The 144,179-nt window shown below is 47.0% G+C and overlaps 3 protein-coding genes and 1 long non-coding RNA gene across 5 annotated transcripts; 2 read left to right on the forward strand and 2 right to left on the reverse strand.

Annotated features, from left to right (window-relative positions):
- The first annotated feature begins 12,994 nt into the window (after positions 1-12,994).
- On the forward strand, positions 12,995-13,750 carry Fam243a (family with sequence similarity 243 member A). Its single transcript, XM_038344695.1, has one exon. It carries the CDS (start codon positions 12,995-12,997, stop codon positions 13,748-13,750), a length of 756 nt encoding a protein of 251 aa, XP_038200623.1.
- Positions 13,751-26,767: 13,017 nt separating this feature from the next.
- On the reverse strand, positions 26,768-40,402 carry Smim11a (small integral membrane protein 11A). Of its 2 annotated transcripts, none has more exons than XR_005287157.1 (4): positions 40,330-40,402; positions 32,046-32,155; positions 28,990-29,263; positions 26,768-26,957 (listed from the first exon to the last, which is right to left on the reverse strand). XR_005287157.1 is itself a non-coding variant. In XM_038345619.2 (4 exons), exons 2-3 carry the CDS (start codon positions 32,055-32,057, stop codon positions 29,108-29,110), a joined length of 168 nt encoding a protein of 55 aa, XP_038201547.1. In that variant the 5' UTR covers positions 32,058-32,155; positions 40,330-40,402; the 3' UTR covers positions 26,777-26,957; positions 29,095-29,107. The 2 variants fall into 2 exon arrangements, 1 of the variants encoding a protein (XP_038201547.1); XM_038345619.2 differs by having other exon boundaries at positions 26,777-26,957; positions 29,095-29,263.
- A 4,288-nt stretch (positions 40,403-44,690) lies between these two features.
- Positions 44,691-45,133, reverse strand: Kcne2 (potassium voltage-gated channel subfamily E regulatory subunit 2). Its single transcript, XM_038345773.1, has one exon. It carries the CDS (start codon positions 45,122-45,124, stop codon positions 44,753-44,755), a length of 372 nt encoding a protein of 123 aa, XP_038201701.1. The 5' UTR covers positions 45,125-45,133; the 3' UTR covers positions 44,691-44,752.
- A 10,166-nt stretch (positions 45,134-55,299) lies between these two features.
- Positions 55,300-57,818, forward strand: LOC119825115. Its single transcript, XR_005287168.1, has 3 exons — positions 55,300-55,405; positions 57,441-57,528; positions 57,637-57,818. It is a non-coding gene; the product is annotated as an uncharacterized LOC119825115 (long non-coding RNA).
- The last annotated feature ends 86,361 nt before the right edge of the window (positions 57,819-144,179 follow it).

Here is a 144,179-nt window from a genome sequence, read left to right on the forward strand (position 1 = left end):
GCCCTTTGCATGAGTCTAGCGTGGCCCCTCAAGTCCCCTTCCATGATCTTTCTCCCACCCTGGCAATCACGGCTCCACTTTCTGTCCCAATGATGCTGCCTTTTCCACAAGTCTCGTCTAAACTGTCCAGCAGCATGTGGTCCCTGGTGGCTGGATCCATGCACTCGGCGTGTTACTTCTGAGATCCCTGCATGTGTATTTCTGAACAGCATTTCTCTGTGAGGACATTCTTCACATTGCTGTCTGCTTGACTATCTCTGCCTTGGGCTATAATTACTACAGTTAGCATTCTGCAAGGGCTTGAGTGGACATGCCTAGGAGAGGACTTAGCTGTGAGGGATTCACTTAACTGTTTAAGAAATTGCTAAGTTCCTTTCCAGTGACTACACTTTCAAATGCTTTACTAGTAACTTAGGGGAGCTGCTGTCTTGTTTTTTCTAATTTAAATGATTTTACGTGTATAGGTGTTTTGCCTGCATGTATGCCTGTGTACCACATATGTGCTTGGTGCTTGTGAAGGCCAAAGGAGAGTGTCAGAGCCTCTGAAACTGGAGGTACTTGAGCAAAGCCCCGATTCCAGCCGAGCTCACACTTAAGCAAAGTCCTGATTTCAGCTGAGCTCACACTTGAGCAAAGCCCTGATTCCAGCCAAGCTCACACTTGAGCAAATCCCTGATTCCAGCCAAGCTCACACTTGAGCAAATCCCAGATTCCAGCCATGCTCACACTTGAGCAAATCCCTGATTCCAGCCAAGCTCACACTTGAGCAAATCCCTGATTCCAGCCAAGCTCACACTTGAGCAAATCCCTGATTCCAGCCAAGCTCACACTTGAGCAAATCCCAGATTCCAGCCAAGCTCACACTTGAGCAAAGCCCTGATTCCAGCCAAGCTCACACTTAAGCAAAGCCCCAATTCCAGCCGAGCTCAGACCAGATGCTCAGATTGGACCCATCTTTTGGAAAGACATTGTTCATATGCTTGAACACTTGGTCCCCAGCTGGTGGCGCTCTCTTGGGAGGTTGTGGAACCTCTGGGACACTCACCAGCTCCTCCTAGGGGTCCCCGCATGCTGTCCTGGGCCTGCTCCTTCCTGCTGCATGTCTTCATCCAGGAGACTGGGAGAGGAAGCCGGTGACTCTTAGCCATGGGTCTTCCTGTCCCTGTGACAATGGGCCTCTGTTGTGTTTGGACACTTGCAGCGACAATGGGCCTCTGCTACACTTGGGCAGTGGCCACACCTGCAACAGGGCAATGCAGGATAGGGCCATGCAGGAACCATCCAGCTTGGACTGGCCAGCCAGTCTCAGAACAACCCAGCATAGCCAGCTTCCCACGCGCCCTGCGGAGGGCTACAGGCTTCCTAGGGCCTGCATTTAAAAACAAAACAAAACAAAATACTAAAGCGTCCTTTGCTTTGGACCTAACAAGCCACAGGCGGCTGGCGCTGTCTCATGTGGCACAAAGGACGCTTGAGAAGTTTTCACTTGTAGTGGGCTTGCTCTGTAGTGCTTGGGGTGCCGCCTGGGCATGCTGGGGCTGTGGTGTGCAGGACGGAGCCTGTCATTGTCTCCTCTCCTTTCTCGGGCAGCCCCTTGAATTTGCCTCCGGAGAGTCCAGAAGACCAGCTCATGGACGGTGAGTAGTGGATCGATTGTCTCGTTTATTTCGCACCAGTGCACAACAGGTGTCGTGGGCACAGCCCGCCACAGGACCTGTAATAGACGCTAGTTCCCGCTTACCTTGCACGGACAAAGCACACTGATTGCATCGTCGATATAGTTAGCGTCTCTCAAACTGAGAGTAGGCTGACTTGAAAGCAACTGAATGTCGCTCTTAGCTGGCTAGATTCTATTCTGCATTTGAATATATAACAGCATTCTAGCAATTTCCAGGATGCCCTATGGGTTTATATATACATTTTAAGTTGAAAAAGTTCTCTCACACTAATCAAAACTTACTGTATTCTTATAGGATTGATTTGCTATTTTAAAAATAATAGTAATTGTGAGATTTTTTTTCCCCTTGCTTCCTCAAGGTCTTAAACTATTTATTTGACCAGCGTGTAGAAATGCTTCCAAGAGCTACAGTTCTGGGAGTCTAATCTCGCTTGTCCTGTCTGTGTGGCTGGAAGATTCACATTTAAACCGTCCTTTATGTAAAATAAGTAATAGCATCCGCTCATTCCGCCAAGGAACTCTGATTTAAAACAAAACTCTGATGCCGTGCTTTAGAAAACAGAGAGAGCCGCAAACAAACGTCCAGGGGGCGGTGTGAGACCATGTGGTGGACCCGCAGACTGAGCTGAAGTCAACAAAGTCACTTGGGGGATGTGGCTTCTCTGGCTTCCTCTGCAGAGAACAGTTTAAACAGCAGCTGAGATCTTAATCTTCCCATCAGACAAGAGCACACGATGTCTTTGCCCAGAACCAAAGAGTCCAGAAAAGGCAACTTGTTCTTCTTGTTTGTGAAAAATAACTTATTTTTAAAACTAAGTACATACCGAATAACCATGCGCAAAGTCCATCTCACACCCCCAGTTCCCTTCTCTCGGGGCAACCAGGGGGCCCTCATTTCTTGTGTATTCTCCCAGTTATACTGCTGTGGCTTGGAGGAGTGGTCATCGGTGCTGCTGGGAGCTGGTGGAACCTGGTAGAAGGACATCAGGTCATTGGAAGAGTGATCTTGACAGGGACTCTGGAAGTCCAGCCACCCGTTCTCTTTCTTGGCCACCATATGGGGAGCCCCTTCCTCCACCACACACTCCCTCCATGGCCACCATATGGGGAGCCCCTTCCTCCACCACACACTCCTCCTTCCTCCACCACACTCCCTCCATGGCATACTGCTCAGTCACAGACATGGAAACAATGGAACCAAGTGACCACGGGTGAAACCCCTGCAACGCTGGGACCGAATGGCCTTTCCTTTTCATAGACTCATCCACCTCAGGTCCCTGCGACAGGGAAGGCAATCTGGCTGAGCGTACGCTCATAAACTGTGGGCAAATCAGTGCACTCACAGGTTTCCACACTATGTCTGTTTTAGCTTAGCTTTCACTGATTAATGCTGAGATCTAAAAATCTCTTCAGGGCTCCTCTGTATTCCACATGCATTCCACCCTCGCGTGGGCTGGAATGACTTGGTCACCCAGGAGTTTCCTCGGCAGCCTCGGAGGATTGGTTCCAGGGTTCCCACAGTTAGGGAATCTATGAATGCTTGAGTCGTTTATGTAAAATAATATAAAATGTGTAAATACCCTGTGCACATTCTCCTGTGTGGCCAGTTGTAACTGCTGCACAAACAGCTGTCACAATGTACTGTTTAGGGACTAACAGGAGGAGAGAGGCCTTAAGTATTCAAGACATGCTCAGTGTTTCCTTTGCACACACTCCTACACGGCTGGTTCAGTCTGTGGATGGGGGCCCGCCAATCCAGAGGCCCGATTCTGCAGTTCAGACCTGTGCTAGTGCATCTTTGGGACAAGCTGCTCAGAACAAGTGGCAGGGTCAATAAGTGCATCGTGAATGTCAATAGAGCCTGCCAAGAAGCCTTCTGTATTGAAGGGATCGACGCCGGGCCTTGTTACCCCATCCACACACACAGGGAGTTCTGAAGCGGCACAAGCTGATGAAAAAAGTTTCATTTTTATTTACACTTCCCTCATGGTGACGTTTTCCTCTGCATTGAAGGTCCTTCCTCTTTTTCCTGTGATCTGATTGCACATTTTCCTGCTGAGATTTTAGATTTTTTTTCTTCTTTTAGGACTGAAGGCTGATGAGACAATCAGCAGTATAAACAGCAGTTTCTACAGTTTGCCATTCATACATTTTTAAGCTTTAATTTTCAAGTATGTGTTGACGAATGCGTCTCTGTGCACGAGCAGGTGCCCAAGGGGACCAGAAGAGGGCATGGGATCCCCGGAGCTGAGGGCCATCTACATGGGTGCTCGGAACTGAGTCGGATCCTCTGCGAGAGCAGCACCCACTCTTACCCACTGAGCCGTCTCTGCGGTCTCCTAGATTTTGGTTTTCTGACATGCAAACACATTTGAATGACTTGAAATGTGGTTAAAATTGGTGATGTTATAGTGAAGAACTTGTCTTTTGAACTGTTGATTTGAGGAGTGCGGCACATATGTCGATAGGTTCTCACTTTGCACACAGAAAGCCTCCAAAAGCTGTCCTGAGCTCTCGCTCCTCCATGGTTTTGGATATGGGCCTCCACTCTTAGCCCAGGACACTCTGTCTCATCTGGCCTTTCTGTTTCCCAGGGATCAGATGGAAACCCCAGGATGCCTTCAACCAGACCCAGTCCAGCTCCTTCTTGCGTGATCCTGTGGAGGGGAGGAACAGCACCAATTCCACCAGGACCCTGAGGCTGTCGGATGCGACCAGTGCCACCTGGTACATCCTCACCATCATCGGCATCTATGGTGTGATCTTTGTCTTCCAGCTGGCCAGCAACATCCTCAGGAAAAACGAGAGGTCCTTGGAGGACATTTATTATTCAAACTTAACTTCTGAACTCAAAAGGAAAGGGTTTCAGAGCAAGGTGGCTAAGTGCTCCCTGATCATCCACAATACAGGTGCCCTTCAGCCTCAACAAGACGACCCAGAACCAAAGGGTGAGGATGGCAGGCTCCACACAGGAACCCAGGTGGTCCCTTGAAAGTCAGGGCCAATAGACCACCATTGGAAGGCCTCAGCTGTTTTGCAGGTGGAGGAGTTTAGGGCCTGCCTGGGATCTTGAAGAAGGAGCTGAGCCCTGGATGGGGTCAGGGTGAGCATCTCTGGCCATGACACTTCTGACATGACAGTCATCAGCAGCTTATGGCTCAGATTTTCCTGGTATAAGAAGAAACAATAGAAGCCATAGGTCAGAGGGAGACTCAGGGTTCTCAGGGAGTTCGGATACTCCTGAGGGTAAAAGGACGGCTTCTTGTCATGGGTGAAGGCTGAACCTGGAGTCAAATGCTTGGGATTAATGTCCACCCTCTAGGGATCGTATCCTCTTTTGAGTGGCAGTTGATCACCTGGAACATGTGGGAGTTGGGATTGTCCCCAAAAGTGACTTCATTTTAAAGACTTACTCCCTTGAATTTAGGACCAAATTTGTTCATAGCTGAAGCTAAGAATTCTTCATTTTCTCTGGAAGAGCTGGGTACATTGAACAAGCCAGTCACTTTGGACTCAGGAACCCCAGGTCCTGGTCTGGGCGTGGTTAGCCCAGGAACCCCAGGTTCTGGTCTGGGTGTGGTTAGCCCCGTTTTGACATCTGAGCACCCATCACTGCGCTTCTGTGAAGCTCAGCTCACAGGTCACCTGAGGAGAACAGTACCAGAGCTGCCCGCTGTACCACGTAGATGAGCACTAGGGAGAGCCTGCATGTCACTGGGTTTGGAAATGCAAAGTACACACGCATAGGTGTGTGGTGGTGACAATAGGCACAGACAATAGGCTGCTGGGTGGTGGCAGCAGTGATGGCAATGACGGTGTTGATGGCTTTAGTACTTGGTGTTTTCAGAATTCAGATCCCTTTTGAGTCAAATTTTAGTTAGCGCTCAAATGTACTCATTATATTTCCATACACCATTATACTACGTTCCTGCTGATGCTCCCTCAGTCCCTGTTCTTCTCTTGCTGGCCCCTTCCTTTTTCCAAAGAGCGTCCCTTTCTGCTTTCATGTCACACACCATCACCTTCTCTTGCTCCCCTGCCTTTAGATCTCTGCATCCTCCCTCATACAAACACACACACACACACAATTCAGTCTGTCTCTACACAGATCTCTGTGTGTGCATGTGTGCACGTGTGTAAATATATCTATGGTGTATTTGTACCTACACACACACACACACACACACACAATTCAGTCTGTCTCTACACAGATCTCTGTGTGTGCATGTGTGCACATGTGTAAATATATCTGTGGTGTATTTGTACCTACCTACAAACACACACACACACACACACACACTACACACACACACACACAGGTTCTCAGAGGAGCAGTGGGGAGGAAGGTAATCCTGGCCAACAGGCAGAAAGCTCCTACCCTGTGTGCCCTGTTGCTGGGGCCTGTGAGGGTGCATCTTCCTCTCATGGCAGGTAGGATGAAGGAGAGAAGGGACTGGGGACCAGGCAAAACCTACAGAGGCATACCTCCTTGGACCCACTTCCTCCAAAGTTTATACACCATGTCTGAAAATGCACCATCATCTAGGGATAAAATTTACAAAACACAAGTCTGTGGAAGGGGGGACACCTCACACACAAACCACAACACAGACACACCTTGGACCCGGCAGTGGGCCATGATGGAATATGTCAATCAGTCTAAAACCAGAGCAGGGATGCTCTTAGGCGGTACTGCTCACATGGGCTAAAGGGGTTCTGTGGGAAGGGTACAGGGGCCCTTAAGTCTACGATGGCAGCCATTAACCCTTTAAGGGACAACAGAGGGAGGGTCTAGTTTGAGTGGCTTAGGCAGTGCTGATGCAGTGACACACACCAGCCTTGACCACCCAATCACAGATGCCGCAAAGGAGGGTCAAGGAAGCCGAGGCCCAGAGACGCTAAGCCATTTGTACACTGTCACACAGCCAACAGAGGCTTCGGCGCGAAGTCTATCAGAGTTTAAAGCCCCATGACGTTTCTATCACATCTGCCTAGCTTGCTTTCTGTTGCTATAGTAAACACCATGACCAGTGTAACTTTTCAGCTCACACTTCCAGGTCAGTCCATCACTGAGAAAAGTCGGGGTGGGAGCTCAAGAGGGAACTGACACAGAGACCACGGAGGAATACTGCCTCTGGGCTCACTCCCTGGCTCTGCTCATTTAGCCTTCCTACACAGGCCAGGCCCGACCTTTTCCAGTTCCTAGGCAGGCAGCTGGGAACGCCATGAGAAGAGGGCCACGGGAAGGCTGCAGGCCTGAGGAAGGCTTCCTCACACTAAAGTCGGCTGACAGGACATTCATGAGGGTTGTGTGTACACCTACAGGCTACTTAGTCTCACATGTGCCTACACACATAAAGACACATACATGTCCACATCCATGTGTGCATGTGTACACTAATCTCCACACACAAACATGTACTCACATATGTTAATATACCCCACACATATGCATATACATACATATATATACCTATATATCATGCACATCACACACACACACACAATCCTTACACATAAGCATACTCCCATGCTCTGTCCTGACCAACAATCCTCATTCTGGAAAGCACACTTTACACTAATGCTTCCTTTCAAGAGTTTCCTTTAAAATGTCAAGGAGTTTGCTCTCGGTTGAGAAGAGAAGGGAGGGCACCTGGCCTCTCTCTGTCTGCTTTGTAAATGGGGCGATGGTGTTTATTTCCATAACACGGGCCACAGGGATTGATTACTAGATAACAGGTAAGGGGGGAGCCACTCCCAGGACTAACACATTGTTACCCAGTCACTAGAAGCCGGGCCTGCATGGCTGTATGGTGCTCCCATGACAGAGCCGCTTTCTCATTGGAAATATCAGCCAGGAGCACAGCTGGGGAGACTGGAAGGGTCCAGCAGTCAGTTACATACACACACACACACACACACACACACACACACACACACACACACACACACAGAGGCAGGACTGTCTACTGAGCTGTAAGTTCGGTTTGTTCTCAGGACCTCTTCCTTCTTGTCAAAAGTCAGACCCACAAGGGATAGGGATAATACCACCAGAGGAGCCACTGAGGGAGCCAGGCAAGGGCAGATGTCCTCCAGTCTATGATCAGAAGAGGCTCCTGGTTAGGAACCTGTAAGGTTCGTGGGTCAACTGTCCCTGAAGGTGTCCTGTAGGGGCTATAGGGGTGGGGCTGGACGAGCTGGAGCTGGTTCGGAAAGTCTCAGCCCAGCGGACTCCAGTGTCCAAGGCTTGGACCTGAGCAGTCCCCAGGGGTGACCTCACTGCCCTGCTGTGCTGCCCCTGGGAGCCCCAACAGTGCACAGCTCAGTGTGGTCTGATTAAATCAGTAAGTGTCGTGGCTTCCAAACAGGGGCTGGGGCTGTGCAGTGAGAAGCTAGCCACAGGACACATCTGTTTATAGTGGCAGCTGCCTGGGGCTTAGTGGGGGTTTGGATTCTTTTGTGTTTTGTAAGACTAGTTTCTAAGTACTGTGACCTCTGAGTGACATTCAGCAAAGCTCCAGGATCCCAGGGGTCCCCCCAGGAGTCCTCCCTTGACTGGCTTACCTCAACCCCAAGTCCTATCTTGCTCTAACATACCCCCAAAGGCAACTGAATTTGTGCATTTTATATTAAATTCTTATTCTCATTTTTTTAATCAGATGCACCCACCGTGAAATGCTAACTTGCTTATTGAACTGGTAAAGAACAAGACATATGAATACCAAGTAGCAAAGACCACAGCCTTTATGAGGGCTGCTGTGTGTGGTTTGGCCTGGCCCCTCCTCTGCCATCATGTAGATGGGAATCTGCACACTTAACGTGTGGGTTGACAGCACAGTGTATTGAGGAGGGAACTGTGGTGGGGGCCCTGCTCAAAACAAGGAGGAAGGGAGGAAGCTGCACAGAGACAGAGGACCAGGACAGAGGGCAGGCACACAGACCAGAGTTTCTATGTCACCTAGCGCACTTCTGACAACTCCTGAAAGCTCCTCCACCCTGGTAGCCCTACAGGGTGGTGGCCAAGGCTTAGCACACAGCCTTTGTAGAACATTTCCTGTCTGCCCTCTAGCTCTGGGAGACCTGAACCAGCAGGGGGTGCTGCCATTCCTGAGGTATGTGAAAGGACAGACTGGCCACTTGGCAGCCAGGATGGGCATGGACAGCATCAACACAGGGAGGCCTAGTGACTTCACTCTGGCAAGTGCTGTCCCTTGAGCAGTGACTTCACTCACATGGGCAGCCACCAGTCGATCTCCCTCTATCCTCACTGACTTTCGGCCACCACTTTGAGTCTCTCTAAGCCCACCGTCCCCTGGACAGAGTCTGCAGCCTCCATAGAACCATCAGATTCATGTCCCCTGGAGTCTAGGAAAGCAGTGGAACACAGGTATTGAATGACAGTTTCTAAAGTGTGCTTTAACAATAGACGTTATTCGGGCAGGAGATTGTTGCTGGAGTGGATTTACTGTGGCACAGCCTCTGCAATAGGAAGAGAGACAGAGAAGTCCCAACCCTGGCACAGCCTGGGGACGTGGGACTTGTAACCAGGCATAGAGTGGGGTCAGTGGCTGGGAAACAACCGAGACCAAGAATTAGGAATGAGGGGTTCTCTGTCTAACAAAGCCTCCCAGGGTCCTTGCTGAAGACAATCAAGGAAGCAGATATCACCTGGGAGGTGGCGGACGACAAGCCTGACAACATCTCTAGAGTGGGGTTTCCACTAACACTGGACTTCACAGGCAGCGTGCACATGGACCTCACAAAACTGAGGGAAACTGAAAAGTGGTCAGGCCGCGGGCCTGTAGAAGCACCGACCTCTTCCTCAACCTGAAGGAAAGGCCACTGGTGGGGAACCTCCTTTAGCCAATGGCCTTTGAGAGGCTGGACCAGGTTGGGCACAGTCTGGGATACCAAAAAGTGTGTCTGCCCATTCCCCCTCCCCCCCTCACCTAGATGCTGGGTTCGGTTCCATTTCCCAGGTCATATGGAGGCCTGTGATCTGTGAGTTCCCCCTAAATAAAGAACCCGTTATTATACTCAGATAAGACACCACGACCAGACTCTTACGGAAGAAGGGTTTGTTTCGGTTCACCATCCCAGAGGAGTAAGAGTACATCATGATGGGGAGGCATGATGGTGCTGGGCAGCAGGAGCAGGAAGCCGAGACAGCACATCTCCAAGCAGGAAACAGAGAGAGCAAACCGGCAATGGCACAAGGCTTTTAACTTCAGCGCCTACCCACAATGACATGGTTCCTCCAGCAAGGCTGTGCCATCTAAATCTCCCCAACAGCATCGTTAATCAAGTATCCAAATATCCAAGACCATAAGGGGAATTCTCATTCAAACCACTACACGCCTTGAGCCGTCTCACTGGCCTAATTTCATTCCCTCTAACAGGTGACTAACATTCCATTGCCTGGAGGAGGGCAACGTGTGTGTGTGTGTGTGTGTGTGTGTGTGTGTGTGTGTATGAAATTTTCTTTATCTACTCATCCATGGATGGGTATCTAAGCCCACTCCACATCGTTTGGCTACTGTGGAGAGTCACAGTAAACATGGGTGTGTAGGCATCTTTCTGTGTCACATTTGATTCCTTGTTTATTTACGTGGGTGGGTGATCTGGGTGTCAAACATCACCACTCCGCATATGGAGGTCCACTTCCAGAGATCACACTTGTGAGAAGTATGAGAGAACACACATGATGTGTTTCATGTTTGCGCAGGTATACACATTTGTTGTATTTTCACATAGAAATTACAGGAGAGCACACAAACACTAAACACAATGATTTCTTAGAGGAAGGAGAAAATGGAGGTGAAAACAGGATCCATTCCTCACAGAACACACTCTGCTCTCTAGATTTACTTACTTTTGGCAGTTCTGCACAATTATATTCAAATTACAATTTAAACAACAAAATGAAATGCTAGCATGAAACAATATTTATATAACACAAATAACATCAAGTGATGAACTAAGTTTGTTTTTTTTTTCCATGTCAGTAACAAAATTTCACAAACCAAAACGGCATGGCCAGCACAAACACAGACTGTAGACATTTAGACTAACGGGGCAGAGGAGGGGGCTGAAAAGTAAACCCACACAACCACACTCATCTGGTCTTCAACAAAAGTGCCCACAACATATCGGCAAAAAGACAGTCTCTTCAACAAATAGTGCCAGGAAACTGGACACCCACATGCAGACGAGTGAGGTGGGCCTGCCTCTTGCCCTGTATAAAAAGACTTAATGTAAGACCTGAAATCTTGAAACACAGTTCAAGATACAGACTCAGGCAATGACTTCAGTAGCTCAAGAAATTACTGCGAGAATTGACCAATGAGAGTGCATGAAATTGAAAAGTTCCTGCACAGCAGAAAGAGTAGGAGAAAATCTACCCTGGGGATTAATATCTAGAACATATTAAAGACTCAAGAAATTAATAACCAAAAAGATTAATAATGTGAATGGGCAGCTCTCAAAAGAAGGATTACAAATGTCTACTAAATTATGGAAAGTATTCAACATTCTTAACCATTAGGGAAATGCAAATCAAAACCACACTGACAGTCCAGTTCATCATAACTTCTAATAAGAGAAACAGAAAATTGTGTCCAAATTGACATCATCACACTCAATAGATTTGCGCTGCATTGCAGCCTGTTAGATCCCTTCAGACAGGGGAGGGAGCAAGGGGCGCTTCTGAACAGGCGAAGTGTACACCCACCATCACCACCTCAGAGCGCTCTGACCACATAGCTGGGATCTACCTGAAGCGGGACTATGAGACTACCGTCTGTTGTCGTACAAGAGTCCCACAATAGCCCGGAATGGAGTATAACAAAGGCTTATTTATCTGTGGATAAACTCAGAGAAATAGTGATCCACAGTACTCTGCGTGTGTTGATAACTGGAACCAACACCAGCAACCAAGAGATCCACGCTCGCTTTTAGTCTGCATTTATAATACAAAAGACCATGGCCAAGTGGGCCAGTATCATAAAGGCTATTTATTGGCTGAAGGTACATGAGACCACGCCCAAAGTGGGCTGGTATCTTAAAGGCTATTGGATGAAGGAATTCCCATAGCAACCATCACCACTTCAGAGCTCTCTGCTCTCATAGTTGGGATCTACCTCAAATTTGATCGAAAAGTGTTTTCCACTGCTAAAGGAACATCTCCAGAGAAAATGGCCACAACTACAAAGCCAAGGCTGCCGCTTCCGGCCTCTAGGTGGAGAGGATGTCTGGTAGTCACACGCTTCATGTGAACTTGGCTCTGGTGATATTCTGGGTTTTCCTGAGACCCCAAAAAACCCTGGTAGACCAGGGTCGGGGAAGAGGATGACAGAGACGCAAATGACCGGACAAGTCATTTTGCCCTCGCTGTTATTTGGAGGACTCGCTTAGCACATTTATCAACCACCTTTGGCTCTGATTAAAGGACAAGAAAACGCAAAGAAAATGAAAGCAAAGGGGCAGAGAGAGTGAAGCAAACTGTCGTTTCCCCCAAGTATAAGACCAACGTGTGGCTGAGTGGGGCTGTGCGCATCTGCAATCCCAGAAATTAAATAGCTGAGGCAGGAGGATTGCTAAAAGTAAAAGGCCAGCCTGGGCCAGCTACTGGGCCTCTTAGGGTTTCATAGCAATATCTCGTCTCAGAAAGCTATACCAAATCAAATGCTTTTCAGAAAATGAACTGAATCAGCCCAAGTACAGCAGCCCCTGAGAGGGACGGGCATGCAGCTTGTTTCTTTCACCCTGCCACCTGGAAAACAACTCTAACAGCAGGCAGGGAGGTGGCACAATTCCCACATGTACAGAGGCACGCAACACTCACACTCCAGGCCTTCCTGGACACGTTATGACTATCCCCTGGCACACGGCACAACCGGTAAATACCTCTGAAATGGGTGAATGAATATAATATCCATCCCGATATCCAAATGGAGAGGAGTCAGACACGTGAGCGACCATGATCTATTCCAGAGTGATGTTAGGAGGCATTTTCCGCGGTTGGTGTTCTCAGCTCGCGGCTGGTGATGCTTTGCATCTGAAGTGCGGCTACTGCACTAGCATAGTATGGGAAAGCCCTTTATGAGGTCATCATCCATGATGCTTTGCATCTGAAGTGCGGCTACTGCGCTGGCATAGTATAGGAAAGCCCTTTGTGAAGTCATCATCCATGATGCTTTGCATCTGAAGTGTGGCTACTGTGGTGGCGCAGCTGTGGGAAAGCCCTTTATGAGGTCAGCATCCTACTCCTTCCAGAACTCCCCAGATGGAGAAATGTAAGCCACTAGGGGAGCCCCCATGGCTCGCTTAACAAACGCTCTTCTGAAGAACATCATTATCAGAACTCAGTTTGACAGCGTCAGGAAGAAACAATGTCTCCAGTATCTGAACACTCTGAGATCGCTACAATATGACGGATATAAGACTGTGTACTTTGGGGAAACTGAGATCCCAGAAACTCTTGTCACTGGGGAAGATTTTAGTGACAGCTACTACTTACACACTCCAACCTGGTGTATTCTGCATGCCGGAGGCAGTCAAGGGTGGGTGCCTTGGAAATACCGGATGTTCCTAAGGGATGACCTGTGCATTAAACAGGAAGACAGCATCTTCTTTGAGTTCTGTGATGTTGTAAAGAAGGCCTACGGGAAGTGCGCCATTGTGGTCAAAGGGCGAAGGCAGCATGATGAGATGAAGCCAAAGGCAGACAAGGAAGGGGAGGCCCAGGCCTATGTCCCAACAACCGTTAATTTAACAAGCATCGTGTGCTCCCCAGGAGTGGCTAAGTCCTACGGCCATGAGCTAATCCCTCTGCCCTCCCCCTATAATTACCTGAACCCCTTAGACTCGGCCTGGTCTTCTATGAAATGGTTTATCATCAACAACAGGAAAGAGTTCTGCCTGCAGTCTGCCGACAACGTCTACGCTTACCAGTACATACTTTTCAGTGACTTAATCAGCAAAGGGATTGAGAAGGTCAGCCTGAGCAAGTGGAAGGCCCTCACCAACAAAGTGCGGAGGTGGGAGAACTACTATCTCGGGAAATTTTCTTAAGAGCATCTCCTCTACCGAGCAACGAACCACCTGGTCTTTATTGCTAACTGTGGAGTGCCATTCTGGACCACTGTGACCGCAGACACTTCGGGAGTGAACTCACAGGAGGCCGCCTGGACTGAGAGGTTCCTGGGGTGCTGGCAAAGTCCTGTGGTTGCTAGAGGCCACATTAAAGCTTGTTGATATTTATGGGGGTCTCAACTCTCATCTTGTAATGGCTACCTCAAGGACCATGTTCATGGGAGGGTAGGGGGGTTTTAGCCCAGAGGTCTGTAATGGCCAAAGAGTGGGGTTAAAGGATGTATGGTCAAAATGTAGGTTGAAGAAAAAAGAGAGAGAGAGAGCTGGGCAGTAGCGGTGCACGCCTTTAATCCCAGCACTTGGGAGGCAGAGACAGGCAGATCTCTGTGAGTTCGAGGCCAGCCTGGTCTACAGAGCTAGTTCTAGGACAGGCTTCAAAACTACAGAGAAACCCTCTCTTGAAAAGCCGAGAGAGAAAGAGAGAGAGAGAGAGAGAGAGAGAGAGAGAGAGAGAGAGAGAGAGAGAGAGAGAGAGAGAGAGGAGAGAGAATCAAGTGTACAGATATTTGAAAAAAATAAAAACACTGAAAATTAAGTACAAAACCAACAATCTTCAGCCAAAATAATCCAGGAAGATCCAGCTTGCCATGAGCAAGACATGATCAGACAGTCAAGTAGACAATAAGCCTCTGCGAGGTGTTGGTGGTGCGTGAGTGGCCTCCATGCAGGTCAACCCCACCATACATCTAAGACAAGCGAGTGGCCCACCAAAGGGAGCCAGGGAGACATCATGTGGTAAATAGGGAGCATGAGTCCGGGCGCTATGGAACCACATATCCAGCCTGCAAGAATCCTACCAGGAGGGTCCAAGGCTGCCATGGCTTATCATTTCAGGACTCTGAGCTGAGCTTCCTGAAGTTTACAACATCCTAAACTCAGGGTGCCTGCTGTGGGCCGGAAGGACAGAAAAAGCCTGTCCCTCTGCCACCTGCCACAAAGTTCATTCTCCTTGTGTCTGTTGAAGCAATAACTTTACAACAGAAGTAATCGTCCTGAGGTGCATAAAATAACGACCAACATGGGAAAATATGGGAAGTCATGAGGCAGGAGCAAAGGGGGCATGAGAATTCTGCTCTTACTTTGTGTTTGGTTTTGCCAAACCTTAAAAAAAAAATCTTAAAAAAAATATCCTTTGAGAACTTCCACCAACTCCCAGTAGCCTTAGCTGCAGATGAAGCTGGAAGCCAGGTTCTTGACAGATGCAGAGTGCGTCATATTCTTTTTTTTCTCATTTTTTTATTAAAAATTTCCATCTCCCCCCCCTCCTCCCCCTTTCCCCCCTCCCTTCCACCCTGACTTTATTCTTTCTAGAACGTCCCTGTGCTATTCAGAAAGAGGTTGTGGGATGAAAAGGGGTGTCCAGTGCTCTTCAGTCATGAGTGGTGAGTTCAGCAGTCTTTTCAAGTTGGGGGGAAGAAGATCTTAACATACATCATAACAAAGGGGTATCACACCCCAAACCACCAACCACTTGGACCTACAAAGTTCCACCTGTCTCAGACCCAACTTTTACACTGTGCTCGGTGAGCTTCCGGTGACTGCTATGACAAATGACGGCAAGTTTGGTGACTGGAAGTGGCAATTCATCCTTTCCTGTTGTGGGCATAGGGAGGCAGACATCAGTTCCGGTGATCTCAAGCTTGGCCACACTGTTTGGGACTCCAGCGTGATCTTGCTGCTCAGGGCTCCAGCATGGCTGCACTGCTCCGGGCTTCAGGAAAGGCTGCCACATACTTCTCACGGCTTCTGATGGCTTGCGCACCCCTTGACTAGTGGCCTCATCACTTCTTGCTCTTCTGGATCAAATCTCCCATCTTTGTACTTAGAGTCCACGTGACAATATCTTCACATCCTTTTTTTTTTTGCTTTTCTTCTTTCCATTATTTTTTTTTATTGATTTTAATTGAGCTCTACATTCTCTGCTCCCCTCCCTGCCTCTCCTCTCCCCTTTTCAACCCTCACCCAAGTCCCCATGCTCCCAATTTACTCAGGAGATCTTTTCCTTTTCTACTTTCTACTTCCAAATTTTCTTTTTCTACTTTCTACTTCCCATGTAGATTAGATCTATGTAAGTCTCTCTTAGTGTCCGCATTGTTATCTAAGTTCTCTGGGATTGTGATTTGTGGGCTCGTTTTCTTTGCTTTATGTTTAAAAACCACCTATGAGTGAGTGCATGTGATGATTGTCTTTCTGTGTCTGGGTTACCTCACTCAAAATAATGTTTTCTAGCTCCATCAATTTCCTGCAAAATTCAAGACGTCATTTTTTCTTCTGTGTAGTACTCCATTGTGTAAATGTACCACATTTTCCTTATCCATTCTTTGGTCCAGGGACATTTAGGTTGTTTCCAGGTTCTGGCTATGAAAAACAAAGTGGCTATTAACATAGTTGAGCACATGTCCTTGTGGCACGATTGAGCATCCTTTGGATATATACCCAAAAGTGGTATTACTGGGTCTTGAGGAAGGTTGTTTCCTAATTTCTGAGAAATCACCACACTGACATCCAAAGGGGCTGTACTAGCTTGCACTCCCACCAGCAATGCAGAAGTGTTCCCTTTTCCCCACATTCTCTCCAGCATAAGTTGTTATCAGTGTTTTTGATTTTGACCATTCTAACAGGTGTAATATGGAATCTCAGAGTTGTTTTGATTTGCACTTCTCTGATGACGAAGAATGTTGACCATTTCCTTAAGTGTCTTTCAGCCATTTTAGATTACTCTGTTGAGAGTTCTGTTTGTGTCTGTACTCCATTTTTTTAATTAAATTATGTGTTTTTTGGTGACCAGTTTCTTGAGTTCTTTGTATATTTTGGAGGTTAGACCTCTGTCTGATGTGGGGTTAGTGAAGATCTTTTTCCATTCTGTAGGCTGTCGATTTGTCTTGTTGACCGTGTCCTTTGTTTACAGAAGCTTCTCAGTTTCAGGAGGTCCCGTTTATTAATTGTTTCTCTCAGTGTCTTGCTGCTGGGGTTATATTTAGGAAGTGGTCTCCAGTGTTAATGCATTCAAATGTATTTTCCACTTTCTCTTCTATAAGGTTCAGTGTGGTTGGCTTTATGTTGAGGTCTTTGATCCATTTGGACTTGAGTTTTGTACATGGCAATAGATATGGATCTATTTTCATTCTTCTACATGTTGATATCCAGTTATGCCAGCACCACTTGTTAAATATGCTTTCTTTTTTCCATTTGGTATTTTTTGCTTCTTTGTCAAAAATCAGGTGTTCAAAGATGTGTGGATTGATATCTGAGTCTTGTATTTGGTTCCATTGGTCCCCTGTCTGTTCTTATGCCAATACCAGGATGTTTTCAGTACTGTAGCTCTGTAGTAGAGTTTGAAGTCAGGGATTGTGATGCCTCCAGAAATTCCTTTTTTGTACAGGATTATTTTGGCCATCCTGAGATTTTTGCTTTTCCATATGAAGTTGAGTACCATTCTTCCGCGGTCTGTGAAGAATTTTGCTGGGATTTTGATAGGCATTACATTGAATCTGTAGATTGCTTTTGGTAAGATTGCTCTTTTACTATGTTAATTCTGCCTACCCAAGGGCATGGGAGATCTTTTCACTTGCTGGTATCTTTTTCAATTTCTTTCTTCAAAGATTTAAAGTTCTTGTCATACAAGTCTTCCACTTGTTTGGTTAGAGTTACTCTGAGATATTTTATGCTATTTGTGGCTATTGTGAAGGGTGTTGATTCTCTGATTTCTTCCCCAGCTCATTTATCATCTGTGTACAGGAAGACTACTGATTTTTTTTTTTTAGTTAATCTTGTATCCTCCTACATTACTAAAAGTGTTTATGAGTTGTAGAAGTTCCTTGGTATAATTTTTGGGTTCGCTTATGTAAACTACCATATCATCATCAAACAGTGAGAATTTGACTTCTTTTCCAATTTGTATCTCCTTGATCTCCTTTTGGTGTCTTATTGCTCTAGCTAGGACCTTAAGAACTATATTGAATAGATATGGAGAGAGTGGACAACCTTGTCTTGTTCCTGATTTCAGTGGAATCATTGGGAGCTTCTCTCCATTTAGTTTGATGTTAGCTGTTGGCTTGCTATATATTGCCTTTATTATGTTTAGGTATGTTCTTTGTATCTCTGTTCTCTCCAAGACCTTTATCATGAAGGGATGTTGTATTTTGTCAAAAGCTTTTTTGGCATCTGATGAGATGATCATGTGGTTTTTATTTTTCAGCTTGTTTATATGGTGGATTACGTTGATAGATTTTTCATATGTTGAGCCATCCCTGCATCTCTGGGATGAAGCCGACTTGATCATGGTGGATGATGGTTCTGATGTGTTCTTGGATTTGATTTGCCAGTAGTTTATTTAGTATTTTTTTCATCAATGTTCATGAGTGATATTGGTCTGTAATTTCTCTTTCTTAGTAATGTCTTTATGTGGTTTGGGTATCAGGGTAGTTGTAGCCTCATAAAAAGAGTTTGGCAATGTTCCTTCTGTTTCTATTGTGTGGAATAATTTGAGGAGTATTGGTATTAGTTCTTCTTTGAAAGTCTTGTAGAATTCTGAGCAGAAACTATCTGGTCCTGGGCTTTTTTTGTTTGGGAGACTTTTGATGACTGTTTCTATTTCTTCAGCAGTTATAGGTCTGTTTAATTTGCTTATCTTGTCTTGATTTAATTTTGGTAAGTGATATTTATCCAGAAAGTTGTCCACTTCCCAGTTTTTCAATTTTGTGGAGTATGGGTTTTCGAAATATGACCTGATGATTCTCTGTATTTCTTCCGTGGCTGTTGTTATGTCCCCCTTTTCATTTCTGATTTTGTTAATTTGATTATTCTCTCTCTGCCTTTTGGTTAGTTTGGATAAAGGTTTGTTTATTTTGTTGATTTTCTCGAAGAACTAGATCTTTGTCTCATTGATTTTTTTTGTATTGTTTTCTTTGTTTCTATTTTGTTGATTTCAGCTCTCACTTTATTTCCTGCCGTCTAGTTCTCTTAAGTGAGTTTGCTTCTTTTTGTTCTAAAGTTTTCAAATGTTCTGTGAATACACTAGTATGGGATTTTTGCAGCTTCTTTATGTAGGCATTTGATGCTATGAACTTTTCTCTTAACACTGCTTTCATTGTGTCCCATAAATTTGGGTTTGTTGTGTGGCCATTTTCATTGAATTTTAGGAAGTCTTTAATTTTAATTTTTAATTTTAGGAAGTCTCCCTTTATTTCTTCCTTGACCCATTGATGATTCAGGTGAACATTGTTTAATTTCCATGTGTTTGTGAGTTTTCTGGAATTAGTATTGCTGTTGCCTTCTAGTTTTAAACCATGGTGATCTGATAAGGTACATTGAGTTATTTTCATAACCCAATTTAGTTTTTTGTATTTGTTGAGGTTTGTTTTGTTACTGGGTATGTGGTTAATTTTGAGAAGGTTCTATGAGGTGCTGAGAAGAACGTATATTCTTTTCTGTTTGGATGGAATGTTGTATAGATGTCTGTTAAGTCCACTTCAGTCATAACATCTGTTAGTTCTCTTATTTCTCTGTTCATTTTTTGTCTGAGTGACCTGTCTAGTGGTGAGAGGGGTGTGTTGAAGTCTCCCACTATTAATCTGTTGGCGTTTAATGTATGATTTAAGCTTTAGAAGTGTTTCTTTGACATATGAGGGTGCCTGTGTATTTGGTGCATAGATGTTCAGTATTGAGATTTCCTCTTGATGGATTTTCCTTCTTTGTCTCTTTTTACTTATTTTAGCTTGAAGTCTATTTTGTTATATATTAGGATAGCTACTCCCACTTGTTTCTTAGGTCCATTTGATTGGTATATATTTTCCCAGCTCTTTACTCTGAGATGATGTCTGTCTTTGAGGTTGAGATGTGTTTCTTGTATGCAGAAGGATTCTGTTTTCATATCCAATCTGTTATCCTATGCCTTTTTATAGGTGAGTTGAGTCCATTTACATTAAGGGATATTAATGTCCAGTGATTTCTATCTCCTGTTAATTTAGTTTTCATTGTTGGTGATGTTAATTTGTGCGTTTTTCCCTTCTTTGGGATTTGCTGCTATGAGACCATCAATTGTCTGTGCTTTTGTTAGTGTAGCCAACTTCCTTGGAGTTTTCCTTCTAGTATTTTGTGTAGGGCTGGGTTTGTTTCCATGTGTATTGGTGAAATCTGGATTTGTCATGGAATATCTTGTTTTGTCTTCCTATGGTGATTGACCGTTTTGCTAGGTATAGTAGTCTGGGCTGACATCTGTGGTCTCTTAATGATGGAGGAGTGTTTATGTGTTACTTTCATTATTAATAAAGAAAACTGCCTTGGCCCTTTAAGAGAACAGAAAATTAGGTAGGCGGAATAGACAGAACAGAATTCTGGGAGAGTTGGGGAGAAGCTTCAGGCAGTCGCCATAGTGAGTCACCATGATTCTCCTCTCTGAGATGGACGCAGGTTAAGATCTCTCCTGGTAAGCCATACCTCGTGGTGCTACACAGATTACTAAATATGGGTTAAAGGAAGATGTGAGAATTAACCAATAAGAGGCTGAAACTATGGGCCAGGCAGTGTTTTAAAAGAATACAGTTTCCGTGTAATTATTTCGGATAAAGCTAGCCGGGTGGCCGGACACAGCCCTGCTGTTTCTTTCTACATCTTAATGTCTGCAAACTGCTTGACCACAACCTTCTGGCTTTCATTGTCTCCAATGAGAAGTCAGCTGTAATTCTGATAGGTCTACCTTTATATGTTACTTGACCTTTTTTCTTTGCAGCTCTTAATATTCTTTCTTTACTATGTATGTTTAGTGCTTTATTATGTGGCAAGAGGACTTTTTATTTGGATCCAGTCTATTTGGTGTTATGTAAGTTTCTTGTATCTTCATAGGCATACTTTCCTTAGGTTGGGAAAGTTTTCTTCTATGATTTTATTAAATATATTTTCTTTGCTTATGAGTTGAACTTCTCCTTCTTCTATACCTATTATTCTTAGACTTGGCTTTTTCCATGGTGTCCCCTATTTCCTGGATATTTTGGGCGAAGCTCTTGTTAGATATAATGTTTTCTTTAACTGATGAGTCTATTTCCTCTATTTTATCTTCAGCGCTTGAGATTCTGTCTTCCATCTCTTATATTCTGCTGTTCATGCTTGCATTTGTGGTTCCTGATCATTTTCTCATGATTTCTGTTTCTATAATTCCCTTGTCTTGTGTTTTCTTTATTGTCTCTATTTCAGTTTTCAAGTCCTGAATAGTTTCTTTCATATGCTTGTTTTTTTTTCTTGGTTTTCTTTAAGTGATTTGCTGATGTCTTCCAATTTTTTGTTTGTCTTTTCCTCCATTTCTTTACTTTCCTCTTTTAGAGTTTCAAACATTCTCTTGAAGTTATTTTTTAGGTCATTTTCTTCTGGTTCACCCATATTTGGTTGTTCAGGTCTTGCTGTTGTAGGGTCTTTAGGTTTTACTGGTGTCGTGTTGCTCTTTGTGGTGTTGCATGTATTCTTACCTTTTCCACTCATCTTTTCCTCTAATAGGTGTGGTTGGTGCTGTCTGAGATTCTGTTGAATAATCTTCTAGGTGCCAGTGAATCCAAAGCTCAGATGTTGTTCCTCGTGGTACAGTCAGTGTCACAGTTCTAGTTACCCTGTTGGTTACTCCTGTTCCTGAAGGTAGCTCAGTGCTCCTGTGCTTTGCTCTGCTCCCTTGGAGTTTGCTGTATCAGGCCTACTTTGGCCTAGGTTGCTGGCTTTGACCTGTTTCTCCAAATCCTGCAGAAGTCCCTGGGTTGGAGTTGGACATGGAAAGATTTCTGGCTCCAGTCTACTGCCTCGGAGGTCCCAGACTCGTGTTCGGACCCACAGAGTTCCTTGCTCAGGCCTACTCCCTCTGAGGACCCAGACTCATGCCTGGCCTTGCTGAGATCTCTGCTTCCTGCCTGTTCCCTTGGAGGTCCCAGGTTCACTCACACCCAGACTAGCAGAGGTCTACTCTCTTGAAGGTCCAACATTCACATCAGGACCCTCAGCAATCTCTGGCTCTGGCTCAGTTGCTCAGCGGTTACTCCCCTGTACCTGTTCTGGTGGAGATCGCTGACTCTGGATCTGGTCGCTGGCTCAGTCCTGATCTGTCAGTGTCCTGGGACTGAGTTGGCTTCCAGGACTGGATTTGCTTCTGGCTTCTGCTCCCGGTGTAGCTTCTATCTTCACATCCTTAACTGGACCACACGTGTAAAGACTTCCCTATGAGAAGACACAGGCCCTAGGAAGCAGGACCTGCAGGACTCTTCCATCAACCACTGCTGTGAAGCTGTAAATTGCACCTTATTCTTCTTCTTAAAATGCTGCATTTCTCTTTGGCAATTGAGCTGCCGAACCAACTCTGTGTAGCTCATTTGTGTGGTCTCTTCTCTGCATCACATAAGCTTTGGGGTTTAATTCCTTGAGAGCAGTTAGCATGACTAGTAATTAGGCCTCCTTGGTCTCCTCAGATGTCACTGTGCAGACTAAAGTGTAACACACCTGAGTTTGGGCCTATCAATGGGGTTGCCCTTCGATTATATCGATTATTTATTGTATTGATCTCATACTACCCAGAGTTCGAGGGTGAGAAAGTGCTGGAAACAGCAGGAGATGGTGAGGGCTTCACGGTAAGAACCTTGGACTCTGGTGTTAACTCCCCTGTCACTAGCTGTGTATGTTCAAGTGAGCCAGCGATTTATTTAACTGCATGAGTGAATTCACTTCACCACCACAATGACTGCATTATAGGGATTACCGTATCTATGTTTTACAGATGTGAAAACCCGGGTCACAGAGCAGCTGTGGGAACTGCCACTGTGCACAGAGCTAAGATCCCAATACAGTTCACAGTGGAGGCAATACCTCAGTTACCACATCACTACCCACAATTCCTCGGTTACTGCATCACTACCCACAATGCCTTGGTTGCCACATGGCTACCCACTATGCCTCAGTTACCATATTGCTACCCGCAAGACCTCAGTTACCACATCACTACCCACAATGCCTTTTTTACCATGTCACATTTAATGTCCTGGGCAACTGCCAGGCAGCTGCTATCATTCTTCCCTTTGACAAATGAGGAAGCTGAGAGGTGAGCAAGTCCCTAACACAGTCAGGTCACAAGGACAGGCTTGTACTCAAAACCACCACTCTGCACTTGATCCCTTCCCTCATTTACATCCTGTAAGAAAATCAACACAGGCACCACCCAGCATCAGCTACACACACAACAAAAATATATTTCAGCACAAAACTGAGGGACAGGCAGGGCACCTCATAAAGCCTCATGGGTTTGCAGTACAAAATAAATAGAAACAAACAAACAAAGCAGTTGTGTATCCCTTGGGTGACCAAGGATAAGCAAGGGGGCATGTTTCTCATCTACAAGTAAACTGATTCAATATGATGAACTTGGTGCTCCCTTGCTTTGAAGCTTTGCTTAATGATTAGAAGAGCAAGCAGAAGAGAGTTCAACATAATCAAAGCCCTTAATGTGCAGTTTGGTTACACAACACCAGTGTTTTTATGATACACACAGGAATTAAAGCAGAAAACAGAGGACACCCTGACCTTCGGAACTAGGGGCCCCTGTGGGAATCTTGAGACCTTTCAAATCTGCTTTGCTTTCCTGAGGCCCAGTCGCTCACCAAGAAAATGGGTCGAGGGCCTTAAAATGGAGTCACATGTGCCAGAACTATCACATATGCCAGCCCTTACTGAATGCTTACATCAGCTGGCATTAGGTTGGGCCAGGAATACACAGAGATGTCACCAGACAGTCAGGTGCATCCTCTCCCCAGTCAAAGTAAGAAGTGCCAAGAAGGGGCTGTTCAGGGCACATGATGGCCCTCAGGCACCAGGACCCAGGGTCCTAGCTCTGTTGGGAGCACAACAACAGAGCTGTGTTTTTACCCACAGATCCCTAGGGAAACCGGGAATGCTAAATGCGTGAGGTTGTCTCTTCAATGGAGGAGATAAAATACCTGCATTCCACCCAGAAAGCTGGAAGTGGAACTTGGTGACCATTGCTATCTGCAGAGGCAGACCTCACCCAAACCTCCCAGGGCGTTTACTCTAGATTCCTCTCTCCCTAGACCTTTATCTTTAGTTCCCATAAATAGAATCCATCCTTTAGGGTGATGTCACAGCTGCTTTATAGCCCGCTGACCTCTATGCAACCTCTGTCAGAGATGATACCAGATCCGAGGCCCTCACACTACAGAACCTGTCTTTGGAGTCACATAAACTTTGCAAATGAGTTTCTATGTAGTCATACCTTAAACTTTGTGTACCTGGAATGGGAATGGTTGTTGCCTGGAAACCTGGAATGGGAATCTTGTTGCCTAGAAACCTTTTCCCAAATTCTATGGTGTTTAAATATGCTGGTAACAAACTGCCTGGCATCAGACTCCTGAAGTTTGATCCAGGCTAAGTCAGACTGGACGGCATTTTCGGTCTCACTTCTTTGCAGACTGTTTCCCTGCCTGCCATGACACCTGCAGGGACTCCCTTAGAGCTCCATTATCTCAGACCTGGTTTGGACCTCAAGGTTACCTCATAGCTCAAAATGGCTGATGAACAACCCATTGCTTTAGCATCCTGGCAGGCGTAGGAGAAAGGACGGATGCAAAGCTCATTCCATCTCTTTTACTGTTTGCATGCTAGGGATGGAACCCAGTGCCTCGAGTCTGCCAGGCCAGTGTTTTACAGTTGAGCCACAGTGGTCGCCCATCTCACCCACTCTTGTGTGAGTATGTGTGTGAACGCGGTGTGTGTGAACGCAGTGTGTGTGCATGTGTGTGTGTGCAGATGCACACACCTGCACATGCACAGAGGAAGAAGGACACTGGGTGACTTTCTCTTTCACTCTCTGCCCTATTCCTCTGAGGTAGGGTCTCTCACTGAAACTTGAGCTAACATGGTAGCCAGCAAGTCTCAGTGATCACCCTGTCTCTGCCTCCGTACTGTGGTACAGGAGCCCAGGCTGCGCTTGGCTTTCTAGGTGGGTAGGGAGGATCTGAACTAGGGTCCTCACGCTTGTGTAGCAAGCACTCTTACAAGTCATCACTTCAGCCCTTCTATCGTCTTTAAGGAATAAATTCTCTTCTGTGTGGGGGTGTTTTATCTACATTTATGTGTATGCACCATATGAGTGTGTGCATGCATGAAGGCCAGAGGACACTGGCTCCCCTGGGACCGGTCTCACAGACCGTTGTGAGCCACCATGTGGTGCTGGGGATCAAACCCGAGTCCTCTCTGGTCCCTCCTCTCATCCCTTCTAAAGAACTATTCAGGAAGTCCTAAAATGCTCAAACTTGATTGGCCCAACTTGGTCACAAGGAAAGCTGGGAAACGATTCTTGAAGTTGGTGGCACTATGGCTATGTAAAACGCAGGACTATAATCCTGGAAGTGGTAACGCATGCCTTTAGTTCCAGCACTCAGAAGGCAGAGGCAGGTGGATCTCTGTGGGTTCGAGGCCAGCCTGGTCTACAGAGCAAGTTCCAGGACAGCCAGGGCTACACAGAGAAACCCTGTCTCGAAGAAAAATCAAACACAAAACCCCAGGATTATGCCAAGGGAGAAGGGGAGAAGATGGATTGGGTAAGGCATTTATGGGCTGGGCCAAGCTCCCTGCTCCCGTTCTTTGATGCCATCAGCTGCACACTCATCGAATATCCCAGTGCCATCTACATGATTGACAGTGGGTCAGGATTCCCATGAGAAACAAGCCTGGCTGCTCTAGGAAGTCTGGATTCAGTGGGGGAGCAGTCCCCAGGCTCAGCAAGATGTGAGTTTGCGAATGACGGGGTGGAGGCTGGGCCCGTGCTAATTTACCACTGTACAGCATCTGGGAGAGAGCAGAGAGGAGGGGGGAGGCTGGGCCTGTCTAGTGAACCACTGTACAGCATCTGGGAGAGAGCAGAGAGGAGGAGGAGGCTGAGTCTGTCTAGTGCACCACTGTACAGCATCTGGGAGAGTGCAGAGAGGAGGGGGAAGGCTGGGCCTGTCTAGTGCACCACTGTACAGCATCTGGGAGAGAGCAGAGAGGAGGGGGAGCGCTAAGACGGGCACACAGACAAAGCTGCACGATACAGGTGGGGTTAACAGGGATCTGCACAAGGGGTCCCAATATGTCTCACGGAGAGAACACGGAGGCATGTGGGGTTAACAGGGATCTGAACGGGGAACACAGAGGATGTCTCACGGGGAGAACACAGGCTTCCCTTAGTGCTCTTTGTGAGGTCTGAGAGCCATCTCAGGGATGGCTATTTTCTAACTGTGTCTTCTCAGTTATGGCCCTGCTGCTGAGGTCCCAACAGGACTTCCGGCTGTGGGCTCCACCATCCTGCCTGCCTACCAACTTCCAGCCACTGCTTCCCAACCAAGTATTTAAAACACAGCTACAGAAGCCCAGGCTTCATTTACAAAGGCAGTAAGATCATCACAGGCAATGGGTGAGTGATCGTCCCCTAGTGGCAGGAGAGTGCACAGGTGGGAGCGGGTAAAGGAAAAAACAACAGGAACCCGTGTGAGCCACCAAGCCTCCATGAAATAGCTCTTTCTAGACTGAGCTACTGTGCTATTACATGGCTCTCCCCCTGCTATCCTTCACCATAGAAACCCTCTCGGACCAGCACAGCGTCCAGCTCCCACGGTTCCATCACAGACAAGCACACGGCTTCTCTGATGACACAGAGTCACCATGGAAACAAGCTGGCTGAGGCATCTACCCATGCTACCACTGCTGAGGAGCGTCCCCTTAGCAATGCCACCCTCCGTCTGGGCCTGTGTGTGTGTATACCCCAGGTTATCCATCACAACTCCACAACCAGCGTGTGCCAGGGAAAGGAGGAGTTGAGCCCTCTCATAAGTGTGAGGGGGGAGAGGAAGAGAACAGGAGGGAGAGGAGGGGGTAGGGAAAAAGGAGGGAAGGAGGGAGAAAGAGAACAAAGACAGCCTTTTTTAGAAATGTATTTTATTTCAGTAACAAAATACTGGTTCTTCTAAAAACAAAAAATTCATGCTGTTCATCATTTAAGTTAAAGGTCTCGGCTGGCGGTGCCTCCACTGACATCCGGTAATTCGCTAGGTCTTTCTTCTCTCTTCTCTGCTGGAGTCCGTCCAAGCTGACATTTAAATAGAAAAATCTAGAAAGGAAAGGAGACCACAGCAATGAAGGAGGCTGGATACAACGTTGCTTTGCATGCTCAGCATCAACGCACGACATTCCTACTGCAGCGGAGGCTGCAAAGCCTGGCCTGCTAGTGCATTTGGACGCATGGCTTGCTTTCTTTTGAAGATTCTCTTCTTTAAAGCAGGCTCTGGACAAGCTGCCAGCCTGAGAGAGGCCATCTCCCGTCAGTTTACGTGGAGGAGTGCACACCTGTGCTTTGGCACCGGCTCAGTGGAAAAGTGGGGCACAATGTGCAATTATGTTACACCTGACATTTCCATCCTCTCAGCTAACAGGAATCAGCACAAATCCAACCAACATTCCAACTAACGATCTGCCCTCAGCATTTTCAACTGCTAATCACTCCCTCTCCTCCAGCTAGCACTGAGACCATGCACTTCCTGGTTAGTTTTGCATTTCAGTCAGGCAAGATTCCATGGCAGTAGACTCTTCTGCCTGCCAAAGTCTGCAGTCCCTGAGGACCAGCGAGTGGCAGCAGGCTCTGCAGTCCAGTGGCAGGGCCACAGTGTGTCTCTGGCCTCACTTCCTACAGCTGGGAGGTGGCACGGCTCGGGGGCGAGTAGGGCAGTTCAGTTCCCAGCTCTGCTCCCCACTGTTCTTTCAGCCTGATGTCGCCCCAGAGAGCTGTCAGGGGTCTGAGGGATGCAGCCAATGCATAAATACACGGAGCAATGCCCAGCCCCAAATCACCCTCAATGTTCCAGGTTGGCTGTCGCTAAGAAACCTGTTTGCTTCTCTCCCAACAGCCGGAGGGACCGCCTACTTTCAGAAGCATGGCATCAGGTGGGCAGTGCTCTGAAGTAGTTCAGCAGTTGCCACAGGAACTTGGAGCTGAGCAGATTAAGAACCCCCTGGTAGGGTTTCAAAGAATAATTGCCCAGACTGAGCTGGGGACATCATGCCATTTCCTGAAGCAGGAGCCCGGGAGGCTGGATTCTCAACAAGCAACACAGCATCCATGCAGCAGAGTACGAAATGCTCAGCTGTGTAGGAAATTCTGCTCTGCAGCTGGATTCTAGAACCATAATCTACAATCAAGAATCCCTGCTCACCATATTTGAATCGAGAGGTCCAGAGTCAGGCTTCATAAGTGAAGAAACAGATCCGTAAATGAGCCAAGGATTGTGTTATTCCTCTGACAAGGTCTTAGGAATAGCCTCCAGGAGCATTGAGTCCCCTCCCCTCAGCACGCTCCAGAGCCCTCCCGACCCCATCCCAAGCACACTGCACACTGGGAGGCACCAGCTACATCCAGCAATGCAACACAACCCCCATTGTGGGGAGGAGCTGCCAGGGACACTGGGCCATGGTAACCACTGTGGAAGTGGGCTGGAGAAGGGGACAAATGAGGTTTGGCCAGATTGTGGGTGGACTGGGAAGGGATTATTTGCCACCAGGGAGTCAGACCTCATCCTGAGGGTAACAGGGTTTCTAGAACCTGTGAGTCTCCATCTCCTGCTCTGCCAGGCATGCTAGCAGATTCATGAAATACTGTTTTGCAGTTTTTAGTACCTGTGCTTCTCAAGAGCACAAGTCTGCAGCTGGTAAGTCTCTCTCTCTCTCTCTCTCTCTCTCTCTCTCTCTCTCTCTCTCTCCACACACACACACACACACACACACGCCATTAATTCACACAAGAAACTTGGAGCAGATACCCTGTGAATAATCAGCAGCAGGAGTACACGCGCACACACATACACATTAAGAATCACAACAAACTTGGAGCAGACGACTGATGTTCTGTGAATGGTCAGCAGTGGGAGCACACACGCATGCACACACACTCACTCACATACACACACGTATGCATGTGTGCACACACATGTTCTGTGAATGGTCAGCAGTGGGAGCACACACGCATGCACACACACTCACATACACACACGTATGCATGCGTGCGCACACATGTTCTGTGAATGGGCAGCAGAGCAGAGGACAGAAACTCTGAGTGGTCAGCAGTGGGGGCAGAGGCCTGGGTGCTGCACCTGTCTGTGGGGCCCCTGTGTCCTCTCACGGCCTTCATCCTGAGGATGCAGAGATCTCAGGGCACTGCAGTCCTCCAGACAGGTTTCGCTTACAAAGCCCAGTACCTCTGAGGTCTCTTCAGTTCTCCTTCTTCTCTGACCGCTGCTTCCTTTCCGCTTGCAGCTTCGCTTCCAGGCTTTTCCTCTGGTACATTTTCACGCCAGCAAAGGCCAGGCAGAGGATCAGGGTTTTTGCTGCCAGGATATACAGCAGTAGGGGCACGTGTTCAAGAACCTCAAGGGAGAAAGACACATGTGATTGCTCTCGCAGTCACGTGGTGAGTCTCCGCCAGCCACTTTCATTCTGCAAATGCTACTGGGCACCTACAATGTTTCAGAGCGAGGCTAGGTGCGTGGGCCACGATGGCGTCCTAAGTTGTAACCAACCACCTGATACAACCTACAGCCATCTGAGAGGAAAGCCCAGGCTGGAGGAGTCGCCTCGACCAGACTGGCCGGTGGCTATGTCAGTGGGGAACTGTCTTGATTACTGACTGATGCAGAGGAGCTCAGCTCACATCACTTGGTAGGCAGGCCTGGGCTGTAGAAGAAAGCAGTCTAAGGGGCTGGAGAGATGGCCAGGGCTAGACTGAAATGGTCTCCTGCTCCTGATTCCAAGTTAGACACATCTGTGTCCCTCATTCAGATCTGCGGGATTCACCCCTGGTTGTGGATTTCACATTTAGCAGGTGGAGCATTGGTTGCTGTATTCTGGGAAGTCCCTGCACCCTAAGAGCCTTCTGTGTTGTCTCCTTCTGTCCACCCTCCATCCCCATGAGGGGTCGGACAGCTCTGTCTGAAGAGATGAGAAATTAACTATGGGGTCACTAATGGGTGAGGAAGAGTAGGACCCCACTCCCACCGTTCTGAGGCCTGATTCTCCACCGCTGCATTCTCCGGCAACACAACCACGCCCTCCTACTTGAATTAGTTTTACAATTAAGTCAAACATGCTAGCAACAACTCACTGGATTCAATACCTTAGAAACTATTCAACCATTAGGTGTGACTATCAAGGATCCCCGAGGAAGGATGCCCTGTGATAGAACACTATACGAATACCATGGGCAGGGAAGATAATCATGAGATGGCTTAATTTACCTAAGGCAGTAGCCCTGTCCACTTGTCAGCTAACCAACCTTAAGTCACCTAAGGGTAGAGTCAAACAGCTTAGGTGCAATGGAGGATCACGAAGATGACAGACCTGGCAGAGGACAGCGATGGACACAGAGTTGATCTCACCCACCCCAGCACACAGACACACACTGACGTACACAGACACACTGATGCACACAGACACACTGACACATACACACACTGATGCACACACACACACAGAGTTGCTCTCCCCGCTCAGCAGTAGTCAGCCTTCTCCTACAGCTCTGCATATTTTGAAAGATGATAAAAGAAAATCATAGGGAACCTGAGGCCAGCTGAAGCCACTACCCTGGAAGGAGCAGGAAACCAGGCATGCTCCTTTAGTGACCTTGTCCCCTGTTGGCATTGCCCTTCCCTGTCAGCTGGGAAATTCTTGCCTCTCTAGTCCCTATAAAAAGAAAAGAAATAGAGACCCCTAACCGTGTGTGTTAGGTTTATTTCCTTTTCAGTTTGCCTTCTAGCTTCCTGTAGAGATAACATGTTCCTGCCCTCGTTTGTGTCCCAGAGAACCAGGGGCTGTGACGTGGGCTCCATCTTACTAGGACCACAGGCTGTACACAGAGATAGTGTCACACTGTAGCCACAGTCAGGAGCCAGAAAACAACACCCAGGACCCAACTCAGGAAATGGTGCCACCCGCAGTGGGCGGGTCTTTCCACCACAACTGACCTACTCAAGATGATCCGATCCCCACAGGCGAGCTAGAGGCCTGTCTCCCATGCTGACGACTGAGTTCAGCCACCACAGGCACTAGTCCCATTCATGAGGGCCCCACCTATAACATAAGCACCTCCCACAGGCTCCACCTCTAAACACCATCATGCTGGCCTCAGAAGTGCAATGTATGTATTTGAGAGGCCAGTCATTCACCCATTACATCTACCTTAAAGAAACAGATGTGTGAAATGCTGAGCAAAACTTTAAAGCCCAGGTTTTGTTTTTTAAAGAAAAGTGAGCTCTCAAGTTAGAGGAGAAGCATCCAAGAAGGGCCTAGCCTCCCTCCAGCAATCTGGAGAGCTAATGCGGACTCACAAGTTTTAACTCAGACATTAATGGGATTATATTTTGTCCACTTTATATGTATAAAAATGCTTCACTCCCACAAGCTCCAAACCCATGGTGACACAGACAACCCTAGTGAAACTCAGTCACAGAACAAAAGTAAAAGACACGGTGTGACAGAGGACCCTAGAGGGAGGAAAGCTGACTGGATAGGAATGAGATGAGAGAAACCGGGAATGGTTGCATTATAAGCATACACAAAATTGTTGAAGAACAGATTTAATATTAATTAAATCTGAAACAGCATTGTTACTGTGGGTTTTTTTTTACACTCATGAATGTTATGGGTGTTTGTTTGTTTGGTTGGTTTTGTTTTTTTGAGATAGGGTTTCTTTGTGTAGTCTTAGCTGCCCTAGAACTCACTCTGTAGACCAGGCTGGTCTCGAACTCACAGAGATCCGCCTGCCTGTCTCTGGAGTGCTGGGCTTAAAGGTGTGCGCCACCATCACCCGGCCAAATGCCATGGTTTGTATCATGTGTTAAATAAAGGCTTGTTCCCTGGGGTGGCGCTACAACAAAGTGTAGTGAACCTTCAGGGAGAGGCCTCAGGGGAGGTCCCCAGACCACTGGGGCACGTCTGCAGGTCTGCTGTGGAGTGAGAAGTCTTACCTACTTCCAGTCTCTGGCCATGCCGTCTGTCCCCCCCACCTGTGGTCCACAGCCAGAATGGAACATCCAGACCCCACAAGCTATAAATAAACCAGCTAATCAACTCAGGTGTCCTCCTAGTGTGACTGATATATGCGGAAAGACAAAAGCAAAACAAACAAAACTACACATTTTAAAACCAGTCTCACCTTCCAGTTCATGGTGGTCCGCCTGTGAGTTCACTTCCGACCAATGCAACCCGTAGACACAAGCATGAGAGGCAGCTGGGGGTCAGGTCTGAGGAGCTGGGAATTCTGAGCTGGGGAAAGAAGCAGACACATTAGGAAGCCATGTCTTTGGCAGAGACGGGCACCTGAGCAGAGAGCAAGCACTGCAGAGCTGGGTCAAGAGTTCTTCACAAGGTGACCCAGAGCTCGTCCTGGCGGCTCTCCACAACCCCTGCACAGTGCTGCTCCTGAGACATCTGTCCCCTCCGAGTCCTCTGTGTCCCCAAAACCCACATTCACAAGTGTCCCCTCTCCTATCTCCTGACTCAAAGACAAGCAGGTTTAGGGATGAAGGTCCCTGTGAGTGTCGCCTGTGTGTATCCTGGCTTTAAAAAAATCTGGAGGGAAAGGATAAATGAGAGGCCAAACAACTGTGCTAACAGCTAATTTGTCCAGAAAAAATCTGTTGCAAGGAGCCGCTTGTTTGTCCTGGCTGCCCAGAACCAAAATAATCACACAGAAACTGTATTAATTAAATCACCGCTTGGTCCATTAGCTCTAGCTTCTTATTGGCTAGCTCTTACATATTAATTTAAGCCATTTCTTTTAATCTGTGTATGGCTACATGGCTATGGCTTACCAGGAAAGTTCCAGTGTCTGTCTCCAGCAGGGCTACATGGTGGCAACGAGATGTCTCTGTCAATTCTAGAGTTTTGGAAGTTGCTTACAAGGTACTTTCTGCTTACTTAGGTAATATTATATCCTTCTGGAGTCTTTGATGGAGTTGAATAATTTATAGTTATAATTATAGTTTTCCTTAGTTATGATAAAAGAAAAAGTAGATATAAATATTACAACTGTAATTCTTGTTTGATATCTGTTTTGTTATTTGTAATTTTACTATGTTAAAGGTAAAACCTTCCTTTTTATTTAAACAGAAAAGTGGAGGTGATGTGGGAGTCCCTTCTGTGTGCTGTGATTACCATTAATGAATAAAGCAACTGCTTTGGACCTATAGCAGGGCAGAACTTAGCTAGGTAGGGAAAACTAAACTGAATGCTGGGAGGAAGAAGGGTGGAGTCAGAGAGAAGCCATGGATCCTCTGCCTGAGATGGATACTGGTTAGAATCTCTGGTAAGCCATGGCCTCGTGGCAATACACAGATTAATAGAAATGGGTTTAATTAATATATAAGAGTTAGCCAATAAGAAGCTAGAGCTAATGGGCCAGTGATTTAATGAATACAGTTTCTGTGTGATTATTTTGGGGCTGAGCAGCCAGGAACTAACAAGCAGACTTCCTGCTACAAAATCCTTCCAAAGAGTAAAAGAGACCTAGAGCAAGTGAGAGCGTAGAGCTAGCTAGAGAATACACATTCTCCAGGGCCTGTGGCTTGTTCTCTTAGGAGATGACACGTGCCCCACAGCCAAAACACTTGAGATCTGAGACAGCCTGCAGTTCGCGTGTCCATAAGCCTCTTTTGAAAAGGAGGTGTGCAATGCATCAAGGAAGAAATTAAAAGCTTCCTAAAAGTCAATGAAAATAACCACATACCCAAATTTATGGACACAACGAAAGCACTGTTAAGAGGAAAGTTCATAGCACTAAATACCAATATAAAGAAGCTGGAAAAATCCCACACTTAGTGAGTTAACAGAATACCTGAAAACTCTAGAACAAACAGAAGCAAACTCACCCAGGAGGACTAGATAGCAGGAAATAATCAAATTGAGAGCTCAAATCAACAAAATAAAAAGAAAGAAAACAATACAAAGAATCAATGAGACAAAGAGTCCATTCTTCAAGAAAAATCAACAAAATAGACAAACCTTTATCCCCTTTATCCAAACTAACCAAAAGGCAGAGAGAGAACATCCAAATTAACAAAATCAGAAATGAAAAGGGGGACATAACAACAGACACAGGAAATTCAGAGAATCATCAGGTCATATTTCAACAACCTGTACTCCACAAAATTGAAAAACATAAAGGAAATGGACAACTTTCTGGATAAATATCACTTACCAAAATTAAATCAAGACCAGATAAGCAAATTAAATAGACCTATAACTGCTAAAGGATCACATGATCATCTCATTAGATGCTGAAAAAGCCTTCGACAAAATACAACATCCCTTCATGATAAAGGTCTTGGAGAGAGCAGGGCAGGTGGATCTCTGTGAGTTCGAGGCCAGCCTGGTCTACAAGAGCTAGTTCCAGGACAGGCTCCAAAGCCACAGAGAAACCCTGTCTCGAAAAATCAAAAAAAAAAAAAAAACTTAAAAAGGAACATACCTAAACATAATAAAGGCAATATAGAGCAAGCCAACAGCCAGCATCAAACTAAATGGAGAGAAACAGCGATCCCACTGAAATCAGGAACAAGACAAGGCTGTCCACTCCATATCTATTCAATATAATTCTTGAGGTCCTAGCTAGAGCAATAAGACAACAAAAGGAGATCAAGGGGATACAAATCAGAAAAGAAGAAGTCAAACTCTCACTATTTGCTGATGATATGACAGTTTACATAAGTGACCCCAAAAATTCTATCAAGGAACTTCTACAACTCATAAACACTTTCAGTAATGTAGCAGGATACAAGATTAACAACAACAACAAAAAATCAGTAGCCCTCCTTTACACAGATGATAAATGGGCTGAGAAAGAAATCTAAGAAATATCACCCTTCACAATAGCCACTAATAGCATAAAATATCTCGGAGTAATTCTAACCAAACAAGTGGAAGACCTGTATGACAAGAACTTTAAATCTTTGAAGAAAGAAATTGAAGACGACACTGGAAAGTGGAAGGATCTCCCATGCTCTTGGGTAGGCAGAATTAACATAGTAAAAATGGCAATCTTACCAAAAGCAATCTACAGATTCAATGTAATGCCTATCAAAATCCCAGCAAAATTCTTCACAGACCTTGAAAGACCAGTACTCAACTTCATATGGAAAAGCAAAAAACGCAGGATGGCCAAAACAATCCTGTACAATAAAGGAACTTCTGGAGGCATCACAATCCCTGACTTCAAACTCTACTACAGAGCTACAGTACTGAAAACATCCTGGTATTGGCATAAGAACAGACAGGAGGACCAATGGAACTGAATTGGAGACCCAGATATCAACCTACACACATACAAACACCTGATTTTTGACAGAGAAGGAAAAAAATATAAAATGGAAAAAAGAAGGCATACTCAACAAATGGTGCTGGCATAACTGAATATCAACATGTAGAAGAATGAAAATAGATCCATACCTATCACCATGTACAAAACTCAAGTCCAAATGGATCAAAGATCTCATCATAAAGCCAACCACACTGAACCTCATAGAAGAGAAAGTAGGAAGTACACTTGAACGCATTGGCACAGGAGACCACTTCCTAAGTATAACCCCAGTAGCACAGACACTGAGATAAACAGTTAATAAATGGGACCTCCTGAAACTGAGAAGCTTCTGTAAGCAAAGGACATGGTCAACAAGACAAAACGGCAGCCTACAGAATGGGAAAAAATCTTCACCAAGCCCACATCAAAATATATAATCTCCAAATATTTTGATCTCCAAAATATATAAAGAACTCAAGAAATTGGTCATCAAAAGAACAAATAATCCAATAAAAAATGGAGTACAGACACAAACAGAGAACTCTCAACAGAGGAATCTAAAATGGCTGAAAGACACTTAAGGAAATGCTCAACATTTTTAGTCATCAGAGAAAAGAAAATCAAAACAACTCTGAGATTTCATCTTACACCTGTAAGAATGGCCAAGATCAAAAACACTGATGAAAACTTATGCTGGAGAGAATGTGGGGTAAAGGGAACACTCCTCCAGTGCTGGTGGGAATGCAAACTAGTACAGCCCCTTTGATATCAGTATGGCAATTTCTCAGAAAATTAGGCAACAACCCACCTCAAGACTCAGCAATACCACTTTTGGGTATAAACCCAAAGGATGTTCAATTGTACCACAAGGACATGTGCTCAACTATGTTCATGGCATCTTTGTTTGTGGGGCATTTAGGAAACAACCTAAATGCCCCACAACCAAAGAATGGATAAGGAAAATGTGGTACATTTACACAATGGAGTACTACACAGCAGAAAAAAATAATGTTATCTTGAAATTTGCGGGCAAATGGATAGATATAGAAAACATCATATTGAGTGAGGTAATCCAGACCCAGAAAGACAAATACCATATATACTCATTCATAAGTGACTTTTAGACATAAAGGAAAGAAAAAGCAGACTATAATTCACAATCCCAGAGAACCTAGACAACAATGAGGACCCTAAGAGAGACATACATGGATCTAATCTACATGGGAAGTAGAAAAAGACTCCTGAGTAAATTGGGAGCATGGGGACCATGGGAGAGGGTAGAAGGGGAGGGGAAGGGAGAGAAAGGAAGGAGAGTGGAGAAAAATATATAGCGCAATAAAAACAATTTTAAAGAAAAAAAGAAAGGAAGGAAGGAAGGAAGGGAGGGAGGGAGGGAGGAAGGAAGGAAGGAAGGAAGGAAGGAAGGAAGGAAGAAGTGTGCCCAAACACAGGCTCAGAGAAGAGAAGATTCAGAGAGGAAGAGCAGGTCAGAGAAGAGGAAGGCTGTGCACCACTGGGCTGAGCCACAGTGGCTGACAAGAGTGACTGAGAGTCATAGGAGTCACGAGGGCAAACTCCCACTGCAACTGGGTTTGCAGAACAATGGTAGATCACTTGCCTGGCAGGCACAAGGCTCTGCAACACCACCTGAAAGATATGGGAAGGGGAGAGCACGGTTGTAAACGGGAGAAGGAAACAGGCAGTGACTGGAAAGGAATCAAGGTCAAGGCCAAGACTGCTTCCGAAGACATCACAGGTGGTCAGCCTAAAGACGTGTACATATGAACAACACTAAATAGACTCCGCAGTGCGTGTGTGTGTGTGTGTGTGTGTGAAATAACAAAAGGTTATGCATTCAAGAGGAATCAGGGTGGTGTGTGTGTGTAAAATAACCAAAGGTTATGAATTCAAGAGGAAGCGGGGTGGAGGGAGCAGGGGGCCTGGAAATCTTGTAAATGCATTCATGAAATAAACTTTTTAATTAAAAAAACAAAGGGAGGTGTGCATGCAGCTCCATGGGGCGGGATGGGGGAGACCCCAGCTAGTTTTGCTGGGAAAGCAGTGTGTGTGTGTGTGTGTGTGTGTGTGTGTGTGTGTGTGTGTGTGTTTGTGTGTGGCCCAAGCCAAGCAGCCTCACTCCCAGGTTTCCCTTCCCTTGCCCACCATACATCAGTCAGTCAGATCCGGGACTCTTTCCCAGAAAGCCACCTCGACACAGGTGGAGAGCAGCAAAACCAAGTGGCAGGGTTGCTTCTATCCACAGGAACATCTTATGATCAGAATTAGAGAAGCAGCAGGAAACTTCGCAGGCCCTTTGAATAGGCTTCCTTAGGTAAACCTCATGGGAGATGGTTTAGAAAAAAATAGTTCAATTACAAAAGTATCAAATATATACAAGTCAGACCTCAATCTATTCAAGGTTATAGAACCTGAAAACCAGATAGCTATTGGCACAAGATAGCCAAGTTTTCCCCTTGGCTTGTGCAAAGTCAGATAAACCAGTAAGAGCTGAATTCAAAGCTCTGTTTAAATGTGCTATCAGTGGCTGAGGGCGCCCACTCCCTTCAGGCATTAGCGTTTAAGCAGCAGCAGAGTCTGCCCTGCAGTGGAAAGAACGAGCTCTTTGCATGTTTCAACCTGCAGCCAGGTTTATACCTTGAGTCACTAGTAATTTCAGGGATTAGCTGTGCTGTATGTTAAAACAAAATATTTAAGTTCTTTTCCATTTTATTTTTATAATTCCTTCTTAATTGAGAGTTGTGTACATGCACAGTCGGTGATTTAACTGTTTCCCGCAAACTACCTATGTGAATTGATATACACAGGCTGTTGACTCCCAAAGTCAAGGCCCAAGAGGCTCACAAAAGGAAACACATGAAAACCAATCCCCAGGGTCGGGAAGTCTGGCAAACACATTGTGTTTAGTGGCAATGTGACCTTGGTTGGGTACTTGGCCTCTGTAGCCTCCTTCATCAGTACAGTCTCCTTCAGAAGTTGACCCATAATCACTAGGAACCATGAGCAGCACACAGAAAACACTAATCAATGCCAAGTATGACTGTTTGGATAATCTCTCGCCTTTGCTCATGGTTCTGCCAGATAACAAATGGCACCAGGGCAGGATGTAGTCAGGACAGGACAGCTAACACGGGATAAAGAATAGGGCAAGGAGAAGGATGTCGGGACTCTGCTCCAGGTGGCACTCATGGCTCGGTATATGACCTGGGAAACCCATTAACCTCCTGAGCCTCTAATATCAGGCTCCAAAAAGTAAATCTCCCACTCTGGAACTGATGTCAAGAGAACCTGATACAAACAGGCTGGCAACTAGAGGGTTAAAAGGTAAGGGCTCTGAGAAGGAACAGAGGACTGGTGTAGCTCAGCCCTAGAGTGTGAGGGAGTGTGAGCGAGCACACACAGCTCCAGGTTCAACCCCAAGGAACTCTTAAGTGAGGCACAGCGCACGCCTCTAGTCCTAGCATTTGGGAGGTGGAGATCAGAACTCAAGGTCATCCAGAGAGAGAGAGAGAGAGAGAGAGAGAGAGAGAGAGAGAGAGGGAGGGAGGGAGGGAGGGAGAGGAAGAGAGAGGGAGAGAGAGGGAGAGAGAGAGAGGAGAGAGAGAGAGAGAGAGAGAGAGAGAGGAAGGGGGGAGGGGAGGGAGGGAGAGAGAGGGAGAGAGAGGGAGGGAGGGAGGGAGAGAGAGGGGGAGAGAGAGGGAGAGAGAGAGAGAGAGAGAGAGAGAGGGAGGGAGGGAGGGAGGGAAGGAGGGAGAGGGAGAGAGAGGGGGAGAGAGAGGAAGAGAGAGAGAGAGAGTTCTCCCAAAGAGAAGAGGAGAGAAATGAAGAGTTAAAGAAGAAGCAAATCTGTAATTAATAGTGATAGAGCGGGTTGTGTGAACAGAAGAGGCCAAACGACCCGGAGCAGACCTGCTGTTTCTCACTCCACCGCTTTAAATTACACAGTCCAGCCGGGCGGTGGTGGCCCATGCCTTTAATCCCAGTACTCGGGAAACTGAGGCAGGTGGATTTCCGCGAGTTTGAGACCAGTCGGGTCTACAAGAGCTAGTTCCAGAACAGGCTCCAAAGCTACAGAAAAACTTTGTCTTGAAAAATCAGTCAGTCATCAATCAATCACAATCCAAAGCAGACATTTCCACGGCAGCTTGTGAGCCTTCTGCAAATGAGACAACCGAGAAGGTTAAACGGAAGAGTGAGCCGTCTGCTCCGGTACCATGTACTCTGGAGCCTGCTCAGAAACAAGAGGCAGCTGGCGTTGGAGGGATGAAACCACCAAGGTGAGGACAGCTGAACGGTATTAAAATGGACGAACCACAGGGACCCAGATAGGCTTAGCTTAGCCCGCAAGAGTAACAAAACGGTTTAGATAAAGCTGCTAGTAGTTCTGATCTTTATTGCAAAGTAGCACCCCACTTGACAGGTTTTTTTCTAGAAACCAAATGTGCACTCATTTGGTTAGGCCAATTAAAACAACATGGGTAATGCCGCTCACAAGCTCCCTTGCTTCTTGGTGGCAGGCCTAAGAAGTCAAGGTGCACCACCCACTCCAGCCACCGAGCGAGCAGCTGTGGGAACTCTGAAGCTGGTTTCACTCCCGTCTCTATCCCTTTCAGTTCCTCATTTCAACTACCGTAGGTTCAGGTTGCCGGTGATCCTTGGGCCTCACTTAGCCCGCTCTGCATAGGTCTTGGTTTTCAGGAAATCCAGATCCACCCAAACCGGGCGGCCCAACCTATAAATCTCAGTACTTTGGGGATCCTCTGAGAAACCAGAGCCATGGTGGACCTCTCTGCTCGCGGGAACGACACACCTCATTTGGACACTCCAAAGTTGTGCTTCTATGCAAACTGGATCCTAGGCACCACTGAATCAAATGGGGTTTTGCTATTCCTGGGTAACGGGCTCCTAATCCAAACACATGCGAGGTGCAACCCTCAGTCCACTAAGGGGCGAAATAGAGGGCCCGGAGTTATCACCTCTCCCTCCCTTCGTGCCCAGAGCAAGGCGACCGGAATATTAGAATTCCCACGCGCTGTGCGGCCGCGGCAAGTGTCATCCGGGAGAAGCACAAACACCGAGTGTCCGAGGGACCCCCAGCGCCCCAAATTGTCAATTACACACTTACAACTCAAGGCGGTGGGGCCTCCTGGCCGGGTGCTGACAAGCCACGACTCCCTCAATCCCGTCGGGGAAACTACAGTTCCCGAAATGCACCGCTCCGCACGCAAGCACCGTCGTGAAGGTCACCGCTCGAGGCGCAGGCGTTTTGGGTCTAGGTTGCAATTAGCGCTGCTGGATGCCGCGCACGGTTTAAGGCGCCTGTTGCTCCAAACGCAGGCACTGTGGGAATCGGGCAAGTCACCTGGGGTAATGAGAAATGCAGAAATCCAAATCGGACTCCTAAGGGTGGTCCACAGGTGTGTTGCGGCCTGGAGTCCTTGGTCCATGCCGTGGTGCATCTTCATCCTCCGCTACATTCGCTGATGTCGGCTCACTCTTCTATACAGCTGAGGACAATAGGTCCTCAGTTTGTTTGTTTTTGTTGTTTTTTTTCCCCCAGATTTAGAATTTCTCCATGGGAACAACATGGATGCATCGTCCTTTCGGATAACTGAAGGATACATCTGCATTAGGTTCCCAAATTCTTTTCTAACCATTGGTCCCTGAAAGCGTGCCGAGTGGGGAGGCGCACAGGGAGCAGCCCTGGATAAGGCTGTGGAGAGGAAAGTACCCACCCGAGCCCCCCACTTCCACCCCTCCTTTTGTAGAGGGGGAAGCTGTTACCGGGGCTGTCATTAGAAGTTCTACAAATACCCTGCAGTGGCAGGGTAGATAGGTGAACCCAAGAAATCTCAGTTCAAATCTCGTTATGCTTCTTTGTGGAGATAAAGTAGACCATATTAGCAAGCAGAGGCGAAAGCCGACTTGGTTGTGCCAAAAGGGATTTTTTTTTTTCAGAGAAAGTAACAAACCTTGTTCTAAGCACTTTGAGACTATTGTCTAATTCACACCTATGAGGCCTTTAAAGGACACACTCTATAACCATTTCACAAACGCCGAGACAAGCACAAAGAATGGTTTGTTCAGAGGTAAGCATGCGGCGGTATGGGAGCTCTCCACAGGTTGTGAGGCCAGAATCAGATCATCCCTGCTCCATTTGAGATGGCTTCAAATCTGGTGTGTGGGACCCACAGGCTAAGCAAAACGAACTCTGAAAGGGTCGGAGAGATAAAACCAGCTGTTTGAATGAGCATTTTTGTTGGGAAAGCCTCACTTTGGTGGAAGTTGACCGTGGAGGGGGAGGTTGATGAGCACCTGGACGCCCAACACGCATGTCCGGTGTGTTAGCTGTCTGCACTGTTAGCGAAACTAGCCACTTAGGGAAGGAAGGGTTCGTCTTGGCTGGCCAGAGTCCCCAGGGGGAAGCATAGAGTGATGGAGGCCTGTACTCGCTTGGTCTTCTCTTATCCCACCCCCTTAGAGTATGTCTTTCCCTCTCATTTAACCCAATCTACCAATCTAGATAATCCCCCACAGACATGCCCAGAGGCTTACCTGCTATGTGAGTCTAGAACCTGTCAAGTTGACCATATTAACTACTACTTAAGAATATATATATATATAATATTTCTCCTGTTCCCCCCAATATTATTACAGACTACAATCCATGTTGTAACTATGCTTTCCAGTATTGAGGATAAAATATACTTAATAATGAAATTCTGGATTTAGCCACCACTATATTTTCCTGGGCAACAGATAAACCAAATGGAAATTTACCAACAGTATGTGTATGTGGTGGGGAGGTCCCATATGATCTGTGCTCTGAAAGAGAAAAAAAAATTCCCCATATGTGACTCAGACCTGCAAGGCACACACCTAGCGAGGTCTTAATGTTTGCATTTCAAAGAGGTATTTCTAGATGCTGGAAGAATTCTCCGTGCAGGTGTCAGCGTCTGCACTTCTGAGAGACAGTTTTAGAAGGTGGAAGAATTATTCCTCCAAGGGAAAGAGAGGATCTGTAGTTGTGTGCTTCCTCAATTGTGCAAAGAGAGCCCAGCAGCCAGCCTCTCTGGCTATTGTGGCTGGACTGTGCAATCAGTCCCCCTGGCTGTGGTTTGTTTTCCTCAGGAGGTACTTTAAGGAGCTGGGACGACCCCAGGACTCAGCTTTCGGGTGTTAGATAAAAAAGCAAAAGCAAAACTGATGTTTGTGCAGGTTTCGTAGGCTATGAAGGTCGATGAGATAATGTGTACCAAGAAAATGCAGATTTTACTGGTCAAGGCTGGGGCCTAGTCGGGAAGAAGGCTCAGAGGCCTTGACTAGAGACTGATTAAAAAGAAAAGTCTGTTGCCTGGGTAGAAACCCTGGCTAGACAGAGCCCCAGGTTGGCATCTCTGGGTCAAGGCTATCTAGGATGGTGGTGTCAGAATTTTATTTAGCCTTCTGGTCTGAGGGAGGAGGCCACTCATGACAGATCTGCCCTTAGACTATGAATGTCTCTCTCTGACACTGTTTAGTACCTCTGGTAGTTAAATGAAAAATGTAGGAAGCAGATACTTTCTGTGTGTTGTATCTTCTACAAACACTGGTTGGCTTTGTGGTTTGTGGCCACCAAAACTCACGTTAAAACTTAGTCCCCAATATATTGATATATGGGGGGCATTTAAGAGGTGTTGCCCCCCACCAAAGGAATGCATGGCCTTTGGTGGAAGGAGTTCCATTCATTGTGCTGGATTAACACCAGGGCACGCATAGTTATAATGAGGTTGTGTCTGGTGTGTGGTTTCCACCACGCAGCCAGCTTGGCCTTCCCCTTCCTGCCACAAATTAAAGCCATGTGAGGCTCCACCAGGAACCTAGCAGATGTGGGTGCCCATTCTCACAGGCTTCCCAGCCTCTAGAAACATGACCTCAAATAAACCTATAAGAATTGCCCAGTCAGGTCATCTCATATGGCAAGAGAAATGGACTTCTTTGAACCTTGTCTTGATGCTCTGAGGCTTGAAGCCTCACTCACAATGTTGTGCCCTGGCCGTGACAGAGGAAAGATGTGGGGTACAGAGACACGATGCTAAGGACCAGCATGTCCCTCCTTTGCTCTGGACTTCCCTCCTTCAGCAATTGTGTCCTGATTCTCATAGCTCTGCTCCGGCTGTGTCCACTTCCTGTTGACCTCTGTTAAAACTGCTCATATCCCAGTGCACAGCTGACCGTCTCCCCCATGCGTGAGCTCCTGCTGCTCAGGGGAGCTCACTCTCCTTTCACCCCTGGGGCCCAGATGGGAGCCCAAGCAGAGAAATATCACATGGTTGAATTAATAAAGAAAACATCTAGATTACAATTTTTTCATCTGTAGGTGAGCTCCAAGGTGCCCTTCAGCTCTTGCATGATGATACCAGGTACTCCATGGTACAAAATATTCATTCCCCCCACCCCAAGACAGGGTTTCTTTGTGTAGCTTTGCAGCCTGTCCTGGAACTCACTCTGCAGACCAGGCTGGCTTTGAACCCACAGAGAGCCACCTGCCTCAGCCTTCTGAGTGCTGGGATTAAAGGTGTGTGCCACCATGCTCGGCCACTGATCAGCTTTTAAGAAAGCCTTGTTATTGACCGTAAGGTACAATGGGTCTTGAATGGCTTTGAATCTCAGCTCCTTCCACCTCAGCCTCCTGAGGGTTGGGATTATGGTGTGCACTCCCAAGACCCCTTTAAAATATGTAACATTTAACCAACATCTCTCCACCCCCCAACACACATTATGGTGCAAAGGATGAAGCAGCCGCTGTCTAGTTCTCAGAGCTTCCGTCTTGTCAAAGTGAAGCTGCTTAAAAACAAGGGCTGAAAATAAGTAAAAAAGTGTGATGTTTAGAAGAAACGCCATAGTTCTAAAAATTATTTTTCTAGCTTGGAATCCAATTTCTTTTTTATTTAATTATTTTTATTTAATGTGCATTGATGTTTTGCCTTCATGTATGTCTGGATGAGGGTGTTGGGTCCCCTGGAACTGGAATCACAGACAGTTGTGAGCCACCATGTTGGAGCTGGGAATTCAACCCGGGTCCTCTGTGCCCATGAATCAGTAAGTAAGTAAGTGCTCGCCCGTGAGTTCAGCAAACCCGTGATAGATTTAAACCTTGGCTTCTGAATAACGCATTTGACTTATTCATAAATTGAATTTGCTACATTCAAGCTAACATTTCATATGAGAAAGACGGTTGAAGGATTTGTAAATCTCTGCTCTCTACTTGCATTGCCCCTGTCTAGGCCCGCTGCTTCATGTTTGGCTCTAGTCTCGAGACAGAAATTGATTTACATGACATTTACATTGCGTAGCAACTGAAAAAGAGATCTTCAGCACGGAGTATCACCCCAATGGGCTCATGTAAACCACTGAGATAGAAATGTCACCCGTGCCAACTGGCCAGCCAGGCCATCAGTGCGAGGATGCCATCACAGAGAGGAGCTAGCTTTCTTCTGAGCAAGGACAAGTCGGACTTGCTAAGTGGCAGGAGCGCCCTTCATAACCAGATGCACCCCCACTGTTTGTCAGGGCGACCCTGAGAACCCTGTTGCCGCTGTGTTCTCATGAATGGTGGCCTTGGGTTCTTCCAGATGCAAGATCTGACTTTTGTACTTCTCTTGCCAGTCCTCCACGATGTACTGGTGGTAGGGGTCCTGGGAATGCTCCCGCCGCTTCGACTTCACCGTGCTCACCAGGATGGCCACCACGATGAAGGAGAACATGCCAATCATCACCATGAGGTACAGGATGACGTAGTAGAAGTTCTCAGCATCAACTCTGGCCTGAAGCGCCTGTTCTCCGGCCGTTGTGTTCTTCCTCCAGTTGTCCATATAAGTAATGAAAACCTCTCTGAAGACATCCTCCAGTGTTTGTGTAAAATTGGCTAGTGTGGTCATGTTTCTCCCTTGCTATAATTAAATGATAATACAGATTAGTAAGGCTAAGGCCCCGTGCAAGTGGAAAGAATGTAATTGCTTTTCCTTTTCTTTCTTCTCTTTTTCTTTTCCTTTTTCCTTTTCTTCCTTCCTTCCTTTTTTTGAGGTCTATTTACTATGTATTCTGCCTGCAATTGCTGGGAATTGAACTCAGGATCTCTGGAAGAGCAGCCAGTGCTCTTAACTTCTGAGCCATCTCTCTAGCCCTGAGAAGGCAATTTCTTAACCTGGTTAGTGATGGATTGAATTCAAAATGGGGTAGTCTTTAAACACACCCATTTTTATTCATTGTTTGGCTGTACTGTTACAATAAAATGTGATAAAAGACATAAAGCTACATAAAGACATTTATACATAATCATATATGCACACATTAAAAAGGGGAAAGACTAAAAGGAAGTAGATCAAAATGTATACATATATACATATGTGTAGCCATATATTTTTGCGCTTTTTTTGGTGTTTTTCTTGAATGTTGAATTCTCATCAATCATCTTGCATTTCTTTTTGCTGAAAAAAAAAACAGTGACTTCTCAGCCACTAACAGAATGCATTCGTGTGTGTGTGTTTGTGTGTGTGTGTGTGTGTGTGTGTGTGTGTGTGTCATGCATCCAGCACGTTTGCTGTTGAACTTGAACGAAGCAGTGGGCACTCTGCTTTTACAAATTGTGGGGATTTAGACACAACATTGAGGCAAAAGTTTAAAAAGATAGATTGTTTTAAAAAATATATCCTATTTCCTAGGTTTATCAGGCATGTCCAACCTGTGGCCCATGGGTTGCAAGCAGCACAGGACAGCTGTGCATACAGCCTCAAAGCATAAAGCTACTTAAAACATTATGACATTATGAAGTGTGTGTGTGTGTGTGTGTGTGTATGTTGCAATTTATGGGATTTTTTTTTCTTTGTAACTACTTGACTTCATAGTTCTGGTGTGTGAACTTAGTTGGTGCCATTTGTCCGAGTGTCAAAAGGTTGGTTGTGACCACTAGACAGATTTTACACACACACACACACACACACACACACACACACACACACACACACACAGTGGAAAAGAGTGTTTTAGATGCTGATGCCAAAACATAAACGGAGCATTCCTCGGCCCTCTGATCCATCTTTCCTCTTCATCCCCACTGCCTCTGCCGTGTGCTCCTCTGCGAAGCATCTCTTCAGGCTGTGTCTGCCCTTCTCTCTGCACAAGGATGCTCTCTTTACCAGAAGGGAAGTAGGGCGATGCCATCACCTTACATCACAGGATGTGGACCTTCCTGACGGCCTAAAAATAACTTCCTAATTCCTTAACAAGATTACCTGACCTGGCCTGAGTTCCCGCCTGACCCAACTCTGCTCTTACAACTGAAGACTCCGTGCAGCCAGCGATCGATCACACTTGCTTTCTTTCTTCCGAGCCAGCTCTTGCCTGAGGACATTCCAGCCCAGCCTCACTTCCTAGGATCTTACGCCTGCCCCCCTGCCTGCACTCTCTCTGTTCTTTAAGCCCCAGTGTGAGCTGCCTTGGACGTGTATCTGTACTGTCTCTCCGTCACGAACAGGCTGTGCCAGGCACCCTTATCTGGAGACGACCGCCCGCGGAATTCCAGGCATTCTCCCATGCAACTCGTTCTCCCAAATTGCCCTAGCTGAGAATCCTGTTCCCAATACCCGTTTTTCACCTGACTTTAAAAAAAAACAAGAGGATATATTTATTTTGTGTGTGTGGGGGGTGTTTTGCCTACATGTATGAATATGCACCGTGTTCATGCTTGGTGCCTGAGAAGGCCAGAAGGTGCTGGGTTCCTTGGAACCAGAGTTGCAGACACCCGTGAGCCACCATGTGCATGCTGGGAACTGAATTCCGGTTTTCTCCAAGAACAAGTCCTCCTAACTGCTAAGCCGTAGCTCTGGTCCCTCCCTCACTTGACATTTTAACCTCTGTTCTTCAAGGGTCTTTAAGATCTCTCTCTCCTTCTCCCCAGCACTCAAAGCCTAGTAGGTTAAAAAGAAAGAAGTGAGCAAACAGCTGAGATTGCTCCCAGGTGTTCTTAGAAATGCAGAGCTTCGCTGCTACCGCCTTAAACGGTGTTTGTTGCGGCAGAGCAGAGCCAGACTCATTTTTCTCCATAACGTTTATGTCTGCATGTAGGGAGAGCTGAGTTCAGTTTCAGGGGACTCCTAGGCTCCCCACGGTCTAAGAATCTCTTCCGCAGGTATCCTGAGGTGAGAGATTTTGGCAGGGCATTCCACTGGCGCCACTCGGGCCTGCTTCCTGGTGTGGGCACAGTTGCCAGCCCCTGAGAGCTGAGGGCCTGCAACACCCTCTATTTGCTTGGCTCTTTGCTCTAAGCAGGTCACGGGTGCTTTTGTTCAGGCTTAATCACAGGCTTGGAAGGGCCTATGAGGATTAAATAAATGCCTGGGTGCTGACCTCTGTCCAGGCTGAGCAGACTCTGGGAGGAGGGTTCACGTTTTCAATACCCCGGCATGAGATGCGGCTTGTCCGGAAAGTCTGGTGTTTCCCGACCATGGAAAGATTCAAAGCACTGTGCGAAAGCAATCTCACTGATAGGGTTTGTTAAAACACATTCAAAGGCTAAGCAGAATGCGCTACGGACGTGGAAAAGGGAACATTGGGGGAAGAAGGGCACAGCACAAGAGGGCTCAGTGAGAAGGGGAGAGGAGCTGTATGAGAGACCTAACCAAAGCTAAATATGGATCTTCAATAGGAAAGCAGGAGCTGGGAAGGCTCAGCGGGTAAAGCGCTGACTGGCAAGCCTGAGGACCGGCGTCTGAACCCCCTCAATGTATGTAAAGCTGCACATGGTAGCGCTTGCGTGCATGTGTAGAATTCATGTAAAGCTGCACACGGTAGTGCTTGTGTGCATACGTAGTCCCTGCACTCCTGGGGTGAGATGGGAGGGGGATACCAGAGGATCTTGGGAAGCTAACAGGCCGCTTGGCCTGGAAAACGCAGCAGCAAACAGGAGACTGGGTTCCAAATGAAGTAGGTGAAGGTGAACTGCACACTGAGGCTGCCCTCCAATTGCACGTGTGCTCTGTGGTACGTCTGGTCTGCAATCACACACGCACACATGCACACACGCACACACATGCACACACAAACGAACTCACATACAAATTACAAACAAACAATTAAAAAATCTGCAGATTATAAAGGACAATAGCAAGCTAACATTTAAAAATGATAAAGGAGTTAATTTAATTTTTTTCCTAGAATAACCACTGACTTGATAGACAGCCACCATATTTGACACACATACGGTCCCCTTGTAAGTCTCAAGGGAGGCATTTTACCTTACTAATACCCAGAGAACAGTTGTTTGCAGTCATTTGAACTGTATGAGATTGCCTTAGGTCTATGCAGGTCTAACTGGTCAGCGTCACATAGTTCCATCGAGTGGGAAGTGTATCCCCACTAAACGGTTTTTACTGAGTCTCAGAACAGGCTGGGCACCCAGAGAACAGAGACCCGCTTGCTCTTTGGTGGGGTTACGTCCACAGCCTAGCACTTAGGTCTGTCTAAGATCAGGGCTCTCAAATGGCTGTTGTGCCTCGGCTAGAACTGACCAAGACCAGTGTCCAGTACTCAGACTGTCCCAGCGGAGGCCACACAACGCAGTAACCGTGTCTTCGCCTCCTGTGGCTGGCTGGCTCAGCTGCATAAAGGACAAAAGATTGAGAGCAGGGCCTGAGCTTGCATGCTTCCACTGGCTGTGCCGTCTCTGGATCACTGAATGATCCCCTAGTTCCGGGTCCTCCTACCACAGCTCCATGAGGTGACCGCCAAGGACAATCCAGACATGACAAGGAAAGTCACACATTTGACCCTAATGACCAAAGCTTTCTTTGCTTGAAATATGGTAGATGACTACCCTTATACGCGCCAACAACAGACAGCCAAGTCGTGTGTTTTTATGGAAAAAGATATAGTTACCTACATTTGGTATGAATCCTTCATTTAAAAAAGCACCTTCAACATTTTCATCTGAAGGCAATTCTGAAGAGATGAACAAGGAAAGGTTAGGAAGGGAGGGAGGTGGGCTAGAGGGAAGGAAGGCAAGCATGCACAGAATGTGTGTGTGTGTGTGTGTGTGTGTGTGTGTGTGTGTGTGTGTGTGTGTGTGCATTCAGTTTTCTGAAATAAGGAAAAGGAAAAAAGTTGCATAATTCTTTTTTACAAGCTGTATAATGAAGCTTACCTACACAGTGCGTGAGCAATGCAGGAGGCCTTCCGAAAGCCAGGCTCTGCCTGTCTCGTTGGCGTGAGCTCTTCAGGGCTACACAAATCTCAGCAGGCTGGGCACATTCAGCTTGAGGCCCAGTAAACCCTCGCTGACTGGAGTCTGCAGCCCTGGGCTTTTACAAATCCAATGTTTAATCTTAAGTGGAAAGTTAAATACTGGCTGGCAGCTGGGAATTAACCTCGATGCCTTGAGAGGGGTGGGGCATGGACTTGCCGGTATGGAGCCTGGCTGCGGGTGAAGTGGCTCAAGTTCCCTCTTTGCGATGGCTGTGTAAGCTTCTCCTGGGGAGATGTGGGCACCTGCTCACCCCAGAGAAGGCAACAATGACAGACAAGAGTAACGATTCCCTCAAAATCCATCCTGCTGAACCAATGTGTCTATAGAGCTACTTACAGGAGCATGGTTGAGAGGATGCTTACAGGAAGGTTGGTACCACCCCGCTGCCCCGGAAGCTGTACACTCTATACACATAGTACTTCCTGAGATCTGAGTTGAGTGCACAGGACAGAGTGCAGGGACTAGAATCTCAGGTGAGGTCTAGTGACCTCCCCCCGACTCCTAGAAAGGAAAGTCTGTGGGTGACGATGGCTCTTGTTGAGGGTCTCTCAGAGGTAATCACATATATCCTGACTAAGCTGGTAGCAACGGTTGTGCTTGGAGCATTCCACAGCAGGGACCCATGGTGATCTCCTGCATCCGTGAACAATGAAGACCGTCCCTCACAGACATACACACGGGCCAACTAGGTCTAGGTGATTCCTTAAGCGAGAGTCTTTCCCCAGATAATTCTGGGTTGTGCCAAGCTGACAATCCAAGTGGACCAGGCCAGGGGAGGGTGGTGGTGGTCCCCAAGCCCGAGAGCTAGCATATGTGAGTGTCACCACGTGCCAGGGGCTTCTCCAAGGGTTTATTATAGTGACTTCATATCATCATGGTCATAACCCAGTACCCAAGCTACTGTGAGTGACAGCTAAGGAATCCAGGCACAGAGAGATGGAGAGAGCTAGATAAGCCACATGTGTGCCTAGATTTGAATCTAATTTGAAAAGGGTCGACTAACATCACTTATGGGCTATATAGCCATTTGTGATCATGTGACATAAGCCGTTTGTTTGTGACACAAGAGTGGCTAGGTAAAATAAAATAAAATTAAGGCTAACTTTGCTTTCCAGATAGGTTTTCCAACTAGATGGTTCTCCAAAGGACATGGTTTGAAGCCTACGGAGTGTTAGAGGATGGTAATGTTCCATGTGTACTAACTAGATGTAAGGTGTATCTGTAATTCTGTACCTCATTCCCAGGATAGCCCTAATTCCCTTTACTACAAAGACAAGGCAAACCCAACCACAAAAGGGATAACCAGTCTGATGGTAGACCAGCTAACTTATGGGCATCTCCAGAGTAATGGAATTTGGATGTTCCAACGAGGGATCACTGAGTGGTTGTGCCCCCTGTTGGTGGAAAGAGTAACAGACATTGTTCTTCCTCCTAACTCAACCTCAAAGGTCTAAGTTTTATTGTTACCATGAGAGGACCCAGTACAGTACAAGTATGGTAATCACAGTCAGTTCTGGAAAGAGGTCTGTCATGGAGGCTGACAACTTAGGTGAGTAAATTACTCTGCACCTGGACGACATTTGTCTTCCTAGGCTGTAAGAAGGGGATGGGGAGGGTCCCTAGTTGGGTTGTCATTAAGTGAGACACTGGAGATACCGCGCCTACCACACAGCGTGGCACACAGTAAGACAGCAAGTTCTGTAGACACGTTAACCTTTATCATTATGAGAAGGACACAGAGGTGTGCCAGTGGAAACTCACCATCCTGAAAAGAACGATCTAGAACCAGGTCTCTTCAGTAGTTTATCTTAGGATCCCCTTTACCCACACCCCACTACACAATTTATAAAACAAATTTAGACTGTGGCGTGGCCTGAAGTACTAAGGAATGGACCCAGAAGCGGAGTGTAGACATGCCCTGGTATCAGAAGCCGGAGAAAAAAGGAGAGGCCAGAATTATGTGATGTATCCAGGCAGGCCGCGGCCTTCATCACTGCAACAGGCCCTCCACAGACTCACTCACCAGCCAGAGGCAAGACACACGAATACAGCATTCTCTTCCAAGCCAAACCTAGTCTATGGATTCCCCAGCCTCTCCCTATGTGTGGTGCATGCTCTTGAAACCCAGTCCATTGCATTTGGATTTAAAACAAAACTTTCTCAACAGAGAACTATGGAGGGGCCTTAATTCTAACCAAGTCTGCCTGTTGTGTTACCAGGGCTGTTCTCAGGGCTCCTCCATGGATATCAAAGAACAAACAAGTTCTTTATCTCACTGGATATTATGGCCAAAGTCAGGCAACAGGGGATACAGAAAGGCATACTGGGGATACTTCAAATCAGCCAGTGCCTCCTTAATTCATACCAACCCTGGTAAGGGATGTCCTACATTGGTCTTATCTCTAAAAATTATATATTGATATACTGTTATGTAGATTTATGCAATTTCAAATAGCATTATGATTTTCATATCACATGAAACTTTAAATCAGGCAAATTACCTAATACTTGGCATGATGAGAACGTTTGAAGTTTACCCTCTTAGCAAAATCAAAATGCACAGTACCCAACTATTATCTATATTCATTATACTGTTCCACAGATCCCAAAGACATATTCAAAATATTGATTCTGGAACAAGCATTACTTTTGTTGTTATTTGCACCGCCACTTTAAAGGGATATTTTACTCACACAAAAACAGTGACAACGTTTTAAAAACTGTTGTTTATTTTTTTTAAAAGACAGGGTCTCAGATTGACCTGGAACTCAAAAACAGACACACACGTACACACACAGACGTGCCCACATGCACACACATGTGCACACACAGCACACACATGCATGCACACATACACACCTTTGTTCCTTCTGACTGCTTTAAAGTCATTCTCCCTGTCATTCACTTTCAGCTTGTTACTATTGTATACCGAAATGGACATATTTTACATTAATTCTACTTGAAGTTTAAAAATATCTCTTTAAAGTAATTCTGGAAACCTCTTAATCACATTTTTCCAACATTGGTTATACTCAGACTAGTTTTTTTCCTACCCCTCACAAACCTTTTGATTCCTCTCACAAATACCGCTGACCATGCCTCCCATCATGTGTGTCCTGAGCACAGAGTGTAAACATGCCCTTTGGGCGACACTGAACACAGCAGGACCTCAGCAGGACCTTGGTAACGCAGGCCAGCGCGTCTGAAGACTGACTGGGTTTTGGAGCTATGAACCAGTCTGATAGCCAGTTATAAAAAACAGCTGTCAACAGAGAAGGCGCCTTCCCTCAGGTGCGGCTGTTCTGCTATACTTTCTCCTTTTGGCCCTTTTGGCCCTAAACCTCCTTCTATTCAGGAACCCCCTTGGGCTTGCCTTCCTTTTTTTATCAGCCACGAGTTTGCTCTTGGATACCTGTGAAGGTTTTCTCTGCATTTGCCCTTGCTTCTGTGTTTCTCAGAGGAAACCAGCTTGATCTGTTAGAACATGCTATTCTCTGGCTTAAAACCCACTATTGGTTTCTATCAGTTCAGAACCAAACGTAAAGTCCTTCATGCATCCTGCCAAGCCACAAAGTAATCCCGCTTCCCTGAACCTCTTTCTGCTATGGCGTCTGTACTTGTTTCTCATTGCTAGCCCAACAAATTATCACAAAATCAGTTACCTACACAAACTTCTTATCCTAATGTTCTGGGGGTCAAAAATCCATGGAGTCTCAATGGAGTAAAACCAAGATGTCACCAAGGCTTCCACGATCCATTTCCTTATCTTTCCCAGCTTCTGGGGTCACTGACATTTCTTGGTCTCTTCCTGGTGTCGATTCACCTTCCCTCCAGCTTGTATTCACATCTTCCCTCGACTCTGATCCTCCTATCTCACTCATATCTGAGGGGGGATTCCCCCTCTGTATGCTAGGAACATGTTTTATTGCCGTTGGTTAATAAAGAAATTGCTTTGACCTATAGCAGGGAAGAATATAGCCAGACAGGAAGAGAGAGAGAGAGAGAGAGAGAGAGAGAGAGAGAGAGAGAGAGAGAGAGAGAGAGAGAGAGAGAGAGAGACAGAGAGAGACAGAGAAGGCAGAGTCAGAGAGATGCCATGTAACTGCCAAAGGAAAAAGACAGCAGAACAGAACCTTACCCAGTAAGCCACAGCCTCATGGCAATACACAGATGAATAGAAATGGGTTAATTTAAGATGTAAGAGTTACTTAATAAGCAGTCTGAGCTAACTGGCCAAGCAGTGTTGTAATTAATATAGTTTCTGTGTGATTTTTTTTTTTTGGTCTGGGTGGCTGGAAAACTAAATGTAGCCTCGGCCTACACATAACGTCTTACGGATATATTCAGTTCACATGGATGATGCAGAACAATCATCCCACCTCAAGACTCCTAATTGTCACACCTATAAGGTCAGTTTCCCAGGTAAGCCATCATGGTCACAGGTTTGAGATTAGGGTGCAGGTGTCTTTGAGAGGCTTCTACGCAATGTCAGTCAGCATCTTTGCATCGACTGCTACTTGCACTGCTGTCCTTCAGGCCTTTGCTTGCCCACCCATTTGTATTGTTGACTCCCACTCGGTCACTGGACGTATTTCCCTGACAGTACTATTTTTATTATTTATTTATCTATTGTATTCATGTGTGTGAATAAAGAAGGAGACCACTTTAGGGAGAGGGAACTGATTATTTGAAGAAGGAAGAGTGCTTGGGGTAGCAGGAATGTGACAATTAACACAATTCAATATGATATATGTTGTGGAATATTAGTTTAAGATGTGCTACATTCATTTATGCTATGGAATGTTTGTTTAATGATGCAAAAACATGCTGCATTCTTTTACATTGTGTTTGTTTAATTCTGTAAAGCTGTGCTACTTTGCCTGCCTAAAACACCTGGTTGGTTTAATAAAGAACTAGACAGCCAATAATTAAGCAGGAGAGAGAAACAGGTGGGGCTGGCATGCAGCAAGAATAAATAGGAGAAATCCAGGCTAGGGAGGAAGAATGGGAGAGGTGAGGAAAAGAGGAGAGGAGGACGCCAGTAGCCAGCCACCCAGCCACACAGTCAGCCACAGAGCAAGGAGGAAAGAAAGACGTATACAATAAAGAAAGGTAAAAGCTCAGAGGTAAAACACAGCTAAAGGGAAACAGGATGATTTAAGTTAGAAAAACAGGATAGAAACAAGCCAAGCTAAGACCAGGCATTCATAAGTAAAAGGAAGCCTCTGCCTATTTATTTGGGATCTGGGTAGTGGTCCCCAAAGACAAAAAAAAATCAATTACAAATATATGTATATGTGTGTTGGGGGGAGGGTACCCAGAATCTTGCAAATGCCTTACCACTGAGCTGCCTAACAAAGCCCATCATTTCGTATGGCAACTAAAAAATTTAGTTAAAAATCCCAGCAATTAAAATACCTTTTGAAAATTTAAAGTATTCAGGAATAATGAGGAGAGAATTACTACGATTCCATATGAGGCTGAAATATATTATTTGTTTTTAAGTAAACATATTTATTGGTTTTCATCCTGCACTCACTGAATGATTGACCGTTTGGGGACAGATGCCATTCTCAACGTCGGTCCTCATTCTCAATTCTTTGGGCAGAAGTTCTAGTGGTTTGAAGCTGCTGTCTCCGACGCAGACAGAGGCCCAGGGTGGGCTGGGTCCAGGACAGGAACAATTTCCCGGCTCTCCCTGGGATCTGTCGTGTTACCCTAAATCCCACCCACCCCACCCCCTGCTCCCTTGAAGCACCCAGGTCTACCGCTGCCAGAGCTCCACTGCTGACCAGTGCTGCCTTGAGAAACCCTCTGAAAGAATCCCATGACCTTGACACTTTAGAGCAAGCTCATTGTTCCTGATTTCTATTGAAGGGAACTCCTCTCCAAGCCTGGAAATGGAGACATCAGCAGACATGTAAGTGTGTTAATGAATGTGTGAATTGTTAACTTCCATGGAGTAGTAGCCAGTGCACTACTACCTGTGTGTTACTTGTATGTCCAATGGTCATGTTGTGATCTTTAAGTATGCAGCTTAGACAGAAACAATGACATATGTCTGTAATCCCAGAATTAAGAGGCAGAGTCAGAGAGAGTTCAAAGTCAATCTGAGTTATATAGTGTATCCCTTTCTCAAAAAAATCTAAACATCACATGTGTACACACACACATTTGGAAATCTCACCCCCTTGTTTATATCTGCACACATGCATGAATATTTTTTAAATGAAGGAAATGTTTTTTAAATGTTAAAAGACATTAAAACATCGGGCATGGTGGTGCACACCTTTAATCCCTGCAAAGAGGCAGAGTCAGGAGGGTCTCTGTTCGAGGCCAGCCTGGTCTACAGAGAGAATTAAGTTTCTGGACAGCCAGGGCTACACAGAGAAAGCCTGTCTTGAAAAACAAAGAAAAAGACATTAAAACTCCCCCAGGCACCTGGATTCTGGAATGGCTTTAAGACTTTGCCTCCTGTGAGGAGGAGACATCAGGTGACCCGCTGATCATCCCCCAGAAAGCAAGCCACCCACAGGAGCCCACTGCCCACATCCAGAAAGTCTCCTGCTATCATATCCAAGTTTATTGTCTCTCCAGCCTGGCTAATCAGCTGTTTGGAGCAGGTTACCCTGTGCGAGGTCTGGAGAAGGGAACTCCAAGCTTAGGGGCTGTGGTATTCTAAATGGCCACACTGTGTCCCCACAGGACTGCCAATGTGCTGTGAGAACAATAGGAGCCAGGTTTCTGTCTCTATAGAGAACAGAAGCAGCCTCCTTACCCCCCTGGGTGGACTGGGCTCGCTTAGTACTGTCGGATCTAATCGCTAACAGCCCACGGCAAGACCATCCAGCCCAGCCCTGTGACTGTAGAGGAAGCCACCAAGATGCCGAGAAGGGGCCTGTCCATCATTCTCAATCTTCTACTATTTTGCTCCCTTTCCTCTCTGCCCAAAGGCAGGCAGAACCGTACACTCTCTAGAGTCTTCTCAAAGGGCGGATGGACCTCTGTGCCTTTCAAAGCCTCAGAATAAAGTCTCGGCCAGGAAACTCGACCTTGTGCTTTGTAAGCCCTTAGGGGAGCCAGGCCGCAGTCACACGAGATTCCACCACGCTACATTACCTGCTCTTGCGAAACAGTAACAGCCCAAGGTTCAAATTCAATCAGAATTTACAGCCCTCTGTCTGCACGTCAGAGGTTCTTGCCACTCTTCAGCTTCTCCAAATCACTGATTATCTATAGAGTGCCAGGAACTTCAGAAGGCTCTGGTCGGTGTCCTCTCTGCACTTAGGGTTAGAGAACCCCACCTGATGGATGAGAGTCAGAATCTCCAACTCTTAGGGGTAATCTGGTCTGGGTCATTCCTTCAGACAACTCCCCAGAGCACACCATCCGTGACATGCCACTTTTGTGATTCCCATGGCCATGCTTTCATTTCTGAATTTCAGTGTGGGACCTGATTCCCTCTGGGTTTGCACCTGAAATTTGAGGATTTGCCACCAGGGGGTGCCTGAGAGTGATTTAAGTCACAGACGTTCATGACCCTTCTTGCTGCTTGTGCTCTCTGCGTCCAAGTTCTGAGTTAAATTCTAGCATTTCTGGCACAGAGAGCTCTTTACCAAAATAATGGAAGTCCCTGCTTCACTAAGGACCCCCAGTGCCACCTGAAATCTCTCTGAGAGGGACATACTTTACCCTGAGAAATAAAGACAAGATTCAGGTACGGCACAGAATCTTCTCGAGCTGGTTTGGACATTGATGACGGTCTCAGCCTTGTTGAATCCCGAGACACAGAACATGTCTCAAAGCCACACTCATTCTGCCTGATCTAAAAGCCGTTCGGTTCCCCGAGCAGATGAAGTCCAGGCATGCAGCAGCTTATCTAATGTCGGTTTGTTTGACGATCTTTGAACGGCTGCAGCGCTTTTCTCTGAGCGTCCGTGCACAATTCCTCACAGCTTACCGACTTCCCGGGTTCCTTCTGTGTGGAGAGAGATTGTCTACGCTTCCTTCTCCAGGACCATGACACAAGAGGAGAAAACAATGGTTTGTGGGTTCCTGGGGGAGGGGGCGATGTCTCGTGATGATTTTTCCTGATTTGGAAGCTTGCTAGATAGGAACTTTTGACCATAGTCTTTGTTTTTTGGATTTCAGAGGTGTGACCAATATATGCTGTTTGCCTGGGAACTTTTGCATACGGGGTCCTGATGAGCCCCTTGGTCCCAGCTTTAAGTCTGAGCAAAATACCGGTGTCGACTGAAGGTTAAGAGGTCAAGATTCAACACCGCAGCAGGCTTCATGTTGAGATGGTCTCAGCCTCAGCCTTGCCACTCACTCTTCAGCAAGCTATAGTAAAACTACCCCATCTGCATCTAAAACCCATCCAAGGGGCTCTGAACACGGCCACATCTCACTATAGCATCCTGACACCAGCGCATCGTGTCTCATGGTTTCCAAGGTGGACAGAGCATCTAATCTGAAGAGATGTGTCTTCATGGCGATTAAACAAATTCCCTTCTTCCTGCCCTGCCAGGCCACCAATATCATTATGCAAGAGCTTGCAGGACCTGGCCTTGAAGGCCAAGAAAGCTCCATAGAGGGAGTAGGAAAGAGGCCACTATGAGATGTCACAATGTCACCCGGTCTTGGCTCAGATAGGGAGATCAGTGTCCAGCAGTTTTTGGAAGCTGCCTCCATCTCCAAACTTTCTTGCCACTCTTCTGGGAATCAAATCTGCCCCTAAGTTGTTTTCCTCGGGGTTTCTATTTCTGTTTACGAGAAGCCTTCATTCAGAAATAGTCTCATGTTTGCCCCAGACCCTCAGACTTGAAGAAGATGAAGTTGTGGTGGCTGGGGTGGGAAGAAAGAATTTGTCTGAGGGACTGCACTCCTTTCCCAAATAAGTTCTGTCTCTCTCTCTCTCCCAGCCAGACTCGCTATAAAAGGGAAAACTGGACAACAGGCGGTGGGAAAGGAAGGGAGCCTGCGCCGGCAACTCTCCGTGAAACACGGGCACCGCACTGTTTACAGATTCCTGCAGCCAGCCCTGGAGTCCAGATGCAGACAACACTGTTTATGTAACGGAAATAGACCCCAGCGCCGCATGACTAAGGTGGCTACTGGGAGTTGGGTCTCCCGTGAGGAGACATTTGCTGCAGCTGAGGTCAGAGGGGACAGCAGGGGACAGATTCCCTGGGGTTCCTGGGCAGGCAGGTTGTGTTTTCAGGCCAGGCTTCGGGTTGAGGTCTGTCACGAGGCAGGCACGTCTAAGATGTGGGGGGGGGGGGGGGAGGGTTGAAAGAAGCCATGCCCTAGCATCTTCTCAGTCTTTCACTCACAAAGGATAGAGTTAGTTCTTCATACAAGAGGAACGTGGCCTGCAAGTCACAGTACTGCCCCCTCCCAGCAGGATGCGTCGAAGACTCGAAGCCAGTCAGTGTTCAAGATGTGGCTTCTCCCCATGGCTCCACCTGGAGAAGACTCTAACACATGGTTCTCATCAGCCACCCATTGCCTGGTCAAAAAGGAGGTTTGAATGTTCTAGAATCAGGAGATGTGTCAGCCAAGCAAACATCCCCTCCAAGCCTTGGTCCCAAGCTCACCACTTTCTTCACATCCCTTGTTTTCCCAGCCTCATGAGTGGATGACCCTCCTAAGGGATGTCTCTCAAGACACGGATTAAATCCCTTGAGAACAGTTGTCCACGTAGCAGCTCCTCCTGTCTGGACACACATGTGGGTAGGTGCAAAATCACCCTGATGCCCTGCGGAAGGCAACTCCAGGCTTTGAGTTCAGGTAGTGTGTACCCTGGGCCACCTCTGCACCGTGCAGGTGCAGCGTTTGACTGCTCTGACATCTGCTCTCCTGTCTGACTCACGGTGAGGGTGGGGGGTGGGGCAAGAAACCCATGCGCTCCCACCATCTCCCCAGTGCCTGGCAATGACTGTCTCATACTAACGAGTGAATTCGTGAAGATACCAGAGGGGGCTTGGCAGAACACAGGACTGTTGGAGCACATGTCACCTTGGGAGGACACCGAGCTTGAACCCCACCAGGACCCAGAGCTCCCAGGTGACCGCTAATGATGATCTCTAACTGCTCTTGGGACCTCAAGAGGAGGAAAGGACACAGATAGAACATGACTGTTTACAGCTGGGTGCTGTCTTCTTTTCCTTTGAGAAACAAACAAAAGCCTGGGGAAGTGGAGGGGGAAAGCTCTTGACACTCAAAGCCCGTGATCTCAGACGCAGCCCCGAGGCCAAACAGGCCCCAGGGAAGTCACAGCTAGATGCCAAACTCACTGTGTAGAGGAGGCCACTGTGGCTGCCAGGATCAGCCCAGGCACACAGAGTTTTTCATAGTCCTGTGGCCACAGCCCCTTCCACCACCCGCCTACCCCGTGTGCTCCCAGAAGACAGAACCTTCTGTCTGGGGGCGAGTCGGGTCTGCACATAATTAACTGTAATAATTGGCAGGTGGGTCACTGGCTTCTGGCTTCCAATCCACCAGGGGCTCATGAAAAAAAAAAAACCAAAAAATCCTTGGATGCTCCACAGCTCATATTTAGTTTGGGCTCAGAGAAGCTTCAGCCTTTCACGTCCAGAAACAAGCTGTGGGCGGCAGCTGTCCTGGGCGAATGAGAGACCCAGAACAGCCTGGAAGGTCGAGGCTCCTTTGGCCCATGGTCAGCTTGCTCCTTGGGAAAAGAGGGAGCAGTAGTGGCGTCCTGTTCGAGGGAAAGGGGGAGCAGTAGCCTGGGCCTGTTGTCCTTTCTGGGAATGCAGATAAGGAGAAGAAAAGAGTCTTGCTCAGATGTTTCCTTTGGAACATTTGTTTGGAAGAGTGACCGTTGCCGACCCAGATTCCACAGACCAGACATGCCCGTGTCAGCATCCCTGCACACCTGTGGTACCCAGATGCTCAGTCTCACCGTAGGTGAGCCATCATCTCAACAGAGTCTACTGCCCACATGTCAGGCATTCCCCAGTCGGGCCTGCTCCAGCCGTTGCTGATCAACAGTGTGCTATCTTTTCTACCAAGGCCAGGAATCCTCCGCACAGAACTCCATAACAAGTAGATAGTAGTTGATACGAGACCTAAGAAGAAGTTGTCACTTTAGGTCAGTAATTCAGAGGATGCCAAAATGTCATCTGGGAGTGATTCACAAAGAAAAAGGAAACAAGACCGCTTTAGGGCTGAGGTGCTGAGGACAATCACTGCCAGAGTGGCCACCATACCTTTCCAAAACTCCGTCCTCTGAGGATAAGCTTTGGGGAGGGGACCACTGCGTGAGAGGCCTAGTCAAGGCGTCTAGGGCTGGGGTAGCCAAGGACAGAAACACACCTTTTCTGCTCATCCCATCTGCATTTGAAGCCTAAAGCCCGTTCTCTCATGGGAGGCGCCAGCTGTGTTTTTGGCTGTGTCCTAATCTGCGTTCTATCGCTGTGATAAGGCCCATAATCAAAATCAACATGCAGAGGACAGGGTTTGTTTTATTTTGCAGCCTATAGTTCATCACACAGGGAAGCGGGGGCAGGAATTCAAGGGAGGAACCTGGGGCAGGGACTGAAGCAGAGACCATGGAGGAACACTGCTTACCGGCTTGCTCCCCCATGGCTTGCGCACCACCATTTCTTATACGCTAAAGACCACCTGCCCAGTGGGCTAGGCCCTCCCACACCAATCATTAGTTAAGAACGTCCTCACAGACATACCACAGGCCAAGCTGATGGGGGCATTTTCTTAGCGAGCGTCCTTCTCCATAGACAGTCCTAGCGTGTGCCAGGTTGACAGAAAGCCTGAGCTGCACAGGCTTGGTTTGGGTTAATTTTGCCCAGCTCCACTGCAAAGGCAGAGCCAGACTCCAGCCCACAGTGAATTCTGGGAGATAGCAGCCCTTGCATGGGTAGTTTCAGGGTTACTCCCTGCCCCATGTCTGAGACTCCACTGCTTCTCGGCAGATTAAGTTTATAGGGAACTAATGTGAAGGTCGGGGGTTGGGGCATGTTTTTGATTGGAGTTTCTATCTAGAAGTGGAACCATAAGACTACATGGTAACTCTATGCTAAACATATTTAGGAAATGACACGGGTCTCTACAGTGGATTTACCATTTTACATTCGTACCAGTCATGTGTGAGGGTTTAATTTTTCCAAATCATCTATACGAGCATGTTCATTCCTCCCTCTTTTTAATCATGACCGTTTTTTAGAGATGTAAAGTAGTGTTTTTATTATTATTACATGTATTTATTTATTTGCTTACTTGGTGTGTTTGTGTCTGGGGGTCAGAGCACAGTTTGCCCGAACTGATTCTCACCTCTGCCTTGTGGGTCCTGAGATCTGAGTTCGGGTCCCCAGGCGTGGTGGCCAACACCGCACACCATCTCACTGGCCCAGCACTGTGACTCTGATCTGCATTTTGCCAACTACATTGGCTTTGAGGATCGTCATGGGCTTGCTGGTCCTTTCAAGCTCTTTGAGGAAATATCAGCTCAAGTCTTTCACTGGTTTTTAAGGTGAGCCGTTCATCTTTGTGTTGTTTTCCCTGTGGAATTTAGATCATTTTCTAGACAGTGGGGTCAGGGATGAGTCAAAGGACACTGAAGTACTGCGGGGGAGGGCAGGGTGGCAGATTTAGAGTCCAGTAAAATTATTATATGCATGAAATAAATAATTGTCCTTCCGTCTGGGTCATGACTGTTGGTTAGGGAGGCAAAGATTAATTTTAGTCTGATAAGCTTTATAACACTGACCCCAAAACCTAAACATCACTCTCAGTCATGCTTAGTCTTTCTAAGGAAACCCCCAAACAAACCCCAAGTCTAAGTATCCCTGAGCTTTCTCTTCCCTGGCCATTCCCATACTTTACCAAAAGTGTGCTGTGGTGATGGCTGTGCCTTTGCAACCACAAGGCACAGAGAACATTTTAGCATCTTTGGCATGGTAATTTGTGGTGACTTCTGCCTCCTCTGGGTTCTTGGGCCACGACCCCATCTGCTGGATAAACCTTGCCATGAGGACAGTCACCAGAGGCTGTGGCTTTGTGGTTAAATTTCTCCTGGCTGTTCGAGCTTACCATCTCCCATTGCCCTGGCTTTTTGGTATAGGTCTGGCTATGACTTCCGCTGAACCTTTCTCATGGAGAATGCACAGGAGTTAAGTTCAACCTTTGACTCCTCTCTTGAGTCTCATTCTCTCCATAGATAAAGTCAAGGGATCCAAGGAACACCAAAAATCAAGGTCTTCCTGCTGAGCCGGTCTGCATCAGCCAGTCTGTTTGGATGAGCTACTTCCCCGTGTCAAGAAACAGCACCATCCTCCCAGAATTCCAAAGGGAAGCAAGCAGCCGGACAAAATGCTGGTGGCTTAGAGGAAAGAGAATTCAGGAAGTGGCAACTAAACCTGTCTTTGGAAATGAGCATGGGAACTCCATACTGATGTCATCTCTATAGCACCAGATACCATGGTGAGGACAGATGGAGCTCATCCATCAGTGCCTTGAGTAGACCTTGAAGGACGAAGGCCTTGAGAAGTTAAAGTTAAAGGGAGCATTGAAGGGTCACCTGCCATGGTTTGACTCTGTTCCTCCTGGAAGCATGTGCTGGAAACAGTCCCAGCATGATGGTGGTAGGAGAAGGACCTCATGGGAGTTACACAGGCCACGGCGATTCCATGCTCCTCAATGGGTTCATGTGAATAACCAAAGGTCTAGGGGCTTCCAAGTCCATCTCTCTTGGCATCTCTTACAATACTGTGTCTACTGCCACATTAAGGCACAGGGAGAGGGCCCTCACTTTTTTGTTCCCCTCAGTCTTGGACTTCTCAGCCTTTTGTAACTGTGAGCCCATGAATTACTATCTATCATAAATTATTCTGTTATAACCTCACAAAATGGAGTAGGATGCCACCTAGAGCCCATCGGTATCACTTATTGTGAGCATCTACAACATATGTAGATAGATAATGTAACAAATGGACAGATCTCCATTTCTAGATCCTCCCTGCCAGCTCTCCAGGAGTAGAAGACAATATACTGCTGATGTTTACCTCTTTTGGCGTCTCTCACCGAGTGATCCCTGCTGTCCTGTTAAGCTGCAGCAAGAAGACTTTGCTTTGTGGTCCCTTCAAAGTGGAGGGACCATTTAAAAACTTACTCTCCCCCATTTTTCAGAATTCCCATTCCTTCATTTTCCTCAAAATGTAAAAATTGATCCCAGTTAAATGTAGAGCTTAAAGCACAGATGCTTCCCTGCTCAGGTCCTGCTCAGGGCTGTAGAAAGGGGGTCGACCAGTTGGCTTACTGTTGTTTCTGGTGAGTAGACACCCCCCTTTCCTGTCGTTTTCCAATGCCTGATGAAACTGTCCTGATCTGCCTGCCAGTAGAATGCAGAATCTGAAACACTTCTGAATCTCTGTATTGAGGGGAGAGAGCAAGGCTCAGTCTGTGCAGGACAGCCCCTGCTGGAGCAGAAGAGACAGAAGTGGCTAGAAAACACAGGTGACAAGCGCAATCATCAGGACCATTAGAGTCTGAGGAATGGCTTCACTGGAGTGACAAGAAATAAAATTTTTATGTGGAAAACGTAAGATCTAAGATGGTAGCCACTGAACAATGGATTAGAGTCTTAGGAAGTTGAATGACGGAAATATCTCCAGTATAAAAGCATTGGAAGATGAAAACTAAGAGGGAAGAGTGAGTGGCAGGTGTTAAAATGAAGGCAGAGACAGTGTCAGAGAGGCAGCTAGAGAGGCACACAGAGATAGATGAAGAATAAAATTGCTGACACAAGACCTGAGCCTGTGAGTTAACTTCTAATCGCCCTGCCTTCCTGTTCTGGGACCACAGGGTATGGTTACAGGGGAGTGCTACCATGCCTGTTTTATAGGCCATGTTGAGTGTCAAACCACGGAATTTCTTCATGCCAGGCAAACACTCTATCCACTGAATCACATCTCCTATACCCCAGGACTCCTTTTCTGAAAAGTCATGCACAGAGGTTCAGCTTGAGATCTCTACGTTCTGATGTTAAGAACGGTGTTTATCAGATTCGAGAGAGAGTGAAGGGGTCTGAAGGGAGAGGGGACCTTTGTGCCTTCCTTCTCATAGCCCTACAGAGCCACGTGAAAATAGCTGCTCACTATTTTTAAATTAGTGAAGTATTTCAATGCTCCCATACAAATTCTTACTTGTCTATGGCATCCTGTTAATCCAGTGACTAACTGTCCTCGGCCTTGGCTATGTCCCTCCTAGGGGGTCCTGGCTTTGCTTTGAGTCTGGACTGTGCTCAGTGTTGAGACATAGCTGGAAAGGAAGCAGGCTGCTCCCCTCTGTCAGGCCTCCCAGCATCGCTGGCTGGTGAGGACTTTGAGAAAGAGCACACATGGCCTACATCATCCCACCTGGAGTCCCCAAGGAAGATGGCTTCCATGCCAACCCCAGGATGGTGTCCCCTGGCTGAGCAGAGTTCCTTCTGGAGCACAACTGGATATGTGGCTTCTGCCACCCAACCCAAGTCCCCTCCTGTGCCTGAACCCACTGTCCTCACGCGCTCCTCTCTCTCTTGCCCAGCCACACTGTAAGTGAAGCCTCTGTCCTTATCTGAGGAACAGCTTCAGTATCGGGACATTGTCTCACTTCCTGGGCTTCTTTCTAGAGACAATGGAAAGCAGGCCCAAAAGGCAGGCCACCCTGAAGCAGTGTCACAGAGGTGAGCTAGGGATTGCTTTAATAAAGAACAAAATGGGGGGGGGGCTGCATAGGAAAGGAGTGATGTGGCTAAGGGAGACTTTAAATACCCAGACAAGGTGGGGGGCTGCTCCGTTGGCACACTGGCCTACAGTGCCAGAACCTAGAAGGGATGTCTTGGGATTACTTCATGGACGCTGTCAGGCCACCTCATTGGACATGGTGAGGTCTCCAGAGTTCAGGGTTGCTGAGACCTGATGCCTTTGCCTCTCCAAGGGTGCTTCTGGGAGCACATCCAAATACAGTTTCCCAGGTCCTCCAGGACGCTGGGTAGCACTGGACGCATCTTTAGCACAAGGGAACCAACCCTTATGGCTTGTGGTCCTCCCATCTCTCCTGCCCTGTCTTTCCAACACCTTCCTCCTTGAGCCCCCTTCCACCTGTCTGCTCAGAATCTAGCCCGGCCTTGAGAGTCTCCCCTGCTAAAGCTTCTTTTAGCTTCAATGGTTGAAAACAAGGGCATGGTTCACCGTCCTCCCTGGTCCCCTGAGATAGGCAGTGGAGCTGGGCCAGAACCCCAGAGATCCAAATGAGGAAATGTCAAGGCACTCTTGGGGAGACTCAGGTCACTTTGCCAACATTGGCCAAGATCTGAGTCAAAGGGCATGAAGACACAGGCTTCCTGTGGACAGTGTCCCCAAGGATTTACCCTCCTGACCAGCTTGGGGAGAAGAGGGCCAGCTTTCTGTGTAGCCTGGCACCAGCCTCACAGGCCCACAAGGACTGGCAAATGGCCGAGTGTTGATATCAAGGCCCCTGAGTACCCATGTTTGTCTTTCTGCTCAATTTCAAGAGCTCAGCAATGTGTCCATTTCAAAATAATGATTACAAGGCTCTTTGGTAAGATACAGAGGCTGGAATTCATGTCAAAGTACAGTAGAACAAAGCATCCTAAGAGAACACAGCTTTGTGCAATGACTGGCACAGAAGGAGTGGAATCGAGTCTAGGAATTCTCCAAAGGCTCATGGGCCTTAGCACCTCCATGAGGATGGGCTGCGGACATGTTATAATTGGAAGAATGGATGAAAGAAATGACCAGAGCCTCGCGGTTTTGCAAAACTGGTGTTTTGGCTTGTTATGGTCATCAGACAATGAAAGGGGCAACATTTGGACATTCAGTTACCTCCCGATGCTGAGGACTGGTTGAATATATTTGGTCCCAATGAAGCAAGAGAGAAAATAGGACAAAAAGCTCTGGCAGAAACGAAGCCTTTCTCACAGCTGTGGCAATGAAAGATGAGTCCCAGAACACTCTCTACCTTGGCCCATCCCCTCCCCCATGGACCCCTGGAAGGATGCAGGAAGCAGAGCTCAGGAACAGCTTGGAAACAGGTAGCATCCATGCCCCCACCCCAGAAAGGCTCCTGTGTCAGCGCACTGTAGTTATGAGGCACACCGTGTCTGTCTCACTGAGAAAGAGACATACTAAAAAAATTAGTCCTTTCTAATCAAGGATGCCAGGTACCCAGGCACCCAGGCACACGGGCACCTGATACCTAGCTGTTTCTTTCCCTCCTCTTAGGAAAATGCCAACTTCCCAGGCACACATTGTCATCCCTGGCAAAAACAGCCTTGTTATCCCACCTGAACCAACAGGAAAGAAAGCCAGTGGAGAAATCTGCCTATTGGGATGGCAAGCCTTTGAATACCATCAGTCATGTGGAAAATGCTGAGCTGAGCCTGGCAGCATCCCCTAAAACCTTCACACAAACAATAAAGTGATGCCCAGAGCCTTCAGGCTCATGTGGCTCAGGACCACTCACTGAAAAGCCAGACCCTGGCCTCCTCCAGTGACCCTAATGAGGACCAGGTGACCACGAACGAGTGCGATCACGCTGGATTAGTGGAGTCTAAGGATTCTGCCGAGCCTGGAATGAACACATCCACAAACAAGTGAGTGTGTCTCTCCAGGAGCTGGAAAGAGCGGGATATGGAGAAGGCAGAGGAAGTGTGTGCCATCAATTACTTGTGGCTCTCAGAGAGCCGACGATAATGCTTGGACGTGCAACTTCTGAGCATCTGGAGGAGCCTTTGGACAACATTTGAAGTCCTCTGGATAAATCAAGGTCATTAGGACCAACCAAGCCAGGCCAGAAGGAGGCTTTAGTGTATAGTGTGCAAATGGGTGGATGGCTCATCTTGGCTCTGCTGCCTCCTACCTGCCATCTTGCTGGTCCACTCTCTCTTCTCCACACCAATAAGGGCTATGCAGGTTCATCCTCCCCAGTAGATAAGCTGCAGAGAAGGATCTGATGCGACTCCCTTTATTCATAGCTGTAAAGATGGCTCATTTGGTCAAGTGCTTGCCCAGATCTCATATAAGATGCAGGACATGGGAGTGTATGCTTTTCATCATCGTGAGATGGGTGGATCTCTAGGGTTCTCAGGTCAGTCAGCTTAGCCTAAAGGTTGTGCCCCAGACCCCAGTGAGAGACTTTGTCCCCAAAATAAGATGGACTGCATTCCTGCAGAGCCACACTCCAGGATGTCTGTCTGGCTCACATATTCACATGCATGCACCCATGTATACATGTGCACCCACATGTACACCAACACACACACACACACACACACACACACACACAAGTCTAAGTTTACATTTTACTAGGAGGGAATGGTTTCTGATAGAGTCAGAGTCCTTACTACAGAAACAGAAGAATTAGCTAGCAGAGGGAAGCAGGAATCACAGTGGTATGTCCGAAATGCTTTAGAGGAAGGACTTGGGAGGTGGACCCTGCTCTGCCTCTTCCTGGGGCTTCGGGCTTTGCTTTCTGTGTGTCAGTCTCAGCTTCTGCTTTTGTACAAGGTAAGACACAGCTAAGACAATTCTGATGTGCCTTCTGTCTTGGCTAGCCCATGAACCAAAGCTTGTTGAGAACTCTTTGGTCCCAAGAACAGGGACCTGCTGGGCTCTGGGGACCACATACTGGACTCAGTGTTGCTCTCAACTTGCCACTGGGAGCACTGTAGAGATATGTTGATAGCTTGGTAGTTCACAGGTGGGAGCTTCTCGAATGTTCTTCAGGAGGCCACTGGGAAAATAGACTACCCTGCCCAAGGTCCTCGAGCCCCTAGTTAAGCCCCGATTCCCTCTGATGTCCCCAGTTGTCATCACAGAACTGCTATGTACAGTGACTCCCAACCTCACACAGAACTCGGTACCCAAAAGGTGCTTCATAAACCCTGTGGACCAGACTGAAAGTCTAGGCCACAAAGGCCCACTCCTTGTTATTCATTAGTTTTGTGGATTTGGGTTTTTTTTTTTCCATGTGAGAAGTCTTTGAGTGTCTGGGAGTGAGGTTTTTTTTTTTTTAAAGTCACTTTTTATAGCAAATGAAGACTTCAAATATCACTTAACAAAAGATGTCTTTGAAGCCGCGTCGGTAGAACATGGCCACAATGAGTACCCTGCCCACTTGCTGCAAATGATTTATTTTGCTACAAATTGAATGCAGAAGAGAAGACTCTGGGGGCCTAGGATCTCAGAGATCTCAGCCTCAAAAAGAATTCACGTAACCTTAGCACCATCCCACTCTCCACCCCAGCTATGCACTGTGGAATGATATTGTGCTTGGCCTGGCTCCCCATCGGCTCTGCCTTGGCCCTGGTGTGGGCGGGATGGGGATTGGGCTCACACTGAGCTCCTGTTTCAGATCTTAGAGTAAAGACCAGTTCATGAGTATTCAAGAGTGTGGGGCGGACGATGGGGATATAGAGCAGGAGAGAGAGCTAGGTTTTCTCTTCTCATAACTCATTTGAGATGTCCTCGCCTTTTAACCCCTATGCCTCTGTGTATGTGTGTGTGTGTGTGTGTCTATCTGTCTGTCTCTTTTACACACACACACGCACACACACACACACACACACACACAAGGCCTGGATTGCAAAAATGTGCTTTTTCTGCTTCTGTGAGGGAGCCTCACTAGGTTCAATGAACCCATTCCCTCCTCCTATTTTCCAACTTGCTGTTAGGATGTAACCCCATTTCCCCACCTGTAACATGAGGGCCTGCTTATTGGGGTTTCTGTCCTGCCCAGTTGCCACAGCCGGTAAGCCCCAAAGAAATTACACAGAGAGTCTATATTAATGATAAAGTGATTGGCCCATTAGCTCAGGCTTCCTGCTAACTCTTATAATCCATTATTCTTATCTTTGTTAGCCACGTGGCTCGGTACCTTTTTCAGTGGGGCAGGTCACACCTTGCTTCTTCGGTGATCTGGGCAGGACTGCGCGGAGAGCTTCCTTCTTCCCAGAATACTCCTGTTCTCATTGCCCCGCCTCTACTTCCTGTCTGGTTGACCCGCCTATACTTCCTGCTTGGCCAATCAGCATTTATTTAAAACATGATTGACAGACTACAGACAATTCTCCCGCACCACCCACCTTTGTATGTCAAAGCTTTAATATGCAACACATTAGAATGTGACTGCAGTGGAGACAAGGCCCTTGAAGACGTGGTTACAGTCAATGTAATAGGCAGGCTCCAATATAGTGAGATCAGGGCCTTGTAAGAGGGACACTGGCTGCTGAATCAGTCGGGTCCTCTACAGAAACAGAACCAATAGAACACATATGCAACACACGGGGGATTTATCTGACCACTTTATGCAATGCAGCCTGGTCCGACAATGGCTGTCTGTACAGGAGAGGCTGGTACCCTCAACAGTCCCCATATTCTGCTGAAGACTTAAATGGTTCCTAAAGAGTTGTTGATCTTGGGTCCACCTCGGAAGACTGAAGAAACCCTGATTTCTTCTCAGACTCCTATATCTGGGTCACTGCCAAAAGTTGCTGTCCACTCTGGAGGAGGTCTCCCCACTTCGGTTTATCTTTCTGGGAAATATGCCCCCAGGCCCTGCCCAGATGTATATTTTGGTCATTAATTCAGTTACGTTGACTGCCAAGATGAACCATGATAGCTGCTTAGGGCGACACCGGGGATGGAAACAGAGATAGGAAACTACGTGGGAATAGCAAGAAGCTGCCACCTACGGAGCAGGGAGAAATGCCTCAGAAGAAGCCAGCCGGCCATTCTTTGCTTTTGAACCTTCAGCCTTCGGGACTGTAAGACCACAACTCTGGTTGACGCCACCCAGGGGGTGATGCGTCAGGGACAGAATTCAGGGACTCTCGACCTCTTTTGCAGTTTCCATGACCTGCTTATAGAGAGAAGTGTTTTTAAACAATATTAACTTTTAATAGTGTATGTTTGTGTGCATTTGAGTGCAGAACCCACAGAGACCAAAAGAGGGTGTCAGATCCCTTGGGGCTAGAGTTACAGACTATGCTGTGAGGGACCCAGCATGGGAGTTGGGAACCAAACTCTGGTCTTCTGGGAGAATATCAGGTGTTCTTCAGCAAAGACCATAGAAATACTGAGGATTGGAATACTAGGATAGAAGTACTGGCGATAGAAATAACAACTCAAAATGGAGCATTTATGTCTCCCTCCAGGGCTCTTGTAAGAGCCATGGGTACCAATTATGGGACACAGGATCCAGGGCCGCAGTGATGCTGCTGGCTAAGCCACTATGACTATCAGAATCACCGTCCGAGCTCCTAGAGATAGTTGGTTTATAGGCTGCTTATGCGTCTTTGCCAAGTGGCCTTCCATCAATCCAATGACACAGTACCGAAGAATTTAAGTGTTTGGGCAATCTTGGGGATTTCTATCCCCAGGACACTAAGTGACCCAACTTTGAGAGTGTGTTCACAGGATTTGTTAGCCCTAAATGATATTCTCTCTCCTATTTACATCCATGGACCTGCAGTTACCTGTTTCCCGTCTCTTATGGTTTGGATCTGAGATGTCCCACCATGGACCTGCAGCTACCTATTCCTGTCTCTTATGGTTTGGATCTGAGATGTTCCCCCATGCCACCTGCTTCCAGTCTTTTCCGTTTTAGATCTGAGATGTCCCCCACAGACCTGCAGCTACCCGTTTCCTGTCTCTTACGGTTTGGAACTGAGATGTTCCCCCCATGGACCTGCAGCCACCTGTTCCTGTCTCTTACAGTTTGGATCTGAGATGTCACAAGCCTGTGTTGTGCATGCTTTCTCTATGACGGTGCTGTCGGGGAAGGTCTGGAACTATGGGAGGTGAAGTCTGTGGCTGGTGGATGTAGGGCACTAGAGGCGGGCCTTGCAAGTCCTACAATGGCCACTGCTTCCTGCCTGACTCTTGGCTTCCTGCTCACTATGATGTCAACAGCCTGTGTCACACACTTCTGCCACCATCATCCAAGTTGCCCACTATTCCTTTCCTCCATGATTAATGGAGCCCTCTGAAATCAGAAGCCTGAGGAAATCCTCCCTCCTCTTAAGTCATTCTGGCTGTTATCTTGTCACAGGGTATGAAAATAACCAGCTGATCACTGACACCCGAAGGCAGCAGTTCTTAGCACTCACTGACAAGAGAGATCTTTACTTAACGTCTGAGAATGATACCCACAAACCACCACCTCCATACCAATCCATGATAAGGGATGATTGAGCCTTCTCCAGAGAAATAATTCGTCTTTGCGAGTCCATGAGGCCGACTTCTCAGAGCTGCTCTTTGTGACACACCAGAGGAGGAGGGCCACACACCAAGTTCTCATGGATGAAGCAGGGTTTCTGTGGACACTGTGGCTGTATGTTAATGTTGGTTTACACCTTTCCCAACAGCCCTGGACGCCAAGCTACATTTAGTCTTAGAAAATACTGGACACTGATCATGTTTGAAATACAACTTCCAGTCAGATAAATTAGAATCTCTCCAAATGTTCTCCCACCCCACAATGCGAGGGATGCCAGACAAGCAGCACTTCCGTCCCGTATCTCACTAAAGGGAGGCCTCTCACAGTCACGGCCTGGTAACCCACACCCCAGGGAACTCACTCAGGCCTGGTAAAGTCACACCCGCACCCCAGGGGTTATTTCAGATAATGGCTCTCACTGTGTCCACGAGAGACACACAGCACACCGTGACACCAAAGATGCTGGCACAGCACCATGCTTGCAACTTTTAAGGCATTTCCTCTTTACACCATCCAGAATGTATCACCAAAGCAGCTGCCCACAGGTCCTGACCTAAAGCCAAGCCACAGGAGCTGGTTTGCAGAACCAAGTCAAATTAAACCCATCAAATGTGTACGGTACAGATTTGTGTGCTGGTTGAATGAGTTCAGTGGAAGAATACTTTAGCTATGGAGAGAGAGAGAGAGAAAGAGAGAGAGAGAGAGAGAGAGAGAGAGAGAGAGAGAGAGAGACGGGAGCACAGAAACCCGCCCCTAGGACAGTGAGGTGACAGGGAGCCACGTGGAGGAACAACATCACGGCTCTGCCATGCTCCTGAAGCCGCTATGGTTCAGATTGCTATGCCTTGTCTGTGGTTTGCACAGTCTCCCACAGCAGAATGTTAGACCATTACTACTTTCCCATTAGGGTGAAAGTCACATGGCCAAAGAAGTGGGGCAATCATCCAGACACAAATTTGTCTTCATCTCAATGAGCCATAGGAGACACCCTGAAAGGCAGGCTCGTCAGGTAATTGTGGATCCTGCAGGACTGACTGAGTTCTCCAGCTTGTCCACTAGACTGTGACCCTGGCAAGCACCACCTCATCCAAATGGTTAGAAGATAGGTTATGATATCTGTATTAGTTCAGATTTGATAAGGGAGACTGAGGACTGAAGCATCAGGTAATTGATGCTGTCTGGGTCTTAGACTTCTGGTGACATTAGGTTAGACAGACTTTATCCATAGATGTCCATGACCACCCTGGAAGGTGTAACTCCTACCTTGAGGGTGTCTTGAACCCTAACATTTCAAGCTATAGGATACCAACTGTTCTTGTCTTCCACCTTCGGTTTATATTTCCTGGAAATTCCCTCCCAGACCTTCCCAAAGCCTTACATCTTAGTTGATTTCAATCCTATCAAGTTGACTGTCCAAATTAAGCATTGTACCGGGGAACAACTTACTGTAACAAGTTACTGTCAGTTGTGGGGTGCCCACTACAGGTCCATTCCTGAGGTTACTATCGATTGTGGGGTGTGGCGTGTCTGCAACAGGTCCATTCCCGAGGTTACTGTCGGTTGTGGGGTGTGGGGTGTCCGCAACAGGTCCATTATTGAGGTTACTGTCGGTTGTGGGGTGTGGGGTGTCCGCAACAGGTCCATTCCTGAGGTTAGCTACTTCATCAAGGTCACTCAGGAGGAAATGCTATAAAGCCAGTGTGCTGCTTCTGAAATATCCCTCCTGTCCCTCAGACATCCAGAACACCCAGGACATCCTTGAGTGGTACAGGAAGTCAGTAAGCACTCCACCCACAGGGCTGGAAAGACAAGGGGGCCTCAGACACAGAATGCAAGGGTCATGGGAACCAAGACCCCTTGACAGAGGCGGTGGATTCAGAGACCCTTCCTTGCCCGCTTCTGAACTAGGGCAGGTCCCTCCCACGCTGAGCCTTACAGGGCAGAATTCTTAGATTTCCAGGGCAGAGGACACTGGACAAGGCACAGCATGTTGCTGTCATTAGAAGTCCTAAGGAGGGCCACTGCGCAGAAGCCACACCACCCCACCGTTTTACTGTTGGTAGTTAATAGTCAATGTGACAGACTCTAGACTTCCCTGACAGACATGCCCTGGAGCCCGCGAGGAGGGCTGAGGTTAAGTTAACTGAGGTAGGAAGATGCCCCTTAACTGTGGTCAGTGCCATCCTGTGGGCTCCAGGCCAGAGTGGACAAAAAGGAAGACAATGTTGGGAACACAGGCACGCTTGACTACAGACACAATGTGACCAGCAGCCTCGAGTTCCTGTCCCCATGGCCGTGACTCCCTCATGATGAACTTCAAACCACGAGCCAAAGCCATCCTGCCTTCAGTGGTGTTTGTCCAGGTCTCTTGTCACAGCAATGAGACAAGCAGTTAATATCGGCTCCTGTTGTCCCTATAATGAAGTCTCTGTGTCATTGTGAGACCCCTCAGATGGCTTAGAGCCTGCGAAAGAATCCAGTCTTGGAGACTGTGAGTTTAGGTGAATGAGGAGGAAAATTAGTTTTGAGAAGTTTATAATCGATGCTTATATATAAGGGGGTCTTTAATCCATACATTCTTAAGTTTTATTGTATTAGTTGGGTAAGTGATGTTGAATTTTTAAGAGAATACTATGTGCACCTGACACTAATGCCCTGTGTATTAAATTAGTGCACATAGCCCTAGCATCGTTCTCTGTGCATATGGTTCTCAGAAGTTCCTAAGGTACGCTCATACTACTGCAGGCCAGGGCCACCTGGACGTGACGTCCAGCTCAAGAGCCTTCTTGTCTAGAAAGATTTCGCTGTTCCTACTAAGGATTGCTCTTCTCCCAGCCTGTTGACTGTCAGGCAGTTTTGTGGGGGTGGGATCTTGTTCTTACCCTCTTGCTTTGGAGATATACATGCTTGACTCCTGAATAAGGTTGTGGAGTCTTTAGAGAACAAGCTCCTAGCATTGAAGAGTCTTTGCTTTCTTTCCATGCTCTATTTCTCTGAGTGTTAGACACATAAGATGTCTTCAGTGTGAGCTTGGTTGCTTGGATTTAGCCTTGTGTACAATGTTACACTCCTGGTCGACACTGGTTGTCAAGTTGGTGGGATCTAGAATCTCCTTGGACAGCTTCCAGGCATATTAGTGAGACTGGGCTGATGGAGGTAGGAAGAGCCACCCCAAATGTGGACAGCCCCTTTCCCTTGCTTGGGGCAAAAGGAGAAAGAAAGCTGAGCACAACATTCAAGTCTTTCCACTCCCTGACTGTATGATGTGGGACTAGCTACCCCGCTTTCCCCACCATGGATTGAACCTTTGAACTGGGAGCCTACATTGATCCTTTCCTTCTTTTCTGGCTTTGCTCAGGCAACTTGACACGGAAATCAGAAAAATAACTAATACAAGCCCAGATGCATCACAACTCAACGAGTCTAAGTTTTGGTTAAGGGAGCTGTCCTTTGGAGTGCAGTAGAGGACCCAGGCACGGCCTTGAGCACTGGAAATGTTCCACCAGCACTTCTGTGTGTTCAAGCTCCTTCCTCCTCCAGGGTGGTCCTCTGTCTGCAGCTCATGTCACCGTAACCATCAGGGACCACGGTTCTGCCAGCACCATGGACATTTTAGATGCTGACGTTCTTTTGGGATATAAGACACATCTTCTGATGAGCTTCTAGCTTTGTTGGTAGAATTTGTCAGTGTGTATCTATGATGTGTCTGTAACAGGCCCTGGGGACACAGTGGCAGAGGCCTCAGAGAAGGGCCTAAGCCAGTCAGCATCTCAGAAACTACCAGGCAGCGGCAGCTCAGTGATTTGTGAGCGAGTGACCAGCTGCAGCAGCCAGGAAGGAAGGCCTAACTAAGCAGCGAAGATGTCCATGGCGGAAGACTGGGAAGCAGCCCTTTCAGGGGACAGGTGGGCATCTGTTTCTGACTAGGCCATGCCATCGGGGGCATCATCACACTGGGGTTCACTGCAGATAGATTCCTAAAAGGAGTTAGACAACCTCAGAGCAGATTCAGCGCAGGCTCTCAAACAGGAACTAGGAAAACAATGTCTGAAAATTAGTGTTCTTTGCTCCAGATGGTCCTTTTTGTTCCTTGGTTACTGCTTTGCCATAGTTTGGGGCATTCCAAAATTAGGATTTTTTAAATCAGATGTAGCTAAGGAGGGAAGATGTGAAGTGTAAATAGGATTGTCAGAGATGCCCCAGGGACAGGAGCAATCTGTAAATGGGGTCTTGCTCTTTAGGAAGAACCCAATTCTCCTTCAGTATCAGAAGGAATTGGTTCCCAGGTCCCCATGGACACCAGAGTTCATGGATGCTGAGATACCTTTTATGAAATAGCACAGCATTTGCAATGACTTACGTATATACTCCTGAATATGATAATCATCTTAACTGCTTATAATATATTAATTATAATATAATATCATATGTAATAATATTATAACATAGTTATAATAATATAGTAACAAAGTTTATACATGCTCAACACAGACACAATTTTTACCAAATATTTTCCATGCATAACTTGTTGAATTTACACGTGCAGATACAGTGAGCCAACCACACTCACAGGATTCTTAAACACTGATAAGCTTGCAAGGTGCTTGCATGCCAGTGTTGAATGCTGGAGGGAGCCAAGTAGCTGGTCCAGGCAGGCATCCCGACATCCCTGGCCTTACACATTGCGTAACCGTTTTCTCTTCATTGAAACCCTCTCTCCAGGTGGAAGTAGTAGGCATGAAAGACTAAGCAAGCAAGCAAACAAACTTCACATGTTTGGGAAACTTACAAGACTCATGAGGGCTCTGGCTCCAAGGTTACAGAAGCTGAGAGCAACTGCCCCGGGAGGAAACTGATCGGAAGATCGGAGGCAGAGGCTGAGCAGCAAAGAGATGCTTGGATGTTCTGAGATTCCTAAGCTCTGAAGACAGCTTCTGGGCTTCAGCTCTCAGGGGTCATCACTGTGTTATGGTGGGGGGGGGGAGGAGGCTTTTCAGTGGTTCTGATATTGAGTCATCCTTGTTCAGTGAAAGTAGCCCCTTTGCCCAGATTCTTGTTAGAAACCCAAATAAATACTCAATGGTCCTCTAACTGAACTTCAGTGCAATTGTTGCTCTGGACTGTCATGGGTTCCCTCTCTGACCAGTTGATGAGAAGGATGCTGTGGACAGGGATGTGATAGGAATCATAACGGCTTCAGGACAGGAAATATGAAAATATGTGTGGACAACTACCCTGAGTCAGTCAAATGCTTCCCGCCCACCTCCGAAGGCACAGAAGCTCAGGAAGCAGTGAACAAGGCAGGGGAAGACCGACTTGACCCAGAATTTACAGACGTGTTAGTTTCTACCATCTGGAAAACGAAGAACTTGAATGGAATGCAAGATCTGTCATCACAATTAAGTTTTTAACAATTAAAATTGTGAGCATTTCTGAATCTATATTCTGAGATTTGGGTCACATGTCTAAGATTAAAAGGAAAAAGTAAAGACACTGTACTTTAGACATAGTAATGTTGGAAAAAAAGCAGGGGAGGAGAGAGAGAGAGAGAGAGAGGAGAGAGAGAGAGAGAGAGAGAGAGAGAGAGAGAGAGAGAGAGAGAGAGATCCTGTCATAGAAGTCAGGGGAGGAAAGAGACCCTGGGAGGGGACACTGAACTTCTAAAGAGCCAGCAATGAGGGACATAGTACACACTTGAACAGCCAAGGCTCCTTTGATGCAACCACCTACTACTTGGGCATGTCCTGTACTGTGAACTTGAGGAGACACGGGGTATGTAAGCCTCTCCTCTAGGAGGCCGCCACACAGGCACACAGAGCACAGACCCTTTCCAAGCCAGATGCAAGGTCCCTTCTCAACAGGTTTAACCAGACTCAGGACAGATGTTTAAAGCAAACACAAAGAAAACATCTCTGAGTTCTAGGATCCTACAGACCTTCAAGTCATGCCACATAGGACCAGTTTGGGAGACTGCCCAAATGCATGCTTGAAAAAGGGAGGAGCAAGGTGAGGTCAGGGACACTGAGGCAGTGCCTCGTGAGCTGACCGGATACTGTGGGCCATAGCTGGTCCCTGGGTTGCCCAGGCCAACACTGTCTCAGAAGCCATTAGCTGTGAAACAGCCGGGCAAATGGGCTGCTTCTCTGAGTCACCCAGTTGGGCGATGAGGCCTTCTGCATCTTAGAGCTGTGCTATGCTCCGTTCATCATCTTCAGTGCTTCGGAGTTGTCTTCTAGTAGCCTGAAGATGCCATAGCCCCAAACCCTCAGACCACCGGGGTGTTCTCTAGTTGCTGCGTCTGGTGAAAGGAGCGATCACTGGTAGGAATGTGACTGGGGAGGGCACAGTTTTGCAGTAAACATCAAGAGCCTCGCGCATGTCAAACCCAACAGCCCTGTGTCTACACATTCACCCTAGAAACCATTGTGGATGGATGCTCACTGCTGTGACACGGACAGCAAGACACAGGGAGAAAACAACTTCTGGCTCAAACTATGGGCTGTGACTCCATAAATTATGAAACACTCACACAAAAGAGCACAGTGCATGCAATTACATGAAATTAAAATAGGTGACTATTTAATAACATGGGACACATGCAGAACAGGATGACGAACAGTAAGGGGCAATGATAAGGTCTGATCTCTAGGCTCTCACTTGTTTCATTTATACAAATAAAATTAAAGAAGGATGTGGCCGAAATTTTGACAATGCTATTCACTAAGAATGAAGGTTAAAGGCCATTTTCATTTTCTCCTTTGTGCTTCTTGTGTTTTCTATAATGAACATGAACTGTTTGTGACTGAGATTTTAAATATAGATTTTCACAGAGTATTGGGTACACAATCCCTCCTCATATTCTGAAGCCAATTAATCTCTAGAAATAACTTCGTAAACACTTCACCAGCAAAGGGTCTTTTATCTGCCTGGCTCGGAATCTTTGGGAGCATGATTTTAATGATGTTTGGGGAACATTTAGATCTGTGTTTTTCTTTTTGTCCAGATGGTTAGCAGGCTGTAGGTAGGGAAAGGTGAACAATGCTGAAGGAGGTTTCCCTTGATTGGAGGAAAGAGGAGAAAGAGTCATTGGCGGGTCAATCTTCCCCTTGCTACCAGTGCTGCAGTGAGCATCCATCAAGTTCAGCAGAAAAAAAAAACCTGGCTGTTCAAGAGGGGCCAGAGTGGCTGCCTGGCACAAGGAAGGTCGCAGGCAATGCCTTTGTAAATGGAGCTCCAAAGAATAATTTAAAGAATGGGAGGGGTGCTGTTCCTACATGCTGGCCCTGGACATGCCTCATGTCTCTTGCAGACAATCAGCCCTTTGCATCCCAGGATGCTAAAACAGGACTGCTGTGGAAAAATAAAAGCAGCAAAGCCTCAAAGTGCCTCCTACCCTCCAGGATCCAAGCAATTAAAAATAACGAATAACCACTCTGCTGATGATCCGTACTAAATGTTCTGAAGCCACAATGTTCCCGTTCTCCTTAGAGAAGTGAAAAAAATCTCCTAAACACAGTGACCAGCAGCAATGATTTCCCTGAGCTCTGGCTTCTGTGGCTCAAAATAAGACAGGCTCGGCAGCCGTGGTTTATCCCTGATCCTCAGTGGTCTTGATTTTCATGGGGTCTGGACTTCTCAGGGGATATCTTTTCAGGGGATACCTGTCTTAGACTGACTCAATATTGCTGCCTCAACTCTCAACAGAACAGCTACTCAAGGCCTGTCTTTTTTTTAACATAGGCTTCCTCTCAGTATGGTGGTTGAGTTCCAAGAGGAACTTTTGTAAGACAGTCCAGAAATAAATACTCCCCGAGAACCAGTGGTATTCCATGGTCTTGCCCACCGTCTTAGGATTTCTATTGCTGAGAAGAGACACTATGACCATGGCAACTCCTATAAAGTAAACATTTAATCCGGGTGGCTCAGTACAGTTTCAGAGATTTGGTCCATTATCATCACGACAGGGAGCATGGTGGCCTGGAGGCAGGCACAGTGCTGGAGGAGTAGCGGGGCATCCTACATCTTGTTGGAAACAGGAAGTTGACTGAGACACTGGGTGGTATTCTAAGCATAGGAAACCTCAAAGCCTGCCCCCACAGTGACACACTTCCTCCAACAAGGCCATACCCACTCCAATAAAGCCACACCCCCCCAATAATGCCACTCTCTATGTGATTATGGGGACCAGTTACATTCAAACTACCACACCCATCCTAGCTCTAAGGCACAAGCCATTTCATTGACTGCCTTCTGTGGGTTATAGGCAAATCTCAAGGCAAGTTCAGATTCAGCTGGAGGGGAAGTAGAATCTGTCTCTTGATGACAGGTGGCAGAATCACCTCGTAGAAGTTCCATCAAGCGGGGTCCATGTGTCTGGCTGGCTACCAAGTTCCCCTACCTAGCACTAAAATTATGGGTTGGTGCTGCCATACCCAATGTCTTGTTCATGGTCACCAGGGACCCAAACGTAGGTCCTCACAGTTGTGTGACAAATGCTTTTACAGCCTGAGCCACCACAATCCCCCCTTGGGCGTTGATCAGGGCTATGTCAGCCTGGCACCACCAGACCATCTAGTTTTTAGGAGAAGCCTGCAGAACTCCCAAAGTTCCCTGAAACCATCCCCTTCCTCCCCTCCACCCTCTGTCTCCCTCTTTCGTTGGCAGCTAACCCCACGCCCTCTACGAGCACTCGTGAGTCTTTATCGACCATGCCTTCCCCCTGGAGTTTCCCCTCATTTCTGCAGCCCAGAGCGCCTACCCCTTCTTTAGGCAGCAGTGTTATCTCCCAATAAAGATGAGTTTTCAACTTTGGTGCAGAAAGTGGGAAGCAACATAGGGTCCCACTCTGAGACAGACAATGTGGGAGGCCAAGGAAGATCCTGATGGCTCTGGGCAGGAAGGGAACAGAGTTTCCGAGGAGAGAAGAATTGCAGGGTGGGTAGGGGTCATGTGTGCCTAGGAAGGAGGCCGTGCTTTCCTTCTGAAGGGAAGAACAAAGGAGAGTACAGGAGGGTGAGCCCAGCTGGTAGAGCACAGTCAGCCAGGTTATACATGGGGCATAAAGGACATCACCAAGCTCACGATGCTCCATCTTGGTGTCACCTTCTTTGTGGCCCAGTCTGGGGGATCCAGACAATTACAGACACTGGGGCAGGAGACAAGGAGACCATCGATAGCTCAGGGTGGGCAGGGGCATAGCAGACGGGGTCCTCTGGTGGAACAGAACCAAAACAGTATGCATGCTTATGAAAAGGCATTGAAGAGATTGGGTTACACAACAGGGACTCCTTAATCTAGCAGTGGTCACCAGCACACTGCAGAGGAGAGCTTCGGAAGGCTAAGGAGCTGGAGTCTAGTGCTAATGGAGGATGGCACTGGAAGCAACAGCTGTGCTTGCTCAAGAGGTGGAGCGGGTAGGTAGGCAGCAGTGTTTCTGGCTTTCGTCTTCATTTCTGGCCACCTGCTGGAACGCACGGCCCCTCTCTGTGGCCAGGCCTTCCTCCCTCGGTCACTCCTCTCTGGAGACACTCTCGCAGACATACTCAGAGCTGTGTCTTCTACGTGGTTCTAGATCCTGTCCGGTCGGCAGCAAGATTCGCCAGTGGTGGTGGGGGCTGTCTGAGGGAGGGAGTGATGGCCGGGAGCAGTGGGCTGGAAGTTCTCTGGAGTTGACTGTCTGCCTTGCCAAAGTTTTGGAACATGCCTTTCTGAGGCTCTAGAGCAAGGGGGGCTTCATCTGCACATACTCTTGGGTTTTCTTACTGGTTAGTTTTATCTAGTGTGTGGCAAGACTGTGTCTCATCCCCAGGATCAGACACAAAAATAAAACACACCAAGGCTTAGGGCAGAGGAAGGCCAGTGGGTAAGTGTGAAGGCTGTCCTTGGCTTTCAATTTGACTACATCTGGAATTAACTAAAACCCAACAATGGAGGGTTTTTGGTTAATTTGAAGTGGGGAGATCCACTTCTAATCTGGATCTTTGAGGTGGGAAGACACACCTCTAATCTGGACCTTTTGAGGTGGCACGATCCACCTTTAATCTGGGCCACATCTTCTGCAGGCAGCCTGTATAAAGACATGGAAGGAGAAAGCTTTTGCTCTTTGCCTGCTTGCTCTTGCCCTCCCTAGCCGGTCCACTCCTTCACTGGCATTAGAGCCTATGTCTTTGGGATTCTAGTGCATACTGAAGACCAACTGAAGTCTCCGGAACTGAACAACTACTAGATTCTCGGATCTTCTGTTGGTAGACAACCATGGTTGGATAAGTTGGGCCACAGCCTGTAAGTCATTCTAATAGAGCATATGTATGTGTATGCATATATACACATACACACATTTATGGGATATATATATATATATATATATATGAGAGATATTCAGAGATATAGATAACTCTCTCATACATATATCTGTATGAGAGAGGAGAGAGATTCATTCTGTGTGTTCTGTTACTCCAGAGAACCCTGATTAATACAGTTAAGATATGCAGTTTTGAGTGGTAGAACCCAGGTGGAGACAGGGGAAATAACCATAGATGAGTGCAGAGGCCACGCCCATCTCCACATGCAGTACACGCCTTCATCCCTGGCTAGCCAAAGGATGAATCTGTCTTGTCCTGAGACAGTATGGGCTTGAGCCACTGAGAAACACATCAGCATCACAAGTAGACACACCTTGATTTAAAAACGTGGGAGAAAACTGGGGATGCGAAGGGACTCTTCATGTAAAGGAAATGACTGGTTATTTGCGTGACCTTTATATTTGGTCTAATTCGGATGGACTTGGAAGAAAAGCAACACTTATGCGTGCTTTAATCTATAGACAAATAACAAGCATGGTCCCCTTCCAGGGTTTTCTTGAAAACACTTGCTTTGTTTTGTTTTTAAAAGATGGACAGTAGAAGCCAGACTCTACAAGAAACGAATGATGAATGGGAAAGAATATAGACAGTACCTATAAATGAACAAAACAGTTTTCGGTACACGTAACAACTCAAAACAGGATCATCAAAAGTCTGAGAGACACCTAGCGTAAGGACGTCCGGGAACTTGTTCAGTTTCTGTGAAGTGAGGCATACTTCCCCAAATTTCATTTCCAAGCTTAAATTCGAACCTGGAATAACATCCAGTCCCTCACTCACCATGCTATGCATCTGTTGGAAGCAAATTCAAAACAAATTCTCTATTGTATGACAAAAATCAGCTCCAGCTCGCCCCGATGTCTCGCATCATCTCCTCACAGTCTCTTCTCTGTTCCCAGAACTTATAATTATCTGTGGAACTGTCTAAGTGAGCCCCGCCTTCTTCCCCTTGTCTCCTTCTGGCTTACCATTTGTAGATGTGGAGGTCATCTGAGGCTGGGGACCACTGATCGATGACCAGCCTTTCCTTGGGTCCTTGATTCTCTAGACCTTCAACATAGAGGTCGCTGCCTCATGGACCCTCATAACCAATATAAATTGTTTTTAAGAAAAATGCTAAATTCTTAATTGGAGAATAAACATCAAGCCACAGAATTTCTTAATTTGGGTTTCGAGAAAACAAATGACCATCTTATGCCACAGCACTCCCTGCTAAAATAATTTCCCCAAACGCTGGAGGCCTAAAATATTTGATTCTTGCTCAGAAATCCCATCCAGTAATTTGACATTGGCACACTCTCCCCTTGCTGGGCCTTCCACTCTGGGCTGCCTCTTTCCCAGCCTGGCCATTCCTCATTCTCAATCTCTCTGGGATTGTTTAAAATATATGGGCATATTTTCAGCTTCAAAAATATTGAAAACTCTTCCAATGCATTTTTAATAATTATTGAGGTTTGGGTTCTGGAGAACAAATTTCTCAAGTGGGCATTAGGCTGGGAAGTTCTGGAAAGAGTCCTTGTATATTTGAAATGTTAAGGACAGAGCTGAGACTGATGGGTGAGTTATGTCCTTATTAATCCACTCCTGAGTTTTCCCACTTACCATCCTCTTTCCCCTAGTTAGAGCACGGCACATCCAAGATAGGGCCATCCAGGTCAAAGAGCCACGCAGTGGCCAGGAGTTGGTTTCTGCAGCTATAAGGTTAAATCATCAGACAGCATCAAGACATGGAAAACCACTCACAGTGAGTTAATGCATCAGGTTGTCATGACTGTCTTGGGGTGTTCTGCTCTGTGGAGACAGGGGTTCAAGTGACAATACTCTTTCCCAATGCTGCGTTCAGAAATTCTTTCTGTGGCTTTTCAAACCACGCACTCCCAATCTTCAGCAAACAGCAGAAATGCTTCCTTGCGTCAGAGTCTCCTGTCTATAACCCATGGGGTTGACTTCGTATAACCGATAGGAAATGCCTCACAGATGTGGGTGCCCCTCTGGACCCTCAGGTTTTACTCTGCCTTCAATCTTTCTCCACCAGACCCCCCCCCAAAAAAAATGTCAAGGGGAGGGTTGTGAAATCCTGCAGACAGAACTGATTTTAATTCATTAAAGCAAAAAAAAGAAACTGGACGAACACATGGCCCTCGGGGGTCAGGGGAATGGTGGAGAGAAGGCTGTGAGGTAGCTGTTCTCCACCATCCGTGGGTAGCAGCCCTCAAGTCTAATGATGCTGTGTGGGAAGAGCTGTCTGAAGATGCATCTTCTGTCTTGGGAGATGCCAGGCTTAGGAGATACATTTCTATCTGGGAAAAGGGATGGGAGTAGGTGAAGAGGGGCAAGGAAGGCTTCACAGTGAGAGCCATATTAGGAAGTCTCTGTAAGAAATGGGCATCGGCTCAGCACCCCAAGACCAAGTTCTCAACACAAAGGAGATTTATTTGCCGCAGAGGGACAGAGGGCAGGGAATAAGAGACAAACACAGAAGACAGAGGATGAGGAAGGTAAAAAAAGAAACCAACCAATAATAAACATCAATCCAGTGGGGGATGCAGGCTCTCAGTACCATCTTCAAATCAAGCTTAGCCACGACATCAGGTCTCTCTGCCATCTAACCCCGACATTGATCAGCAGGACATTGTTACTCCCTTATAAAATATGCAATGTCATTCCTAGGGAGACGTTCAGCTCGCTCTTGTCTTCTGAGGGATCAGGTTTTAGCCAGGCATCTAGTTCCCTTCTGCATGACTGTGTTCCAGTCTGATAAGTGTTGTGCATCAATTGTGAACGCCTTCTCAGGAAGACGTCCTTCCCTCCAAGCCCGGAGAGGTGCTCACGACAGGATGTGGGCCTGGCTTTCTGTGCTGCCCCCACGGTTTCCTTAGATTCTCAAAGGCAACTCTCGAAGTTCATTTTCATAGCCACTTCAACACTTCTTAGTGACATCCCCACATGACATTCACAAGACTGCTTTTCTGTAAAAAGTTTTAGATATTAGAAACCTACAGATGTAGGCGAACCACCTGTGTGTTTTGAAGGGCTGGCCTGTGTGGGAACAGTGGATTTAATCTCAGCTCCTCCAGGAGGAAACTGCACTAGACCTCAAGAGTGGAGTCCATAGGAATGGCTTTCTCCTCAGATATAAGAATTTTCTGCAATAGCATTGAGCGGCCCCAAAATGGAACCACTTGCTTCAGGACAAAAAAAAAAAAAAAAAAAAGCCACTTACTGGAACCTAAAACTTCCTGTGTCTTACCCAGGAGATATTTCAAGAGACTGGAAGCCATTCACAAGGGAGGCCAGAGCTGACCTTTGGTGCCGTGTCTCCTACCCATAACGGCACAGCTGGGCCCCAGGCTGTGTCTGAAGTAACGCTCTGTGGGACCCAGCACCCCTAAACAAGCTCTTCTTTGTCTCTTCGGTTACCTCCTTTAGTAGAGTTTTACAGTTTATGGCTTTATTTTTAGTTTTGAATTCTAGATGGCTTTTTAAAATAAATGTGATTTTGGTTTTCTGCTTTCAGAAATTCAAAGTTATAGTAAAATAATAACTTGTGTTTTCCCATTCCCACGATTTAGAATGAGCATGTTAACTTTTTGTTATAATAGGTTTAGGAAGAAAAGAGAGGAGAGGGAGGGAGGGAGGGAGACAATGAACTAGAGGGAGGGAAAGAGGGGGAAGAAAAATGGGGGTGGGGGGAGGAGGAAAAAAAGCCTAGCTGAGGCCATTTATTCTGTCTTGGAAACTACCATCGCTCTGCTTACTCCTCTCCACCACCCTCAGAGACAGAAATATTCATGGATCCTTTCATCCCTTAAATATATATTTCCTTACAGACACGTGTGTCAGCCAAATCATTCACGGGGGACGATCTGGAGAAAGCCGGGCCCATGAGGTCCAAGTCGTAGTTAGACATGAGCAAGAAGCCAAGGGGCTGTTGCACAGTCAGCGACTGGGGAGGGTTCCTGGGCACGTGGATCTAAACATGCCAGGAGGAAGCAATTTTCACTGTTAAGAGGTGATACACGGGATCTACGAGACGGTGGCTCAGCGGGTAGAGGCGCTGGCTGGCAGTCATGGCAACCTGGTTCAATCTCCCAACTCCTAAAGTGGAGGGAGAAAACTGACTCCTGGGCCTTGTCTTTTGACCTCTACATGTGTGTTACGGCATGTACAGCATGTATTATACATATACACCAAAAAATAAATGTAATAAAATTTTTAAAAGGAATGACAAACATGTAAGAATATAATAAGTATCTAAGTAGAATACAATGTGTGGGGGCTGGAGAGATGGCTCAGCAGTTAAGAGCACTAGCTACTCTTCCAGAGGACCCAGGCTCAGTTCCCAGCACCCACATAGCCACTTACAATTCTCTGTACTTATAGTTCCCAGGAATCGGACACTGCCACAGACATACAGGCAAGCAAAACACCGATGCACATAAAATAAAAATAAATTTTTAAAAAATAAAATGTGTGCATATGTGCGTGCATATCAGACATTACATTTGTATTCCACATATATATATATATGCGTGTGTGTGTGTGTGTCTTTTACACTTTATGTATCAGTTAATTAACATTGTATAGTTTTGTTTCTAAAATTCCAAAGTACATTGTCTATATACATAGTTCATCAATTTCCATCTTGCTTTTATATTCTAGCTTATAGTTTTTCACATTTACTGTGTGTGCATGTGTATGTATTTGTGTGCACATGTGTGTGTGTGCATGTGTATGTATTTGTGTGTGTGAATGTATGTGTGTGTGCCCACACCTGTGTGTGCACATGTATAGAGATCAGAAGATAACTTGTGAGAGTCTCCTTCCATCATGGGTCCTGGAGACTGAGTTCAGGTGGTCCAGCTTGGTGGCAGGCGCCTTTAACACTGACCCATCTTGCTGACCTGCAGGTCTAAGATGCATTATTGCTCAGCCTAGCCTGATATCACCCTCTGCAATTCCAGTACCAGGAGAACTGAAGCAGGAGAGTCATGGATTGGAGGCCAGCCTGGGCTATAAGCTGAGTTCCAGACCACTCTGGGCTGCATGGAAAGGCCTTGTCTCAAAACAAACAAACAAACAAACAAACCAGTGCTTATATGTTAAGTTTATTTATATTTGAATTGTTTTTTATATCTCACCCTCATGGAAATTATTTTTAAACCAAGAGCTGCTCCCATCACTGTTTCTCCCAGCGTTCCAGCACTATGCCTTGCCCTCCTGAGGCAGGAGACTGCCCATGTGGATCTAAGGCTCAGTCCCTAGCAAATAAAGGAGGTTTTCAAGTTCCCAGACTCCCCCAAGTTTCTCTCCAAGATGTCATAAGAAAATTAACGATTAAGTTGTCCCCAGGATCCCTCTGTGTCTGGGCATGGCTGCCTAATGTCACCAACACAGCACAGGAAGTGGGAACCTCTCTCCCTCCCTCCCTCCCTCCCTCCCTCCCTCCCTCCCTCCTTCCCTCCCTCTCACTCTGTCTTGAACCCAAGCATCTTTTGTTTGTTATTGGTCATTCGTATTTTCTCCTCTGGCTCTTAATTCCTTTTTTCTCCTGTCATTTTTCTCATGTGTCAGAACAATAATTCCTAGTCTATTGAACATGTCTCCCATGCTGTTATTTTTTAATCTTGTTTTTTACCAAAAGATTTATGTTTTCTGTGAAGACTGTTACAATTTAAAACATTTGAGTGTGTCCTTCCCAGTACTGTCTAAAGTTCACAGCTCTTTTTAATGCTATCTCCCTCTGCTGTGTGAGAACATGGAACCATCCTTGCTGTCTTCATTGTCCCAACAATACATTATCTCTGTTTAGACTGAAAGGTGAGGTGCAGGGCATACAGGTTGAGGTAGAGATCCAGTTTCACTGATATTTATCTTTCCCTTTCTCTCCCACCATCCAAGTCTGTAAGATCATCCTATAATTGCTCTGCCATCAGGAACAAGGACTCCAGCTTGCATCCACTTCCGGTGGCTGCTGGAACAAATTCCCGGAAACTTAACTGCTTCAGGCATTATACATGCTTCATGCCAGCATACATGCTTCAGCCATCATACATGGTTCAGGCATCATATGTGCTTCATGCCATCATACGTGCTTCATGCCATAGTATGTGCTTCAGGCATCATCCATGCTTCGTGCCATCATGTGTGCTTCATGCCATCGTACATGCTTCAGGCATCATACATGCTTCATGCCATCATGTGTGCTTCATGCCATCGTACATGCTTCAGGCATCATACATGCTTCATGCCATCATACATGATTCAGGCATCATTCATGTTTCATGCTATAGTTGTGGGGTGAGAAAGTCTAAAGTCAGGGTACCTGGCAGTCCATATTCCCTCTGGAGACTTCAGAAGAAAAACAGTTTCCTTACGTATAGCATCTAGAGGACATCCTGGCTTGTGAGCCTTCCTGTCTTTAAAGTGTGTTGTTCCAGCCTCTACTTCCTCTTCCATTCCGAGGGCTCTCCTGAGTCCTGTGGCCCTTCCTGGGTGATCCAGGATCCTGACTCAGCAGAAGATCTGCCACAGGACAGGCACTGCAAGGCACCTGTGGCCATGTGAGGCCACATCATTGCAGGTTCCGGCCATGTGAGGCCACACCATTACAAATTCTGGCCAAGTGAGGTCACACCGTTGCAGGCCTGGCCATGTGAGGTTACACCGTTGCAGGTTCTGGCCATGTGAGGTCACAGCATTGCAGGTTCCGGCCATGTGAGGTTACACCATTACAGGTTCTGGCCATGTGAGGTCACACCATTACAGGTTCAGGCCATGTGAGGTCACACCGTTGCAGGTTCCAGCCATGTGAGGTCACAACATTGCAGGTTCTGGGAGTGGAATTTGGGCCTCTTTGTTCTCCAACCCCCAGCTGCAAAAACAGTTCAGTAAAACAATTTTCAAGGAAATTAATTTCATTATGTTCAAAGGCAGAAAATTTGGAATGAGTGGAGGCATTGAAAGACTTCTTCCTTTTTAACTCAACAAAAGAGCTTCTAAATTAACGTCTTAAACACCATCTATTAGTACCAGAAGTTTCACAAAGTCGCCCTTTAAGTCCCCATTCAACTTAAAAGGTGTTATTCTGGTTCATTTTTTGGTTTGGTTTGAGTCCTGTGTTGAGTTTCCCCCCCCCACATCCAGTTAAATTTAATTGCCAATGTGCAAATGGGCCTGTTTCCACTTAGCCTCCCCCCCCCCCCCCACTGCCTTGAGGCAGAAGTGTCCCAAATGACTGAAATGGCCTTCCCACCCCCTTCCTCAGCAGCTTATGCAACAGCAGGAAACAGGTTCCAGGCCAGAGAGGCAGAGCGGGTGGGGACAAGGGGACAGCAGTATTCTTAGGGTCCAGCGCCATTCCGTTGCTCCTGTTGTTGACCCTCTCAGGCAGCCACTGGCAAGAACACCATCACCCCCAAAGGCCTGCAGTGGCATGTGGGGGAAGTGAATGACAAGGACCAGCAGCCGTAAATTACAAGATGCCTTAGGCAGTGGCAATGTGTGGGTGGGAAAGCCACCTGCAGGCAGGCTCAGATGAACACTCACGGGGGATTTGCCAGAAACCATACTGGGAGTTCACGTGGTGGCTGGACTCCTCCAGGCGCAGCTGAGCAATGGAGGAGGGGCTGATGGGGCTGGAGTGGTGGAGGAGGGGGCTAATGGGGCTGGAAAGCTGTTCTATTCCCAGGGGGCTTGAGTTTGAGAACTGAACTCCCCAGGCTGGGGTGGGGAGAGAGAGAGAGAGAGAGAGAGAGAGAGAGAGAGAGAGAGAGAGAGAGAGAGAGAGAGATCGATCATTAGTAGCCACTGTTCCTACTTCCATCATGGCAAGCTGCCCTGATCATCTGTGTGCATCTAGGACAGACAGGAATAAACACCAACTTACACACACACACACACGCACACGCACACACACACAAGTGTCCCGTGTGTTCTGGCTACAAGCGCATCACTGTACACCAGCCGATCTCTCTATATTTGTGCATCTGCACACGCATGTGCTGTGCGTGTCTATAAGTAAAACCTACTCTTCAGAGAATCAGAAGGTGCCAGAAGCAGGCTCTCTCGAGTGCCTTCATAACTCCTCCCCTTCCTTCCTCTCTCTTTGCTTCTCATCTCCCTCCTGCTCTGTGTGTGAGCTCACATGCACGTGCTCATACACACACAAACACACAATCACATGTGAGCACTCCTGCGATCATGTACATGTGTTCCCACTTTCTCATCCTTTCTCCTCCCCTCCCCCTTCTCCCTCTGTCCTTCTTTCTCTCTCTTCTTTTTTAAGACAAATACTATGTAGCCCAGGATGGCTCAAAGTCACCATCCTGCTGCCTCAACTTACCACATGCTAACAGGTGTGCACCTCCATGCCTGGCTTCTCAGGTACTTTTAGAGGTTCCCGAGGTCCAGGTGTTTGTCCAACACAGCCTTCCCACTGGCCCACCGCCATCCAGGGACGTCTGGACACTTGCATTTTTGTCTCCCCTCTCTTCTCTCTCCTCAGGTGACAGCGTCCCAGGCCTTTACTTCGTTCTTCACTCTCAGGACCCCAGATGGCAGTGTTGCTGTCTGTCTTCCCAGGAGATCCCCCGACATGAGCAGGACGGCCCTTTCTTGAGGCCCTGCAATATTTTCCCACCGGGGGGGGGGGACAACAGCTACTCCAAAGAAATGGTGGCAACGCAACCTCATCACATGCTGCAAACTTCTAAACTTAGTAATCTTTGAATCGTGTTTAATAGACTTAAATACCAACCTTAGATTCGCAGAAAAATTAAGTAGACAGTACAGAGAATGACTATATGCTTTCTACCCCCAGATATGTGCAAACTCTTAGCCCACTGACACCCCAAAGGGTAGTGTTTGTTTGCTCCAGTCAGTGACCCTACACTGACAGAGAGCATCACTGTCCAGCGTACACAGGGGTTCCTTCCTGCCCTTGTGCCTGTAGCCAGCGTCACAATGACCTGTGGCGTGGCGGCATGTCTTAATAGCCGTCCACACATCCTTATTCTTTCTCCGTCACTCCACTGGTCTTTCTCCTGCTTCCACACTTCAGTCTTTTCCCAAGGATCACACGGGTCAAGTGGCACAGTGTGTTGTCTTTATGGACTGGCTGCTATCCCTTAGGGAGGATGCCTCTCTGTCATTCCATGTCACGATGGTACGTTCCTTCACCTCTGAACGATGCTCCAGTATCTGGAAGGACCGCTGTGGATTCATTCGCCCACTGGGTTGCCTCTAAAATTTAGAAATTATGAATAAAGGCTCTTTCTGTGAGATTCTGTGTGGACGTGAGCCTGTTACTCGGTTCAGGAAGCGTTTAGGAGCACAACTGCTAGTATGTAAGGTAAGTTAAATTTAGTCCCGCAGACATTGCCGACTGTTCAGCCTCTTTAAATTTAGCATCTACCTAGCTTTATTTTCTCAAGCCTATCATTAGTATGCAGTATTACACAGTAGACACTTGAAATCCTCCTGGGGGGACACTTTTGATTTTTCCAAAATTCACCAGCTCCAGAATACGGAAAGTCTTCACCAGTTCCTGGGTCTCCCAGCACACCACGGTCCAGCCACCCTTTCAGCTCTTGCAAAACTTGGGGGGATTCACTTTACGATCATGGAGAGAAGTTAACTCATGACACTGAGATGAACAGCCTGGTGACAGGCCAGGCACGGCCGGGTGACGACAGGCCAGGCACAGCCGCACGGCCGGGTGACAGGCCAGGCACGGCCGCATGGCCGGGTGACAGGCCAGGCACTCTGGGACTCAGATCCTGTGCTCCTTCAACAGTATCAATGACACTGTGAGCAAAGGGCCCTCTGGACCTCATGAAGAGACTCAGACATTTGGATTGTTCTGTGTAGTAACTTTCTAAGGCGACCCCAAGCATAAATCTGTATTATTTTTCCAGACTGGTCCCGGAACATGCCATCAGTTGGTTCTCCAAAGTGACCAAACTGAACAGGGGCATAATGCGAGAACAACAGAAAAATCATGGATCCATTCATTTAAAAGAAAATGAATTAAATCTTAATTCTGCGAACCTCTCTGTTCAGACAATGAAGTAGCCTATTGGTGTCCCCTGTGATATGATGACACCATTCTCAAATAGCACTAAAAATGATTGCAATGTTATTTAATCAAAAACAAACAAACAACAACAAAAACCCTTTAAGTGCAGCTGAATTGACATAAGAAGAAAGAAATCCCTGGGGCCCCGGGAGAGATGGCTCAACAGTTGCGAGAACGTCCCACTCTTCCAGGGAATGTGAGTTCAATTCCTGGAACCCAAGTGGGAAAGCTCTCAGCAGCCGGTAACTCCAGCTTCAGGGGACCTGGTGCCTCTCTGGACCCTTGAGCACTTCCACACACGTGATGCACACTTATGTAAACACGCATATGCAGCATAAACAAAAAGTAAATAAATTTGGGGAAAAAAAAGAAAGAAATCCCAAGGAATCCTTAGATCAGAAACTTAGAAAACATTAATTCAGAGAATATGTTGGAGATGGTGTGTTTTGGTGGTCCATGCAGACACCAGGGACAGACGGGGCACAGGATGATGAAGAGCACGCATCTCATCCAAGCCCAAACAAATCCAGGATAACACCCTAGGGAAAGAAATCCAAGAAACAGTGTCTGCCCCTTGGAGGGACCCAAGAGGAAATGTGTGTGGAAGGAATTTCAGAAACCTGATCTAACGCACCGCCAGAGCAGAATTTCAAACGGTTGATAGAAACAGTATGGGGAAGGTAACATTTAAAGAGATGAGAAGGGACTGGAGAGATGGCTCAAGGGTTAAGAGTACTGACTGCCCTTCCAGAGGAGCCTATGCCTAAGCTCCCACATGGTGGCTCACCACCATCTGTAACTCCAGTCCCAAAGGGATCCGATGCCCTCTTCTGACCTCCACAGGCACGGCACACATGTGGCACACAGATACACATGCAGGCAGAATACTCATGCCCATAAAATAAAAATAAACAAATCTCAAAGCCTTTAACAAGAGACAGCAATCATAAATCCCAGAGTCAGTGGCACATACTCACTGCTAGATGCAGAAGCTGAGAGCAACAAGTGGCAAGAATAGAGCTGGAGTTGAGAACAACCTGCCTTTAGGGCGCAAAGCCTGCTCAGTTGGAAAACAACAGCTCCTGACTAATGTGTGACCCAGGCCTGTCATGTACCTTCTGGAATACCGCCCCTGAGAATTACCCAGGGAGCCATAACACAGTACCACATCCTCGCCTGACCCCCAAAGAGTCCCATCTGAAGGTCTGGAATACAAGAAACAAAGTCTGTTTATGTCCTCCAACTCTGGTTCACACCTTCATTCAGGTGTGAACTGTTCCCTGCTTCATTGCTACTGAAAAAGCGGCAATCTGACAAATTGCCAAAGCTTTGTCCAATTTGTCTGTAATACTGTTAATTAAGAAGACTGTAGCAGGAGGAGGCTCATTTGTTCGTGGTCGCTTAGACCCAAATAATCATTCAGAAACTAAATTATTCTCAACACTGTTTGGGCAATAGCTTAAGCACATTTCTAACTAGCTCTTATATCCTAAACAAACCCATTTTTATTAACCTGTGTATCAACACGGGGCTGTGGCTTACTGACAAGGTTCTGATGCATCTGTCTCCTGTGGGTGGCTACATGGCTTCTCTCTGACTCTGCCTACTCTCTCTATATATCTCTTCCAGCCTGGCTATATTCTGTTGGCTGAAAGCAGCGTTGTTCATTAACCAATAAAGGCAACACATATGCGGAAGGACACCCAGAGCAGATTAATAAGAATGGGAAACATTGGGAGCAACTGCTTCACTGTCTTTTTTTGAACCAACTAATAAGCAAAAGTCTTGTCTCCTTTCTGAAAGAGGAGCCATTATTTGTGAAATAACCAAATGTCAAGTCATTTAAATAGTTAAGTATGCAATCGAATTATTTGGTCAATGCTGTTATGACTAGATCTTGGGCAACACGGGGTTTTGGTAATGTCCAAGTATACCAAAAAGAGATGGCATAACTGACAAGGGGCTGAGATCTGAGATCTGAGATCAGTGGGTTGAAAAGCCTCAGCCAAGTCTTCTACATCACAGACACATGAGATGGGGCACATCAGGGAAGAGGGTTCACTAAAGGCACCATAGATGTGGAGATGGAGGGGTGGGTGAGGAAGGTTGGCATTTGAGGGATGGCAAACAGGACAGCTAATTTGTACACTAGCCAAGAGCCATAGTTTCCAAGCTATAGCATGCGTTGGAACCCTATGGAGAGCAGGTGGTGTTTTGACAAATTCCCAGGGGACGCCCAGTGCTTCAGGCCTTTCTTCTGTCACCAGCCCTGAGCACCATTAGTAATGAGCTTTGAGATGAAATTCTAGATTGAGATTTAAGAACAAGGGACATTGTTGGACAGTAATGTGATAGAGTGTTTTGTTTTCCTTTCTGGTTGTGGCAAAGCAAGCAACTTAGGGGAGAGAGGCTCTATTTTAGCTTGCAGTTCTAGGCGACAGTCCCTAATGCCGGGCAGTGAAGTGGCAGGAACTTGAAGCAACTCGTCACACCCCATCCATACTCAGGAGCAAATAGAAATGAACTAATACAATCACACATATTGCTCAGCTCACTCTGATACATTCCATCCCAAAGTCAGGGAGCGGTACTACCATTGTGAGTCTTCATACCACTGACGATGAGCCTTCCCACATGCACGAACACGGTCAAGACAATCCCCCACAGACACGCCCATAGGCCAGTCTGACCCAGACAATCCTCCTTAGACTGTCATCCAAGGTGATTCCAGACTGGGCCAAGTTGACCATTAAGCCAACCATGACATGGAGAGAGGGAAGGGAAGAAAAGCTAAAGACTCTCCTTACGGAGCTCCTGAGTCACATGGGAGTTATATTCATCTGCCTTCATCTGCTCACACACGTTCGGTTGATCTGGGTAGGGCCTGAGATTCTCAGATGATGCCAGTGCTCTTTCAGCATCGAGAATATAAAGAACATTGTCATAACTAAGATCCACTTGGGATACTGTGGTTTGAATGAGAAGTGTCCCCCATAGGTCAACCAAGTTGAACACTTGGTTCCCAGTGAGAGGTACAGTTTAGGGTTACAGAACCTTTGGGGGTGGAGCTTTTCTGGAGGAAGTACATCCCAAGGAGTGGGCTTTGAGAGGTTCAACTCACTTCCTCCTTCCTTTGTCTGCTTCCTGTGTGTGGCTGAGATGTGGTCTCTCGGCTTCCTACTCCTCCAGCCTTCTGCCTTGCATTCATTGCTGCTATGGACTCAAGTCAAAATAAATGTCCTTGAGTTGCTTTTGCCTACGGTGTTTATCACAGCAACATGGATGTCATTCCCATCTCTATCCTGGCGTCTCTCGCTGCTGGCAACAGAGCATGCCACAGCAGACAACAGCATGTGTTCAAGACCAATTCGTTGCTGTTTTCACAAGTGTCCTGATGGATCATCATTCCCAAGCTTGACAAAATCCAGCTGGTAGGAAAAGGAAGGCTGGGAATTCGTCAAGTTTTTCACCTAAAGTTTCAAAGTAAGCCCAAAGTTGAACCACCACAAAAACAAGTGGTTTTTATAATAGGAAAGCCCACAAAATGGCCACAGTAATTTGCATCTTCATGGTTTATAGACAAGAAGTCTTCAAGCTGACTTGAGAGAGAAGTAAAATAAACAGTTGAGGTTCTCTTCTCACTCACCAAGACACTTATGCACTTAAAAGACTCATGCTGGAAACCACATTCTCATTCCCTTAGAGTTTTCACTCAGTCCCTTGGAGCTGTATCTGGTGGACATTATTGTAATGCCACTACGAGTATTTGTTTAAAGCTCACCACACATTTATGAAGACCAGATTTGGATCCCACGGAAATCTTGGACGAGGCAGTTGAGAAAAATGAGGGTCATAAGCAAAGCTTATACTGGAGGAAGAATGTGAAGGGTAGAACAAAATATGGGAACCGGAACACAGCCCAAGCTCAGGAAAACCATGGCTCTCTCTCTATCTCTGTGCAGGGACTACCTGTTGCTGGTCATGGAACCCAAACTGAGGAAGGTGACCCTGAACAGACATTTGGTAAGGCAAGCTCAACAGCCTTGAGAGATGGGATCTAGGCTCAGTGCAAAGCGAGCCATTCTCAGGTCGGGGTAGAAACAATCCATATGGGAAACAGGGCCAGGAGAACTAGATTGGGGATGGTGGAGAGTCGCCCTGCATAGGGTCTTCTCCGGGGGCAGCTCAGGCTGTTCTGAGGACCACTAGTACCTGGGAGGTGGCTGCCAGGCAGCCTGTCCCTGGGAGACTAGACTCTGTACTTATTAATTGAACCTGAAGCTCATTCACTGCAGATCTTAAGGAAACTCAGACCACCACGGTTGTCAGCCCAAATCTGCTCCAGCTATTACCCAAGCACCAGCGTATCCTCAAGGCATTAGGTGAAGATACCTAGGGAAGGAGCAGACTGGAGCACCTCCCACTGGGGCAGTCCTGACAGCCGATGCCCTAGAGATAGGGCCACCAGGGACTGGGCAACTGGTCTGCACACTCATTCTTTGGGAGGCTGAATACAAACTGGCAAGATCCCGTGCTCTCATCCTGACTGGACATTAGAGTAATGTGAAGGAGCTTAAAACAGTATTTGCAATCCTCGGGCTTTATGTCCAGGGAATCTGGCCCAACTGCTCTGCAGAGAAGCACTGGTACTTCGAGAACAGCATCTAGATCATTTCCAGGCTGAGCTCCAGCTAGGTTCAGAGGCCTGGGACGGTAAAAGAAGCAAAGACGTGTGCACGTATCCACCTGTCTCTCCCTTCTTACTTCGGAAAAGCTGAGTCTTTGGAGTTGTAGTCACTGTTTCTATAAAAAAAATAATAACCTTTGAGTTTGCTTTTCACATTCTCGCTGCATTACATCTGAACATTGATTTCTTGAGTTTTTATTATTTATTTAGTAATAGCGTTGTGCAGTTCTCCAGGGAAGAGGCTCAATGACAGGAGGTGACAGAAGGGGGAGGGGACGCTGACAGCTGACATTTGCCCACAGTGTCACAGAAGGCTCTCTGTGCTCACACCCTCAGCAGACACAGTGCTCCTGTGATAAATGTTGTGTGTCTCATCTGGGGACCGCAAGGACACACAGCATGGGACACCATCAGGTACATCATCTTAGGGACCCAAGACAGGTTCCTGACCCTACAACTGGCAGAGTAATGTTCCCAGACGTCTACAATTGAATCCTTGGAGCCCATGGCCAGGCTGTCTTAGAAGCAGAACTTTGTAGATGCGTGAAGGAGGTGGAGAGGGAGAGAATTTCTGGGCCAACTCAGGTGAAGCCAATAAAACCACAAAGCACAAGGAACAACTGATGACGATATCAAGGCAGCAGCGTTGGAGTGAGGCGCTATAAGGGAAGAAGTCACAGCCCGGGGATGCCGTCGCCCCCACGAACTCCTTCTCCCTGCGCTTACCACCACCTGAATTTTACCCAAGGGAAACTGATTTTGGTCTCTGACCTCAGGGCTGTAAGTCAACCCTTCCAGGTTGTTTTCAAACACTAAGACTGTGAGATGTTGCAGGAACAGCTGGAGACTCAGACACCCTTTGTCACTATGTCCATCTCTTCTCACGCTCTGGTGTTCTGTTCATGAGGTCGCCATCATTTGGCGAAGGAGCCAGAGGGCATGTCGACACATGCTAATGAGACATCGTCACCCACCTGCCATGGAAGGTGCTCTGCTGAAGAATAACTTCGGGAAGTTTTAACACGAGTCTTAGTATTCTTATCTTTTTCCATTTTGGGTGTGTGTTGTGTGTGGGTATGTATGCATGACTTTGTGGGGGGTGTATGAGCGTGTGTGTGTGTGTGTGTGTGTGTGTGTGTGTGTGTGTGTGGTGCGTGTGGAGGCCTATAGTCAGTGCTGGGAATCATTGGTAGCTCTTCTACCTTACCCATTGAGGCAGGGTCTCTCAACCAATCCCAAAGCTCACAGATGTGACTAGAGTTGCCAACCAGCCTGCTCTGGGGATTATTGGTCTCCAACTTTGGAGGCTAGAATTACAGGCATATTTCCATGTCTACCCAGCATTCATGTGGTTTCTGAGACTCAGAACTCTGAGCCTCAAGCTTGTATGGCATGCACTTTAACCACTGAGCCCTCTCGCAGCCTTGGAATCTCAGTTTTAGACTTTGGAAAACGCAAGTGTCTGGTTTTAAAGATGTGATTTTACAGGATATTATGGCCAAAAATTTTACCGCAGTGAAAAAGAGAAACAGAGAGATTCAAATGGAGGATGATGTCTGTCTTGTCTGTCTGTCCTCATTGGGTCAGTATGTTCATGCCTCAATCTGTTCTACCCTCCACAACATCTTTGTTAGTAAAATTGGATTGGTGAGTCTCTCTTTCCTTGAGTTAGTAAATCTTCTCACAACCTAGCCAGAGAACATGAACAATTTTAAATTGTTTTAGCAAATAGATTAAGAGCCCTTTGTAATATTTCTTTGTGAATTTTTGAGCAGCTTGATTTTTTTTTCCTAGTTGTCTAATTTTTTTAATGTTCAGATGATGAATGTTGGCAGGTGACGTGATTTTCTATGACAGGACATAGGGAAGGTGACATGCTTCCTCTGTGCCCTGACTCACTGCCGAGGACTCAACAGCATAGATGTCACCTGCATCTTCGTAGGCTCTGGGGTTATGTTCACACATTGTTTCAAAGATGAAAGATGTCCTCCTGAGGCAGGAGAGATGGATCACTGGCTAAGAGAGATTGCAGCTCAGTCATGAGGACCAGAGTTCAGATCCCAGCCACCTCCATTTCTGGCAGCTCACAAATGCTTGTAATCATAGTTCCAAGGATTCTGGCCTCCATGACTACCTGTACACACTCTCTCTCTCTCTCTCTCTCCCTCTCTCTCTCTCTCTCTCTCTCTCTCTCTCTCTCTCTCTCTCTCTCTCTCTCTCACACACACACACACACACACACACACACACACACACACACACACAATCTTAAAAATATCCCCAGCTAGCAAGCCAGTGGCAGTCACACATCCCAGGAAGTCTGTGGCTCTGTAACACTGACGAGGAAATCAGATAGCTTGTCTCCAAGCAGGTCAACCCTTTTAAGTGTTTTTGAACAGACGTGCAGAACATCCCTGGGAAAAGCAACACCCTTTCACAAGACATCCGCTTCCGTGCTAGAATACTTCAAAGATTTTTACGTATGTTGAAAACTTCTTTTGAGTCTGTTTTGTTACTTTATTTTGTTTTGAAAGTTCGATAAATTGCTGTCAACCTCAAAAAGTTTGTACATGCCCCACCCCCAGTGGCAGCTTTATGACAGTTAGCACAGGAAGGGGACACTTAATGAAAGCCACCCTTGGTTCTGTCTCTGTAAGGTGATCAGGGGTTCATTCTCTGAATACTGGTCAAGTTTGCTGCAACACCATGACGGACGTGCGTATCGTTTGCTCTGGGACATTAGAAACACCTTCTCTTGGACATCTCTCTGTTAGAGGCGGATAGAGAAAGCAGCCCCGATCGTTCCATTACTGAGCAGAATTAGCAGATTCCGGAAACTGAGCCCTGTAAACATCTGTGTCTCTGCTGTACCACAGAAGCAGCATCCTGCACCGTCTGCTGCTCAGCCACCCTGGCGTGTTTTCAAGACATCTCCCAGCTGTACTTGCTGACCAAGGGCTGCGTCTCGGTTTACGCACCAATTTGTGTTCTGGGCATTATTTCCGGCTGTTGTCACCACAATGTGAACAATAGGCTTTCGTCTGTAGTATGTAGCTGTCCCCACTCACTGTTAAATAAGAAATCGCAACAGGGCCTTCTGAACATTTATCATCACATTTATTGTGATTTTTGTAAAGCACTGGGCTGAGAAGTGAATGGCTCTAAACATTCAAAAATTATAGACATTTACCTTCAAGTTCTAAATAACACGTTTAAATGTTTTGTAAATCACATTGGCTTCAAAACAGCCTTTGTTACTTAATACAAGTTGCAATATACATTCAGCCCGAAGTTCATGGTACAGAATATAAATTCATATTTCAAGCAATGCCTTCGGATTTTTGAGTTTTTGGCAACTTGCTGCGGAATGTATCAGTCACCATTGTCTCGCGGTCAGCAGCATAGAGAAGGGTCGTCCTGGCTTTCCAGTGGTTCACAGCTTGGCTGTTGGCATCACCTGTACTCAGGCGCTCCTCACAGGTTTATTGAACACTACCTACCGACTTTGTGGAAGCTGATTGCTGATCACACAAACCAATCACCCACATAACTAAAGTCATATGATCTGTGATTTATCGTAACTCCGTCAGGGAAAGCAATCAGTCGCAGAGTATCAACCCTGTGGATTCTTATGCATACAACATTCTGTCTGTGTGTATGTCTGCAGGCCAGAAGAGGGCACCAGACCTCATTACAGATGGTTGTGAGCCACCATGTGGTTGCTGGGAATTGAACTCAGGACCTTTGGAAGAGCAGGCAATGCTCTTAACCTCTGAGCCATCTCTCCAGCCCCCTGTGGATTCTTTATGAATAACTCAGGTTCCGGGTGAGACACCAGCCAGTGGTTCAGTGTATACCAAGTGTATTTGGGTGTTGGTCACAGGCTGATACTAACAACCCTGAGCTCTTCCTAATTCTTTTAGAGCTTGTATTATTCACCTGTGTATTGTTTGTTTGTTTCCAGTGGTGGGTCCAGCCTAGGGCCTCATGCAGACTGGGAAGGGGCTCTATCTATAGCCTTTGGTTGGTAGAGCAAAATTCTAATTAGCTTTCTCCCACCAATGGATAGCATTAGGTACCCGTAGGTTTGTATAGTAACCTGGAGGTGACTATCATTGACTTAACATACTCCTCTGATAAACAAATTGCAGTATGTTTATTTGTGGATATAGCTAGTCCCAAATACAGGCTTGTTAGCTGTTCTCCAAACCCATTTCTATCCCCCCCCACAATGTGTCCTTTCTTATTCTTCTTTTGTTTTCGAAGGCTACACACACTACACTCTAGCCAATGGAATACACCCCTTTTATGTCTGACCAGGTAACCCTCCTTACCATCTTCTCTAAACACTGTATAAATGTCACTCAGACTTGGAGGTCAAATGCTGACATGGCAGAGACGCTATCTCTCTGGGACCCTGAACCCCCAGTGATGGGGAACTTCAGCCAATCACATTCTGTTTAGGGTGTGTCCCCCTGGGGCCACAGAAAACAAATAAAAGATCCAGGTGTGCGTGCCCCCTCCTCTATTTCTTCCCTGCGCTCCTGGTGTTCATGGGATCTTTGGTCGTGTAAGTTTTCCCTTTTCCCCCAATTATTAAAAACTAAATCTTTCCTATTGAGCTGGTCGGGTTAATTATCGCTCGACCTCGCCCTTCCACCGCCACGCTCATTACCAACTGAGCGGAGAAATCAACTTGAATTGTGTGTCACCAGTTCTTGGGGAGTCTGTGACATTGTCCAAGGCTACCCTTAGTTAGCACACTTTCTTTATGCAAGGCATATATATTTGGAGATCTGCAAAAATAGGCAGATGCCCGGCTTTAAGAAATAAGTGACATGCGCATGCAAATAATCACAATGATACGAATCAGCATAAACTAGGCACAGGAGCCGTTCCAAGTGGATAATTGGCCCAATTAGTATGATAGAAAAAAAAAACACCTTGGTGAAGAAATTTCAATAGCATTAAGAAGGGGTCGTCTCGCGGAGGAGATGTCTTAGGGTTCTATTGCTGTGAGGAGACACCACGGCCATGGCCAGCCTTCCAAGGAAAATGTTTAATTGGGGGGCTCGTTTACAGTTTCAGAGGTTCTGTGGGGAGCACGGCAGCGTGTAGGCAGACATGGTGCTGGAGCGGAGAGTCCTACATCTTGAAGGGACACTGGGTGACATCCCGAGCATAGGAAACCTCAGTAAGTGTGCCCCCACAGTGACACACTTCCTCTAACAAGGTCACATCTACTCCAGCAAAGCCACACCTCCTAGAGGTATAAAACCTCCTTTCTGAGCTGGAACTTTGAATACCAGACAAAGTGTTTTTGAATGTGATGCTTGAAGAGCCACAGAGAAATGCCAAGTGGAGGAAAGTGGGGAGTCCTGGTCACAATTTAGAAAGAACACTCTGGTAACAGGGAAGAAGGTGGGTGGAGCACAGGTGGAGTTCGAGGAGTCAAAGATGCCTATGGGATGGATACCCTGGATGTGGCCTAATCTGACTGCTGGGGCAAAGAAAGCTTCAGCCAAAGTTGATCTTGAGCAACTCAACTTGGAGACTCAGAAGTCTGAGGACTCCCAGCAGGATGGCAGCCCACCAGAAGGCACCAGGCACATGAGGACCCTAACGAAGTGGAGCCCTGGTTATTGTCCCTGGTGGAAGTAATTGCATGTGACATTTCTTTGAATCATTTATTTATATTTTTTCTCCTATTCAGCAGAAGAAATTAAACAGATGGGAAAAACACACTCAGAGGCTTTTCTTACTACCGCTGGCAGCCTTTGGCTCCAGACAACGGCTTTGCCTCTCTCTCTGGCTAGTTCAGTGCCTGGAAGTGTTTATGCTGCTTTCAGATGCACAGAGGGTTAGCAAGGACCACATTTCCCCCACTCGTTCCTGCCATCAAAGTCGTCTTCCAACTCTTAGCACAAAGATGTATGATTGACATCCTGGACCCCATTCAGAAGCCTTTTGGTCTAATTTGGTTAGACCTTTTTGATGTGGAGAATACATTAGATCATGTCTCTATCTGCAGAGTGTGACATGAACCCAGGGCTCCTTGTTAGAACGTTGTGCGGGGATGAAAACTTCCATGGCAGGGGACTCAGCTAGGAATGTGTGCAGCTGAGGAAGGGACAGAGTGGAGCTAGGGTCACACAAAAGGGCACCATTTCCTCCCCTCAGAGGAAGTGCTAGATGGAACAACACAGGAGACAAGCATCTTTACAAGTGAGAGTTCCAGAGAAGACGGCCTGAGGACCTTTTAGGGGGATAGCAGTGACTCCCAGGACAGTCACCTTCCCCAAACGGTAAGGTGATGGAGGTCAGGATGTCTGACATTGGGCAGTATCTTCTAGACACGACAAGGACAATTTGTTCATGTACTCTTAACAACACGGCTACCCAGACAAGACTGGCACATCACCAACAGTTGGCATGCCAGTACAGACAGGAGAAACCTCACGTGGTCCCAACCCTAGATGAGGAACTGCAGGTGATCAATGACAGCTGAAAGAAAGGTAATTAGTCTCCTCCTGGGATGAGCTTCCCCACGGGTGTCCAAATGGACACATGTATACACGAGCCAAGGTATATACACACATGTGCGTATACATACGCGTGAGAGTCTTCATGCAATGATAGTAACTAAAGAAGAATGGGATGGGGGTGGACACACCCAGCTCTCTCTCACACCCCGACTCCACCCAGTTCTCCCAGCTTGTGTCACTGTCAAGAAGGCAGTGCTGCCCTGGCAGTCCCGGTGCTCCCTCCCTCTGCCACGCCTTCCTCACGCGTGGAGCTGAACCTTCTGCTAGTCTATCCGACATCACGGCCGGGGTGGAGAGTTCCTCTGTTCATGTTCCCATAGCGCCCTACACTACTCGTTATTTGTGTCTTTTCTCCATTACTGAACCCTCCGCTCCTTGAAATCAGGACTATCTGAGGCAGGTGGGGTTTCCAGGGCTTAGCACAGTGTCCAGCTCATAGTTCCACAGCTGAGATCAGACGAGGATGTGTGTGAACAAGAAAACACACTGCCGGCCACCCAAACCCACTTTCAGGGCTCCCCGCTATAAGAGGCCCTGCTGCCAACTGAGCACCATGCTGTACCTTGGAGATACAACGGTGGGGGGCAGAGTTGGGGCAAGTCCTAACGAGGTGAAAGAAACATGGGCTACCACCCAGGTGTGTAAGCGTTGCGGGGTGGACACAGTCCCTTCATCACAGCGCCCCCACTGACTCCCACTGGTCATCCTTAGCGTTGTTCACTAGGGCCATCTGAAGACTCCTCACCAGCCCCCGTGGGTGAGAAGCATTCTAACTATTTGGATGGTATTTTTGCCCCACCAAGGTCACTTTGGTGGGGGTAAAGAATGCTCAGCATCCCTCAGTGCCAGGGATGCTCCAGTGTAGCGAACAGCTGCCTCCACGCCCTGCCTCATTTCTAAAGGCTTCACCAGAGGTTCACGTAGGTAGAAGCAGGGCTCTACTTTACATATAAACACAGGGTGTTTCTCAGAAGCTCTTTAAAATCTTGCAGTTTCCAGGAATGAGATTACCGTGTAAAGTGAAGGAAGATTACATTGTTTACCAAGAGCTGAACATCAGTTAGGACACAGTGTCACCACCAGCAGTGCCCTTCAGTGCTGGGGTCACACAGCTGGCCTGCTGCAGGCTGCACGTGTGTGTCATGTGACCAAGAGACTGCCCCGTGGGCCAAGCATCCCCCATCTTCCCACACTTCCCCCTCAGCGTTGTTCCTACTATACAGCCCTTTTTGGTTATTTCCAAGCTTCAGACTCTGTTAAGTCTAAGAGAATAGTTTCTGTAGAAGGAGTACGCATTGAGCTGGGTCAAACGGTGTCCACACTGAAGAAGACTTGCCAAAGTTCTACAGTCCCGTAGCACACGCGCTTCCTTAGGTATAAGGTCTTTATAGAGATAAGCTAAGAAGGGCTCGAGCCGAGGATGATCGACATCTTTACTCAAAGAGCAGATAGAGACACAGAGACACACACGGAGGGCAGAAGACAGAACAGAACACCGCGGGCTGGACAGATGGCTCAGGGGTTAAGAGCATTTGCTGCTCTAGCGGAGGACCCATGCTGGGTTCCCAGAACCCATGTCAGGTGGCTTCTAGCGTCCTGGAGCTCTTGCTCTGGGTGACCTGGTACTTCCTTCTGGTCACCAAAGGTTCCTGTACTCATGGATGCACACAGTCCCACACACAATTAAAAATAAATGAATCAGAGGCAGGCAGATCTCTGTGATTGCGTCCAGCCTAGTCTACATGTCTAACTCCAGGCTAGCCAAGGCTACATAATAAGATCTTGTCTCAAAAAATAATAATATATTAATTAATCTTTTTATTTATATTTATTTATTTTGTTGGTGGTGAGACAGGGTCTCACTTTGTCATCCCATCTGGCTTAAAACTCACAGAGATCCACATTCCTCTGCTTCCTGAGACTAAAGGCATGCACCACCACACCTGGCCCTTAATCTTTTTACTTTAAAGGACACAGGGACAAGTTGCCATCTACAAACCAGAGAAGGGCCAGAAACAGACTCCCACACAGCCTTTGGAAGGAGACATCCTGGCTTACACCTTGATCTCCAGCTTCTGCCCCTCAGACATGGAGACGATACATTTATGATTTATGTTTCTTAGGCTTCCCAGGCTCTGTTTTTGTTTGTTTGTTTGTGTTTGTCATGTCACTCTTGGCTAACTAACATGATTTTTTTTTCAGAGAACAAAAGAGACGTAAAATATGTTAAAAAATAAAAACTAAAAAGTTTAAGGGTGTGGTGTGGTCATGACAGGCTTCTCTTCAGACTGAAAACAGCTGCTAATAGCTCCAAATAGCAGCCGTCGTATAAGAATCAGGCTTGGCCTGGCCAGGAGCAGCAGTGTGATGGGCAATCACAGTGTCACAGATAATGAAAGTCTTAACCGTCTCGCGAAAGCAAAGCAAAGCAAACGTGCAGCTCTGGAGACTTCCGGAACTTGAGAGGGACTGACCACAGCAGTTAAGCTAAAAAGCAGAGACGTTTCAGCCTTGGGGAAAGCTCTGGATGCTTTTCCTGCCGTAGACAAACGCACTTAAGTTTGTACAAAAGTTCACTGTGCATGAAATACCTAGCGCTTTATCTGGCTGAACGTTTATAATAGTCCAGGGCAGGCAGGGCAGAAGAAAAAGTATCCTCATTTTAGAAATGAGATGTCTGTGGTGTTAGAATAATTTGCCTGGGGTCAAACAATTAATTTTTGGTTTATTAAAGGTAATTTATTTTGGTTGTAAGAAAGAGTGGCCAGTGTTAAGTAACTCAGCTGTAAAATAATTAACAGTGCGCATTTCCCCAAGCTAAGGCCTTTGGGAAGCTGGGCCCACAACTTCCCTGGGCCCTCTCCTGCAGGGAGTAGAGGATCTTTACCCACAGAGCTGAATCTAACCCTCTGCCAGTCAACTGTGGTGGGGCAATGAGGTCCCGTGATACAAGCAGGGCGTGGTAGGATCTTGATTTCAAGGATCAAGGGGCAGTTTCTAGAGAAGAAAGACAGTCATGATGTAGCTGGCTTGGGAGACCCAGCCTCTGATTTTCTTTTGCACTCAGACGGTCCCAAGGGCTTTTCCTTTGCTCTCTGTTCCTGTGACACACACTGTGGCCAACACAACTTGGGGAGGAAATGTCACCCATAACAATGGGGTGTCTGGATCTCAATTCTCCCTCAACCCAAAAGCGATACTTTCCAATATATTAAAGTGATACTTTCCAATATATTAAAGCGATACTTTCCAATATATTCCCAAACTCTGAGTGGGGCCCACGCTGCCTCGTCCAGCCGTTGGTTGGGTTCCTTTGCTATGAACCACACAGAAGAGGGATCTCTCAGAAAGCGGGGGATGAACCGCTTGAGCTGCAGTTCCAAAACCCTTCTGCCACACCTTGCTGTTTATCTTGCCTGGCCTCTGTTGCCTCACAAGGCTGCCTGTGTGTCTCCACGGTTTCCCTCCAGAGACTCACAGCTGATCAAAGTCTGTGGACTCGATGAGATCCTCCGTGCCCCCCAAGTCATTTCTTGTCCCATCACTAACCTTCCTCTCTTCACGCATGGGCACCAGCCCTGCTCAGCTCTGCGCATGCATTCCCTTTAATTACCACTACGGTAAACACAATGTTCTTACCTTTCAGCCTGACAGACATCAGTTCTCAGATCATAAGCCAAAGGTCACACAGGTCAGTAAACAGTAGGATTACCTTTGAATTCAGAGCTGACTCAAAAGCAAATTCCTTTTCCACTCAGTCACATTAACTGTAAACTACAGTGTTATGGCTCTCCTGGGACACCAAACCAGAGGGAGAGATGGAGAAACAGGAATAGACAGACAATGGCAGAGATAGAGGTGCTAGTGACAGAGGTGGCCAGGAACCGACTCCTGTGATTCCAGATTGGAAGGAAGACGAAGATCAGGAAAGACGGTGGTTTGGGGCATGTGTGGTGACGCACACCAGCACCCAGGAGGCAGAAGCAGGAAGATTTCTGAGTTGAAGGCCAGTCTGGTCTATAGAGAAAGTTCCAGGAGAGCCAGAGCCACAGAGAGGGAGAGGGAGAGGGAGAGGGAGAGAGAAGAAAACCAGCTCATGGCATAATTTCAGTGTGAGTCTTAATGCTTGGGAATCAAGGGAAGCTGATGACCTAAGTCCCAGAGAAAGGCCCTCTTCCGCTTACTCTACCAGCACTCTAGAGTGCTAGGTGGTGCCCACCCACACTGTGGAGTCCGCTGATCCAAATACTAACCTCGGAACCAAACACATGGGTTGGCTACTAGGCGAGCGTAAAATCAAAGCAAGCATATGCAAAAAAAAAAAAAAAAAAAAAAAGAGCACAGAAAGATTTATTACCTGCAACAACTCCCAGAACAAAAGCCTCCTCGGGAAGAAAAAACAGACTTTCCTGAAGCACTTACACTTACTCGGCTAAGCACAAGGAGAATGTATTCCCCCCACCCCGCCAGCACGCACACTTTAAGATTGTAGTTCAAAGGGCAAAGACAGTAGACACATTATGGATATGCTCTCATGGTCACAGAACACGTGCTGGAGAGATTAAAATGGCAAACAGGAGGGCTTTGGGGCAGTCTTAATTGACTTCATAAAGGCGATGGACAGAGAGACCCATGCACATGCTCAGTCGTCTCCAGACTGAAAGCGGTGGGCGCATCCTTTGAATGCATATCACTGTAGACCTTTGCTTCTAGAAGAGCCTGGTTCACTCACAGGCTAAGTGTCAGCTTACCCCACCCTCGCAGACACATCCACAAATATTGCTTCATCGAGCCCTTTTGAAAGTCAGATTGAAACATAATACTAACTATCGTTACCAATCCTTCATGGTTAGTTAAGCCATGTTCCCCAAATGGCACAGCCCCTGACCACGGTATCTCAAGAACTAGGCCAAGGTTTGCTCTTAAAGGCCATTTTTTTTATATACCACAGTAAATAATCGTACCTTTTAATTTCACATATGTACACTACGATTTTTTAATTGAAAACTTTCATCCTTACACTGGCTGATTTTGTGTGTCAACTTGACATAAGCTAGAGTCAGCAGAGGAAGGAGCCTCAGTTGAGGAAACGCCTCCATGAGATCCAGCTGTAAGGCATTTTCTTAATTAGTGATCCTTAGGGGAGGGCCCAGCCCATGGTGAGTGGTACCATCCCTGGGCTGATGGTCCTGGGTTCTATAAGAAGGCAGGCTAACCAAGCCCTGATGACCAAGCCAGTAAGCAGCTCCCTCCATGGCCTCTGCTCAGCTCCTGCCTCTGGGGTCCTGCTCTGTTTGAGTTCCTGTCCTGACTTCCTTCAGTGACAAACAGCAATGCTGAAATATAACCAAATAAACCCTTTTCTCCACAACTTGCTTTTGGTCTTGGTGTTTTGTCACAACAACAGAAACCCTAGCTAAGACAGTTCTTTTTTTTTAATTGATTTTATTGAGCTCTACATTTTTCTCTGCTCCCCTCCCCTTCAACCCTCTCCCAAGGTTCCCATGCTCCCAATTTACAAAGGGGATCTTGTCTTTTTCTACTTCCCATGTAGATTAGATCTGTGTATGTCTCTCTTAGGGTCCTCATTCTTGTCTAGCTTCTCTGGGATTGTGATTTGTAGGCTGTTTTTTTTTTTTGTTGTTGTTGTTGTTTTATGTTTAAAAACCACGAATGCAAACTAGAATTTAGAGTAGGCCCCTGCCCTTCATTGGCTGGATCCCTGTGTGAGTCGTTTTCGCTCCTAAGTCTGAAATCCGCCACAGAGACACAGTGTATCTCTTTAGCAAGAAGCAAGGCTTAGTGTTGATGAGCACAAGCCGGGGAAAGCTCGCTCCCACCTCCCTGCGCCTTCACACTGCCAGGAGCATTGTGAGGACACGCACCTATGACACCTAAACTTACATTGGTTATAGAAGGGTGGGCAGGATGACAAGCAGAGTGAAGCTTTGTGACAGGAATGACAGGGACATACTAACGGCTGCTTCTGGGCTGGGTGGAGCCACGGCGTGGAAAGTCCACGTGGGAATGATGTGCAGTGGCCATCGTGGTCTTGGGACTCAAACAGAAGCTTGGATGCCTGCTGAGCTTACTAGATACTTTGCGTCTTTTGGTTTGTCCTGAAGCTAGTCACCGGTTAGCTTCTTGTATCTCTTCCTCCTTCCATCTTCCAACCCCTGCCTTCGGATTTCTAACACCTCGGGCATCTCCTTTCTGCTGTTCTCCTTTTTTGTTTGTTTGTTTTTTTTTTGTTTGTTTTTTGTTTTTTGTTTTTCAAGACAGGGTTTCTCTGTAGCTTGGGAGCCTGTCCTGGAACTAGCTCTTGTAGACCAGGCTGGTCTCGAACTCACAGAGATCCGCCTGCCTCTGCCTCCCGAGTGCTGGGATTAAAGGCGTGCGCCACCTCCTTTTTAAAAGCTCTGGTTCTTGAGAGCAGAGCTTTCTACATCCCCCAGACTTGGATTGGATTTGCCCCCCTCCTGCCTAGGTCTCTCAGGTATCAGCATGGCAAGTATGCCCCACCCACCATATCTGGCAGAATTTTTCTTTTAACATTGAAATTGGAGAACAAGTAAATTATAAATTTAGGAACACAGAAGTCATCCAGGTGGCTGCCATTATGAAACAAGCTGCAGTAGCTGTAGTGACCAGAATACCACACCGACCCACACCGACAGTGTGTGTCCACAATAACACCACACCGACAGTGTGTGTCCACAGCAACACCACACCGACCAGTGTGTGTCCACAGCAACACCACATAGACCAGTGTGTGTCCACAGCAACACCACATAGACCAGTGTGTCCACAGCAACACCACACAGACCAGTGTGTGTCCACAGCAACACCACACAGACCAGTGTGTGTCCACAGCAACACCACACAGACCAGTGTGTGTCCACAGCAGGGCACTAATGTGAATGTCCAGCATGGGCCAAGACGCCTGAGACATCCAGGGGGCCAAAATGGCTGACAGTGAAGTCCAGAAACCCCAAAGGAAAGCAGCGATATAATCTGTTATATAACCATTCCCAGCTAAATGCCGCCTTTGTCTGATTTTGGCTAAATATGGCCTGGAAGTCAGAAACTTTTTGCTTTAGCCTTGGCCTTTGCCTGCCTCTGTGTGTGTGTGTGTCTGTCTGTCTGTCTGTCTGTCTATAGGTGTGTGCCAGGCTCTCTCCTAGTCTCTCTCTCTCTCTCTCTCTCTCTCTATATATATATATATATATATACACACACACACATATATATATGTGTGTGTGTGTGTGTATCTGTGCCTACCTGTGATTGGCCTGTGTATGCTGGCACATGGGTGTCTGCTAGTGTGTGCCTTTTCCCAGAGTGAATAAGCTATGCCTCACCTCCCCTCAACTTCCTGGCCTCTTGTGACACTCGCTTCCTGGTGTGATGTTTTGAGTAAGAATGGTTCCTAATAGGCTCATATATTTGAAAGCTTGGTCGTCAAGGAGTGGCACTATTTGAGAGGGTTAGGAGGTGTGGCCTTGTTGGAGGAAGAGCATCATTGGTGGTGGGACTTAGGGGTTTCAGAAGCCCAATCCAGGCTCTCTCTTCCTGTTGCCTGTAGATCAGATGTAGAACTCTCAAGCTCCTGCCCAGTACCATGTCTGCCTGTGCACAGCCATGCCTCCCACCGTGATGACAATGGACCAAACCTCTGAAACAGTAAGCAAACCCCTGTTTGAATGTTTTCCTTTTTAGGGTTTCTGTGGTGTCTCTTCCCAGCAACAGAGCACGGGCTGAGACACGTGACATCAGAGCTCGGGGCTCTCAATAGCCCAAAGGGGACTGCAAAGGCTGAAGGTGGGAGAGGCTGCATCCCGCACTGAAGAAGAGGGACCTGAGAGATGCCCGGGACCTGGGGTCCTGGCCAGGGGGGCACTGAGTGATGGACCGTTGACAGAAATAAGGCATGGTGGGAAAGCGAGCTGTGGGGAGAGGACAACATCAGTGGGGTCCCACCCGCCTCGAAACTGATGGTCAGGTGGCATGCAGAATGTGTCATGGGTGGGTGTCTCCACAGCATTGTGCAGACACAAGCTGGGGCCAGCTTGCAGATTTGAAAGCCTCGGCATGCTAACAAGGCTCAGGCTGGGGCTTAGCCCTTCCTTTCTTTCTCACCGGGAGCCTGTTAGCTTTCTCTGTTCCCGGACCTGCAGAGTGGGCCATTAGCACACAAGACAGAGGTTGTATCAGAGAGAATGCCATCTAGGATCCAGGGTCCTGTCCTCCTGTGCTACCTGAAAGGGAATGTAAAAACCACCTGGCGACAGCATTTTCCGGAAGGTACCCCACTGTCGGCATGCTTCTCCTCTGAAGAGAGTCTCCATCATGCCCTTGCCAGGATGCTCACCAGAGGTTAACTCCCACAATCCACAGAGATGTGCTCCGAACCCCACTAACTGTGTTTGCCTGGGAAGTCAGTCGGGGCCAAAACCTGGGAGTGATTTTGAGGCCAGCGTTTCAGAGAAGGTAGTCTGTCAGGATCGACAGTGTTTGTAGAACCGAGCTGTACAGAGCCTTTCATGTGAGCATTAGCAGATGTGCAGCTGGAGCATGGGGAAAGGGAAGCTCATCAGAAACACATAAAACACACACATTTTCCCATTTAGCGTCTAGTAGGCCTGGGGGCCAGGGACTCATCTGGAGAATATCACTGCCGGAAATGCACCTAGAGGGTTTCAATTAAAATTAATTACCCCAGTCTTTGCAAATTACACTAGAACTGCCTGTGTCCTACCGGGGCACAAACTGCTCTCTCCAAGGGACACTCTAGGCCACAGTCCTTCAGAGATTACAGATGATGGGAACGAAATCCCTTCAAGGCTAACAGCTGCTTCTATGACCCTCTTTTTTGTTTGCTTGTTTGTTTTGAGGTGTTTTTTTTTTCCTTCAAGACAGGGTTTCTCGGTGTAGCCCTGGGTGTCCTGGAACTCACTCTGTCAACCAGGCTGGCCTTGAACTTGCAGAAATCAGCCTGTTTCTGCCTCCCGAGCACTGGGATTAAAGTGCGCACCACCACAGTCTGGCTTCCTATGGCCCTCTTCATGGAGCCATAGAGGCTGGACTCCCTGAACCCAAAGGGACTGTGGTGAGACTTGTGGGAAATCATGCTGGTGCTTTATCCCTGAGTCCCGTCCCCTTCCATCTGAGTGGAGCTCAATGCAGGGACCAGTGGCCTTAAACGTTCTTCCTCTACATCCCCAAGGCCCATTCACCCTGAGGACAGACCTCTGAGGCCAAGCCCACTCTGCTCTCTTGTCTCTGTTTCTACTCACCCAGGGTCTCCCGGGCACATGATCCTTCTTACCCTAGACTGTGAACTCACGGTTGGCATCTTTCCTTGTTGGAATTTTCTGTGAAGCTCTGCACCCAAGGGCAGAGTTTAGGGGAATGGAGCTTATATTGTCTGCCGAGTTGGAGGAAGATGATTATTTAAAACAGCCTATGACCGTTCACATTGATCACGGATACATCATGGTATTTGTCCCTCAGGTCTGCCATAGCAACCACCATAGATGGGCTGGTTTTGGCAAACTGAAATTTACTTGTTGACAATTGGAGAGGTTACCAGCCCAAGGTCAGGGCATTGGCATACTTGTTTATCCTGAAAGCTCTTATGGTTGCTGGCCAATGGATGCTTTCTTCTGGCATTTGTAGACGGTCATCCTGGGTGTCTATGACCTAATTCCCCTTCTTCTAATGACACTAGTCAGGCTGGATGGGCGGCCACCCTACCTCATTACCATTACTTCAGTCACCCATGTAAGACACTGGGTCTGAAGACTGCGGATCCAGTGTGCAACTTAAGCCATCAATACACAGATTTGGAGGGAGACACATTCAGTCCCTAACAATTTCACAGTGAGTGCCCAACAGAGTCAGACCCTTGCCTGCCAACCAGGCTCTCCCTCGTCGTGCCCCTCACCAGCCAGAACGAAGTGAAGACTAGAGGAAGTCCTAGAAAACCAGCTCCTTCCGGTTCCGTGTTCTGGGGGCAGCATCTGAAGCGAGCTGCTATTAGACATGTTCTTACCCTTTCTATTCGGATACCCATCTTCCTGTTTCATGGGGGGGTCCCCAAGTATCTTACAGTGTGAGTGGATTGGCTACTCTGGCTTGTAGCTGTGACCCTACCCTTTACAGAAGAATTTTCCACAAAGGGTTCACACATGCACCCCAAGACGGCAGGTGCCGATTATGCCTTGGCACAGTGCTTTGGTTTGTACCCTCTGACTTCTGGCCCGCTCTGAGCACTTGAGATCTCATGGGACAGAAGAGGCCCCTATGGAGACAGGCTAAGGCACCAGCAACCAGAACCTGCCAGAGGCCACCCTCTGCCATGTAAAAAAAAAAAAAAAAAAAAAAAAAAAAGAACTGCCTGTCTTCAAAGCTAGTGAGCTTCCCGGTTTCAGGAAATCCTAATAGGAAAGGACCCTTGTAGGAGGTTGGGAGAAAGCCCTGATGCTGTGAACAAGCTCTTCATGACAGAGCAAAGAGGGGTATGGGCCAGAGGATGGTCAGGCCAGAGGCCTGGGTGGCTAAGACTTGAGGAGAAGGTGGTGACTGAACCGAGCCCTGGAGTGGGGAGATGATTCAGGCTGGATGGAAGCAGAAGAAGGCCCAGAAGCAGGACACGACCTATGCAAGCGCTGATTCTCATAGGATTCAGATGAGCATAGGCTGAGAGGGAGGCCAAGCACTCTCAGGCAGAGGCCAGGGTTCTAACCAGGCCTCTGAGGGTGCTAAAGTTTGTGTCTGCTGTCAAATGAGCTCCAGGACAGAGAGTGACAGAGTAGTCAGCCTGCTCTCTCGGCCTCTATACCTCCGCTGCATCTGAACCAAACCCTGCTCTACAGTTTGGCAAGCCTCAAACATACCCTCCACTCTCAGCATTATTGCTTTCCAGGAATCTCCTGTTTTTCAAACTATTTTTGCCAAGATGTGATATTTTGCAAGTCCTGGGGCCTTGTCTCCCTCCTTCCCAGTTGAACCAATGAAAACATTCATCTTCTAGACTCAAGCAGTCTCCCTGACACCCCACCCTCACCCCCAACTTGGCCAGGTTTTGGCCAAGATCCTGAAGTCCTAGCTGTGGAAGACAGGCCTGTTGTCTCTACCAGAGCTGGCAGCACTGGGGCGGGCTGCGGTATGCTTGCTCCCTGGCAATGCTCACAGGGACAGCCACTCCCAAGGGCCATGCGCTCCTCTACTGCAACCCTGGCATTCTGGTAAAAACCAGAGTAGGCTCATTCCTGTAGATATTTTGACATGAATTAAGGGCAAGGGCCTTTGACAAAATATTTTCCAAGGAGTCGTATTTCAGATTTGTTCTACTCGGTGACTCCTGCCCCGCAGAAATTCGTCAATACAGTAAGTACATATTCACAAAGTGAATATAGGCTGCTGACGGAGAAAGTGCTTTAAGCGTGATGGTGCCTGGTACCTGGCATTTTAACTCATCCTTGCAAGAAAACTGTGGTGTTTGCCAGCTCACAGCCATCCTTCAGCAGGCCCGGCAAACATATCTTACGGCTGGAAGACATGTTGAGTTATGGAGAAAGCAACATTATCAAAGTTTGTATCTATTGATATTTGAGAATTCCATTTTATGAGAAAAATTCAAAATCCCACAAGAAGTACATAATGCAGACAAGTTGAAAGCTCACTGACTTTGCTTACTGCAGCCAACGAAACCAACATAGTTCATGAATCTCTGTTATTCAACAAATTCTGGCCTTATGGAATGACACAAACATGCCCATCTATGTTTCTGCCACAGCACGTCCGTGACATCCCTGCGGACCCACCGGTATGTGCTACAAAGGTGCAAGACCAAGGTCGCTAATTCTAATCCAGAGGTTTCCTTCTCTGCGCCCACAAGGCCGAGTCCACCAGATTCAAGCCCTCTGCTTGTTCTATCTTCCTCCTGCCCTGCAGCAACTGAGCTCAAGACCCGCTTGTCACCGACTGAAATCCGTTTCATCCATAAAGATGAAGAAGCAATGAGGACAAAGGCCTTCAGCCCTGGCTTCTAATGCTAACGGTCTTAGAAGTCCTCCTTCTCGACAAAGCTTAGACGTCAAGACTTGCCCTCCTCTCTGCATCCTGACTTAACAATTCCATTTACCAGCCCGTCCCTGAGGAGCAACAGATGGCCCAAACTGCAGAAAGAAAACCGGAAGGAAGTTCTCCCCACAAAAAACGCCACAGTAAAGGGACATGAGCAGCTGTAAACAACGCAAGAAAACCATCTTTATCTTGTAAACCTACTACTCAGACCAAATCCTGCTGGCTTCCCGCTTGGGCATGCTCTGACGCCCAGAGATGAGTGGGAAACAGTGGGTCTAACTGGGCTGCAGAGACGGTCCAGCTGGCAGAGCGCTTGCCGTGTGCAAGCACGAGGACCTCGTTCCGTCCCTAAAACGCACATGCTAAGAGCCAGGGAGAGTGGTGCAAGCTTGCAAGCCCAGTGCTGCGGGAGCAAAGATAAACGCATCCTTGGGACTTCCTGGCCAGCCAGCCTGGCCTAATTGGCAAGCTGCAGGCTAAGAGACCTTGTCTCACCAAACAAGATTCTGAGGAATGGCACAACCCTCACCCACAGGTTCCCACAATCAGGAGAGCTGGGCAGTTCTCCTGGTGACAGCAACTGGAAGGTCCAATTGACACCTCATCAAAGACAGAAGCAGACAGTTGGGGCCTGACGTTAGACATCACATTTTTGCAGAACTACTAACTGTTTGATTGAAAGTGAGACCCCCAGCCCTCTGACACCCCTATATCCAAGGAGTCTGGGATGATTGGAAGCGTCACCCCAGCCCCTAGCATTCATCCTTGGGGAGCCAATGGAGCACCAATACAGCAAAAAGCTCCATCTCAAGCCCCCTCCCCCCTGGGAGTTGCCTTGGTCAAGACTCCACCTCCAGAAAAGCCCACCAAGCACTGACCCCTCCCTAGGGAGGGTCAGGACCACTCCCACAGGCTATTTAGGCTGCTGCCGAGAAAAAGAACACAGGGTTTTTGGGGTTTGCGTGGTACCCTCTTCTCCCTCGCCATGCTCCCCGCCACCCAGAAGTGCTGCATTAAACATGGGTATCTTTTATTCGGTCTAATTTGGTCTGATTGGAATTATTTGCGTGGGCGGAGAGGCTCGTCTTATGATCATTTCTAACACTAACTTGCGCTGATTCTCTTTTGTCGTGTGATGGGAAGGTTTCCAGACCAACTGCCATGGCATCTTTTAGAAAACTTTAAGGAAGGTAAATAACTGTGTGGCTTCCAAATGCCCTTCATGCAGAAAAGTGACTGATGAACTTTCCAAAAGACAGGATGGTCCTTCAGGGTTCCTGCTTCACAGAAGAAGCTGCCAGACATCCTGCAGGACACAGAAGAAAGTGACTGACAAACTGCCAATAGAAGTAAAACAGTCTTTCAAATTTTTTGCTTCACTGAAAAGTCTGTTGGATACTATGGACCCGTAGGCTGAAGATGGATGTCCCAACATTACAGAAGAACTTTGGGTGACTGTCCAGACAGCATGATGTCTCTGTCAATTCTACTGTTTCAGAAGTTGCTTACAATGCACTTCCTGTTTCCTTAGGTAATATTATATCTTTCTGGGGTCTTTGAAGAGTTGAAGACAGATAGTTACAGTTTTCCTTAGTTATGATAAAAGATAAATTAGGTATGAAACTTTCCAGATACAAATAGACTGAATATTTTAAGTATAATTCTTGCTTGATACCTGTTTTGTTTTATGTAATTTTACTATGTTAAAGTTAAAAACCTTTTTTATTTAGACAGAAAAGGGGAGATACTGTGGGATGTTCTTCTGTATATGTGTTTCTCTTATTGGTTAATGAATAAAGCTGCTTTGGCCTATGGCAAGACAGAATATAACCAGGCTGGAAGAGATCTATAGAGAGAGTAGGTGGAGTCAAGGAGATGCCATGTAGCTGCTGAAGGAGAAAGATGCTGGAACTTTATCAGTAGACCATAGCCTCATGGTAATACACAGGTTAATAGAAATGGGTTAATTCAAGATGTAAGAACTAGCTAGGAATACACCTAAGTCATTGGCTAAGTAGTGTTGAAGTTAATATAGTTTTGTGGGATTATTTGAGTCTGGGCAGCCAAGAAATGAAGAGCAGCCTCTGTTTACAAGAGGAGTTGATAAAGGGGATTAAGCTACAAGGGACTGAGCTAAAGTCCCTACATATTTCCTACTCTCTTCTCCTCTGGTGTAGATCCTCCATCCCTCCCTGTAGGCAGATGTCTTTAATGGTGATATTTTAAACAAATAGGAAAAAGTCTTCCCAATTCCTGGAGAAAGTCAATCCAGGGCACATTCACATGTGAGCAGTGAACACATCACCCCTACATCCAACCCTTTGGATAGCAACTCATTTTCACAGTGTAATCCCGGACAATGCTCCGCCTTCACCACACAGCAACTCTCCAGGCACACAACTGCCCATTGCGAGGCACCCCTGGAAAGTGCTCTCGAGCATGACAAAGAGACGTATTGGGGTAACAAAACCCCAGCTGTTTCCCACCTCCAATAGTCTCACCTATGTTTCCAGCTTTGGGTGCCACCTTCAAAGTTAAAATACTTATCACCTGAAACTTTAATGAAGGTGTCTTTTTCTAAAGTTATACAATGGCTGCTATGACAGCTGGGGCTTTAAATCCATGGCGGAAGGTTTGCCTAGCATGCAAGAGGCTCTGGGCTCCATCCCTGCCATCATAAAAGAGGCCATGAAAATGGCCACTCCCACTGGCCTTTGAGCTCCCAATACTTACTGAATGGTGGCGTTATTCTGAGATGCAATGTAGATACTGAAGTAGAGTGATAGATAGTGTCTATCCTCTGGACGCTATTAGCAGAAGCTGAACAAATCCATCAAACATCAATGAAGCATTCATACCAGAACTGAAACTAGCAGAGGGCTCAGTAACCCTTGGATCCTAATGTCTCGAGTGATGAGTGCTCTAGTTCTGTTTAACTATCAGTTTGATGTGGTCTACAGTCTTCTGAGAAGCAGTCTCTATTAAAGGACTGCCCAGATCAGATTGTCCCCTGGGCATGTCTGGGGGCACTGTCTTAAATATCAGCTGATACAGGAGGTGCATTCTCACTGTGAGTGGCGTAACTCCCTAGGTAAGTGGTCCTGGGCTGTGTACAAGAGCTAGCTAAGCATGAGCGAGGGATGAGACCATGAACGTTGTTCCTCTGGGGCTTCTGCCTCAATCTCTGGCTTGAGCTCCTGTCCTGACTTCCTTCAGTGATGAATTATGACCCGGAGGTCTAAGCCAAACAAATGCTTTCCTCCCTTACATTGCTTTTGGTCAGAGTGTTTTATGGCAGCAACGGGGAAGGGATGAGAGCGGTGGCAGAGTTGAAAACGATTCGCTAGAACATCGCTTATTAAATGCCTGGTTGTGCGGCTCAGGATACAAAGGATATAGGAGTGGGCGAAAAAATAAATCAATGTAAGTGAAGTTCTCACAGGGGCCATGTCTTGGAGAAGAGGCTAAGTGGATCTTAGTAGCTGAGCAAAGAGGACACCAAGGAAGACAGCAAAAGCACAGTTGGTCAGAGGAAGGGAAAGAAACGTCCCAGTGAGCAGAGCAGAGCAGAGACAGCCCCGGCTCACATGTTCAGCCTCAGGGTTTGATTTGAAGTCGGTACCATTTGGCACCTTCAGAACAATATCAATTACATGAGATCTCCAGTTCTTTACACTAAAATAGGCTTTTGTTAGACTGTTTCCTGCCTGTAGGCTAATGTAAGTGTTCTGCACATGTCTGAGGCGGGATGTGTGGCAGACAGGACTTAAAGATTCATTTTCAGTTTATATAGGTTTACTGGCCTGTGTTCCCAGTGTGACCTGAGTAGCCTCAGTAGAAGGCATTATGGCACAATGTATGCTAGTATGTCCAACAGCCCTCTCTTGAGGGACGAGAAAGCACAATATGGAGCGTGTTCATAGAACCAGCGTGAAACACCGGATGATTTATAACATCTATGACTCTAGTAATTGAAACCAAGCAAATCTAGCAAACATCAAGGGACCGGAACTGAAGCCAGCTGAGCTATGGCGTTTACACAGTACCGGCGCTCTTCACACAGATGGTCTGAAGCCACTGGCATGACCTCGCAGAACAGATAACCAGGAAGAGGTGAATATCACCTTGATATAGTTCTGCCATAGAAGCACAATATACAAATGCTGCCAGGATGACAGGCAACGGGAAAATTATTAGGAAGCTGTGTTCTCAGAAGTTCTTAACTTTTTCCGTGTGATTTATTTCACTGTAAGCTCACAGCATGTACTCTTTAAGCAGTGGGTTTGTGTGCACCAAATAAATCACAGACTTTCTGAAAATGTGGGAACAAGCAGCAGAGATTCTCAGCATGCTGTTACTGCATGGACCTAATGCAGGGAAGTGAGTCTCACGGGAACAGTCCATATGGGGAGTTAAAGAAACATAAAATTCACTTTGTGGAGCCAGATTCTAAAGAGAGGCAAGACGAAGAACGCAATTTTAGAGAGAATGGGGTCAGTTATAGGCGGTGCCGGGAGGAGCAGAGGAGCAGGCTAGTGTGGCTTTTAGGAGGCTGGGGGGCACTGTGACATAGGGAATGGTGTAGGGGGATGAGGGTGGTGTTCCTTTGAGAGATTTGAGCCTGGTGCTCGGGTGTGGGTGGAAAGGCCAGCCAGGAACACATAGAGTCAGTCAGGATGACGTAAAGAAGAACTGACAGATGGGGACGGAGCTGGAGACACTGGGAGTTGGAGGAGGCAGCCAGGGAGCTGTCTAGTGGATGACTGAGAGGAGACAGCACTTAAGAGATAAGGGTGCTATAGACCAAGTCAGTAGAGTTTAACCCCTGGGCTGACAGAGGCAGAGGGGAATCAGTTCTGTGGAGACCCAGGAGGCAGAGCTTCAGCTCCTGCCCTAGTGGAGAAGGTGAGAGAAGGAGGAGAGGAGAAAGAGCAGCAGGAGGTTCCAGATGAGAAGCCCCAGTAAGCAGGCAGGAGGACCAGGCACAAAGATCACCAAGATGGGGCCATTTCCAAAGGAGGAGAGGTAATGAAGGCAAGTGGGCTAAAACAGAGAAAAATAAGTTTATTTCTGGCTAGGGCTATGTTCCGGTCCGGCTTACCCGGAATGTACTCTGCATGATGCTGGACTCCACTTATGTAGATCAGGGTGTCTGTGTCAAAGAGAAGCGCACTGCTGGTCAGCCTAAATATGCGCTAGGAAACTCAGCGCTCTGAATGAAAGGCTAGAATAATGGCTCATTCTTGATAGTCAGCAGGGACTTAAAACCCAAGGTCTCAGCAGTCGTAGAACACAACGAAGGCAACTGGAGAGATGGCTCACTACACAGGATGCGATTGCTGCTTGTGAGATAATCCAGTGGCCCTATCCAGCCATTGCCTTTGAAAGGCTCCTCTGTGGCGCCTAAACATACCAGTCTGTCGTTTTAGAGGGAAAAAAAATGTCATTCATTACATTTTATTTTACTGAGTGTGTGAGTGTGCACACAAGTGTTTACATGTGGGCCCCAACATGCATGTGGAGAACAGAGGACAGCCCCTCCCACCATGTTGGTCTTTGGGATGGAACTCGGGTCATGGGGTTGGCTGCACATGCCTTTACCGCTGAGTCAGCTCACCAACTTTAGGGAGCATCTTTTTAAAATGTCCCCAAACAACAAAGATAAAATGCAACTGTCTCCCTAAAGGAATGCGCTGCATGTGTGCACCGTCTGTCCCAAACGCCAGGAATAGCCACCTGCGTCCTCGGCTTTTGCTCAGGTACTGAGCGTTGTCAAGGAATAGCCACGCGTTGCTCCCTGGGCTTGCGCTCAGGTACTGAGAGCTATCAAGCCGCAGAAGTCAAGCCAACAGTGTTCTCGGCGCTCTTGCTTTGGGTTATGTTTACTCAGAGGAAAACAGAACTTGTGCCAAGAAGAAAGACAACACCCCCACTCATCGTGTTTGACTTAGCATATTTCACAGACAAAAATGAAGCTTACACTACAGTCTATTTCCAAAGTTTAGTAATTCCAGCAATTCTTTTTGCATTTTTTTTTTTGCAATTTTTCCTTGCTGGAAAACAAAACAAAACAAAAACTTCCATTCTTGCTTTACTTTACAAGGCATTTCATTGCTTTTTAGTGTGTCCTTACGTGTGCATGTATGTGATGTTTTAATTTTATTTCCAGCCCTTAGAAATCCATGCCCTGCTTTTTCCTGTTACCTTCCATGAAGATAAAATGTTTCTTCGCGCTCCATGCTCTTTCTTAACGCCACCCTGCATCACCCTCCTCTCCTTCTGTATTCCTCCCTTTCTATCTTCGGCTACATGACTGTTCTGCAATTAGGAAACAGCAGAAAAAACATACAAAAATGACAAACTTGTTGGCAGGACTGTGAGGAAACAGACAGACTAGATTTTACTGGTGACATTGTAAAGGAAAAGAAACAAAACAAAAGCCCCAGACTGCTTGTGACAAGCCATAAAATTCATTCTTCTCCTCTGTGACCCAGAAAGGCCTGAGGGGGAAATGTCCTGCAGAGTAACTCCAGGGAAACAAAAACAGATTTGCAAAAAGATGTTTCAAGCCTGCCATATATTAAAGAGAAAACTGGGAACGGCCCAAGAGCCCAACTGGAGGAAGTGGTTTAGGGGTGTGTGCTCCATAAGGCAAGGGAGTATCTAGTGGCCCCTAGGAATGACAATTAGGGGATGGTTAGGAAATCTGGGAGGGATCGAGCAAGAGCCTCTATGTAGGAAACAGATGGGTCAAGGTCAGGATGTGTGTTCTGCCGCAGGCTGTGTTCACTTTGCCTTCCCCACAGCCCCTTGGAGTTCTGTTCCCTAGAGAGGAACCACACTGTTCTCAACTCTAACAACCACACACCTGCGAAGGGAAAGGGAGAGTCAGGAGGGAGAGGAAGTCCTCTTAGTCTAGCGGAATTTATTAGGTAGCATCTGAACTGAATTGCCAGAGCCTCTGTCAACGTGGTCCCTGCCGAGGAAAGTGACCCTCCCATCTCACCAGCTGCTTGCTAAGGAAGAGTCAGAATGCACTCAGAATCGGTGATCTGTCCCATTGTCATACAGCTGCCACTCACCCAAGAGCTAATTTTCAGGAAAGTGTACTTGTGTTAAAGGAGGAGCACCAAACGCAGAACCAATGAGTCTGAATACACACCCGAAAGACCCTCATCATCTTAGAGACCTAGACACAGCTCTCCTGTGTCTGGGTGCAGTAGATTTTCCTTCTGCGTAGGCTATGGAACCCAAACCATCACCTCCTCAGGGTTCCACTTCATCACGGTTCTGTCTCCAGAAACCACACCCCAATTTTAATACACATACAGTGGGTACCCCATCTCTTTAGACAGAGGACTGGCTGGTAAAGATCTAACCCCAACCCTCTGGGGAGAAAACCCCTGATTCATTCCCTTTGCCAGCTGCCCTGTTGTAAATATTCCTGCTGCAGCTGAGCTCAAGCAGCCAACCCGACACGGTTGAACGGAGAATGAGAGATGCAGGAAAAGCCATAGTTGAGAACATTCGGGTCCCAGGTATAGAGAGTCATAAAACAGTAAGAAAATGGCAGCTTTGAATATGTGTTACCTTCGCTTTTAAACAAAACTTATTTAACTGTAATCTTACAAAATATGGTTCTTACATTTTTTTTAATAAAAGGTCATGAAATTCCTAAACTGTCAATAATCAGATCCTGCAAGCCACGTCCCACAAATAACCCATCTTGCCACTAAAATCTGTCCCATAGCACAATTGCCAAATGGTTTGTTCATCTTTGGATGCTGCTCTTCTTAGAGGAGCAGCCGCCTCCTGCGGACCAAGGGTGGCATCTAGGGAGGCTTTTCTTGAACACTTCCAGCAAACCTTCCCGGCCTGCTTTAATTCTATGGTCATCTCACATCCTTGTTATGGGAGCTCCATCAGCTTAGCCAAAGACTTTTGGGGTGGCTAGTCCTATGGGTGTGGTTTTCTCTGAAAATAACTGGATAAAACTGAGGAGGGGTTGTGCGCACTCTCTCTCTTGGGTGGTCAGAGCTGGGGTTAGTCCTCATCACCCTTGGGGAGAATGACCGGGCAGCAGCAGTTGAGTGAGCAGCGAACAGCGTCCACCTTGTCTGTATTCGTGAGTCTGTTTTTCTATTGCACCCCTTAATAAATTATTAAATAGACTTTGGTGGGTTCTTGCTTCTGATCCTCTGTAGATGTATTGCATGTCATATGTACATGCTTCCCTGGTGTCCCTTTCAATCTTCCCTGAGTGACCTTGTTCACTACTAACACAGAGCCCAAATGGGAATTACATTGGTCTATTTTTCACAACTATAATAAAATGCCTAAGCGGCTGCTCTCTGAACAAAAGAGGTTTATTTTGTGCACAGCTTTGGAGGTGGACTTTCCGAGAATAAAAAGATAAAGGTATACATGTGACAGTAACTTCAAATGGGGAAGGAGGCAGTGCGGCGGGTTTTAGGCCTGCTGGGGAAGTGGCAGAAAAGGAAACCTGAGGAGTAATGTGTAAAACAATCCCACACCAGTTTGGACTTATTATTAAAAAGGTTATTTGTTTGAGGGGGGAAAAAACTTACAGAACGCCATCCTAGACGACCAGGAAAGGAGTCTAGACACCGGAACTGAGAAGTCCGAAGCAAGAGAGAGAGAGAGGAGGGCTGCCGCTGCTTTTTAAAGCGAAAGAGACCACGCCCCAGTGGGCTGGTATCTCAAATGCTATTGGCTGAAGGAGCGGAAGAAGCTCCCGCAGCAGAGGAGGAAAAGACTGGGCCAGCCTGTGAAAAGTGTTCAGCTAAAATCAAAAAAATGAGGCAAAATTTACCAAATTGTTGGAAAATTTATAAAACCCTCTGAGCAACTGAACAAGATACCAACGTGAACAAGTGAGGGACTGTTTACTTCTGTTTGTCGTTCGTGTGTTTACACTCCCCTGGCTGGGGTTGTGTTTCCTTCGCTTCCGAAGACTCCTGCAATCCTCTACCGCCTGCCCTGTGCCTCGGGGAGCCGCCCCTTCTTAGCAATCCCACAGTCCTTTGCTTCCAGCACCTTACCCAACACCTGATGTGTACCAGAACTCCTTCAGAGAAGAGGTAAGGGGGCAGTGAAGCCCCTGCCCTCGTGGGAACAAACGGAGTACCAAACCTAGAAATGGCTTCCAATGAAAGCACGGGCTGGAATACAAAGTGTCCTAAAGCAGTAGGAAATGCTCACCGTGGCAGCCTGTACAGCCACCACACCAAAATGCCACCACTGTGAGAAACCAGTCCCCACAGGGTGGGATTTTTTTCCCCCTGAGGCCTCTGCCCGTCTTCCCGAGTCTCCGCTCCTCTATGAGTTAATTTGTAGGCGTCTCTTTGAGTCTGTGGTTACTCCATCCTAGGGCTCCAGTCACTTTCTCTGGGCCACTCCTGCGACCTTCCTTGTCATAATGGCCCTGTCCTAAACTAGTTGCAGTCTGAGGTTCTAGGGACAAGGGCTTCAGTACATGGATTTGACAGACTCACAGCTCAGTCCACACAAGCGGGGAGCATCCTCCCTTCCTCAGGGAGGCAATGTTGAATACATCATGATGAATCCAGGGATCTGTGCCATGCTGCTCTCTGTAAGTCGTGATAGTGCATTTAGGGATCAGTTCTCATTTCTTTGTCCCATGTCCCCCAGCTTGTCTGAAAAAAGTATTTATTAAATAAACAATTAAACTTTCTATAGAGAAATTGTGTTTCAAATTCCAGAGCAATCTTCTGCTCCCTTAGTAGAATAGAAAACGCCAATCAATCAACAACCTCCCAGTTTGGGAACTGTTCATATCAAACCACCTGAGCAGCTCCTGATGCTTTCCACATTCATTTTTCCAGCGAGCTCTGAATGGCATCCAGCTACCTGACAGGAACACTGAAGCTGTATCTGACTTCCCAGTTTTGCAAGTTTGAGGATTATTTCTGGCTTGGAAGCCATTCAGGTCCAAGAATATCAACGGCAGCATCTGTACCCAGAGTTAATGTACCACTCCATCTGTGCCATCCATGAGTACACGCAGTGGGACTCCCAGGAAAAGGAGGTGGAGGATTGAACCCTCAGTTAGAGGAGCAGCAAGCAGGCGGCTCCCTGTGAGGAAATGCATCGGGCAATGGCTAACCCGCCATCTTCACACACTCAGAGAAAACACCCAGCGGATGGGCCAGGAAAAGCACGGGAAGGTGCATCCTTTAAGTTCAAGGTAGATAGCAGGCTTCTGGGCTTCTGCCTTTCACAGGGACCGTCCCGTCTGTGGGCTTTTGGGCTCCTTAGTCTCATTTTCTCGTTTGAGTGGGAAAACAGCGCCCATTCTTTCACTGTGAGTACAAGTATAGGTTCCATTATTAGAAAATACAACTTAATTTCAATACTCAGATACATTTAGTCACATGCACACACACACACAAACATGTGTGTGCATGCTTTAGCCATGCTTCCAGGTTCCTGAAAGGATTTGGAAAGCTTACAAAACCCCTTAAGATATGGCAAGATTTTATAACTTAAAGATGGGGTGAACTTTTGCTTCTGGCTGCTACCAGATCTTTCTCACTGAGATTTGCTGAAACAGAAGAACCCAAAGACAATAATGCTGCCAACAGAAGCCCAGTTGGTATCTCTGAGGGAAGAGAGGATTGTGCTCCATGTTTCAGACACTGTTTGGCCTAACAAATGTCAGGAAATAATGTTTTGTGTGGTGAGCAGTGGGGAGGTTCTTCTCCAGGGTCTCCCCCTTGGTGTCAAGATATCCGAGTTATACAGGAAGTCTGGAATGTCTCGGTGCCGTTGTGATGGACTGTGGAGGTGGGACAGAGGACTAAGCAGTTACAAATTCCCACACAGGACAGTTACTTTCATTTCCTGTCCTACTGGGTCCTCAGGGAACGGGGAATGTGGGGAGCAATTAGAAGAGACACAACAGCAGAACTCAGAGCAACGAGACCTCCAGCGCTACAACAGAACTGTCAGTCACTGATGTCCACAGGCCGTAGACTAGTGACGGAACCCAATATGACATCCAGAGCACGGGTCTGGCCTCCGAGTGGGCTGCTTTGGCCAGCTCTGTCACTCGACTTTTTGGGATCCAGCTGCACAAGATGCTTGTTGTCTCGGTTGCTTTCTGAAGTCGGTGAACCGCGCGAGAACCTCTGAGACAATCCCCATTGGTTTCCATGGCATCGGCGAGGAGAGTGCTCAGCGGCTGGAAGGAGAACGCTGCTCTGTGGGAGGCCCGGGAGCTTGTTCTCATTGCTGTCCTACTGGGCCTGGAGGACTAAGTTCCAGGCTCGGCCTCCACATTACAGTTACTTCTCTTGTTGCTTTGATGGAGAAATGTAAGGAAAGACGTTTATTCTGGCATCCAGTCTGAGGCCATCGTGGTGGGGAAATCCTGGTGGCAGGAGCTTGTGGAGGTTGCCCACCTTGTCTGCCGCACGGAAGCAGGGGTGATGGGCACTGGGAGAAGCAGGGGATGATGGGCACTGGGAGAAACGGGGGGTGATGGGCACTGGAAGAAGCAGGGGGTGATGGGCACTGGGAGAAGCAGGGGGTGATGGGTACCGGTACTCAACACACTTTCTCCTTTTCATTCAGCCCAGGATCCCAACCCATTGAAAAGTGCTGCCTATCGTTAGTGTGGGTCTTCCCATGTCAGTTATCCTAATCTACAAACTCCATCACAGGCACACCAGAGATTTGCCTTGGTGATTTTAGATCTTGTCAAGTTGACGATCAGTATAAACCATCACAGATCCACCCTCTCCTAGGCTTCTCTAGAGTTCTGAGGGTCTTATCTGCACCGTTCTCTTCTGCTCATGACAAAGACTCTGTGTGTCACTCATTTGTTTGCTTGAAGCTGACCTTCCCATGGTGGTTCACAACCTCTTAGTCCTTTCTGGTTACTGTGAAAGGGACCGTTTGGTGGGGAGAACACATGTTTGTCTGGAAGCCTGAGATTGTTGTGCCAGTCTGGTGGGGCTGTCCCATTCTGGGTTGGGAATGGCTGACTCCTTCTTGGGTTCTTACGAAAGGAAGGGGCACAAATGTTCTACAATCTTTTTATAAGGCATTGATCTTGATCAATGATCCTGGTGAATTAACCTCTTGTCCAAAGCCCCATCTCCAAACACCGCCACATCAGGAGCAAGGTCTTCAGCGTGTGTTTGAAGTGGTAGCAACCCCAACATTTAGTCTATGGCGCAAACTGACTTTCATGAAAATCAGAGAGATTTAATCTAAAATATGACCTGTTTGACTACTTTTAACATGAGCCAATGAAACAAAGAGCCCTTGCTAATCTTTATTTTTTCCTATTTTTTAAAATAAATTATTGTTTTAAACTCACCATTAAACATTTTCTTCACAAAGGACCTCCCTAGGACCACTTGCAAACAAGTAAGTTGAGCACATAACTTTGGGAAGAATCCCTTTCTTGTGTAGTCTTCTAGAACAGGAATATGGCCTAAGTGCCTCAGTCCTGAGAGCCAACTGGGACCAAGGAGTTTGGGACACACAATGGCTGTGTGTTCCACGGACACTTACCATAGTATTCAGACCGAGGTTCAGAGAGAGAAGGTGTAACTAGAAGCCTGTATCCCGGGACGTATAGCAGGAAGATTCTCTATTAGACCATCTCCAACTCTACTACGTGGCGGTTGATGCTCCAATGAGAGAGCCTCTCTGGACCCATAAGGTAGCTACCGTGCACAGAGTCTGTGCAGCCTCCCTCTCTGTAGCCCTCTGCTCAACCGTCCAAGATTTGAGGACAAGGAGACAAAGATCAAGCTGAGAGAAGTACCTCTTTTCTTACCTGTCCCCAGCTTAGGACTTTAGCATGGGTTTCCTGAATTCTGGATTTTCACTATAGTGCTTGAACTGCTTTTTTAGGGGCTTCTGTTTCTCTCTCTCTCTCCCCCTCTCTCTCTATTAGAGTGAGCACCAGGGGCTGCACGGGCTTTTGTTTTGGTTTGGTGGTGGTGGCGGTAGTGGTGTTAATGTGAACAGGGGAACCACTTGGAGGCAGGAGCTACACCACTCTTTCATGTATGGATTCTGCCGACGGTTACTGAGCATGTAGCAGGCACGGGACTGGGGATTTCAGCTGTGTAGCAGCCAGGCACAGTCTAACCTTCTTGGATCTTACATTAAGGTGGGAGGGTGGAGCTGAGAGAGGCTGACATAGCAGCAGCTGAACAGCAGCAGAAGTTAGGCCTGGTAGAGACCGAGGGGGGACAAATCAGAGAGCATACAATGAAAGCAAGCGGTGTTTGGACCACAACAGGAGGAGGCCCCAGGGTAAGCCCCCAGGAGGGAGGCACCTGAAAGATGGGGCAAGGTGCACGAGCCAGGGACCGATTCAGGGAAAAGGCTGGTGGAGCCTGGCTGGGCCAGTGCAGCCCAGGAATGGGGTGTGAGAAGAGGCAGCAAGGGAAAGAGGGGCTGGATCCCACAGGGTCTATGGGGAGGAGGCAAGATTCAGTTCCCAGCCAACTGTAGTGGGAATACCTAAGGGGCTTGGGGGCAGGGTTGTAACCTGAACTGGTTCTTCCTCTAGATCACTCTGGCTACAGGAAAGGAAACTACAGATAGATTCAGTCACAAGCCTGGACAATAAGACTGGCAGGAAGCTCACAAGGCTCCAGGTGAGAGCCATTAATGTCAGACCTGGGCTGGAGCAGCAGAGATGGAGGGAGTGGATACATTGTGAATACTGAGGAGGAAGAGCCAACAGACCGACTGGAAGAGAGGTTAGAGGCGTTCCGAGGTCGCTGGGTAGACAGCGGCTGCTTCTCAAAGGTGGATGACAGCAGCAGCTGGAGGGAAGACAAAGGGAGCCACACCTGAAGTGCTAAGGTCTCTGAGCCATAGGTGCTCTGGCTGGAACTGTCCGAAAGATGCTTAGGTAAGAGTGTCATTGAGTCTGCTTCTTCCATGGTTCCTGTGAGCCCCCCCCCCCCCACACACACAGAGCATGCCCCAATCGCTAGACCCCAGACACTCAAATGAGCCCGCCATTCACCCAGACATGCGTCAAGCCCTCGCTGTAGGAAGGCAGTGCTTTCTCAACATTCAAACCCAACTGCAGCTTTGCCATCAATTGTCAAGAGGGAGGCAAAAGAGTTAAGCGTAGAGTGAGTCTCACAATCTCTCAATTTATCCCCAAGCTTCCCCCCATATTAAAGTTTGGATACTTAGGTCCCAGTATAATAAAATCTGGATTAAGTTGTAGAGGAGCTTAATGGAGCCAAGCCACCCATGCCAAGTTTCAGTTTTAATACATTTTAAATGAAAACACACCAGCAAGATTTAGAACAAGGGTCAGGAATCATAAAATAAATACCACAAAAATAATTCTTCATTGTGAAATGAAGGGTGTTATGCCCCTGGGAGTCTAAGATCTCTTTCCAATCAATCTTTTCATTTGGAGACAATTAACGAGGCCCTGGCAGGCTCTGCTCGATGCCCCAATGAAGCAAAGAGCAGCAAAGCCAGGAACCAAAGCCAGGGACTTATCTACCTTCATTTTTAAACTTGGCTCTGAGCGTTAGCAAAATATTGTTGGAGGGGATGAGACCAACAGGCCTGCAGCTGGGCAAGAGGAGAGGGCTAGCGCCCTGAGAACAAAGAGTCTGGTTGTGCAAGCAACCTTCTAGAACATTCTAGAAGCAAAATGAAACTTAGGTCTCTTAGGGGTGCTTTGTTTTCTGAAGATTATAGGTGCTGGGTCTTCAGTCAGCAGTGAATCAGCTTCCTGGCCCTTCGTCTACCACCAAAACCATCTCAAATTCTTCCAGAGAACAGTGCTACCCACAATGGAGGCCACACTACTAACAATAGAGGATGCCTGCTGTCATCTCCCACAATGGAGGCCACACTACTAACAATGGAGGATGCCTGCTGTCATCTGTCATTTGTCATCTTTGCCCTTTCTGTGGTCTCAGTCCTTCCAAACTGCCGCAGGTGTTCCGTGCTCCTAGATAGTGCTGAGACAGTGACAGCCCAAAGTCTAAGGCATTGGAGAGTCCCTCGCGTCTAAACCCACAGAGTGTTGACTAACTGAAAAGTCCCTTTCGGTTCTCCAATAACTTTCCCGTAGAGGTGGGCACCTGTTGGAAACCTAAGCTGGTGTCTTTCTTCCATCCCAGTTGTTCTGATGGCTCAGACAAGACCAGAAAGCAACACATCTCTAGCCCTATGACCTGGAAGCTGTCCCCTCCCTGCCTCTCCCCCCTCCACAACCTCAGAGAGGATGTGTCTCCCCGCGGCTCACTTGGACCTTTTGGGAAAGTCCACAGCATTCTCCTGCAGGTTTCTTGGTGACCTCCCATCCCACCGTGCGTACCCTCTCTGTCTGTGGGGTTGGCTGATAATCCCAGGTAGCCAACTGTTTACCAAGTTGTCCACCTCCTGAGGACCGCAGTGATAAACACTTGCCTCTCACTGCCATGCCAAAGTTCCCCGATGATATGGACACATGTTCTTTCATATGAAAACCAGAAAAACCCATCATGAACAAATGTGCCAATGCGTTCCTATGTTTGGGGAAGGGGGTGGCGTTGACTCTCAGTGAAGCAGACAGGAGTCCCAGCTAATATGCCTGGTAGCTCAACTTTTGTAGCAGACACCGTAGTCAGCGCTTCAGCGCTAGAATGAACACAAACTCACATCTGGGCTGAAATTTGGCACGATCTCATATTCTAGACTCTTCTGTATCAAAACCAGCTGTCTCTATCTACCGCAAGTGGAGGGTTTGTTCTGAGGGAACACAGGGATGCTAGGGAGCACAGGGATGCTACACAGGCCCAGGCAAGGCCGAACATGGCCCGGTGTCAGCCTCACGGCTGGACAAACGGACCGTGGCTAGCAGTCTCCAGGCCAACACATTAGTATCATTTATCCTAATTAAACCTGCGCTGAGGGGGCCTGGGTCTGGCTGTGGTGCCTTTGTGGAAAGCTGTGGGAAGCCAAGGAGCTTGTAGCCACCATGTCTGCTCAGAGAAAATAAACAGCGACCGGCAAGTTGGCCCTGGAGAGCAACCTTAGTTTTTAGAGCAGCTATTTTCCAGTGTTGGAGCAGTGCTTTTCTTCATTCTTTTCCTCATTTCTATGCACATTACTACTGCCGGCCTCCTGCCAGGTCCCCTCTGCCAAGAGAAGGAAAAGAATGAGAAAATCTAGGGTTCTTCTTCTTCTTCTTCTTCTTCTTCTTCTTCTTCTTCTTCTTCTTCTTCTTCTTCTTCTTCTTCTTCTTTTATTGTTTTTGTTTGTTTTTACATTTTTAAACTGACTGGAAACAGAAGGTGTAAAGAATATATGAATATATGCAGAGGAAAAGGGAAGAGGAGTTGTGTGCCTGTGTAGAAGAGAGACGTCACGGAGGGAGAGCATCCCACGCTCAGAAGTGCATCATGGTGGGATATGGGTGAGGGGAGGGGGACCCTTGTGGCAAAGTCCACGTTTCAAGTCGGGAGCGCAGAAGAATGTTGGATGAACAGTGGATGGGCGGGGGAGGGGGAAGGGGGGTGTCTGGATTAGGTTGCTACTTTTAATTTCTTTTTGAGGCAGGGTCTGCTTTTGTAGCTCATTCTACCCTCAAATTTATGATCCTCCTGCCTCAGCCTCTGAGAGTGCTTGAATTATAGGCGTGTCTCAGCATCTGCAGCTCAGTTGTTAGTATTTAATGACTTGCTTGAAACTCATGTTCGTGTTCTCTAAGGAGCACTGTGGAGAGGTTTGCATACAATGTTTCCCAGCTTGAAATCCCTAGGTTTGCTTCCAGTGTTTCCTAGTTCAGAGCTTGCTCTAAGTCCTGCTTCTCACCAGACTGGCCTTCTCCAACCACAGAATGTCCTCCTATTGTTTATCTTCCAAAGTCATTCACCATTCTTACTTCTGTGAATTAGTGACATTCTGGGATAATCTGGCTCTCATCTGTCCCATCATCTGAAAACTCACTCTCTGACGCTACAGACACGACGCAATGGTTAAGCACACTTGCTGCTCTTGCAAGAAGAGCAGGTTTGATTCCAGCACCCACATGGTGACTCACAGCTGTCTGTAACTCTAGTTCAAGGGGTCTGATGGACTCTTCTGACCTTCAAAGGCACCAGGTACGCATGCAATAAATATTGATGTATGTAGGCAAATATTCATAGACATAATTTTTAATTAAAAACACATTTTTCTGGGGGCTGGAGAGATGGCTCAGTGGTTAAGAGCATTGCCTGCTCTTCCGAAGGTCCTGAGTTCAATTCTCAGCAACCACATGGTGGCTCATAGCCATCTGTAATGAGGTCTGGTGCCCTCTCCTGGCCTGCAGGCATACACACAGACAGAATATTGTATACATAATAAATAAATATTTAAAAAAACACATTTTCTGTGATTTATATTCGACCCCCCCATACATGTCACCAGCCTATCCCACCTTCTGCAGCTGTTGACAAGTGACCCAAGGTTAGAACATGTGACTACCAGGCTGCCTTGATGTCACAGTTACCTGGGCTAAGAACAAATAAAGACAAGAGAAGCAGACGGGAGACTCTCAGGGAAGAGAATCTGTTTGCTCCATGAATGGTAAGCAGAAAGAGAGAGAGTTTCTAAGCGGCCATAGCAATGAGACACTTAGAAGCTGCATCTACAGCTCAAAGGCTAGGTTTGGGGAGACGCTGTGAGAGTCATTACTCAGCTAGTTTAAATTTGAGCCCACAGTGGTACTCTGTGTGAACAGTCTTACTCCCTTAGTTGCTTTTTCCGCAACTGTGAACACGATGCCCAAGGGAACGGTTCAAAGGAGCAGAGGTGTGTCTGGGCTCACAGTTTCAGAGAACATGGTTGCTTGATCGCACAGGTTTGCAGAGAACACCTTGGCAGTGGCAGCATGTGGCAGAGAACCGCTCACTCCGTGGTGGGCGTGGCACAGAGAGCAGAGAAAAGAAGGGTCAGGTTTAAGATGCCAACAAAGACTCATACCCAGTGGCTACTTCCTCCATCCACAATAGTGCTCACTCTCTGAGGACCATGTTTTCTATTCCTTTGGGGAGACACTCCGTATTTAAATTGTAACACATACAATTTAACAATGTAACACCTATAGATCAACCTACAGTTGATCTATATTTGCGTTCATCTATACATTGTCACCCTTCATCTCTGCAGTCAGGATGCACGCCCCACCCATAGTCACAGGGTCCGTCCTTCAATACCTCGGCTAGCAACCTTGTTCTAACTCCTGTATCTTTGACAGTCTTTTACTAACATGTCTTAATCTTCAGTATACACACATGTCCAAATTGCCTTACAAACACAACAAATTAATTAACTGAAAAAACAGAAGAGAGGGAAAGCATCCCACCTCTGACCCTGGCTCCCCGGAGCCCCTGCCTTGTTTTTGTGTTCTCGGCTTTCCCATGAGGGAAAGAGGTTTGCCTGGAAGAGGAATAGCTACTCGGGTATTTACTTCCTCATTTCCCATCAGTGGCGCTTGCCGAGGTCACTGATAATCTCAAGTGTCTCCAAACCCAAAGGATTTATTTCAGTTCTCCTGTCAGTGGCCATTTCTGTAGCCAGCACTGCTGCTCCTGGAGAGTCTCCGCCCCCTGGCGTCCACGGCTCCTCCCTTCTGCTTTGGTCTTTCCTCTGTGACCTCCACACTAGAATCCCCACAGTTTAAGCCTTGGGCCACATCGCCTCTCCGAAGCAGAAGCCCATCCCCCAGGAGATGCTGTCAGGGATTCATAATTTAATCCCATTTTAATCTTCAAAGAACTCCTTCCCCAGGATTTCATTTCTTTCCGTTTCTGTGACTTACTTCATGTTCCAGAATATGCTGCATCTTAATGAATATTCCATCTACCAATAATGGGGATTCTGCTGTCATGAGGCATGTGCCAGAAACGTCTGTGATATCACGGTGCTGAGGCATGGTTCAGTCTCCTGTGTACTTACTGATTTTTCTCTATTAATTAGGAAGACAGGAGCTGTTGATATCTTCAGCAGTCCTTCCAAACGTCTCTTTCTCTTTCCAGTGGTTCCTCCTTGGGTCTTCAGCTTGGTTATTGGTGAACATATATCTGAAGTGGCTTGTCTTCGTTCTAAATTGAAAACCTTATCATTATTAGTAGCTCTTTCTCTTTGTCTATGGGAGTATTATGTCTTCAAAATCTCCTCCAGGCCCAGTGAGATGGCTCAGTGGGTAGTGGTGCTTGCTACCAAGCCTGACAATCTTACTTGGTACCCTCTTTCTCCCGCCATCCTCTTCTGTGACAGACTGAGAGAGCTGACCACACAGACAGCAGTGTCCACCCTGGTCCCGTCAGATCAGCCACGGCTGCATTCTGAAGCATCATCTTTCTGCCTTCGCTGGCTCTCTGGAAGAATTCATAGGATTTCATTCCAGCCCCTTGACATTTTCCAAAGGTTTTCAAAGTAAACAGTCTGAACCAATTTAATTACAGTGCTTTGAAACTGAGCTAAGACAAGTGGAGTTGAAGAATGCACACCAAATTCTAGGCACAAACCCATTCCTAAACGAAACTGTCAGAATAGAAAGGATGCATGCTTGGCTCTCAGCACTGAGAGGCAAAAACCCTGAATGGAGACAAATAAGAGCGTGTGTTGGGCGGTGGTGAGGTCGGAACCAGTGTCCCCAGGAAGCTGGGGTCTGTATCCTTTCTGCTTGCTTTCTCCCCAGGACTGCACAACACACAGGAAGTAGTTGAATATCTATTTGGCACAGTACAAAGAGAAGTGCAAAGGTCCAGATGCCTGCTGAGAAAACCGCCCACACCTCTTTCATTAAAGATCAATACCACTGATTAGCCAGTACTCTGTTCTTTTTCTTTTCTTTTCTTCAGACACTGTAATTCTGGGTAAAAACTTGAGTGACCACAAAGAGCCATATCCAAATCTGTAAGACAGCCGCTTACAGGTCTTGGGCTGGCCTCTGTATGTGGCAACTGTGCAGATTTTATCTGGGCTCTTATTGGAGAGAGATGGCAGATACATCTTGCCAGGAGAGGTGCGGGGTCTTTTCTGCTGAAGTGGGGCCGGGCAGCAGGATGCACTTGTGTCATGAGACGATGGCACGAGGATGGTGTCAGCATCCACGTTTGTCTCCCTTTTTCTACCCAACAACCTGATTCCCGGTAGGAGCATCACTTCCAATCATGGAGAGAAAGACAATCCCAGCAACCCAAAGGCATCTTAAGTACAGTGTCTCATGATCAAAGGATCTGCTTATTGCAAACACAAAGGCTACTTCAAGTGTGAGACTTGCCCTGACACTCAGTTTTCTTGTCTTTGTATGTGTGGTGTGTGTGGTGTGTATGGTGTGTGTGCTGTGTAGTGTGTGTGTGCGCGTGCGTGCAGGTGTGCACTGGCATTGCACATGCAAGCAGAGACCAAGTGATGACCACGCTGAGGTCTCACTCCTCAGGCACCACCCACATTTTTAAAGGATGTCAATACCATTTATTAGAATTATACAAATAATCTCTCTCAAAGCAAAATCTAATATATCTGGCATTCTCTGAAAACAACAGGTACAACTTCTACACATCTGCCCTAAATATCAAACAAGCTAGGACCAGCATGTCTAGAAGAGACCCAGAGCAGGGGTGTCTTCAAACTGTTTAGTAACCACAATATTGATACAACAATAATGACACACATATATGCACTCTGAATATTGTTTTCATAACTATCATTTCCTTAAGTTGTAATGATTCAAGGAGACTTAATACATCTACTAATAATCCCAATTTTAAAAATAAAAATATAGAGAGATAAAAGAGCACAGCAAGTTTATTAATTGTGGAAACTGGGATTGGAAAGAAATTTGACTTTTAGTAAATTTCACAGGAGAATGTTTTACTTCCGGGTTGACTTGCTCAGGTCAGTCTAGCAACTCACGATTTCTTCATTCAGCTAGAACATGTTTATTATTCCCTATGTTTTAACAGGAGTCTCTCACCGACCTTGAAATTGTGAATTTGGCTAGGGTGGCAGGCCAGTGAGCCCCAGGTAGCAGCCCACCTCTGTCCCCTAGTGCTGGGATTGCAAACGCAGTCCGCCACGCCTGGTACATTTGCCCAGGTTCTGGGGACCACATACATGTCCTCATGCTTGCAAGACAAGCACTCTCCCAACTGAGCACCTCCCCAGCCCTTCCCCTGGAGCTTTCCATCTCTCAGGAGACCAGCAGATCAAATGCAGGCTGGAGGGAGCAAAGTGCTACCTGAATGCCCTTGGGATGAGCAGAGTCTAACACGTCAACCGAAGCTCACACAATTCCAGCCCTGTTCTTAGCTGATAAAGTCATTATCCAGAGATGCACAGGCGCCAATCGAGTTTCCTGTCACAGTGGGAAATGCTTGAGAGTAGCAGTCCAAAGGAGGAAAGGGTTATTTAGCGGTCACAATTCTATTGGGGGGTCACTGCTCTATTGGGGGTCACAACACCTCCACTGGGGGGTCATTACTCCTCTGTTGGGAGGTCACTACTTTATTAGTGATCACTACTCTATTGGGGGTCACTAATCCTTTATTGGAGGTCATTACTGTATTGGGGATCACTACTCCTCTATTGGGGATCACTAATCCTCTATTGGGGGTTACTACTCTATTAGGGGTCACAACTCCTCTAGTGGGAGTCACTAATCTCTACACGCACACATGCACACACACACACAACATGCACTACACCCCCCCACACACACACACCCACACACACCACACTACCTGTCCACTGAGGGAACCTGGACGCAATGATTACCCAGTTGCAATCTGCACCCTATTCCCGGGTTCTGCTTTTTCATCACATTCTCCAGTGAAGGGAACTAGCGCTCCCGAGAGAGCCAGCGTTCTGAGGAACAGGGGCAAGAACTGTATGAGAAGGGACTGGGCACCTTGTCCCACAAATGTGAGGAAGTGTCTTCAAGTTTAAACACAACCGAAAGCCTGAATTCATGGGGTTGTGTAAGAGAGACATGCCATGGATGTAAGATACCAGGAGGGGGTCCCAGGTGTGGGGTGAAGGTGCCGTTCCCGTTTGCTTTCCTTTGCTCTCATCAAACACACTGACCAAAGGTGACTTAGAGGAGAAAAGGGTTTATTTCACTTTCACTTCCAGGTTACAGGTCATCGCCAGGGGAAGTCAGGGCAGAAACTCAAGCAGGAACTTGCAGGCAGGCCTGCTTACTGTTCCATACAGTACGACCTACAACCAAGGAACTCACATCATCATAAACAAAGAAGTGCAGTGAGAACCAAAATCAATGCTGCTGCTGGATGACAGACAGCTCGGCTCCTTATCTAGTTTAGGGCCACCTCCCTCCTGGGGGTAGTACTGCCTACGGTGGGCAGGGCCCTGCTGAATCAATGAATAGTTAAGACAATGCCCCCAAACATGCCCACAGCCCAACCTGACCTAGACAACTCCTCAGCTAAGGCTTTACTCTTAGATAATGCCAGACTATGCCTAGTTGACAGCTAATCACGACAGTTGCTCCAAGCTAGCTGCACAGCCTACCGATATCAAGCCAGTCTAAAGAAAAACGGTATTTCTTAAAAACCCTGCCTCAGTCCTTCTGTGTGGTGACCAACCCATTGCTAGGGAGTCTCAAAACAAAACAAAAAATGGTGAACTTAGGTCCACCGAGAGAGACTGTCTCAAAAATCAAAGGGAGGACCAGTTGAGGAGACATCCCAGTGCTGACCTCTGTACCACATGCATGCCCTTGCAGGTGAGTGGTAGAGGATCCCCCTCTGTATGCTGTGAATACCATTGGTTAATAAAGAAGCTGTTTTAGGCCTGTGATAGGGTAGAGCAGAGCTAGGCAGGGAAGACTAAACTAAATGCTGGGAGAAAGGAGGTTGAGTCAGGAGAAGCCATGTAGCCCTGCCAGAGACAGATGCCAGAACTTTACCCCATAAGCCACAGCCTTGTGGAGATACACAGACTAATGGAGATGGGTTAATTTAAGATATGAGTTGGCTAGAAATATGCTTAAGTCATTGGCCAAACAGTATTGCAAATAATATGGTTTCTGTGTGATTATTTCAGGGCTGAGCAGCAACAAGCAAGACGTCTCCTACTACAGGTGAGCACACCTTTGTGTATACGCACCTTTTTAGAAGCAGGTGAGGTCATCAATCGGCCACATTTCACTTCCCTCTCAGCAAACACGGGCTTCTGAATCCAGCTGTTAAAGTCTTTTTCAATAAGACAAAGATTTCTCCAGAGAAAGCCAGTTCCGTTCACCGCATATTAATCCTCAATCACCCCAGCCCTTCCCTGGCCATCAGGAACCACGGGACACAATAGCTTCCTTTGTGTGTCTCTTCTAATCTGCAAAACAGATGCGGCTTGGACAGTCTCCACTCAGGCCGACTTCGGGATACATGAGGCCCCACCACTCTGGCACATGGTTCTGCATTCCCAGTGGGCAGGATCCGCATAACACAGGCAACTGATTCCAACCCCTAAATGTGTAGCACAGGGGTTGTTGGCAGAACGAGCCAATGTTGTTAGCTTATGGCTTTTTGTCTAATAATTGAGTACCACCAAACCCACATGCTATGAAGCCAATGGGCTTAAAAGGGGGGCTCTGAATGTGATCTTTCAGTCATGATGGGCTTATCTCCCGTTCATGTCCTGCAGTGAGTCCCAAGGCAAGAATAGGAAAGTGTGACAGATTCCTCCCATGGTCTCCAGTTCCAGAGAGAAAGCCAAGCAAAGTGGAACATCCAAATGCAAGGACCTAAGGCCTCCTGGCTCACAGCCTGCCCAGGTCTGCTCTGAGAGCATTGTGAATGGAACAGCTTCCCACCATCCCAGGTGGGAAGTGTGATGCTGGGCTCTCAGGTGCTCCGTGTCAAAGGGCTTCAGCACACCTGAGGCTTCGTCCTTTGCCTTTTGGAAAGTGTGCTCATGGCCCCTCCCTCTCTCCCCGGCCCTATATTTCTGGCTCCCTGGAACAAGTGGACACTGCATCAGCAACAGCTTGTGCCTTGCCCCACATGTGGGCTGAGTGGAACAAAGTCAGGTCACCTCAGGTCCTAGTTTCATTTCTGTCCCTGTGATAATAACCTGACAAAAAAGCAGCATGGGGTAGAGAAAAGGTCTCCCTGGCCTTAGGGCTCCCCACTATAGCCCATCATTTCAGGGGAGTCAAAGGCAGGAACTCAAAACAGCTAGTAACGTCACAACCACAGTCAAGAGCAAAGAGAATAAATGCATTGCTGCTTGCTTGATCCCTTTCTCTCTCTCAGCTAGCTTTCACCTCTCTCATGCTATTCAGAACCCCTACATAGGGAATGGTGTTGCCTGGAAGGGGCTCATGTTCCCCAGGGTATACTTTGTCTTCCTTCTCCTCACCGGATGTTTCTCAGGACAAACGTTTTTTTGTTTGTTTTTTGTTTTTTTTTTGTTTGTTTTTTAATGGTGTAAAGTTTACTAAACTTCCCTTTTCTGGAATATACTTTTGGTATCAAACCTAGGGGTTTGTCATCAAGCCCTGGGACCTCCAGACTTTGTCCTATTTCTCCTAAAAGTTTTATAGCTTACTTACTGTTTTAAATTTAAGAGCACAATCTATTTCCAGCTGGGTTTTCTACATTGTGATGTTTAGGTTGAGATTTGGGGCTCATTCTTCTTGGAAGGTATAGAAAGGCCGGACGCAATGGTTAAGAGTACTTCCTGCTCCGGCAGAGGACCCAAGTTTGGTCCCCAGCACCCACATCAGATGACTCACAAGCACCTGTAACTCCAGCTCCATGGTATCTGGACGGGCTAGTTTTTATGTCAATTTTACATTTTAAAAAGTCATCCGAGGGGGCTGGAGAGATGGCTCAGTGGTTAAGGGCACTGGTGTTGTTCCAGAGGACTGAGCTCAATTCCCAGCACCCACATGACAGCTCACAACTGTCTGTAACTCCAGTTCCAGGGAATCTGATGCCCTGACACAGAGTATATGTTAAAAATAATCCTTAAAGGGAGCCTCTCCGCCAGCGCAAAGAACTCCAATCAAACTAAATTAGACTGAATCAAAAATGCCCACATTTGATAAATGCCACATCCCAGGAAGACGGGGACAGCATGGCTGGGAGAGGAGCCCATGTAAACCCCAAACCACGGTTCCTTTTTCCAGTGTGAGTCTAAATACCCTGTGGGAGTGGTCCTGACCCTCCCTGGGGAGGGGTCAGTGCTTGGCAAACTGGGAGTTGGAGTCTGGACCAGGGCAATTCCCAGGCCTGGGACTGGGGTGATACTTCTAGCTCAATATTACAGTATATACAGTCAGAACACCAGCATACATTAAATAAACAAATCTTTAAAAAAAAGTCATCCGAGAGGAGAGAACCACAAATGAGAAATGTCTCCATAAGGCCAGACTGTAGGCATTTTCTTGATTAGAGATTGATGGAGGAGTGCCCAGCCCATTGTGGGTGGTACCATCCCTGGGCTGCTGGTTCTGGGTTCTATAAGAGAGCAGGCTGAGCAAGCCATGGGGAACAAGCCAGTAAGCAGCACCCTCCATGGCCTCTGCATCAGCTCCTGCCTCCAGGTCCCTGCCCTGTTTGAGTTCCTGCCCTGACTTCCCTCAGTGACGGACTGTTGCCTGGAAGTGTGAGCTGAAATAAACCCTTCCTTCCCAAGTTGGTTCTGGTCATGATGTTCTATTCCAGCAATAGAATTAAGATGGAATGACAACTAAGACCGGGTCTAACACCCTCTTCCGGATGTCATGGAACCTGCCCTCCCAAGCACATACCTCCTCAAACATAAATGTAATGCACATAATTTTAAAATAGATCTTTCAAAATTAAAATATAATTACCTCACCCACCCACTTCCTAAACCTTTCTTAAGAAAAAAAAGTCAATAAAATTCATGGCTTTCATGTCACCTTTTTTCCTCCTTAGAAACTCCTCTGTGTGGCAGATGCCAGCGACTGCAATACCTGAAGTCCTCGGGGCTCCAGGTAGACAGGGGAAGCTGCACAGTTAGATTTTATAAAAGTCCGAGGCGGACAGATAATTTCCCATAAAGGTGAAAGAGGTGAGGAAGTTCCACGATGTGATAACCCCACCACCCTGATCCACTGAGCTGTCCTAACACTGCCCGGAACTCTACTGCGCCGTGGCCACACGGGTGTGGAACGACCCCTTCCCAGCTGCCAGTAAAGATTATCATGCATCTTTTAGGGGGTTCCATGGGAAATTTTCCTCAACTATTTGTCTGGTATGTTCTTTGGCTCTCCCCAGATAATTCAAGGTCTGGTCTCTTTTTAAGATTCCACCTAGGCCAAGAAACCCAGTCCATTGGCTTTGAGGCAGAACCTACGTTCCTTCGCTTCCTTTCTGTGGTTCCTGCAGCTTCCTCCTCCTACTGAGTGCACATGGGTAGCCCATTGTGGCCCATCTCATCCTAATGGTCTGTGTGGAGCACTCGGAAGGGAAAGGACAGGCTCCTTGGAACTGAACACTCTCTTTGGATATAGGGACAAAGCTAACCCTCCTAGCTCAAAGTCTTTGTCTAACATCAGAAGGTCAAACACTTGGTCACACTTCTCACAAGGCAAGATACTGGTTCTTCACGGTGCCTCTCTCAGGCCAACCCTGAAGATGCCTGCAAAGTTATTTTGTCGTATTGTATGCATGCATGTTTCTACCTCTGCTTAAGACATTTTGTATATCGATACAATTTTTAGAATATACTTATCATATATTATCATATTGCATTATACATTTCTACCTCTGACAAGGTACATGTACATTGCTTACATTTTGAGGTAATGCCCTCATTTGCTGCACCCATTTATCCCCGAGAGAATGTTGAGCCCCCAAGACACTCTACTTGGAGCTTGTTTTCTTCTTGGCAAAACTAGCCTTTGGGCAAGGAACTGCCCCTGCTTCAACCACTGACAAAATGCACCGTGTCCAGAATGGACAAGCAGGATGCAAGAGAAGAGTGCCAAGCCTTGCCAAGACAAGGTAAGATGGTTTTAAAATTTTCCTGCCTCTGAAAATGGTCTGTCAGTTACTCTAGGCCTTAGCTAAAGTTGGTTGCTCCAAAATTGCAAATGAGACTTTGGGTGATTGCCCAGGTAGCCAGTCTCTTTCATCTACTGAACATTTTGGAAATTGCTTGATTATACTTCCTGCCTACTCAAATAATATTATCTCCCTTCTCAGGACTTTAATGGGGTTGAAGATTAGATAGTCATAGTTACTTTCCTCTTAGACTTAGCCAAACCATTTCTAATACAAAACGTAGACTCCTTAGGATAAAATAATTATTGAAACATTTAGCATATGTTTCTTGCTTAATATTGTTTATGCCGGCTGTAATTCTAATTTTTATACTTGATATCTGTTCTTATTTTATATAGTTTTATATTGGGTTTGGAACTCTCTTATTTAGACAAAAGGGGGAGATGATGGGGAACCTCCTTCAGCCAATGGTCTTTGAGAGGCTGGACCAGGTTGGGCATGGCCTTGGGTACCAAAAGGCACGTGGGTCTGTCCACTCACTCTCTTGCTTCCTGCTCACCACACCTGGACGTTGGATTCCCTTCCTGTTCCCCCTGTGACCTGTGAGTTCCCCTTTAATAAAGAACCCTTTATTATACCTATTTGGAGCTAATGTGCAATTCCTTTATTTGTGCCCTCCCATCTGACCTGTTCCCCTTCAGTCCTAGACTGAATTTTTGTCACAAAACAATCTCTCCTAACTGTTCCCAAAACTAGCTTCTAGGGCAGCCATAATCAGATTGCTGCAAACACATCACAGTTAATAAATGACATAAATTACCATATAAATGTTGAACTGTGAGACTTGACAGGGCTTTCAGATCCAGCAGGCCTTGGCAAAGAGCAGCCTTCTCCGAATTTGCATGGAATTGGCTTTTTCACAGCTCTTTGGAGAAAACTATTTACTCTGTAACTATGTTCTATGTTGTTCTACACCAGAGAGGCCGGGTTCTTCCAAGTCAATTAACTGCATTCCAAAGAACACAGGAGGGCTTAAAAGACAAGCTTCGAAGGTTTGGGAGCTAGACCCAAGGAGAAATGGAGACCCGAAGGGAATTTGTAAACTGTGGTTTTAGTACTTTGGCAATGCCCTAGAGCTCCAAACAGCAGACATGAAACCATGAGACATTTTTCTAAGTTCCATGTTGTCGCCAGGGTTTACACAGAAACAGCTTGTTGGGTGCTGCCTGGGCTGCTTGGGGTTGACGGTTGATCACAGGCTTTTGTGAGGCTGGATGGTGCAGGCTTCAAGCTAAATCCCTGCCACAGCCTGGTCCTTGGTGTTCTAAGGAACTCTCTGGATTCAATTTCTGACTTTTCTGATTCAGAATTCCTCCTTCTTTTTTTTTTTTTTTTTTTTTTTTTGGTTTTTCGAGACAAGGTTTTTCTGCAGCTTTTTTAGAGCCTATCCTGGAGCTAGCTCTTGTAGACCAGGCTTTCTTTATTTTTTAAAAGTTTGTTTTAAATTGTTTTTACCTATTTGTGTGCATGTGTACAATTTGTGTGTATGTGTGTGTGCGCACAGCTATCTTGGAAGTCAAAAGACAGCTATGTGTGCTTGATTGGCTTGTTCTACAGTCATATGAGTTCTGGGGAACTCTGGTCACAAGCCTG

The sequence above is a fragment of the Arvicola amphibius genome, chromosome 10 (assembly GCF_903992535.2).
Source record: "Arvicola amphibius chromosome 10, mArvAmp1.2, whole genome shotgun sequence".
Lineage (NCBI taxonomy): Eukaryota > Metazoa > Chordata > Mammalia > Rodentia > Cricetidae > Arvicola > Arvicola amphibius.

What these genes read in the sequence shown, in the direction of transcription:
- Kcne2 (XM_038345773.1), bottom strand. Translation starts at nt 45,124, where the DNA reads ATGACCACACTAGCCAATTTTACACAAACACTGGAGGATGTCTTCAGA.
- Fam243a (XM_038344695.1), top strand. Translation starts at nt 12,995, where the DNA reads ATGGCTCGCTTAACAAACGCTCTTCTGAAGAACATCATTATCAGAACT.